Source organism: Ptiloglossa arizonensis, chromosome 3, assembly GCF_051014685.1.
Source record: "Ptiloglossa arizonensis isolate GNS036 chromosome 3, iyPtiAriz1_principal, whole genome shotgun sequence".
In the NCBI taxonomy this organism is placed as follows: Eukaryota; Metazoa; Arthropoda; class Insecta; order Hymenoptera; family Colletidae; genus Ptiloglossa; species Ptiloglossa arizonensis.
Genome location: NC_135050.1, coordinates 17,085,479 through 17,195,115, shown reverse-complemented (window position 1 = coordinate 17,195,115; position 109,637 = coordinate 17,085,479). Strand labels below are relative to the sequence as shown.

General features: G+C 36.6%; 1 protein-coding gene across 1 annotated transcript; it reads left to right on the top strand.

Annotated features, from left to right (window-relative positions):
- Positions 1–4,721: 4,721 nt before the first annotated feature.
- Acj6 (abnormal chemosensory protein 6) lies at positions 4,722–76,912 on the top strand. Its single transcript, XM_076306847.1, has 4 exons — positions 4,722–4,883; positions 53,406–53,462; positions 66,047–66,235; positions 76,148–76,912. The coding sequence occupies exons 1-4, from the start codon at positions 4,722–4,724 to the stop codon at positions 76,910–76,912; spliced, it is 1,173 nt and encodes a 390-aa protein (XP_076162962.1).
- Positions 76,913–109,637: the final 32,725 nt, after the last annotated feature.

Here is a 109,637-nt window from a genome sequence, read left to right as displayed (position 1 = left end):
CGGCTTTATTCGTTTATTGGATCGACGAAAGTCTCGGAGCCTTGTGGGAGTAACAGAGGGGAACTGGGTTACGAAGGCTCCATGACACCTTAAAAATTCATTATGAAATAGCTCACACAAATCTGCACTTACTACGAAGACACGACCGATCAAATAGCTGTGTAGTTGATCGTTAAAATACTCTCAATTGTCCCTGAGTTCCGAATGTACATGCAATCATTATTTATTGTTGATAGTATAGAAATCTAATATATATGACGAATTTAGAATGAGAATGGTGTAAGTCAGTTTTACATAATTTTCGGACATTGATGTTTAAATTTTGTGATAATCGATAAAAGAATAAGACGCATTGTATAAATATTTTGAAAAAAATAAAATATTCTATTAAAGGTATTACTTTTTACCGACGAAAATAGCATTGAAAATGATTTGAATTTTGCTACTTTTATGCCAATTGATACACCAAGTAAATGCAAAATAAGAATCAATCAATATTATGAAATGGAACTAACATTTATTACATCTTTGAGTTATAGAGATAATATAAATTATATTACACGTCAAGGGTTTTATTATAACGTTAGCGAATAATCTTCATTTGTATCAATATATTATATTCATCTCGTCTGGAAATAGTCTCTCAAACTAATCGTAGCAACCTGTCGATTAACTATTTTAGTAATTTTGGGACAATTTTATTTTAGTACTCCTATAATATACTCTAGAAGTTTTTTTTGATTTTAGACACGTTTATCTTGGACATGTACTCATGTGTACACTCTTACCGTATATTTATTTACACATAATAACTTAAAATAGTAACTTAAAATAAGTAAATATAACAAAATCAGATAATAACATCACTTTAGAAAATTGTATCTGTATCCTAAGTTGCCCTTTAAAAAACAAATTTGCAAGTGTTTGATGACTTATGAACAGACAGATATATATATAGTTGTTCTTAGACAACATTACCCTATACTAACTTAACTAATTACCAAATTACATGGTTAATTTATTACATGAATAAATAGATTTGGTGACAAGGAACTTGAATATGAATGTAAACTAATTTTCCAACATTTTGTACTTATATCTTCTAAAATACTTTATCATACTAATGTACGAGTGAAACGATTAGAACTATGTCAACAATCAACAAGTCGATGTTCTTGAACATTATAAATTTATCACAGAAAAGTGGGAGATATTTACTCTAACGAGGTGAATTGAAAACGACTTGTAAAGTTATGAAATTTCATAATTATCTTCCAACAAATATTTGATCAGATTTTAGTACATTTTCGATGTTAAGCTTTCAATTACTGTTTGCATAATTAAATGAAATGTCTATAAATGTCTACAATTTTACGAATTCTCTACTCGACTCTATATAATTATTCAATAATTTCGTCGTATCTCAAAAAATTATTTATGTTATCCAAGTACAAGAAATTTTACAGTAATTTGCGATAAATATTTTTGTCTGGTAACATTTTTCTACAATCGGTTACAAACTATAATTGCATACAAAGTATAGGTAATTCAACTAGTATAAGTATACACATTGGATTATTATAATGTAGTATTATTACTCAATTATATTGCTCCCTTATTTAATACGATACCATTAAAATGCATCAACAGAAGTTTTGAATTGTTTTAACGGAAGAATATTCAAGCGAAATGTATTATTACAGGCTAGGTATTTAAAAAACATTTACGTGTGACGCAAAAGACTATTTTAAATAGTGATTATTTGAATCGACGTTGGTTAACCACAATCGAACGGTAACACAGTCGAATCGATTATTTCTCTAAATAATGGATGTACACTTTTAAAACAAAACTGTACAAAGGTGGAAACATAACCCATTTCGACAGAAATATTTAGTCATTTTCTTCTTGGAAAGAGTGACACTAACACGAATTAAATTCGATTTAAATCCTCCATTAAGTTCATTAATAGGAGCTGTTATAAAATTCATATAATTCGTTAAATTTAGTTGCACGAAGGTAATAATAAAAAAACTTTGAAGAAAATCATATAGGATGGCAAAATATCGTATAGAGATCATTGTACGATTACAAAATGTTAACAAACCAAAAATACAAGATGTTAACAAATTAAAAATTTAAAAAATATCTAATTCTAAAAAAAGATCTATTTTCTATTTCCTCCGTTAACATACTAGATTAAATGCTATATACGATTCGACAAGTCAGATCCAATTCGAGTGGATCTAATTATATATAAATAAGAATTGCAAATAGGTACAGTTCACACTTTCTGTATTGAAAAACAGTATTATAATTTCTTTTAACAGTAAGATATTTCAGATCCTAAAAATCCTGCAACTGTAAAAATATGCCTAATATAAGGGTGTACGTAAATAGTTCTGCATAGTGCATACAGAGTATCTTCGAAGCACATGCAATGAAACAATTCTTAGTAAATTGTCTTTTCGTTAATTAATATTCCACCGAAAATGACTGGAGAACATTTTACTCCGATAAATCGCTGAAATCGATTTCAAGTTTTACCGATACATTTGAATAACAAAAACATAAACTCCTACAGGTTAATCTATTAATCTTCTACGTTTTGAAGAAACGTTCGATCGATCTAGAATACACAGAAACCTTTGCAAGAAGCATCTTCGTATCCATCATAAAAACTTCCAAATCTAATGATACAATGTTCCAGTATCAATTGATACACGTGCACTCACTGTATCTCGAAGTCTGCAACGTCGTGTCGTCGCGCGCGCGCGGGCTGATTAAAATTCCTAACTATTCTACTATTCGTCATAATCAACGTACTGTTCGAAATGTGTTCGAAACGATGCGTCGAATCGCGCGATACTCGATACGATGGTCGAAATTACAATTGTAAGATTCACCGTTAATCGGTACGAAAAACTAATCGTTTCGTTGAACGCGTCGTAGTTGGCAACAGCTGTCCCAACGAAACGGAAGATCGAGAACCCTTATCGGACTCGCTCTCCAACTGGTAGGAAGTTGGACCGTTACGCTCTCCGACTATCGTACGAAACCGAAAGGCAGGGGTGAACGAGAGATAAAAATTCCGGCGCGTTGTGCCTCGCGATATGATCGCGATCCGCGGTTGCATCGAAGTTAAATGACGAGCGGCGTGTTGGCAGGCAGCGGCCTTGGTGTTAAACCGAAGGACGACTGGGGCCGACCGGTTTACGACGTAGCTACTAATCCAACAGCAGTAACGGCGACAGCCGAGCGAGAGATTTCGCGGTGGTCGAACAAAAGCACGATGTGGGAGAAGAAAAGTAGGTAGAAGACACGAGGCGCCTTCGACGAGACAAGGTTGCGCGGGGCAAGGTTCGGTACAGAGCGTAGGGGTTGGAGGGGGATGGTAGGGAGGTGTGGGGTGTGTGGTGGGGTGGAGAGGTGGTTCAACGGTGGCCAGGAAGGGTGTGGAACGTTGGTGGAAGACGAGAGGAAAAAAGGTGGATAGAGCTGCGAGAGTGAGAAAAAAGGACAGCCAGAGGGAGGGTAGAATGCAGGAAGGATGGACAAACGGGTGGTCGCGGTTAGCGACACCCATGCCAAACACGAAGGCAAGGGCAAAGATGGCCGACACGGATCAGATTAGGGGCGCACGCGTGACCGTGTTAGACTCCGCCTATGCACGGCATACCCCTCCGTTCCGGTTGTTCTCGGCTCACCCCCTGCCGAACAACCCCTCACGATGTGAGCACGCGCCGCTCGGCGAATCTCCTGGGTGGCCCCGGCATCCCCTGCCCCCGTGGTTTCCCTCTTCTTCGTCTACTCCCGCCATCCCCCGTGGAAGAGTTCATCCGCGGAGCACTCTTCGGTGGCCAGTCAGCGCCAAAAAGTGCAGAGCTTCAGGACAAGATCCGCGTTACGCGGTTCGTACGTGGCTAATTACGTAAAACCGAACGAAAACGGATCCCCGTGTTACGTTCCGTGGCAACACGGTGTGCGTTTATTGCTTCGATCGGTGATTGTGAATAGATTAACCGAACGCGACCAGCAACGTGTAACCCGGATCGATTGTGCCGTACCACGGCCACCGTGTGGCATTGTTCCGGTATCCTCTGAGTTGGACTTCTTTTGGATCAGCTGCTCACCGGTAGAGAATTAATTATTCAGAATTACGAAGGAACGACGTGACTAACACCGTGTACGTTTCACTTGTGCAGTGCGAGGCTTGCCTCTTCCGTGGCCAGCGGGATGTTCGATGACCGTCGTTGCGATGGTTAGGACATAGGGAGCGAGACAGTGCGGATCGAGCCGTGGTGCGCGCCACGATCACGTGCAACATGCGAGATCCACGATCGCAACGGTCGATCGTAGTAAAACCGGCAGACTGATTCGGTCGTTCGCTACTCATCGATTTGGACGAGCTCGTAAAATGAGAGCGTGGTAGATGTACACCGGCCGCGAGTACGCAACCATTTATGGTGATTCGTCGTTCGTACCATCGTCGGTGGGCGCGTCGGTATCGAATCTCGAACCACTCGGTGGAAGTGAGGGTAAAGGTACTTTCAGCTGAGCGCGAGGACATTGAGAATACTTATCACACAGATGCGAACCGCGAACATTGAGGCGAGGAAGAAGAAGCGCAGCAATCGCTGCTAGTATCGCTCCGTTCGAGGGTGCCGGTTTTCGACTGGTTTAGGTCTAAGCCCGGGAGCTTAGACTTAGCTGGCTGCAGAATGATGTACTCACCGGACAAAATGATGGGGAGCAAGGGACTCCACGGGGCACCGATCACTGCCCCGGGCTGTTTCCCTTCGGGAAGGTACTCGCCGCCACCGTATCGTGCCGCCCCCGACCCCATGCCGCCGCCGCCGCGACGCTGTATGCCGAATCCTACGGTGAGTAATCGCCCGTCTTATCCCACCTTTTACTTGTTCTTGTCTCTTTCGATCACCGGCCACCGTTTACCCTCCTGTGAAACTGGATCTATCGTCGTTTAGCCTCCTATTAATCCTGAGAAATCCACCATAGTTTACCTCCACTACGCAATCGAGACACGATCGTCATTTTACGTGGAAGTTTTTTTGGGTATTTCGGTGAACAGTTTCGCGATAAAATATTTTCTCGCGTTGAACATTTTAATATTTTCTTTGAACGAATTTTGGCCACGTACAGGTGAATCGATACCTGTATTGCAATAGGTTCACAGAATTAGATTGTTGGTTTAAAAGGACACCTTGGAAAGCTGTTTTGTTGTACAGTAGAGAGGCTAAACTCGATTTTTGTAGAAGCAGCATCGTTCGTGTGCATTTACGGGATAGTAATCTTTTGTATGTTACTATTTAGCTTTATTGTCATCACTCGAGTCGAGGGTTAGGGTTTGTTCAGAGTGTACTCGAATCATAATTTCTGGAATTTGTAAATTACTTGTTCGTAGAAGTTTCTGTAGCAGTTTTCGTTTTAATTTTAGTTCCACGTATCGAACAAATCTAGCGTCGGAGGCTATTTTGCGAAACTAATTCCGAGAACTTAGCAATCTTGCCTGATCTTTCAATATCTTCGCAGTGGATGGATCTAGTGTTTGTTCGTTGTTATTGTTACAAGTATACAAGTACGAGTAATTGTTACAAGATATTTCCCAAAGAGTGTGTCGTTCGTAGTGAATGTTTTTATTTTAGATACGGATCGATTGCGTTGAATATCGATCAAACGTACAGCACATTTTCCATATTTTGTTAATTTCAATTTAAAAGATACGAAAGAATTGAAAAATTTGCACAATTTCGTCGACGAAGCGAACATTGGACAATGGTGTTTCAATTTCGCGAAATATTGTAATCTTGCGATAATATTTCTTATGTTTTATAATCCCTGCGAAAGTCAATGTTGCGATTGCATTTGCAACGGTGCGATTAAATCTGCGCGAAATCGATCGATTCAACGCTGTGTTACTTAAATCGCGCGAGAAATCCTTCATCGTGGTGCAACGCAAATCAGAAAACTGCGATTAAAGTTTGCGGTAAACAATACATTATACATGAACAAGTCGGCGGGTTGAAGAATTGCCCCGATACATTTGGAATGCAAGGTAGCGATAAAACAGACATTGAAAGTTTGTATCATCCATTTTTATTGGCCACAAGTTTCCCTTGTCACATGTATCACACACTCCCTGTATCCGTCGTTTATCTTACCGACGCTTACCATACTTTTCACTAATGCTCACGGTTTCAGCTCCTTCGTCACAATGTCTTGGTGAATTTTTACCAAACATCCATTTCCTTCTTACGTTATTTTAATTTAACAAACGTTCTTTCCGTTTCGGTTCTCGCTGCGTAAACTGTGAACCCATCCCGCGTACTTTATAATTTAAAATTATAACAAACGACTTTGACGATCGTTATTATTTTTACAAATTCAAAAGTTACCGATTTATTACGCGCGTTCGTTTCAAGAATTCAATTTTACGTAGTTACGGTTCAACGAATTAGAACGATTGCTAAATCGAAACTCCCGTAAAATAAAAATCAAAGTAGTATAGTATTAATGCGATTTTTTAATAATCGATGTACCAATGTATTAATGCGATATTTTTAATAACCGAATGACCGTCTAAAGGGGCGTATGTTATGTTTTCATGCCTTCTGAAAAATTGATACAAGCCAGTATTAAAATTAACGATTTTTATATCCAATTTTCTGTTTGGAGGTTAATAAATTACTTTCTCATTATTGGATTATTAGTGGTTTTTCGATGTGGAAGAACGTGTTGTACAAACTACTTCTTTTTTGTTACGGTGAACGACGAATTGATTTTATATTTTTTCGTACATTTTATAAAATATTACATACGCTCTCTTTTTTAGATATCCATTCAATTGTTTAACGCATTACAGACTCTTAATCTTCGCGGTTTAAAGAGACAGCACAATTTTGAACAGATTAATGTAATAGGAGCAAGATGAACTTTAAATTTTTAAACGATGCCAGATTTGTGTATCCTCGATACGACAAGATTTTCAAAACTTTCTAGGACGCTATAATGATTTAATAGTTTCAGAATAGCTTTATTAGAAAACAATACAAATTTTGTATTGTCGTGGAGCTTCGATTGTATCGCATAATTTAGGCTTGGAGAGAAAAGATTGGAACTCTGTTTACTTTTGAAACTTTTATTTTATTTCACTTTAGTTAAATGAAAAAAATTCGAATCAATACTTGCGTTTCGTAATTTAAGATGAACTACTACTGCTATAAATAATTCTTTGAAATGACATTTCAGTTTTTCATTTCTTGCGATTTTGTATAAAATAGTAACAGTACCGGGTATTTCAAACGACAAATTATTTTCAAGAGTATTTCATTGTTTTGAATACAAAATAATTGTTTTAAAAATTATTACACGAAGTACAATAACGTAAATGTGTTTCAAGAATAAAAATAACTGTAAAATGATGTAACGCGTTAATTGAAACGTGTTTTCAAATGTACCTATGTGTGCTACCTTCTATACATGATGTACAGAGAATAATAAAGATTTACACAGTCTTGTATGAAATAAAATCTCTATATACAAAACCTCTTATCTGAAGAAATCGTTTTATCATTTAAACGTATCCAAATCGCAGAGCCCACACTCTTTGTTAGTCTCTTCTTCTGAATATAATTAAGTGATGTCACTATACAGAATGTTATCGGATAAGTGGTGATTCAGGAAGTAATAATATATTTCCGTTTGAAGCTTCGTTTACGAGAAAAGCGAGTTAGAAAATTGTAGCACGACTATTTTCGTTTACACCTTCGTATTCGTTGACCTTCTTAATATTTACATTCCGTCTTTGGTTGTACAGCTTCCGATTACTCTTATTGTCAATACGTTCGCATTCTAACAGTGTTATGATGTCTCGTTAGAGTAATGGTCGAATTGTAACAGTCTCGTTAGAGCGATCGCAAATACGTTGACACGGTGAAAGCGTTCAGTGCTGGTAACGTAAATAGCAGCTAAGTAAATAATAACAAAATAAATACATTATCTACAAATTTTCAAACTCGACGGCTAAGTATTACCTAATAATAACAAACGTACTATTTACACACTTTCAAACTTGCTTTTCTCGTAAACGAAGCTTTAAACGGACAAATGTTATTCTTTTTTTTTTCGAATCATTTTCGCACGTAGATTCGCGATCTGTACATGTAAAAGGGTGTTCGGTAACACCCTTACCCCGGTCTAGATCTGTCGACTCATCCCTATATACGTTACAATTGTTCAAAGTTGAAGTGTTACAGTATTTTTCTTTACAATGGAAAAAACGACAAAACTTATCCAACAAGCTACTATTTGAACAATCGAAGAGAGACTAACATTGTAAAGGTTGATTTCAACCGTATCTCAACCGTATACAAATATACACCGTTGATTTTAACCGTATCTCAACTGTATATAAATATACACGGTTGATTTCAACCGTATAGAAATATACACGGTTGATTTCAACCGTATAGAAATATAAATCGTGATTCCATAATTATGGTACGGAGGACGATTTGGGCTGCCATTGTAGTCCGGTCACACGGACTCGACACCTCGCGAATCCGTCGATGTACGAGGGAAAATGTAAACCCCGGCTAGCATTCGGTCATCCGTGTCGTCGTTGATACTCGTTCCACGACGTAAACGGGAAAGTACATCGAAGTAGGAAGCATCTAAACAGAATCAATCGGAGCTCAGTCTCGCCAGCAGTCCTACATCCGCTGTCCTGACAGCTCCCGTACTCTCCTCGACGTATCCATCCGCAGCAGAGGATCCCTTTGCAGAGTGGTCCTGCGTCCCTCCGCGGGCCTCTCGAAACCGTGACACACGTCGAACCAAACTGTCCCACCCCCCCTTCGATCTCGCGATCTCTTTCCTCCGCCATGTCGTGGACTCCACGGTCTTTAGTTTATTCATGTGACGTAATAGGATAAAAACCGTCGCTACGAGTTGAGTGCCCAGATGAGATTACAGCCGTACTGTTACGCCCGCTAACGCGAACCCGACGCGATCGCTTCTTCCTGATTTTTCGGATATCTTTGCCCGTCATCCGCGCCAACGAGGGCCGTTTTTTCGTTGTTTTGTCCGGCGTTGTTGTCGAGTTTAACGCCGCTTTATCCCGTAGAATCGTCACAGGTATTAAATGTACAAACTTCCCCGCAACGAAGTGCTAACACAGAGGGATTCGATCGTACCGGTGAAACTGAATGGAAAAAAAATTTCTTCTCGCGCGCGCGTGTTTTCGAGAGAATCGTTTTCGAAATCGTTGTCAATTCCGTGCACGGAGATCCGCGAATCTTCGTACGATTTCTCGCGTGTCTGCGCGCGCAAAGTAACGAAAATTTGGTCACTTGTGCGCTTGGTAAACTCATACGGTCGTTTGGTGATCAATTTCGACAGGATTCGAGTTTCTTTTCACGCGTGAGAATTTTTTTTATAGGTTTCGTTTAACGATACAACTTCGGGTTAGAAACTATGGAGTCTCGAGTGGATAGGAACGAACCTCTTCGACACGTGATGCGAACGACGAAGGATACAGGAATGATTTTTAACGGTTCATGGATTCGAATGGATTTTTCTTCCACGAAAACGTGCAACTACGAAACTGACTCCAAAGTTCGCTTTTAAGAAACTAATAGTTTCGATTTAAGAAACTTGTAATTTTCCGAACGTGGATCTGAAAAATTGTCAGGGTGTTTGGAAGATGTGGTAAACAACGGTGGAAATTGTACAATGGATTAAATGTTACTCGATCATTCTTGAATAATAAAAATTCTACATTCGTCGGAAACTGCACGAACTTATTGGACAATTTGAATATTTGCGATCGTGAATTATTCCACGCGTTATACACGTATGTGTAAAATACGTAGATATGGATTCATTAAGTCCTCGGTTGTTTCACAAAACGAAACATCGTAAAAAAGATTTCATTGCGCGTTTTCGGGTTAGTTTCGTATCTCATGTTCGATTGCATCGCTTATTTCGGAACACCTTGTATATTTAAGGAGAAGAGACTCATCGGAAGGTAAAGATTTTTTCGGAACATTGTCCATTTTTCTGGTATTGTTGCTCTCTGGTATGCGATGCAAATTTAGTTGCTAGGTTTTACACGAATACTCGGAACCAGACAGAATGTTTACAAATTTTTATGCAGACGCTTTTACGTTTCTCGGTAGGAAAGTATGTCACTTTAATACTCATTTGCAAGGCACCTTTGACTGTTCATTTTTACGTTTTGTTTACGGAAACTCTTGTGTTTGATAATTAATACGAGAAGGAATTATTTCTGAGCATTTCAAATGCATTGTTGAAAATTGTATTAGTCAAAAGTTTTTCGTATTACGAATCGTTGTTAAGAGTTTAGAAGATACGTTGACGAGAGTTACATTGGCAACGTGATTAATTTTGAAAATTTGAGCTCGTCACGCGTTATATTCAAATATCAGAAATTTTCCGTTGGAAATTTACACAGAATGGTATAATGGTAACTGGTTCGATTAAAATCATTAATTTTACTACGACGAATAATTCAGAACCCATGTTTGTTCATATATGCGAGTATTTTAAAATACTATTGTACCGATTTAACAGTGTAAATAATGAATTGCATAATTATCATGTAGCGCTTTCAACGGCTTTATAAAGTTTCATAAAAAGTTTATCACAATGATGGTTAACTCGCTAATAACGTTAATCGTCTGTAAAACTAATTTGTGTTCTCTGCCCATAGTGTTTAATTATCTATGATAATTAATATAGTTTTGTATTATGCATTTATCATAAAGTTGGTCATTTGTATTTACATCTTGTTGACCAGCATTTCGCACGTTGCTCGCATCGAGTATCCAGCCTGATCCTAATATTAATTATAAAATTTAATAATTAACGTCGTCCTTTTTTCGTCATCAAACTTTTTAATCAACCCTATTTTCACGTAGTAACATTTCAATGCAACAAAGATTCGTAATTACAAATACACAATCTTTTGTTGTATTTTGCGTTAATAGAAATTTCTTTTCAAATTCGTAATTCGATACAATTTTTAAAAAATGTACTTGTTCGTAAAAACCGAAAAACAATCAACATTTTTTATTAACCCTATCATTCGATATTTAAAGAAAGCTCAGGAATAAAATTGCAAGATTTGTATGCAATATTAAAAGTTAACTGATACCTTTTTTAAGCGATTGTGTTGACCGTCGAGAAGAAAACGATACTAATTACACTAAAATTTGTACATGAAATAATTTATAGGTGTTTTATTCTGCAACAGTTCTCTGTAAGCTTTAAGCGTCTAATCGTGAAGATTCACTGGGATTAACTTCATTGTGGAAGGCAAACTGTACAAATTTATCTTCATTGTTAATTTCTAGGAATACATTTATTGCCTTGTTAGTTTCATATGAATAGTAGAAAATGTCTGCTGATGAATTAAGTAAATTTACCGAGTATTATATAGGACTAGAAAATTAAAGATTAAAATATCGTTCGCGCAAGCAATGTGCACTATACCGATTACACTAACTGTATGCCACATAATTTCATGTATGGCAGTCTACGGTTCCTGAAACATTCAATGGTCGCAATTTGTTGCACTGTACAAATATCAATTGTTCGCATAATTCCCAATGATGTTTGTTATCTTGTCGAGCAACAAAACTTTCTTCTCGATTCAACGATTTTAAGTATTTTTATAAATATTCGATCTCATTGCTTCTCGCGAATTTGATTAAACGTGCACGATATCCAATTGTTAAATTTGAAAACGTAATAATAAATATATCTGAAATGTCTGTATAAAAGAAAGGATACTTTCAAAGGTACACGAGAGAAGTATTCTCCACTTTTCGAAAAAACGCGGAATTTGAAAATTATGTACATGTTATAAAGTTAATGTAGTACTACATAAATATTTAGTACGCATAACACGTGCATTACCTACGTAGTTTCCCTCGACACCGTTGCAAAATTCATCTGAAATATTTTTCGATCTCACCAATCATTTTTACGATACCCCCATGGATCGATTAAAGTAGGACACCTTGTATTTGAAAACTACAAGTTGTGTAACACTTTATTCGTAAAAATCTTCCAATTTGCAGATATGTTTCTCTTAAATCTGGTGCACTGTGGATAAACCCAAACTCGTAAGAAAATCAATGATTTAGATGAATCGTAAGATCGACCATGTTGAATTACATTATTACACGAATATAATAATTGAAGTTTCTACGAGTGGTCACATAGAACCAACAATTGTTTTTACTTTGTGTTGAGTATAGAATCGTCGGCTTGAATATATGCAACAGCTTAATATAAACGTAATTGTATAAAATAAACCTTGTCAAGTGATATCATTTGAAAATCATTTTTCTGAACGAAATATCGTTACAGCATCATTGATAACAATAGATTCTCGTGCTTTTGTCGCAGTTGCTATCGAACAAGACTTATACAAGACGTCGTGCAAGATGTAATATTGAAATTTCGTGTGAAAAAGTTAACAGTAGTTGTTAAATAAAATTTGTTCGTACTAAACTTCATTTTCGAAGAAACCGACTTTAAAAATTCGTCGGTGAGACGATTGACTACGACTTGGCTAACACGCTCATTATTTTTCTATTTTTACTTGCTTTGACGTTTGTAAATATTGACGATCGTGTGGTATCGTCTATTTGAACTGGTTCTAATAATTAGAATATAGTAGAATCGACGGAAAGCAGATAATACCGTACCAACACCGACACAAGTAGAATTAACGAGTAATGGACAGACGCGTTAGTCGAGTCGTACTCAATCGCAAGCGTATCCGATGAATTTTGAAATTCGATTTTCTCGAAAACGAAGTCTGGCGTAATAAAATTTTAAACAAGCTACTTTTATTGTCGACGTTTCGGCTGTTACGCTTTCACGTCGCCTTGGAAATAAATATAATTATATAATCTACGAAAATAAAATTATAATTACAACTATAAACATCAATGAGAAACGATGGAGGAGAGCCAGAATGATATAGAAGTAGGAAAGAAATTGGAAAATATAATAATAGAACTAACATGAATTAAAAAGTATGTAAACACCGATCAAGTATTTACAGCGTACTTCGAACGTGGATTAATCTTTATTGGAAAACAAAATAATGAAAAAAGAACACCAAATACTTTACCAGACTATTAAGTCCTTTATTAGGACATTAGTCATTACTGGTTTGTGATATCTACGAGCATACTTCTTAAGACGTAACATTTTCTATATATGTATATAATAACTATAAAATATCTATAATAAAATATACACATATATAGATATTTTATATATATAATATACACAAAATATGGAATATATAATAACGTATATAATCTGTATAAAATATCTATATTTTAGATTTAGATACTATTTCATGAAGAATCATGGCCGCTAATCCTACATTTTACGGAACGCTCTGTACGATATCGATAATTTCGGAACGTCCAAAAGACGGTCAAACGGTAACATTTTGTTTAGCAAAGGGAAAAATCAAGCATAATTGCGATTATTATCTCCAAACGTCTGAACTGAATATCGTGGGGAAAGAGTAGCACCGATAAGTGTAACGACTCTTGAGGGACTCGACGGTGGCTATTATCGATTGCTCGGCTACATTCACCGCGTCATCGGCTATTAACCATTAAAAGTGAACGTTTTTTTTTCCCCGATGGCGTGCTGGAAACCGCAAAACGACGCCGGAAATCCAGAGAATTTTATTTTTTATACTTACCGCCATCGGTACACTTGCTGCGTTAACAATTGGATAACAGTAGCGTTGTGCTTACGCGACGTATTTTGATCGTGAAACGTTAATGCGTATACGTACGTACAATGTAACTTTGCGTGTAATAGTAATCCATCTGATAGTACGAAGAAAAATAACCGGGAAAATTTTGTAACCGATTCGTCTGTAGTTGGAACAAAGATCAATTTTTATTCGCGATGATTGTACCATTGGGAAAGTTTTTATTTACTTATTTACGTACTACGAAATATTTAATTCTGCAACCGAAGCTCTAGTTTTGATTCAACGATTAAACAAGTATTTATCTTTTATTCGTTATTCGAAACATTCGTATAGATACAAATATTGTTCATTTACGGATTGTAGAGTCTAGAAATCGTGAATGAGTTTAGTTTCGACTATCATCCGTCAATTTAATCTTGGGTGACTATTTTGAAATATATACTGGTAGCGTTCGTGTTTATAGCAAATAGTGTTGGAACTTTAAAACTCGTCTCGAATCGTTCAACGATTGAATAATGAACGTCTCTTGAATGCTCTCAGCGGACAGCTGTCTACACCACGCAACGATCGAAGATCAACTGCATTCGTTCTAGAATCGACTTATCGAGTTTTCCGCGATGATCTCTCGGCGACGAATATTTTGTGGGTTTTTCCTTGAATTTCTTAAAAAAAGAAGTATCGATGGTTTCCTCGCGAACCGTATCGAACTTAAATTCCATCGGGTTCGAATTAGACAAATTTGTAGTATTTATGGAACAATACTGATATACTTCGTTACTGATAACGATCAACGATAAATAATAATTTGATAAATAACATCGATTTGATATCAAGACTTCGGTGAAACGTGCACTTTTACTGAATGTTTGACTAATATTGAAAACTTCGTTGTACTTTCATAGACGGTGCACACAGACGTATAATAACCGACAAACGTTACAAACGAATGTCGAAGTTTATAAATGAAGATGAGCAAGTCAAACCACGTAGAACCAGCTTCGTCAATAGTTGGAATTTGAACAGTGTTCCTTTTGTGTTCATAACGAGCTTTTCTCCAAAGACTGTTATTCTACAGATATCATGTATCCGGTGGCCTGATTTCCAGAATTTTCGTGGAATTCAATATTTGAAGAACTCGTACATTTCTACCTGAGCTAACAGAAGATCCTTGCAACCTAGTATGCCAATTGACGTCAGTTGGTGCCGTTTCTACCGTTAGAATCACGATGGGCTACTCTACACGAAGAGCTCCATACATATGCACAGTCTGCTAGTTCTGTAAAATCTTCATCCGAGTACGAAATTTTCTTTTTCCAAGGAAACCCCTTTCCCGTTATTTCTACTTTTTGGCTTACTACGGACTATTCTGTACGAACAAGCTGTGTGTTTTTACTTCGTACAGTTTACATTGGTAGATGTATGCTTTCCACCGAGTACGAAATTAGTTTCAATATTTATCTACGAAGGAAGCACGAGACTCGCAAGAATCAAGAGTTTAACACTCGTGTGTAGAGTCTCAACATTGTCGATGTACAGATTTTAATGCAAGGAAAGAAGTTAATTGTAGAGAGTCCACTTGATGTAGCTTCGCCATCTTCGAGACTCGGTTTACACTTGGAAAAGTATCTTATTTTTCATCGAGTGTAACGTACGGTACGTTCAACTATCTCGTTAATTTGTCTGTTTAATGCAATGTAAATACATTGCTCAATATTATATCTTGCTCTACCTTGATGTAACAATGAAGTACCTTAAGCGAGAAAAATTATTCATATCTTACACTCTGTCGTTCATGTCCAAAATACAAAATATAAAAATCATTTTATTCTCCGTTAACGTTCAACGATTGACCGAAGGTAAACTATTTTACTATCTCCCTTTTTGTATCGAGTTCGTGCTTAATTTCGAGATTGTTTATTTTCACCGACGTTACCGAATTCTAAGAATTGATAAGTTTGTGATTTCCAGAAATTCGATACTTCGATCCAGCTTGGACGAATGAATGAAATCGATCGCTGCACGGTTTGGAAGAAAAAAAGAAACGTAAAAGCTAGCCAGGACGAGATGCACGGAATCGAGCGTGTACATCGAAATCTGAAAAGTGGCATATGCGTCAAGTGGATGGCATGGTGGTTTCGTGGGGCGATGGTAAGGCGACAATTAACGTCAGGACTGTTTGACAGACTGGGCTCGAACCGGTGTATTCGTATTGGGGTAGCATACAGGCCAGAAAGGATGCACGCGTATTCATGCATTACCGTTTGTACGGGGCTGCAGGCCACGAGATTGCATAATCGATATCTCGCCTACACCTGTGCCACTCACAAGTGCGCACCTGTGTACAGGGGAGAAAGGTGAACGCGTTTGAAAAAGGTCATCCGTGGATGCTTATCATCGGTATATTTATGTGCGTTCGAGGGCCCGATGAATTGATCACTTTGCCATCGTCAGAAACTTCCTTCCTTCTATTGTCGCGTGTATCCGTGGTGACCTCCGATGGAAATGTAAATTTAACACCACGATTTCCGCTCGACAATCCCATCTGGAAATTGAACTTTTGCTTTCGATGCTCTCCATTATTCCCCATGGTTTTAAAGCGGTACGTTATACCGTAAGAAACTATTGAAAGCGTTGAAATATCCATTTACAACCTTCAATTTCACTCGAATGAAATTATTATTCGGCTATTGACTCGTACGAATTGATTACTAACTCATTGGATTAAATTCTGTCAGTTAACACCGGTGCGAGCAATTTTTCGAGAATTTTACCGCACTTCTGTTTATCTAAAAGAGAATGTCAGAAATGTAAGGGGAGAAAAAGTTTTTTTTCATCGTTTTTAATTTCGTCACAATCTTGATTCTCAGATATTTATTCGTACATGCATCGTTGAGCACTTATATAATACGTTGTGTATAATAAATTAACGAAGAATCAACCGTGCACCAAAATTTGTAATATAAGATTGTTGGTGTGAAATTATACCGATGTAAATATGTAACTATGCAGACCTCCAGGGTCAATTGAAATTTAAAGAATTCTGACAGTATCCAATTTGATTGAAAAGAATACAGTACCGCGACGAGCAAATAAACGAACGAGTCTCGTTGAATGATATCGTTCGTTTCGTTGTTTCGAGATAATTGAAAATTAGATTTTGCAAATAGAATTTCGAATGTGACCCCGTTTAACAAACTTCGAAATCTCCCATGTGTTCCGTTACAGAGTTGAAAGTTCGCGTTGCTTAAAATTTACAATGTTGCTATCTAGTAGGTAAGTATATAATTCTGATTTTATAAATCTCGAAACTGTTAGAGTGAATATCGCAATTCCGTTTCACTCGCGTTATATCGCGTATAATATCGTGTAAAACTTTAAGGGGGGACAAATTACATCTTATACACTTTGAATAATAAAATTTAGATTGAAAGACAAATATATACTGCGAAGTGTACACCTGCTTAAATTTTATAGGTATATGTACACAGCTTATCCCAAAGAAGCCGAGAGGTAAAAACACAACATTTTGGCACGTTAGAATGGGAACAGGAAAAATTAATTGCAAAAATATTTTCCCTCGAAATGAACAGCATCGATATTTTTTTAAAAGAAATATAATATATTTTTATACTTTATATTGTACATTAATTTGTGTCGCTTTCGGTTTAGTGTCGACATTTTTGTTTTTACTTTACTTAGAATACGTAGTTATCATCATCGACGAATCATTGTGGTTTTGAAGCACGATTAAAGAATTTAACAATGAAATATGGTATAGATTGTTGAAGTTATGTTAAGTTGAAGTAATGCAGTGATAAAAATTGCACAGTGTCGGAAAAGTCTGAGACTATTAGATTAAAAATATTTCTATTAGAAATCTTCTGAACATTCATGATATTAAAAAAAGAACTTGAATAGTTTGAGACAAATGCAATTCCACGTAGTGTGTTAACAAAATTTATGATATCCAGCTGGCAAAAAGATATGTTGTAATTGGTGAACTTTTAAAAATATTCTTTGTGTCTTTTAAAAATATTCTTCAATGTCCGAAAAGTAAGTATTCCATCATTTAAAAATTTTCTTAATCGTACAGTCGTGTCTCCCTAATAGTTCAGTCAAGGACCAAATTTACTAAGAATTTACAAGATTCTATTCAAATTTTCGAATAATTTTCATGTTTTTTTTCACCTTACAAGGATTAAAATTATCCCGAAGAGAAAAGACGATTCTCTATCCTTTCATTCGCACGAAACAAATAATTTCTTATACTTAATTCGATACCAGTGCTGCCGTATTGTTCTTTCCGCTTGAACTTTATCTAAGATTTTACAATGTATTTTCTCGTCTCGTTGGGGTTTACGTTTCGTTCGTGATCGTTGACATTGTCAATGTTCACCGGATCGAGGTAAGTTCTCGGTCGTGTGGTTTATTTTCGACACGTTCGTCTTCCTCTTTAAAGGCTTTACATGCATACGAGGTCGCGAAAGACACACTTCTCTAAGCTGTCTTTAAAGTTTGGTTAAAATATCTATTGGCTGCATCCATTCGTTCGCAAGAAACTTGACGATGATGCGCTGTTCCACATTTCACGGTACTCGCTACCCTTTCATTTCTACAACTAACCTTTACTGCAACTGAGGGAACCTGACCTGCTGTCGAGTACTAGAGGTAAAAGTGAGGGTAATAACGTACCATAGTCATTTCTCCCATGAAAACATTCGTTGGACAGAAAATTTAAAAGCCTCGTTTATTTTTAAACGACGCAATTCGTTTGTGCTTACTATAATTGTATCGCATTAACCGTTCTGTTAAAGTGCTCGTTCGTATTAATTGCTATATTTATGTGTTATTTGCGTGGACTGTACAAAAGGGTTGTCTTTTTAACGATTGTAATGCTACGATTGTAATACTATCTTGATAAGAAAATCCAGAAGAAAAAAAAACTCTTTCGAATTACCTCTTTCGAAATAAGGTGTTAGATAGCTTTCTAAAATTCTATACCGATTTTCATTTTCCAACCTAGACAAACCAAATCAAACAAATTCGCGTTAAAATCACAGATCTTCGATTACCCTTCGTAACAGTTTCATCCGCGCGCTATACTTGCATTTAGAATCTTAAACCATCTTCATTTTTCAAATAACTGAAAAAGTTATTGGAAATATTACTCCAGTTGTTAAATATTCAATTGAACGTGATTAAAATAAAGTAATGAAATAGTTTCGGAAATATTGTACCTCGATATTCGTTCTCCGACCTAGACAAACCAAATGAAAGAAATTCGCGTTAAAATCCCAGATCTTCGATCATCCTTCGTAACAGTTGCATTCGCGCGCTGCGTTCTCAATTACGACTCGTGGTTCGAATTACGTTGTAAAAGGTACACGTTGATTTGTTCGAGACGTGGCCGATAACAGATTACCGCCGTAAACGCGTATCAAGTCAAGAAGTGAATTTATGGTCAGGGAAGAATTCGAAGGATAAGAATAATATAATGTATAGTGCAGATACGAGTCGTCGCGTTGGTCGCATTGCACTGGAGTTCTCCGATGCGGAGGAACATCGACGCGAGGTAAACGGGGTAGCAGCTAGGTCCCTTCGGTGGTGAAAGTACGTGGATAGTGCATCGTCTCACGAACCGCTCACCTACGTGTCCCTCACGTGTACGTGTGTCTCACAGCCATAGAACAGCCGCGGACGATCCCACACACGGGACACTGGGGACACATAACGCTCCCCACTTACATCCAATCACTCCTGATTTATATTTACTACTCGCTTGGCCCCTTATTTATCGTGCTTCATGGAGACGCGCGGAGAACAGAAACGTTAATTTGCACAAATTGAAAATTATGGACCGCGACCGAAGACAAGAGTCATCGGTGGAAGAAACTTCGCGTAGAGTTATCGATCCACCTCACCGTTTCCGTGGAAATTAGCCGCCGTCTCGTTTTCTGATTTTTCCCTCGATCCCGCCACCGGTCTTAATTGGCCGGTTTTATGGCAATCGGTTCGAGTTATTACTGTCCTCTCTCACTCTCGGTCCTTTCTCCCGCTTCTGAACTTGAAATAGAATTATCCGAGTGGAACTCGTAATCGATGTCAGACGATTCGAGAATTTTAAACATCTTGCACTGGCGCCAGTTACGAATAATTAATACCTACGCGCACAAATACGGAAATGATCGGCGAACGGTATCGGAACTGAGCGCAAATATTTACCTGTAATGTGTGCACCGAACGTAACGTCACGAACAAAAGGATACGATATTTACGTATACAACCGGCATCGAGCGTTGTTACATTCGTATCGGTGTATTTATTAATTGTTAACGGTTACACTCCCGGCGCGTGGCAATTGTCAATTTTTATTTAATCGAACTGTAATTTATTCGAAAGTAACAAATCTGGAACCGATAATTGTCATTCGCTCGCATAACAAATCAACTGGTAATTAAAATAGTAATAAATCATAAAGGTGTACAATTTTACGAATTAAGAAATCATGTAACAATCGACTGTAAAATAACAACCGACGATTGTATTATAAGAACGCGTTAATGTAAACGCAATGAACATATAATTAAGTATTGTTAAGCTATGGAAGAAATTCTAACGAGACCTTAAATTAAAAAGAAAAACCAAACCTGCAATAATAAACGATCAACGCTCGCATAAGCAATCATAAGGTACTAGAACATTGAATCCATAAACAAGCTTATAAATTATTTAAAATATAGAATGATTATAAAGATATTATAATCCATTGATATATTATTTGAGGAGAAAGAAGACAACTGTGTTATTCCTTGTTTCTAATAATGTTGCGCGACTAGAATATTAATTGGCACTGTTGTTTAAAAAAAATGTCTATTATGTTCACTGTCAACATTCATTGAAATATTTACATTCAGTGTCTGTTGTTTGTTTATGTTGAGAAACATTCTTTAAATAGCCTCGTAGATTTAAACCAACACATAGATTCTTAATTTGTTTAAATTGGAAAAAATTTGTCTAATCGAATTACACCGACGTGTTTCACATTCCAACAAAGTAAATTGCAAGTGAAACGAATAATTGAAACCTCGTTAGAGATGTTACAGATTAGATATTAACACGTTGATTGCCAACTACGAGTTCCCTCGTAGTGTGTTTACTTGCCATATTTGTGCAGCTACGTTGAAATTCGTAATATATCAATGTAAATATGAATGGATAGCCTCAGAAAGAGAACAAAAACTATGCTTTCTAATGATTAACTATAATTAGAGTTTTTAATAATATAATACGATTAAATAATTAAATTGACTTTTTACACCGGAATTTTGAAAAGTACCAATACAAATAATGATGTAAACATTGTTCAACGAAGCTATGAGTGCATTGCGTTAAAAAATAATAGTTATCTTCCGAAGGAAAGAAAAACGGTTGAACAGAGGGATGGATAAAGTTAGGGCAAGAAATAAGTGGTTGTGAATATAATGAAAGAGGAACTTAAAATGGTACCTGCTAATAGCAGGTGCAAAAAGAGAGGGGAGATTTAGTCATGCACATATGTTCAAGCGATACTTACTAATGGGACCGTTACAACACACTGTAAGATAGATACATGCATATAGACTTTTGTCATGCAACATATCTGTTCCATCTGAAGTCGTCATTGATTGTTTCAAACAAGTTTTGTATAATATTATACAATTAGCAATCAGCATTAGTAAAAAACTACTCAAACTAACGTTAGTTTGAATCGGTTCAACTATCGTATATTTAAAACTAAACGTTTTCGACTTCATATGCAGGTCCAAGCTCAGACTGTACAAACATTGTTACTTTATATTATAAAGATTTTTATCGTTAGTACAGTCGCAGACTCGGTTTCGATATGTAGATATTTTGGGAATCGAACGTTGATATCCATTTCCGTCTCAGGTTTGCATAAGCATTATTTGTAAATAACCAAATGAAATCAATTGTAGTATTAAAGTTCAATTTATCGAAAGAGTTACCGCATCGCAAAATATGCTACAATTCGAAAAGAAATTGTCACAAATTTCAAGACACCTTGTGCAAATGTGATGTTCACATCGTTTCATCTCTTTCCGCTAGTAGAAATTCCATCTCGAAGTTTACAGAAGGATATTGTTTACGTTTTTACTTGGATGCAATTCGCTGTAAAATGTGCATCGTGTCGAACTGGTGAATTATAACAAAGTCTGTTGAAAGTTTTTCGCGCGTGTGTAAATACACATTCATGGACAAGCTGGTATTATTAATACAAGTGTATTAGAGGGGTTTCCTACACTGGGGTAGAGTGTCCATCGTCGGTCTGAAACAGGTACACGGTGGCTAACAGAAAGGGCGAACATTACTTCCGCCCGGTCCTCCGCGGTTTAACGCTCTTATTATTATTTTTATTAGGGAGCCGCGGTATATAATGCTATCAGCCCCCGTAAGGGCGGGCATGCAGGAAATAAACCTAAGTGTATAATTACAATAATACTTACCGAGATCCCTCCGTGGGTTGTCTCCCCTTCCTCAACCCCCTGTCTTCTGCACCCTCTCTAGACCTCTTCGTATCTCCAACTCTCTCCACCCTCTGTGTTTCTCGCTTTCTCTCACGACTAATTGTTCTTTCTTCTCTACGACTAATTGTGAATCTCTTTCTTCTATCTTGCTCTTCCTTTTCTTACTGTCGTCGCGCCCAGTTTTCTTTTTGTTGCTTTTCTCTTCTCTTCTCTTCGCTCCCCGATAATCCAATTGACATTTTCTTTCCTCTGTTCTTCACTTTCTAAAAATCTAGTCGAGATATTTTCTTTCATCTGTTCTTCACTCGCTCAAAATCTAGTCGACACTTTCTTTCCTCTGTTTTTCATTTTCTCAAAAACAGAGAAAGAAAACCAATATTTTCTTTGCAAATATTGCAAAGAACGTATTACTTTGCGACAACGTATTATTACTGTATAAACAGAAACGCGAACTTCTCTACTCTACGTTTATGAACACGTCCGACTCGATCAAAAATGGCTATAAGCCAGGAACAAGTTCAAGTAGGGTACACGTTTATATGAACTTTTTTCATCAAGAGTTTTCGTTTCTCTTGTACACCGCTGTATATTGAAGTCAACGAACGTCGAAAAGAAAGACTCCACAATTTACAAGGGTTGTCGATTTTTCACGTAAAATATCCAAACGAAGAACAAATGTCCAATACTAATTCCGGAGTTGATCAATAATAAGTTTGGAGTTGATCGATAAAAAAACTACAGACTTTCGAATTAAATAAAAAACCTCGCTTAATATTCAAACATATCAAACAAAAAAAAAAAACTAAACGTACACAAATGGAGACAATCGCGTATCTGCGAACGCGACGTTAAAAAAAAAGTGTACAGAATTAACGAAAATTTATTTTATCCACTCCTCGTGAATGTTGATACACCGCGTGTAATTTTCTCGTTCTTAGAAACAATAATTACATTTTGCCCGGTATCGGGCGAACTATACGGTATTCAGTCTCCGACAGAAATTTTGCATCCACGGTGTACACGAATGTTCAATTTCAACTGGTACGCGTACTCGAAACGATTATACCGTAAAATATGAAACGCGGAACGATCATGGAATATAGTACTCGGTTGATCAAAACTCGTGATACAACCGCGTAAAAATATCTTTCACCCCGATGGTGTGGTATCGTCTGTGTGATCGCGCACTCATGGAGATGTGGGACGGAGTGGTTGTGGACGATTATAAAACATAAGCAATTCCGTGGTGTGTATGTTATAGCACGAGGTAGAGGTATACGTGACCGAACTCTTAAACGCGAGAATTGCCAAGTTCCGATGGAGTTCGGATGGGGAATGGTCCGTGCTCGTGTCTACTCCGTTAGCTCGATCCCCCTGCCCTTCTCCATGGACCAAATGGCACCCTGTACACGTACGTGTCCCACCCCCTTGCCCATGTACAACGAGATACATACGGGTCACACGTGTGCCGCTTCTCGGAGAAGGATACTGCTTCTCGATATATTTTATGTCGTGCGAAGCATAACCACCATCGGGGATGAGTCTACTCGCTTCAACGAAACACCCGAGTGAAAGGGTTAACCAGTGTTACTCGATGCATTCCTTGGGAATTGTATAATTTAACCCACTCGGTGCTTGTTTTTACGCTAAAATTGTAATCGAATAGTTGAAATTGTATTCGAGAAAATTTTTTGAGAATTGGAATTTATTAACCATCATCAAGGATAAGTCTACTCGCTTCAATGAAACACCCAAAATGTTAACCAGGGTTTCAAACGTTACTCAATGTATTCCTTGAAAATTGTATAATTCAACCCACTCGGTGCTTGTTTTTACGCTAAAATTGTAATCGAGTAGTTGAAATTGTATTCGAGAAAAGTTTTTGAGAATTGGAATTTTTTCATAACAGTTATCTAACAGAAGGACGAGGAAAGCAATTTTTCGATATTACATACCCTGATAATTTCCTTCCTCGTTGAGAATTAGAATTTTTGAACATTACAGAATTGTAATACCGTTAAGATAAAAAAATTCCTTTTTCTTTGAGAATTAGAATTTTTGAACACCATAGGATTGAAGTAGGATATATAACGCAATAAACTTAAGAGGTAATAATCGAAATCGAGAACGAATAAATAGCGAAGACACGTTACAAAAGTATGCGGTCTATATAAATACTTTTAATATACGAATCGATTGTTTATCGTTGAAAATTGACGATTAAGAGTTCGAAAATGAAATAAAAATTAATCGTTTTTAAACTGCACTCGTTAATACCGTATTACTAGAGTTCTTAAAGTGGACGAGCGAAAATTGCCGAACAAAGCAGTGGTATCTCTTTTCGATGGAAATCCATTTTTTATCCATTAAGCGACCCGCCTAATGCAAGACCATCCACACGTTTTACGTTTAGGTACTAGAGAAACAATCACGGGACACTCAAAGGGAGCGCCCCTCCTCAAAATCAAGAGTCTATTATTATGACCATATGTTTATGCCACGATTGTATCTTGACAAAGAGGGAGAGACGCGCTTAAGCCAGGGGGTAGCCGTACACCTGCTCGAACACGACAACACATGGATAAAAGCAGTATGCGTGGGCAGAGCAAACATTCTCGTCGGATATGTGTCACTCCTCAAATAAAATACCATATTGTGCCGTTTATTGACAATTTTTCGCGTTGCCGATGTTTTCCGGAAAGAGTGTGAATAGCTACCCCTTGCTAACCTGTTTTTTCGTTCGTTCCATTGACCGAAAATACTTCCATGTTTCCTGCGTGGAAATTCTTTATGTGGCACTGATACGATTTTAAATTTTATCCAATTTTCGAGATCACCGTGAACAAGGTTCCTTTAACGTAATTATACATTTATTTCGAGTAGTGTTTTGTATCGAAAAGGTATTTATTTGTAGAGTGGAAGTATCAAAATGGCTAAGTACCAAAACTACTTGAAGAGAATTTGTGATTTTTTCATAATTAGGTACCATATGGCATTTTCAATAACTCGCAGATACACGAATAGATAAGTAAATTTATCGAACGTTTAAATAATATAGATATCACCCAGAAAGAACCATGCTTTTGATGATCACAAATGAACTTACACCATTTTTGTAATTATCGAATTTCAAAAGTTATTTAATATATTTTTATACAATTTCGATGTTTTGTTTAATTTTCTGATATTTACTTAATTCAAATATATGTTTTTAAATAATTCGTGGTGTTCGAATAGTACGTATAGCAATAAGTTTACGTCCTTGTATTTTACCGATGTTACGGGGCTAGAAACATTATTAATGTAGAAATATAAGATCATTCGTGTTGGTAGACTTACACCACTTTCATAATGAATGCTTTCCTCTTTCTGTTTAGCGAGAACTGAACTTAAGGCAAAACGATCATTCAGAAATTCTACCTCGTTGACACTCTTTTAAGAAAATAGACTTATACCACTTTCATTATGAAAAAATCATACCACAAGGGAATCGCTCCTTTTTAGAGTTAACCCAATTATGAAAAGATCATTATCAGTCTAATTGTGCTTCTTCTACTCTGCATTTGTAAAGTTGAAAATCTAAGAACATTGTGCAAAAAGAAAAACGCAAATAGAATTGCTAAATATATTATACAATGACTGCTCTTATAAATGAATAATACATTTAAGCGAAGAGATGAAAGAATTAATACTGACTTAGAAAAAAATTTGCAAATAGTATAACTTTTATGTTACGTGCTAAGATGTTAACTTTTCAGTAGCAAGAATTTCTAACGATTTCAAAGTAGTGCACAAGTCTTACATCTTTGCTAATATAATATTTGATACCATAATGTTACAAAATTTTTGATTGAGAAACTATTTACATAACAGGTACGAATATACAACATATATTGCTAATATAATGCTTCGAATAAATAATAAGCAATTCGTGTAATCGTACGATCATATATGTATACATTATCAATGTGGGTGTTAAATAATATATTAAGCAAATAGATATTTCACTACGTGGTATCGATGTAATTTATGTAATTCGTCTGAGAAATGTGTCGCAAAAATGAATAATACCATGTTTCTTCAAATTTATTTATCGCACCGTTATTGATTATAATAGAAACAAATATAAACTTGAAAACTTTCTGAAACTTGATTACATCCGGATACTTTTTACTCGAGAATTATTTCTTCAAATTAGAGGTTCACCGTTACTTCGTACTTCCATGTACTACGTCTATAGCCGGAACGACACTTGGCCTTGCGCGTAAATGCGATCAGAAACACCTGATTGCATAGACAAGTGCACTTTTCATATCGCATCACCTTCGGTATAAAGTTCCATTTCTATTGATTTCTCTTCAAGAAATTTACGGGTTGTTCAAAGTCCTTATACAGGTTGTGCCGTTTGAATATTTCAACACAATTATCTCCGAAAATACTGGCGATCGAAATAAATATTTTTTACGATCATTTATTCTGTTACGAGTCGGGTTCCTTGCCGTTGGTACGTTTCGTTTTTCAACTAGACACGTAGCCTGCGCAATAATAAATCCAATGACTTGTAATATGTGGGTCATCCAAGGTCGTCTAGGGTCACTCAGGGTCATTTAAGGTCGTTTAAGGTCATTTAAGGTCAAGCTACGTTAAATGATCGGAAGACTTTCCAACTTTTCTTTACCGTGAAAATTCAAAGGCTCGATAGATATTCTTAAAATATTTTTCAACTTACCGATAACCTTTAATCTTGAGTCACAAATTAACAAAAGTCTACCGTGCGTTGTTTACAGCTCGGTTGATCGCATCTTCGTGACAAAACTCGAGTGTACCAAATATTAAAAATGAAAAAATCTCTGATACGTATCTGTTATTTCGTCGACTAGATATAAAAAAGCTGTCCTGTCCAAACATTTATCGTCAAACTCTAGTACAAAATGGTAGAAGAATTACGCGTTATAATTAGAAAATCTGTTACCGAAATGACTATTTCACGTATTTAAATATCTACTATAGTATTACGATTCCGAATATACTGCATATACAATAAGAGTGTAATATTACTGTCATAACCAACATCAAAGTAGGTCACAACTATCACTGTCCTCCTGAACGCTAAATATTCTTTCCGAGAACATTATGTAAAATGTTCTTTCCAACATTTTCACGAAAATACATTCGAACGTGCGAACGCGTACAAGATACATCCACGGTTCTTACCTTCGCTCCGATTTCCCTATCACGAGTCTCGCACGACGTTGCATTCGAAAGGGTTAAAATCGGGCAAAGATTTTTGATCGTTGTAAATCGATTCTTAGAGCTCGCGTTCGAATTGGAGGCACGAGTCACGGTATCCATCGGGACTCGATCTCATAAATCACTGCCGGTAACTTGGACTTAAAAGCAACGAGAAAACGGGATACTATGACGGTTTATAAATGGAAGCCTCCTCTCGCTGGACAGAAGGAGATCCTTCTGGAGGAGCCCGGCCGAAGTGGCTACGTCCATTGAAATTAGCATCATCCCCGGGTTGAAGCAATATCGACCGTGAGATGTCTTCCGCGGACATCTATCTTCCAGCATCGGGGTTTCACCCCAACGAGTCTTAATGAAATTATCGTCAGGCCGAGTTTCGAGGACAAATCGACGTTTCAATTTTCTTAATGCGCTCATCTCCCCGTTGGGATATCGGCGCGGCGGTGTTCTCGACGTTCAACGAAAGATGGTGGCCCTGTGGGTCGTAAGGACACGTTTCGTACACTGGCCACCAACGAGATCCTCGTGCCGCGAAAACTTTCCGACAACACGACAAGCTACAGTTGGGTGTTACCGCCACGTGCCGTCGCGTGGCCGCCACGTGACCGACTTGCTACCCAGTGTTTGCTCTCATCCTTCCTTAAGTGCATTACTACCATTGCAATTACAGGTCCACTGAATTTACGTGTCATTCGCGTTCTCGAATTATACCAACGGCGTACCCGCTCGTCGCTCGAAACGGATGTACCCTATTTCCTATTTTGTTTTTACAAGTGGGTCAATAACATGACTCGTTGCGAACGAACGTATCGATTTGTCCCGCCGTCGGGGACTTGGAGAATGATAAACTCTCTCGTACGTGTTACTTTATTTCGTTTCTCTGTTTTTCTAATGTAATTCGTGAATCAACAAACGTTGATTACCGCGATTACCATTATTGGAATTTTGAGTTACCGGTGCGATTAAATAGAGAACGATAAACTCTCTCATTTATGTTACTTTATTTCGTTTCTCTAGTCTCCTAATGTAAATCGTGAATTAACAAACGTTGATTACCACGATTACCATTATTGGAATTTTGAGTTACCGGTGCGATTAAATAGAGAACGATAAACTCTCTTATTTATGTTACTTTATTTCGTTTCACTAGTCTCCTGATGTAAATCGTGAATTAAGAAACGTTGACTGCCACGAGAGTTTTCCATTATTGGAATTTTGAATAGCTCGGTATCTTTATTTTATCGAAAAATCGAACTTTATTAATATTCTGGAGGGTGTATCTTTTACGTACGTTATGGTAACAAACTCTTATTTTGTTTAATAAACGTCACGTATACGTAGAATAGAATCTTCTAGAAGATTCATAGAAAGACGTTGTATATATACATGGATATACATACAGATGCATTCATATATAGTGTACATGTACATACACATAATCGACTAAGATTTTACTTCCAGTTAAATATTAATAATTATTATAAAATATAACGAATTATATTCAATTAACTCTTTTATTTTCGAGATTCGTGCATGCATACAACTACCAAAGACGATTCTTGCTATCGTCTTTCGATGGTACTGGAAATTCAACGTCCATGTTTAAGGTTCTCGATATTTTCTCCAACTATAGCGAGTAGTAAAACTATTCGATAGTTCGTCGATGTGTTTCGTAACATTACTAAAGATGGTAACGTTATTTAAAATTTCATAAATATTAAGGTTCGTTCCTTGTAAGCGCCTCGAAGGAAAGTTGTGCACCTCAAAAAAAAAAAAAATTCTACTTTTAATTACGTTCGATCCCCTTCGAACTTTCAGTTAGATAGATAATGGTACCTAGTATCGGACAAAAGGAACACCAGGAAATCTGTAAAGTTTAGAATCAACTTTTACTTCACCGTCATCTTTATGCGAGTATAATTTATCGAATAAAGTGCTTTTTGATATGCTATATCGTAAAGAAACTTCACTAATGGTCATTTCTTTAGAGTGCTTTATCGAGAGCAATTTTCAGCTTTGCGTCTTTTCAGGAGCCTCTCTTCCGAGTTTGCATTTTATTTCGATCGTTAACATTGAACCATTCGACAACAACGATCAAATAAAACACAATAAGTTACGAGCGAAATATTGAGATAAAAGATAAAGGTGTCCTAGTGAAGGAACCGAAAGTTTCTTAAGCGATTAAATTTTGTAAAAGAAACGCAGGAAAATGAATATTTCACGAGATAGAATTCCAAAATTACTCAACGTAAAATTAATAGATCAGCTTGGAAAGACAAAGGTCGAACATTTTGTACCTTCCTTCCTCGTACGAAGAATTGCGTTATTCATTTATTATTTGTTTGTCTCGTTCATTTCGCGAGCACAATAGACGATTCGAAACGATCGAGTACAGATACCATGATTTATACCGAAGTTTGTAAAAATTTCACAACGAATATGGTACAATTGCCTAGTACGAAACGTACGGGTAATTAACAAAACATATGCTCCGCAACATTTTAATAAATGATTATACACGGCGATTACCTGATTCGCAACAATACCTCTGTTTAACTTCGAGTTTTACATAAAATTTCGTTCGCTAATCATTGTGAAAAATTGGCGAAGAATAAACAGGCAGATAAAAGTGAAATAAATCGTTCACCGAAAAATAAAAAGCTCGTTGGGAATTGTTTGAAATGTTTCCGTGAAATAACATTATCGAGCCTGAACAATGGAATTTTTAAATTTTGTTCCCTTCGATTTAATTCGTTTTTTTTTTTCTCGATCTGCATCGCCAACAAATATTCTTTTCACCCTTTAGAAACAATGCGAAAGTCCAATGCGTGTAAGCCGTGTATAGTTAATTTCGCGTTTTAAATTTCTTTCCGTTCGTTTCGAAGTTTACGGAATAACGGGGGCCCGATATTGTGCGTATTTTTTTCTGCTCGCAATTTTATTATCGGATAACGATGTATCGTTGACTTACGAGTCAACGCGATTTTCTCGGTAAAATGTATGTGTGAGAAAGTCCGGGTGATAGCCGAGGTCGATAAAGTAACAATCTGGTCTGACCCGTTTGTAAAAGTTTGGCCTTTTCATCGAAGGTTTAAGTGTTCTTACAAGTGTACGGCTTCTAACTTTAGAATCGAACAAGGAATTTTGTAACTATAAATTTTAGCGAATCATTTCCGAAACATAATTATAAATAATCGACAAATGGATATAGATATCACCTTCTGTTCTTTGTCGCGACAGGAACATCTGTTTGCCTATACAACGTTCGACTTGAAAATATCAGTTTCAAACGATAGAATAAATACATTTAAATAATTGTAGATGCGTTCATTCAGATGGTTGTAATTCGATAAAATAATTTGAAAGTCACTTATGCTGTACATACATATGTATGAGCAATGTAGTCTGAAAACTGTTTGATCCCATTCAGATGCTACTAATGATCAAATTGTAATTGTTTCGTGGTCGGGAACGTTATTCTTTCATCGAGGATAAAATTACCTCTGAAGCCAAAATTACGTTTAAAGCCAATTAATATCCCGAAGATTAATTCCGTTATTGAAATATTTATATTATAATTTGATATGAACGCACGGATTAGTCACATTTCCCGAATTTTGTCGAGAACTTGATAAATACCTTTTCTTTACAATTAGTTTCGAAATCTTAAAGTTGGTAACAAATGTGGTTTATTTTAAATTACAAGAGGAAAATTATTTAATTCAATTTTACACAAAAGGTAACGTATTATACGGATTATTATTTACACTTCTTTAAAATTAGTTTCGAAATCTTAAAATTGGTCCAACGTGTAACAAATACGATTTATTTTAAATTACAAAGGGAAAATTTTTGAATTCAATTTTACACAAAAGGTAACGTATTATACGGATTATTATTTACACTTCTTTAAAATTAGTTTCGAAATCTTAAAATTGGTCCAACATCACGTGTAACAAATACGATTTATTTTAAATTGCAAGGGGAAAATTTTTGAATTCAATTTTACACAAAAGGTAACGTATTATACAGATTATTATTTACACTTCTTTAAAATTAATTTCGAAATCTTAAAATTGCTTCAACGTCACGTGTAACAAATACGATTTATTTTACATTACAAAGGGAAAATTTTTGAATTCAATTTTATACAAAAGGTAACGTATTATACAGATTATTATTTACACTTCTTTAAAATTAATTTCGAAATCTTAAAATTGCTTCAACGTCACGTGTAACAAATACGATTTATTTTACATTACAAAGGGAAAATTTTTGAATTCAATTTTACACAAAAGGTAACGTATTATACAGATTATTATTTACACTTCTTTAAAATTAATTTCGAAATCTTAAAATTGCTTCAACGTCACGTGTAACAAATACGATTTATTTTACATTACAAAGGGAAAATTTTTGAATTCAATTTTATACAAAAGGTAACGTATTATACAGATTATTATTTACACTTCTTTAAAATTAATTTCGAAATCTTAAAATTGCTTCAACGTCACGTGTAACAAATACGATTTATTTTACATTACAAAGGGAAAATTTTTGAATTCAATTTTATACAAAAGGTAACGTATTTTCTTGAAAACTTCTACTCGAACAAGATGCAAATTTAGCGATCTCCGCGCGAATGAAGAAAGGACGTAGACTATTTAACGAAGATGCGGCAATCAAGGCTTTCTAATTTCTCTGCAACGAAGTCAAGACTGCCACCGGAAGATTCTATTTTAATAATTGCCTCCGGGCGACCGAGGTCCGGAAAGTAGTTTCTATCGTGGCAGACGAGCCGTCGCTGGAGAATGGGGAACCGAAAATGGAAAACGGAGGTCGCGACGTTCCAGGTAACTGAAATGACATGAAACATCGGGCTTGAGTGCCGGAACGAAAATCAGACGAAAGTGCCGCTACATCGGCTAGGACTCGAACAAGTTAAAAGGGATACCAGATGCCAGAAACGACGAACAAATCTCCTAGTACGGATCGATTCATTAGAAATAAACCATTTAATATTATCAAATGTATTAACAAATAGATCGGTAAGTCTGGATACAAAACTGGGTATAAATAAAGATCGCAAAATCTCAACCGTACCGACTGGTTACGAATTATTTATTCACATACGTCGCGAGTGAAATTAATTGTTTGTTTGCGTTATCGACGAATAAAATAATAATCGGAATATTCGGATCGGGTATTTTTGTTCGATATACTAATCGAAGATCGATAAGTATTCAATGAGATTCGATACCTGGCGTCAAATGTTTGTAGATTATTATTATATGAATTATTTTTCCAATCGGAGATGTTACAGACTTGCTTCTAGAATTTTGTTCACATTCGAAGTTTATATGTTTCTTTGTATAAAGTTGACGTTTTTCCAGTTTTTCATCTAAATTTGTACAATATTTCCAACCAAAACCGATGGTATAATATCCTCATTTGAAATAAAATAGTTACAAAATATTGGGTCGTTCGGAAACTCATTTCGTTTTTTTATTTCTGGTGAAAATGAAACACGATTTTTTTAGAGTGTATAAACATTTCATTAAATTATACATTCTCCATTTTGGAAAACGAAATGGAAAACACCCAAAGTGTTTAAAATTATTTACTCAGAAAAGAGACGAGGAAGGTATACGTAATATGAAAAATATTGTAATCGTTCTTTCGGAGCATCTCGAAAGAATTACTTTGTCATGAAATCGAAAACATGGCGGACGTAGCAAGAAAGAATTGCAGATAAAGGAAATTAGATACACAGTCAATAATTACGAGAAAGTTTCCTGTTCTCGTTCGAAGTGTTTGCAACGATAGAAGAACGCGAGAAGAAAGAATAAATAAACATCGTGGCGGGTACCTCGGTTGAAAATGTGAAACGAACGAGCACGCGGGAGACGAGAAGAGCGAAGAAATGGGAATACGAACAGGCCTGAATAAAGATGGAAGTAAAATCGAAAGGGGAGAAAAACCGTGCAGCCTGCTCGGTTGAATAAAGAGGCGCGTAGAAGCAAAGAGGAAGAGGAAGAAGAGGGAGAATCAGGGAAGGACATAAGTTGGAGAGGGCGATTTTAGTCACGAGGGTGGTGGCGTAAATGGGATTGCGCGGATGGATGCGCAGCCCGAATAGGTAGAAGCAGACCTCCATTAGAGGAACTCTGCCATCACTATATACGGCCGTTATTGCGGCCGCGGTAATGACGAGGCTGCGTGTTAACTGGATAGAACTGACAAGATAATCATTTTCGATTATTAACGATTCTCTTATCGCGCGCTCCTTCGAATCTTGCATCTTCTCTTCTTTCTTTTTTTTCTTCTTTCTTCTCTCTCACCCGCTGAACGAGACCGTCTCGTTGTCATCGTTGGTGCACGGTCGACAACGATTCACGCATGCGTGTAATGAGCAAGCAGAGAGAGTTACTCGCAATCGGTGACCTTCGACTTTTTCTGGATAACGGAAATTACCGTAGATTCAATACGATTTATCGGGACACGATACGTACAACGGGAGACACTTGAACCGATGGCGATCGGTTCGCGATTGTAACGACAAATGACCGTTCTGTGTGAAAATGATCGTGAACGAACGCGTGAGAAATAATACGAAAACGTGTCTTACGATATTTTTCGATTTGGTTAGGTGATCGTAGTTTAGAAATTCAACGATTCGGTGCAACGAAATTCGAAGTGCACAATGATGCACCCGTGCAACTTGCGATTGTAAAGCACGGTGTACCGAATGTTTCCAAATGGTGATAACGTAAGGTGATAATTCCGAGTCGACAACGAAATTTACCCTTTCGTCTGGGAAATCTACACCGGTTCTTGTCAACTAACGGATGATGGACGAGAAACGATTACGCAAGAATATCGCTCCATCACACTTAAGAGCAATTCATTGCACTCGCAGACCCTCGTGCGAAATTTCGTAACGATCACATCCGGACGATTCGCGTAACGAACATTGGGATTTGTTTGGAAAGAAAGACGCGATCGTTGATCTCTGAATTTATTCGAACGATAAGATTTGACAAGTTTCTCGTTTTACGAAAGTACGTATGTATGCACCGTTTAAAGTGTATTTCTTAAGAGAATTTCTCAACGCGATTAACAACGAATAGGACGTTCATTCTGTAAAAATATTCTGCGCGTAATTCGGTTTGGAGACAATTATATATTTATTATATATACACTCGTGGAAGGAGGTACGAAGAAATTAATAATCCTGTAGCGACTGAATGAATTACTTTTTTTGGTTCCTCGCAATAAGGAACTCGATTATTTCGTAGAGAATAGACAGAAATGTCTAATGTTCCAATAACGATGGTAATTAAATAACGAATTAAGGGGAAAGGACAGGAAAGACGTAACATCGTTGAAGAACAAAAAGAAAAGTGTTACAGTGTAATACATCGGATGATTAAGAATGTAAGAGAAATGTATACTATTTATCGTGGCCCCCTTACTCTGGATTTCACTCAATAATCAGGGAAAAATAACCCCTGTGACATTTACACCCCGTTCCATTTCACTCTTCAGTTGCGTGCAATCAACACGATCGTGTCAGCCAACCAAAGAAAAGCGATAGTTCACCTCCGTTCTTCTTCCACGTGATAAACTTTTTTTTCACGTACTTTTGTTAAATATTAATTTTACCAACCTTTAGAAGTGTTTGTACGCGAGGAACGATAAAGATAAATGCAGTCTCGTGTTTCACAACGATTCGATCAATCGTTTTGCGACTGTTTCACACTTCTTCGAACGAATAGTACAATAATTATAGAAAGTACAACCGTATAAATTGAATTTAAGTAGAATTTGTTTCCAAAAATCCGAAGACGGTCTCGAAATCGGGGAACGAAACACAAATAAAATACATTCGTTAAGACTCCATTTGTCTTCGTTATTCATTTTAACGTTTGATCCGAGAATCAGGAAAATTATTCTTGTTGTATAGGAACAACGAACTGTGTACATTCGTTGCACTTTATTTTGGGAAGTTTTTATTCAATAATCCATTAACAATCATTCTCGATAGAAAAGTACTAATTATTAATCGAAAATGACTCGGTGAAACTTGTATTTTTATGAAAATATTCTTTACTTTGGGAAGTTTTCATTTAATACCCCATTAACAATTATTTTTGATAGAAAAGTACTAATTATTAATCGAGAGTGACTCGGTGAAAGTTATATTTTTACGAAGGTATCTATAAAATTCATTCTTGGAGTCTGATTCACAATATCCATCAGGCAACCATCCATCGAAGCATTTTTCAATGTCCGTTACACGTCTGTCATCGTATCGATCGACGAACACTTTGAAAAATATTTATACGAATGTCTGTACTGTGAATCCAGCTTAATTCAACGACATAAAATTATACGCACCAATTGCAACTTTCTCGGTGTTCAAAATTATGTAACATCGCCCAAAAAGTAATCTCGTTCCGCATATACACAAGTCCTAACAAATACGAGCTCTCGATACTTTCCCCTCGATCGTCTCTTTTCTGCGACGTTTAAATCGACCCAATTTATGTACAATTGTTTCGACAATAACAAACAATTTTATCCAATAACGTATCGAAGCTGATTTTGAGAACCAAGTAAAATTCACAGTAATTTTTGTCAAACCTCGTAGACTTTCAACATACATACACAACATACTATTCCATAAAATTAAACCAATTCGCGTAAAGTAAATCGTGACTACAGATGCTCGAGGCTAAGAAAATCGTAAACAAAACTCCGTGTCCTAAATCGCATAACAATAAATTTTACAATATTGTACGAATACATATTATAGAAATATTCTTCCTATTTTACAGCTACTTGCAAGTTATTCTAACGATAAACATGCTTATATTCGTCGATAAAATGTAACATTCTTTTATAAACCCTCCTAAGTGTATCCTAACTCCTAATTTCTCTCCTAACATTATTATTCCTAGATTGCTCGTGCGTCCAATTTATTTACCGCGCAAAAATCAAAAATCGTGAAGAATTAACAAAGTAGATGAAAATACAAGAACCTGACGTTAGTTGGTCACAGATGAATCGAAACCCCATATCAACGATCGGAGAACGATCTTCGTTCATGGACCGATAACGCAACGACTTTCATCCTGGAACGCTGTCAACGAACACAGCCAGAAACCTCGAACGTTGATCAACAATTTCTGCCGCGATTCGAATTTTGTTTTACCGAGTCTTACAGATTGTTAGTCCAGATCGGTGTATGGTCGACGATGAATAGGGGAATGGGTGAAGTTGAGCATGGCGGCTGAGTATAGTGTAGATGGTCTGGATCGATGAGAGAGAGCGGCTGGTCTGATTGGCGGGGCTGCGGGGGCGGAACACCACGTAGCCAATGAGCGTGTCTATCCCTCGATACATAGTGGTAACGAAATCACTGATTTTTACGCTCAGCAACCGTCAATTTCGGCTTAACTGTAAATACCATAAAGCGAATCACCATGATTTATGGATCGCTCGCGCGCCACCCTTTCGCGCAACCGATAAGAATTCCACTTTTTCGACAGTCGTGCTGTAATCCTTCGGATCTGATCGCGAATTATGCCTTCAAATATTTTATAATATACACCGGGCTCCATTACTACCTGTGTTCGCCATTTTACGGGAACAATTTATCCTACAAACCCCCTTTTGGTTCCATTTCTATCGATTTACCATTAAACAGTTACGGACTCTTAAATGTCGCGGTGGATACTCGGTAGCTAAAGCAACGAACGCGTATCTTCGTTTTCTTTTTCGTTTTTTCCTTCTGTACGGGAGATCGAAAAGAAATGTGATAAACAAAATGCATCGCCGAGTTGTCGCGAGTAAGTACAAGGTTCGAATAAATTTCGAAGTTGATTCGCAAATTGCGAGGAAACACGATCTGCGAAGATGGGACACGATTGAATTATTTTTGGAGAACGTACTGTAAATGTTCGTCTTGATTGTTAACTGCAAAGTTAACAGGGGGTAGTAAAGAGTAGCTAATATTTTGCAGTTAAGAAAATATTTACGTCGAGGAACCATTGCAAGAATAACGTTACCGATAAATTATCTACGTGTCTATAAGTATCTACGAAGTGCTGTGTTTGAGAAATTATTGGATAATGCAGTCGAGAAGATCGCGATAAATAATTAAGATCTTCAGGGGGGAGGATCTATCGGCTGGAGAAAATGAAACGGCAAGATGACTGACGAGTTAAGAAACGGATCATCGAGTGATTTTAAAGGAACAATAAAATATGCAACAATTCTCCTGGTTACCAGATAATTCAATTTCGATTTTCGATTCGATCGTTACGTTGGACCGTGGCAACGCTCTTGTTCGTTCAAGGTGTTGCAACGAATCTAATTATTTCAATGCTGTGCTTGCAAAGTTGAAACAATGATCTGAGAAAATCTCTCAAACTGAAAATAATTTCACCAATCGTCGTATAATTCAACACCGCGAGGTAAAATTACGGGCGACTCTTTATTTACTGATTTAAATTATACAATGAAGATCACACGATTGTAATCTTTAATTTTGTACGCATTTCACGAAAAAAATGTGACGTATAGTTTTGGATTACCGGTAAAGATTTTAGGCAAATCTGATTCGGCAAATTTTGTCTTCTACCCTAAGACCAGAATCTTGAATCTTCGAATCACCGATAAAAAGTATCATAGAAATACTAACTTAATAATTTTCGATCGCGCGCAGACTGTAAAATTATTTGTCAATTTACGAGATTTTTTCGCTAACTTTAAATTTTGTACAGTGACAAAATAATTTCTCGTCGGACCGAACCGAATGACGACGATTTGCTTAACCCGTTTCTCGCTATTATAATAAGTTAACATATTCCTTCATACAGGAATATGTCTCCAACGTCTAATTGCGTCGCAGAGTTTGCTGGATCAACTTCACCGATTACTATACCGGCAACTAGGAACGAAATGTCAAATCTTTGAGCGAAACTCATTAAAGGTTGCTCCGCTGTAAAGTAAAAACGTTTGGGTTAGGTTTGGATCGATGTTGAAAATGTCTGGTCGATGAAAATTTGGAGAACCGAGTGTACAATTGTATAGCGTTAACAGTTGTTCAAAATGGCTACGAAGTAGGTAGCTTTAAAAGTTTAAAAACGAACAAGCGTTCCTTGCTCTCTGTATCGAAACTGGTGGTTGTAAAAGCAGATTTCAATGGTTCGACAATACTTTTAATTTCCAGCCGTAATTGACTCCTGAACTACTTTGTTATTCGATAATGAATGAATTGCAACTTGTGCTCGTACGTACTGTACGTTCGCGAAAACGAACTTGAAGGGTATCACGAGTTAAGGGGAATGCTTCTCGACTCCGCCCATGGACTGTGTAGCAAAAAGTTCGACCAATTGTCTGACCATAACTTCCAGATCCATTTCCCCGATTGGTAGAATTCGCGTTATCAATTTCATTCTACCAATCGGGAGTCTCTCGCCTTGCGCGCGTCTGTGGTAGTACGGACAGAAATGCTTGAACCCGGTATAAACCAAGGAACTGTGAATTGTATCGGGTCAGACATTTTAGTCAGCCTCGATTAAACCTGGAAGACCTAGAATCGAGCAGATATTACTCGAGATTGTTCGTATTTTACACGTGGTATATCTCTTGACCCAGAAGTCATCCTTTCAGCTCCTAAAGCTAAACATACATTAACGAGCAGAGTTTTTCCCGTGTAATGCAATTCGATGGGATCGGTGCAAAATTTCGAATAATTTCCGTTATTGTACAAATCTCAAAAGTCTGGAGAAATTTTCGATAAACTTTACGTAAATAAAACGATATCGAACTGTATACAATCAGGTTTCGGAAAAGTTCGTATCTTGTTTCTCGTACTGTTGTCTGACATTTGTGTTTTTTTTTTACAATGTCCTCTCTCGAGTTTCTATCTTCTCTTGATTCCTCGGTTTCTGATCCTCGTGGTCCTTGGTTTGGTCCTTCGAATCCCACGATGGTCTTGAATTTATCGATTTATCCTCTGGATGGATTGGGTATTCAAGTTTAACTTTTTCGGTCCTTTCTCAAGCACCACCCGTTGATTCTCACGTCGAGAACACATCAGGATCACCATTCTCTTTTCTTCTTTTTGTTTTTTTGCTCGATCGTTTCACAACTATGGCGAACATGCCCTCTCAGTGACGTACGTTGCACCTTGAAACAACTAGTCTCACAATTTGATATTCCTTTGACTGATGCGACGTTGTTGAAACATTTCTAAGCCTAGATTCGTGACACGGACGATCGAAACGCGCTATTTCTAAGTAAGATCTAACGAGAATATTCTGACATCACTTGGACTAATTTAGCAAAGGATCAGGACCTCTACCAGATGCTTAATTGGGACGAATTTTCCACGTTTCTCGAACACGAACACATGGACTACCCAAACCGAGCACGAATATTATAGTATAACCGTATAATTTCTTCAGTGACAATTTCTCCTTAAAGCGTGTAAAAAAAAAAGAAAACAAATTTCCATAACGGAAAGATAGAAGAGAACCTAACCCAGTTTCCAATAATCATGGTTCCACAGCAAACAGACTACTTTCTCACAAGGAAAAGTACATTTAGTGGCTCGTACTCGACAAAGGTATCGCTTAACAGACCACTTGAATCTGACTTAACACCTAACCTAAGCACCGGTTTATTTACGAATACACATTTACACATTTTATTGTATTTTGTAAGATGAAAAGATTTTGCTACACATTCATCAATAATGTCCAATTGCACGCAAGGTTCTTCTTTACGTAGAGCGATGCGTAAAGAATTCAATCCCTCGGTTCAGGATCAAAATCGTTACCTACTCCGGTTTCAAGGCGAAGACCCGATTTTGTCGCGCGAAGACAGAAATCATTGTAATCGAGATACGAAGCGCACACTTCGCAAAAATAATTTAACAAGCGTTATTCCCTCACTGGATCGATGGTAGATCCGATGACGTTGATCCAACATTGTTTTGCTATCATTGTGTATACGCAACACTACTCTCAGTTAAATACAACGTATAATATTACTAATAACAGACTACCTACGCGACACCCATCTTATTTTATACCAATCTAGTCAACCGTCCATCTGACAAATTGCAAGGAAAGTTAAAGATTATAACAAAAAAAAATCATTACTGTTAGAATGATGACGATTCTACCGTTGGTACCAAATTTATCGCGCTCTAGCTTTTCGTTCGTTAAATATGGCGGTCGAACGTGAACCAAGGGGTACGATTTTTAAACTAGACAAGGATATTCACCGATCGAGCTCCGATTCGAGAGTTCTGATTGGTTACTTTTTCAGAACGGTAGCGACCCGTGTGTTTTATATCTTCGAACCGGCAATTATCGGTGCACAACGGTTGCCACGCAACAACGAAGATTATTCGTTGTTATACGCTCTCCGCCATTGCGTTCGTAGAAAATTTAAACATCCATAAAGCGGCTTGACCGTAGAGCGGACGCGATGAGTGAAATTTCATATCAATAAAGGCATCTACTTCGTTACCGACGGATACAAAGTGATGTTTTCGCCGCCACTCATAATCCTGTTCGCGTTTATACAACACTAACCTCGATGCGCGACGCGATTTTCGATAGCACAATGGGCGCGTGTTCGCAATGTGTCAGCGTGAAAAAAATGATTCAGCGAGAGACGTTTATTTTTTTTTTTTTTTTTTTCCCCCGAAAACGAGAGAGCAACACGAGCAACATTTATGGATAAACGAGCGCCGTGCTAGCTCCATAGTTTACGATTTCTGTGTTAGATTTCGTGCGTCACGTGATGGATAATAATTACGATAGTGCAACAACAGAACAGACCTTCGCATCGATTCTAATGATAATTTCAGTATACCCTGTATTATTGACCATTGAATTAGTATGGTACTATTAAATCATGGCTAAGCGAAGATAAACCATTTCAATCGCAATGGTGTTTCACGTGTATTTTCCCATTGGAATACTTACTTAAGATAGTTAATGGATATAGATGGAAAGAAATATTTGTTAATGACAATATAAACTATGTGATAGCGATAAAGTGGATGTTGGATATTTTTGAATTCTTAATTCCTCAAAAGAGCGATACGTGATAATACTTTGTGTAATATCACACATTGCGCACAGAATAATGTGGAGTGTATTTGCAATTTTAACAATCGAAGGAATGCACAATGTTACTGTTTTAATAAATTTTGTTACTGCGAAGTGAACGAAGTCTACTTTCTTTTACAACGCTTCCTTAAATATTTGCGTAAATTTCTGATCGATACTAATATTATTAAAAATACTGTGAAACAATACTGTCAAATTTCTGGATGTTTGTTTCTATTTTCTAGGTAATAATTGGAACGAATATTGATGTAATAACTCTAGAACACCGCATGGGAAATTCGTTCAGCAGTCAATGCGTTAAAGCTGTAGTAAATATCATAATAGTATTGCATGTATTGTTTAAATGTTCTTCCAAAAATAAGTCGTGTATCGAAAAACACACTTTTGTAATCAAATTAAAGGACATTTAACCGAGGTACAAATTACATACTAATATTTAATGTACAGCAAAAGTGAATGGAAGCTTGTAAGTAATATGCATATTTTGTATGGTTTTCTCATTATTTATTCAGAAATATCATGAATTAATTGTGAAATATTAAAGTGGAGATAATATAAGTACAAGAAAAGTTCAACCAGCAACGTGACATCCGACGGCACGTTAAGTATTATATTAACAAATGTCCGACAAATGTAAATATTCGTATAAACTTGAACAATTATGAAATTTCTAACCGTATGAAATACTTTGTATGGTATTTGTATCGTTGGGTGTAATTTTTCGATTGCATTTATATATTTGTATAGTTTGCGTTCTGAATGAAGTTTTTGTATAGTATTTGTTTATTTCTTTCACGCGATATTTACGTACAGCACGTTTTAATTTACACATTTGCATTGAAATGTAACGATTGTTTTGCAAAAATTACGTATATTACGCGAACTATACATTCATCGAGATTCCAATAACGAATAACCAGAAACACTTTATTCAAGAGTGTTTTCACGAGGATTAAATAATAAACATTTTGGGCTTGACAGAGCAAAAGTTATATGAATATAAAATTGATACAATTGATCTACCAACGATACATAGAATATTTAATCTAATATATAGAACATAATTGTAGATAAACCGATTTTTGTGAAAATTAATGACGAGTATAGAATTCTTTCCATGAAACCTAATTACTCTTCATTGGAGTTCAAAGTTAATATTCCCCATCATTAAAATCGACTGCAAATACTCGTCGAATGAGGCTGGTTTGTAATGAGATTTCGCGTAATTCACCTTTGAAAATGTCATTTCACGCAGATGGGCAGTGCCAAATATTGAAATTAATTCACATAAATGCACCAATGACAATATGAAAATGAATGGGCATTGCTACGTGACGTTAATACCACTCTATGGATACCGATGGTCTCAAACAGCAGTTTTATAATTCTATAATGAAATTCATTTAAAAATTATGTTTGCCCATCGAGTCGTGCAATAATCGACGATCATTGATCCAAATAAAAATGTGCCCAACTTTGATTCACGATTGCAGTATAAAGTGTCTTGCATTAATATTTATTACGCTGTACGAACTACGGGAACCGAGAACTATGAAGTATTAGCAAATATTTGAATACGGCGTTAAATGTACGTTTACACCGAGTCAACGACAAACTAATAAATGTAATACGACGATAAGATACAATCTTTCATTACACACAAACACAAACACACACGTTTGTATGAAATTTTTAAATACCACAGACCTTCAATCATTCGAACACTAACATTACATTATCCAACTGAACAATCTTTGGTCCAACCAAACCAAATCGATTACTTATAATTAATTCATATTTATTCGTAATTAAAAATAGCAAATCACACGTATGAGGAATGATAGAAAGACACTGATACGATCGATTACACCGTTCGATAACTATTCATAATTAAAAATAGCATCTCGTACACACCAGGAGCTATAAAGAGACACCAATACGAGCTACACACTAAGGATCTCCTTCGAAGTAACCTTTGCTGATAATATGCACCTGCTTCGACGATCCTGCTACATCCGAAAACATCTCCGGAAGTCTCCTATCGAGAGGTTGTTTAATTCCTCCGAGGCATTTGCTGTAATTGTATCAACGTCGTCGAATCTACTCCCTTTTAACTTCGTGCTGTTTCTAGAAGGAATAGAAAAATGTCACGGAGGTCGTTAATCCTAATCCTGAAGCAGTGTTCGAGCGTCAAAGAAGAAGCATGAAACATTTCTGACAGTCGATGTGAAAGAAAGAAGTTATGTACCGTCACGTTGGAAATGTTCAGAATTGGAGTTATTCGTTTTGCAGCACGAATCGGTCGAAGTGATGTTCCTCGGGCAACTTAATCGTATTCCGCATTAAAAGCAAAAAATCACTGAGTAAAGAGTTGACGGGAACCAGGAAGAGCGTCTACGAATCAGAATACTACATTACGAAATTTCATAAATTCTCTTTATGATGGCTCTTAGACGCTTCGCGCTTCGTCAGGACTTGTGTTTTTCGCTTGAAATAGTTATGACTCGAGTGAACATAAATTCGCACGACTGCCTATCCACTCCGCGTCTGGCACGATCGGTAAGTAATACTCGAAGTACCAACAAACTAATCTTCAAATATCATTGCATAAATTGAAATAATTCTGTACGTGTGATTAATTGAAAAACCATATAGCAGGTTGTTCGATAACTTTCGTCGTTCGATGAAACTTATTGAACGATGTAGTACCAGGTTGCTCGATAAGTATTATCGAACGACAAAACTTATCGAACAACCTATTAAATATCGCAAATATAAATTGATCTTGTTGCGTGTCGATTCGTGAACAAAATTGAATAACCAATACCGATAATAGTAGGAAAAGGGAAGGTTACTATGAAATACGAAGAGAATAGTTTACGTAAAACGTCAACAGGAATTGGAGATATCAAGATTGAAAGTGGAAAGCACGTCCAAGCGATGTTTAGAATGGTTCAAACGAATCTGTTGAATAATAGAGAATGGTAGACAGTTACTGTAAGGGAGCAAGTGTCTCCGATTATAACAAAAGTGAAGGGGCGAAGCTTGGCTCATTTGTTATTAACCAGCGTAGTGGAGCGTCGAAGTGCAGAAAGACTTGGAACACGACTTCACACTTTGACTCGCAACCCTTGGTAAATTTAGTTAATTATCAGTCAAACTTGTACGAAGAACTTCGTCTCCTCTGGCCTTCCATATGACCAATGCTTCTTCATCTTCCAAAAAAAGAATTCCTTCACAATTATAGTCGCTCGTGTTTCGTTTTAGCAACAACTGCAACACATGCGAATCAATTTTAGACTTTTATTACGAAATTTTTCGCACTGTTTTCATCACGATCTCTATATTATTCACATTTATCTATTTTATTCGAGCCTTTGGTACTTTCGGTGTAAAATTTACGTAAATATATTTATCTGCATAAATAATTCTGATTAAAAAATAATGTTTTCAATCTTACACTTATATCTCTATTGTCGAACAATGTAAATTACAGACAATTGTATCTCACAATTCGAAAATCTCCATTTCAATAATTCGATGTAACTTTCTTCTTATTGTTGCACCCTTGGAATATTTTAAACAGCCATAATTACCGTTTGGGTATATCTAGGTGTAAGTAATTGCCACTTACCAGAACGTAAAACGTCGTTTTAAAAACCATTTTATGGCCCCATTAAACTTTTCAGCTGTATACTTTATCATCGAGGGGAAGTCGCGGTCGAGAGGAACATCGGGTGCATCGTTAACGCGGTTCTCGAGATGCGCACGGTTCGAGGATTAAACCGGACCGGTTGTCACGGATCACCCTGTACAAGTGTCGCGGAACGAGTTCGCTGCGACGTGAACGTACGAAGGAATGAAGCTTCTCGCGACTTTCATCGATATCGACCGCGACCGTCTTGATTCGTCGAATAATTTCATTCCCTTTCGACGAACCCTTACCGTACAACAAATACATACCGTGGCAGTTGGTGGCCGGGAACTCGTCTCGAGGAACGCGGGGGCGGGAGTAGAGTCGGGCGATCGATCGTCGAAACGATCGACCGTGTCCCGTATAATTCCACGAAGCGGAGTTTTGCGGTTGATTTACAATCGGTCGGGCGCAGCTTCCCTGATAATCAAACGGGAGGTTCCGATTGGATTTGTACGATGCGCGCACGCCTCTGTCCCTATATCCGACAGTGCAGCGCGTGCATGCACCGGTTACGCCGAATCGAGGATACCAAGGAAAATCAATTAGCCGGGCAAACTGTTTCGACTGCGGCTGTTTGCCCGCGCGGGAGTCGGCAATGTATTTCGTCTCGAAGCTGGGATACGTGTCTCTGTACGGTGCGCGTGCTGCGTGTGCACACACCACCCTTCCTATTTACAACCGATGCATTGCCGCGGTACGCGAACGTTACCCCCGCCCACTCGACCCCCACCACCTACCGCCGACCTACCCGCGTTCAGCGACGACCGGGTCCCTTGTAATACCGACGTTCCCATGAATGTGCCTGATTACATATGTACGCGAATACGTGCGTGAATACGCAAAACGAGAATTGGAAATTGTTCGAGAAATTGAAACGCCCGTAATAACGTGGGAAAAACCGAAAACGCGAAGTCATTTCGACCGTAAACCTACCCTCATCGTGCCGTGGTAACGTAACCGGAGTTGTTTTCCATCCGGTTAGAAAAATATCGTATCGAGAGAAGACTCGACGAATTTTATACGCGATGCGCAGGGGAAATAGTTTCGCTGCGATAGAAACATTTCTCTGTTTATGAAATATTCAAACGGTGTACGGGGGAAGCTTGATTACCGGTAACGCGAGGTTCGCGTAGAAGGGGATCATCGGTTTGGTTGTAATCGTTGCTTTCCTTGTTACATTCGCTCGAACGAATTAAACATTAGGGTATCGGTCCGCGATTATACGTTGAATTTTTTGACCGTTCAGGACGATTCGACGACGACCGTTCTTTCTGGTAAGATTGGATTAACGTTACGATGTAATTTGGTAATGATAAAAAGAATGGACTGTAACTTAGGGAGGTATTGTACCAATGTTTCGTTTGATCGTTGGTCTTGAAGAGGGAAAGTTTGGTAAATGTTTTTAAAAAAAGATGATAGTTGTAATTAAATTTCTAACGATTCCGATTCTATTAACTTGAAAAAGAGGAATAAATATGATAGTCTCGTATTCTTGATCGATGGTCCGCGTCGATGAAAGTAATGTAGAAAAGTCGTAAATTAAATTGCACACGAAGAAGGTTGTAACATTAGGGGACAGGGAAGAAAGGAATAATTTAACGAGTAAAGGTAGCTTTTTCTTTTTTTTTTTTTTGCGCGCGCGATAGCCAATATCGACTATTGTATTCAGCAACTGAAATAATGGTTCGAAATTTTATACCGCTTTATTAGCTCTACTATGGTAGATCGCTTTCACAGCCTATTATATATAAAATAATACCAGATAGCAATTTGGTATTGATTTCGTAAATTTCACTCGAAAAAAATGACTCGTTTGAATAATGAAAAACTTCCGAACTCCTGAATAGCTTACCGATAATAAAATCGGTCGAACAAATGATGCTGCAATTGTCTTGTGCTGGTGTAAACAATTGAAGTATACTTATTTTACAATTTGATTTTAAAACAGAATGTTATCTCGATATTGCCACTTATTAGATAACGATGTTGTATAACACTATATTATATAGTATATTCATCTAAGTTATTTCATCCAACTATAAGTTCAACGTTGCACACTTTGAACTTTAGGAAACTATTTTTAAAAATTCCTCCTAACTTACAAGTAGTGTGTAATTTAATGCAATATTCTTTCCTGAGAATTGACGACAGCTATTCAATTAATGACTCAAGTGTTTGTTTAACTCTACGAATCGACAACATCTTCCATAAACACGTATAAAAAATCAATCAAAGATTTGTAAACAGTAAAAAATTTGTTACTTTACTCTCCTAGTGCTTCCACAGTACGAGAAAGTGTTTAGAAACATTCTGTCTCTGATTTCTTCTAAGTCGATTTATTCTTAAAATAAGTTTTTCGTTGAGTCGAGAAAGTTCACGTGGTCACAGTTTCGGTCGACACGAATAGTTTCAGTATTGATAATCCTGAAATATGGAGATCGCCGTTGTCGGTAAAATTGCAAGGAAAACCTGTCAGTATTGCAATATGCAATGACCCGGCATCAAAGCTTTATAGTACAAACAGTGCAATTCAACCGTATTGAATAAAATGGTACAAAGTTACGAGCATTGTCCCGTAGATTTTACAAAACCGACCAATCCGAGGAGTTGCTCAATTTATTTTAATTCACTTCGAGGAACTTGGTTCAATCGTAGGTATCTTATCTGCGAATTGATACAGAAAATTTCAACTCGATGTCCACACAGGTTTAATCGATGCACAACAATGGCAAATTTGCAAATAAGTGTATGCACACGTCTTCGCTGTTACCCAAGCTTTGTATTTACAGTCGATGCACTGTGTACATACAGCTTGCTGCAAAGTACACACAATGTGTCTCACATATACGTACCACGTGTATACAGGCGTTGATTGCTGACGTATGTACACGCGAAAGCCGGAGACGCATACATGCCAATGTATATGTATATATATGTATGTATGTGTATATATATATATACATATGTATATATACGCCTATGTACTCTGTGTGGGCATACAGAGGTACATTGATACGTCGTTGAAAATTGACGAAACAATATTTTTGTCGCTGTGATTGCAAATGCATATGGATCCATCGTTCTGGTATGTACAATGTTTTGAATAATTAGCAAGTCGCAATTTCGGGTTTCACTCGTGGATGTATAAAACAATGTTTCGAATATAAGCTATGAAATAACGAACCAGATGCGTATCCGATAGCACAATATAAATCATCGTCCTTCAACCTCAACCGTTTCTGCCCGTATTACATATTAAACGAATACATCAGTTTTTTATATTTTAAATCCAATCAATTCCCTTAAGGGAACATGTTGTGCCATTTTACTCACTTTTTATACTTCTCGGTCCTTTTGGTTCGGACGTATTCATCTTTTTTAACAATAGTGTACCGTACGTGCCACGTCCTATTTGAAGTACTCGTGGAAATTAAATTCGAAACGACGCGTTATTGATACCAATATTTTATAATGCAAGACGTGGGAGCTGAATAATGAAATTCGAATTATCATTCGAAAGAAACGTACAGAAAGGGACACCGTGTGTACGGAAAATTTGTTTATTCTGGCCAGTGAATAATATACTTTTAATTACTAAAATAATCGAGATATTAACAAATCTCGTTTACGTAGATTCGATGTTAACGTTGCACGATCAAAAATGGCGAAAATGGAATTTCGATTGAAATTATGTACACACGAATCTTCATTCGTGAAACTGAAGCTTTTAAAATTTATATAAAATTACGCAGAACGCGTAATTTTATATAAATTTCGTTATGTGACGACTTAAGACTTAACTATGTAAAGCAAGTGCATAAAAGAGGTATCGAGATGAAACCGTCCAAAGAAGTTAACAAATCTGACATGTTGATGAAAATGAGAATACGATCTATTCGTTTTAATTGCGACTGGTACAATGACACGATCATTGTCATTGGTATCAATCGAACTCAGAATTGGCCGACGCTTTAATGAGAACGTTATTAAATTACCTAGGTCTGCGCGAATCCTAAAATGACTCATTTCATTTGCGATGCCGGCGCGGCGTCGCGACGCCGGAATGGCCCGGTTCTGTCAATCTTAGTAGTACACTTTAAATATACATATCACGCTATTGCTGAGAATAAAATATGTAGACTAGATGAATATTAAGTTCTGTTGACAGATAAACTGCGTTGATATGCACATATTTCTGTCTGATAGTAAATATTTCGTGTTTGCGATTAGTCCATCATCAAATAAACAAACGTAAATAGACGAGTGCTTAGCTATTCTCGAATTTCACTCGTTACGATTTGCAATCTTGTGTTCTTCACGAGTTTTATACACACGGTGTTTACCATTTATCTCCGTACCAGAATTTTATAGAAATTCGTTAAAGCAGTAAATATTTTGGTACTAAATATTATACGTAAAACTTATCAATTCCACTTTTCGGTCTGGACCGCCCAATTCGAGAAATATAAATTATAACACGTTATGCATTGTGCTACTAGACGGTTCTAATTAACGTAGAACAGTATTAAATAAAATTGTAATTGTAAACTTAAATTCTTACTCTTCTGTATGTAGTGTACTTGTACACGTCTTTATAAATTGATCAATAAGTAATACAGGAGTAGAGTAACAACGAATATTTCATTTTATTTTAACGATAAGTAAAGTTAAAATCTGTAAAAATAGTAAAATAATCTTCCCCTCTTCCTTGATTTTGATAAAACTTTATAGGTTAGTAGAACGACCGAAAATAAGGGATACGTATTTCTTCTAGCGGCGGTAACTCAAGTTTAAGGGGTGAAACTACCCTCGAAAGTTTCACTCCCTAATGGTGTCTTGAGAACTATCGGAGGTACAAGGAAGTTTTCTCAACAAATACCTCATGGTTTTTGACGGAACATAACAATACAAAGAGTTAAAAAATCGCTTTTACAACCTGCATTCTCAGAATCGTTCGAAAGTCAATGTGCAGCATATTATTTTTATTTTGCATTCATAACCAACACTAATATACAATAATTGTAGAAATCTCGTTTAAACGAGTGATAAGTTTACAGATATTTGATTCTCTTATTGATTATTTTTATTCACGTGTACACCGTGTTATTTTTCATCAATCAACTCGAGGTATCATCATTAAAAAAAAAAGAAAACATAAGTGTACTTTATTTTTAGCCACTCTACAAATCTACAAATTTTAATCAATATCGAGAGGAAAAAGGGGATTGGTCACACTTCGCAAACACACACTTCCCTGTTAGTGACTAGTGACAAGTGTTGACAGCAGTTAGTTAGGATCGACTTGGATTGACACATGATTGACACGTTAGTGTGTTCTATTTTTCGAATGATATATTACCAGTACCCAGCATCCGACAGAGACCGATAGGCCCATGATTTTAGTTGCACACATGTTTCAATGCACCGATTATTATCTATAAAAAGAAATGTCCGAAGTATATACCTCGAATCGAAAACTTTCTTTACGGTTGTTTAAAAACATTACCAAAGGCAAAACACTACATTATTTTGGATTTCACTTCACTAGAAAGAATTGTACATGTAAAATTTCAATCAGGTATATTTTAGCAACGAAATTTATTATAAAATATAACAAGTACAAACGAACAAGTACACGATAGTTTGTTTGTATGTAAATGTTGCTAATGGTGTCTAGTGCATTCCAGACTGTCTGATTGTTTGTTTGCGACTCTCTGTCTGTGTGCCACTCCGACTGTCTCGTGACTTACTCTGTTGTCTCGTTAACATTCAAATTTTCGCGAGACCGGGATAAAGAAACTCGAGACGAAGTCGCGACACTTGAATTTTGTTTACTCAGATGGTTTCTATTTTTTAAATTGACCGCGATGATATCTCAGGAACGAATTCATCGATCGATTCCAATCAGAACTAAGTCAATATATGCAATTGTTCTTCTCAAGTTTCTCAAGAATCGAAAAAATTGTACGAAGAAATCAACATATATTATATACAAGTCTGTCGGACTGTCAAATTATATTTTTGACGTGTCATTCGAGTAAGATAAATAGCGAGACTTATATTAAGTCTTGAGTTTTTTGTGTCTCAGATAAATAGAGCGATCTAACTGTAGTAACCACGAAACTAAATTTTTTCATACACTGCAAATAATAACTGTGTGATACTAATAAATTTACAAATACACGAGATAATTACGCAAAATTTGTTTTATGCTTTCTTAAAAGATAATTGAACACGAGGACAAAATACAACCATATTTTTGGTTTAGCGCAGAACCTATATAGTTAAATAATTTATTACTATTGTCTTTCTAAAGTGACTCCTGATAAATTTCTCTCAGTACCTAGAACGATGCCCGTTTCATAATCAGAACTGATACGTCATTTTTTTAAAACAACTATCTTCGTTAATCGATCAGATTTAAGCAAGCAAAAAATGATAGAATTCGATTAAAAATACATCAACAGTAAATTCGACATCGTGTACGTACTAAATTTATTAGAATTAAGTTCGTTACGTCAAATTTGAGTAGAATTATTTTGACGATAGTCGAGATATTATTTAACAACGATTAGTTACCACAAATTAGTCGATGTAATTCGGAGGATAACCGTATCAAATCTATACAATAATGACTGTTACCACCTGATTGCTATTATTTTGCAACTGAAATATTACTAACGCAATATGTCAATTAATTAGTTATTAGATATAATAGGTCCAACAATATAGAAAAAAATGTTGAGTTTTTATGTTCGATCGTATTATTAAAGTATTGTTGAAATATTCGTTCAAAGTTTATCAAAAGAACGATAGAAAATACGGTTTTTCTATGACACATATTTCTCTTGTGATCTAAGTTCGTCTTCATTATGCGATGTGAAGGTGAAAAGTCTACAATAAAAGTACGCGAGATTGTTCCACGAGTGATTAATATTAATGACAACTAGTCTAGACAGACTATCGAGGTTAAAGCGTGACGTTGGAAAATTTTACCAGCTTTCCATTTTCGATTCGACTTTTAAGCAGCGGACACCTATTGCTCAGAGTTCAACGACATTTAGCATGTTTAATGAAACGAGAACGAACACAATTAGACACAGAATTGATTCGTGCAGGTGTTCCGTAACCAAACTGTCTTAATAAACACGAATTCACAGACTGATCCTTTTCGAAGTATTTGGTTCTCCGGTCTGCAAACTGATATTTTTTTTTTATAATATTTTATATACAATTTTACAACAGTTATGCTTGTCCACAATCGACACATAATTTCAGGATAATTCGTATTAATTTTGTTTACGTTTCCAATTATTTTGGAACTAAATTTTAAACATAGTAGCCATAATGTTATCCTGAAATAATATTGAGTGCATAGTTCTTATCGTTCCTATTATTTACACTGATTCCTTTTGATTCGTACATCCTTCATCCATACACGATAATTTAACACAATATCAAGTCGTAAAAATTAAAGTTATTATATAATATATTAATAATTAGACAAATTAATTCGTTTATTTCGATTGAAAAATTAATTAAGTCTACTACTTCCAATTGTAGAAAACTTACGTATAATATGAGAATTGCAAAAGTCTGTTTAAATATTAATATAGAAATTACTGAATTCGTATTCCGAAAGCTGCTGAAATAAAACATTCGATTAAGTAGAACTTTACAATTAAAGCACAATAATTAACAAAGAACAGCACAAAAACTATTATACGTTTCTTGAAAATAAAAATACTCCCAAACACAATGTACTTAAGGATCAATGTATTGAATATATCTAGTATATATCAATACCATTATCTGTAGAAATTATATTATGGTTTTTTATAACTCATGGAAGGATTAAGCAGTCAATGTTACTAAAACGAACAAAAATAATTGAAAGAAAGTAAACTAATAAACTGATACATACATAAAAGTATCACAAAAGATGAAACACATAAAAACTGATCAATTTTGTTTTACAGAGTCGTATATTGGAAGATGCTTCCATTATGTGCAACTCCTGGTCACCGAGGCATAACGTGAGTACAAAACAATATTACTATTTTTTTTTTCAATCGTGCCCCTATAATGTTCATAATCGCATTCAGTGCACATCAATAGTGTGACTAAATTACTTCCAAACAATGAATTGAATTAAGCGTTGAATAATCAGTTACAATGAAAACGACAATTGTTTTTCATATATAGAAGCAAAATTATTGTGACTGTTGTAATCCGTTGACTCCAGCTTTGACACTTTTGACAATCAATCAGGGTGTATTTTCCTTTGCGATGCTAATGATTTTGCAAAAATAAACCCAGTGTACGTAACAAATATGCGTTAACGAGTGTAAGAGTAAAATAACGAATACTTGAAAAAACAGTGCAAACGATAAAGAGGAGGAAAATATACGAACAACAAGAAGAAGGAGAATATCTCTGAACTCAGTTGCTTTATGCGAAATGTTTCATAATATTTATGCTTTATGAAGCCACGTAGTAGTTACGGTGGCTTGCCTGACATAAACTCGCTAACTCGTGGTTACGATTATGGCCAGTAGTAAATTGATTATTTAGATATACGATGAGGTGACGCGAGATAGTTTGAGTGTCGTGAAAAGAGATGCGCGTCACTTATGGTTTCCACAAAAGCGGAAAACAGTTGCAATAACCAGTAACACCCATACCTCGTTCGAGAATTCATCGATACTTACTGGACTTGAGCCTTTCATCGATAATCACAAGATAATTTCACTCTTTACCATGGTTTGCATTTAAGTTGTTGCATTCTTAAGGATTTAGCAACATTTACTCTCATTTTGTAACATTTCGTCAAATACTCGTACGTTGTTAATCTAATAAACTGAACATCAAAATTGGTTATCATCATTGGAACTGTCAATTTTCATAATTAGAAAGATCGTTTGTTTCAGTTATCAACAACACCGAAGGATTAATAAATGTTCACTCGTAGACGAACATCGCTGCAAAAATTTAATAATGTTTTTTGTACACGTGTTTTATTTATATTATTTTGTTCAATTGGTTTTTTTTGTAAACATTTTTCGAATATTTATCCTACGTATGTAAGAGTAATATGTACATTCTGTTTGTAGTACATCACTTTATTGTATACAATGGTATAATTTTTTTATCGTTAATGTTATGAAAAAAATGTTCGAGACAAAAGTTGCACAATGACATAGAACGGAGTGAGACGAAGTTAAATTTTCGAAAAATTATTCTAAAAATACTCGACATAATTTCCTTCTGCGTAGGACTAGAGATTTTTTTTTTAGCAATTCAAGAACTTTAACATGTCCTTTTAAAACGTACCGCAAGATTACAATTAATTTTCATACGGTTAATTTTAAAGTGTCGCCGTTTTTGAAAACAGTTCTGCGAAGTGGACAAACGGAACTACGTTTACCCAGCTATTAAAAATGGATATTTCTTTGAAACAATTGCACAAAAAATGGTGAAACAATTTTTTTTTTACCAAAATAATTTTTATCCGGTAGTTCTTTGCCTAGAGAGTAAGCTCCCGAAAGCTTACTCCCATCCGATTCAACAGTTACAATTTATTGAACAAAAGTTAGTAACTATTTTTCAACCTACTATAAAATTAACAATTTTAGAATTTTTAAAAATCCTTCGAGACACTTTTAAATATTGCCGAAGGCAACGATATATCTAAAATTCGATAAAATCCGAAATATTACTCAAAAAAATATTTTATTTGACATAGAACAACCGAGAACGTGTGTCAGTTACAAATAGTCAATATCGATTGCCCGGAATTTCTTATTTATAAAACTTGTAACTTTGTTTCGACTTATTCGTAGAGCAACTTTTCCGTTAAAAAACACACGTACACGCACTGTTTCATCGTTACATAAATTCCAAAATATCCCGTATCGTTTAAAGGTTTAGCAAACAGGTAGTCGGTCTCCTCTATTCTTTTGTATCGCTTCTTTCTTTTTCATAGTTCTGGAGTTCGTCCGTTTAAGTATGCAGATGGCTACTAACACGCACGCTTCAAGCGTGTCAGGTGTACATGGTACCCCGATCTGATGCGGATCGCAGTATTTCATATCGCAATCTCCGCACATTTATCAAATGATAATTTACAATACGACCGCGTTTCGCAGTTTGCGTCATTAATATACCAGTAATTGTATTATCCAATGAACGGCATCAATTATTAGCATACAATATCGGATGAAGCCGCGGCGACAAGTGACGCGTCACAGCAGACACCGCGAGCGAGCTTCCTGTAAGAAAATATCGAGCGCGATGTAATTTTGGATCGTTTCTAAATCGATGGCGGCGATAGTGGGGCTCAGTCGCGTCTGTGTCACAAGTGAAACTGAATTTGATCATGGGGAAACGGTACCACGAAGATATACTCGTATACTCGTTACTCTAGACAGCAGGTACTCCGCCATGCAAGTGATAATTCGACCAGTCTGCTCGTTTTCGTGTCAGACGTCAGATTTTCTGGAAGAATTTATTTATTCATGCGTCAGACTACTTCGTGATGTAGGTTATCCGACGGAAATAACATAATTGTCCCAATTTGCGACATCCGTTGGTCGTCGGTCCGAGGAATCTCTGCATTTAGACTCGAGTAACCGTCCTTTAATCGCGATATCGTCTCATAAGTAAATAATATTTCGGTTTCGGGTCCGCGCGACACAATTGACCATTTCTAATTGTCTCCGCGCGACGTTACACGATTTTTAGTTACGCGCTACAACGATGTAAACAAAGTAATCACCGACACGAAGAAGACCTTTTCATCGATACTCTCTTCGTGACATCCACTGACACACCTACAATGGGGATATTTCACTTGCTGTGTAATTCCGTGTAATTTTATTGATAAAAATTTATTAATGTGAATAACAAATCAGATTTTATTCGATAAATTAGACGAATTTATGTTCGTTAATAAAAAAGAAATTAAAAGTTTTCTTAAGAGTCAAAACGTGATCGGAGAATCTTAAAACGAGTTTTTCCATTAAAAAAATTGTTTTCGGTGAAATGTTCATTGCCATAGGCAACCATGGTCCACGTCGAGCCTTAATATTTTACACGGAGGGGTATTGGGAAGGATTTGTTTAACAATGGACCACTGTGAGAAACGATTGAGAAATATCGATGTAACGAATATACATCTTTGTTAACGATGAATATCTGATAGTCAACAGTTGCTAAAATTTTAAAATCATAAATAGTAGGTTGTTAATTTATAGCGAGTAAAGTGGGTAGATTTGAATATCCTGTGACCCTGTGTATGTACAATTCTCCTGTACTATTAGTAAGGACGTTTGCTAATAAAACATGTTGACTTCGAGTTTGACTGTGTTCATGATTTAACTGTAGCTATGTATGTACAAGTCAGCTGGCTACGGCAATAAACTAAAATTAGGTGCAGAAAGGCAACATTACTTGAAATACACAATATTTAAATATTTAGCCCATCAGTAGTCGTATAACCTTATGAAATAATTTACAAGTTTTTGTTTACACATACTTGGTATCACAAATCTTGGTAATAGTAACGCTTATAGATTTTACAACAAAAGTAATTTGTACAATAGAATAGTCGACTATACTCTTTGAATAAGAAACGACAAAATTGAAACATATTTTACTATTCACAGAAACTATTTGTGAAATGGAAACTCGTAATATTTAGAACATATAACTTTATAATGAAATATAGTAATACTCTATTATAAGAGTTACATTCTTCAACACACATGTAGTCTACAGAGTGTTTACCAAAAAATTCATCGTACAAATTTTGCAAACGTTTAATATTCTCCAAGAGTTACAAATTCGAAAGTTTCTGTCAAAAGTATTATAAGTGCACTTGCACATCGTTGAGTATAAATTTTAACAAAGTTGTATAAAATAATGACTTAAAAAAATATAAACAGCGTTAAGAACGAATGTTTAAAGATGCCTGGTTTAATTCAATTTTTATTCGTATTTACTTATAATGAACTTTTTTCTCTAAAAATTGGATATTGTTACAAACATGTTAATGCTTAAAGTAATCAAAACAAACCAATCAAGTTTCTTTTTCTTATTTCATTTTCTTCCATATTGAATTTTTTATCGACTTTATTCTAAATAGCCAGCTGGTTTTCGGTTGCTTAAACGTAATGGAAAACAGAATAGCGCGCATTATATAGTCATGAGTGTGTACGTTGTGTTCAAGTGCATTGAGTTGTGCCCCATTCACCGTAGCATTCAGGGTTTATGTGTTTCATTTATGCACTTTATTTCATTCTGACAAAGACGATTTACTTTTGTTTCGATACGAAGCGTTCTACATAATATATCAAAGTATAATAGATTGCATCATGATGTTTCGAGCAATAAAAGAAGCAGAATAAAAATTTGATAAAAACGTTAGCTTTCCTGTTGATTGTGAAAAATATGTAGACGATCGTCGAAAAGGAAAATATTTCTCGTATGAAAGAAAGAACAATTCAAATGAAAATTAAAAACACGTTTTTCTTCTCCTTACAATTCAACAATTGTAATTTATTACGCACTTGATAAGTATATTTCGCGTACTGTATTTGAAATTACTTCGAAGATATCTGTTACACGTACACTTGTTCAGAGTTTTCAAACTTAACAATCGTTTCGTAATTTTTCGTACTTGAAAGCGATAACAATTCACCGATTCGAGCATTATTTTCTAAATCGATTTCCTAATTAACAATTTGCATCGATTCCAACGTTCAAGCTTTTACCAAAAAAAAACAACATCCCTGCCACGTAATATTTTTCCTTCGATGCTCGGATCTTTTCAATTTATATCGTTGCGATCGTTTCCAAGGGGAGAATTATTGTTCGGAGAATAGTTAAACGGGGATTTACGTGATAATCGTTTTCAAGGGGAGAATTATTATTCGGAGAATAGTTAAACGGGGAATAAGTCGAAGTTAATGCTTTGTAACGCGCACTACGTTACGAGCTTAATCATTCCCGCCTTCTCGCGAATCAGCCGGAGCAGATAAATTACACGGGTGGCTTGTAGGGCGCGATAATTCAATTGTAATTGGCTAATCTTTAACGTGCCAGAGCTGGAAGACGTATTTAACAGGGTGGGTTGGCTGCAGGCAGCCCGGAAAAATGACTCTATTAACCACGGGGACGTACTGAACCAAGCTCGAAGGGGGACTCCGTAGAAACCTTGCTAAACAACTGCACGAGGTGCTAACTACGCAACTAACAAGAGCAATCTGTATCCGTTGCTCGGTACTGCCATCGCTTTTCTCATCTCTGCCCCTGTTTGTCGGACGATGTCCTAGAGAACACAGCTCTGCCGGAATATACAAGGTGTGCCGTGAATCAGGCTAGCTAGCTGTACCGTGTCGTGCAACCGCGAAAATTCGTTTGGAAATTGTTCACGAGAAACGAAAGTTTCGTAAATTGCATCGCAAATGGTTGAGAGATCTCTTAGAAAGGATCGTTGGATAATCGTTCGACGCGTTAACGCAGTGGTTTCCAAGTTTTTCGAAATGTGTCTCCCATTATGGAAAATAAAATTTAGAAAGGGATATTTCAGTTACGTATAGCTCGTCACGTTGAATTATTAAAATAAGATAATCTCTCTCCTGCCCGTCTCTTGTTGAAAAGAAAATTTAGAAAGAGATGTTTTAGTTACACGCAGTTTTCCACGTTAAATTATTAAAATAAGACACTCTCTCTCCTGGGGCCCTTTCTCCTTGAAATGAAAATTTAGCAAGAGATGATTACACAGTTTTCCACATTAAATTATTCAAATAAGGTACCCTCTCTCCTGCCCGTCTCTTGTCGAAAAGAAAATTTAGAAAGAGTTGTTTCAGTTGTACACAATTTTCCACGTTGAATCATTAAGATAAGATGTCCCCTTTTCCTCACTTTCGAAAATGCTACATTAATACGTTACCTGGAACTTTTACGATTATGAGAATTATGAAATTCTTAATCGTTCATAAAAATGTAACTTAGAAACTGGTAGACACGTGGCATGCTGGTAACGTTGCACAAACAAGCTTATGCAGAATTGTATAAAATTTAGTGGCACGGTAAGCAGTACAATATGAAAGTCCTCGAGTTACGCAGATTCGTGGATACGCAGTTATGCCACCGCTCACGTCCTTATACATATTTCACATATTAAATAAAGTATTCTTTTCTTCTATCATTCTTTCATAAAGAAGTGCACGCATACCTGTTTGACTTTAATTAACTTCTGGTATCGAGATTGTACACTTTGAGTACCCACATCGTAATTAAACAATTCGTCTCGCACGGAAAGCTCCGAAACGAGTTAATCGCGTAAGTCGGGGACTTACAGTATTTAAGTGAATCCCTTGCGATCGGAGGTGAAAAGTATAACATTGTCTCCGTTGTTAGTTTTACATTCTCATTGTTCCATTCTCTTGCTACGGCCACCCTATACATTCGCCTATATGTATACACACGGAGCTTGCGAGGCTAGAGTTACCCCAAACGAAAGATCTTCTCCCTCGTTTAAAGAGAAAACGCGCTTCACGATTTATCGACCTATTAACACTTTGTTTAAGTAAAGCATTCGTATACATCGGCAACACTTTTCGTCACGCAACGAATGGGTTACGTTGACCACTTTTATACGTCAATTACGAGTCATTATTATTAAAGAATCCACTTTGTACCATCAAATGATATTTCTATATTAACATCGTACACAATATTCGATGAACAGTTTTGTAGATCTTTTCGTTAGTTATATCTTAATCGAAAATAAAAGACCCTCGATAAATTAAACACGATAACGATCTATATTCCTCGTAATTCGGTTATATCGACTTTTCGTATGCATTAATTGCAACTATTGTTGCATATGTGAATGGTGAGGTTTGGTTTTAATAACGCTTTAACTGCACCTCGTCTATTACGTATTTATGTATATACTTTTTATTTTATTTCTTTTTAAATTATATACAAATCTCTATTCTCGTGCTTTGCGCGATAAAGATGTTCAATGAAATAAATAAATGGAATAAAAATTGTAAAACGAGAATATAACTATATATTAATCAAATATACCGTGTTGAATAAAAAGTTATCCCACATTGGTGTATATAGATTTCCGTGTGAGACGAATTGTTTAATTACGATGTAGATACTCAAAATGTACAATCTTGATACCAGAAGTTTCGTAACAATTTGTAAATGAGTAGATTAACTCATCGAAACTTACACAAAGTTGATATAGAAATTACATCAAATTGTGTAAAAAATTCTCTCTTACGATAAATAACTGATTACCATTAATACATCTAATAATGCATTATACATTATGTATACGGTATTAATTGCTTCCGATTTAAGTTAGAAACAATATTTATTTTTCTCGTTTAATAACGATACGTACACTCACGACACGATTAATAAACTCATTATTCAAAAACTGGATTTCAGCTCGAACGACAATTATGTAGTCACGTTCATTGAAAATAACACGACACGATACGGATATGAAATATTTAACAAGAATCAGTTACCATATATGAAAAACTAATTGGATTGATAAAACAAGTATATTCGGTTCCATAAAAAATTCACTAAGCGAGATTTCAGCTTGTACTTATCTACGAATACGTATCTAACGTACATTACTTTCGGTTATACTCGAACGTAGTTCCAAGTTTATCGAAATAAAAGAAAAAATGGCGCGTGAATTTCGTGCCGAGCCTAAACCTCGTAGATCGAAGAATAAGAAAAAAAAAACGAAATAAAGACGACGAAATCGTTCGATTCAATCGTTCGTTTCCTTCCGTGGTTTTTCTAACATTTTTTTTTTTTCTTTTTTAAACGTTTCAAAATTCTTCAGATCGTTCGCAGGATATAGTTCGCTACGCTACAAAATTAAAAACAATAAACTCGGCGAACCGACGATTTCACGGCACGAACGAGGAAAAACACATAGAGGAACTTCGGAATTAGAAAAAGTGGCGGTAGTTCAGCAACCTACGGGCAGACAGTACGTACACGTACTCGGCGAAGACCCGAGGAGTTCATAAATAATCGAAGCGCTGAAGTACGACGGTGGTTTTCACATGAAACATTGATCGACCGATGCGGACATTACAGTTTATAATGAAATAAGTGGATAGTGAATCGCTTTTAACATCACCTAACGCAATGAAAGTATAACAATTGTAATAAGCAACGTAAAATTTGATACATATATATAGATATATACATATATTTATGAATATAAATTTTTAATACTCACCCTGCTGGGCACAGAGAGAAAGGATTTCATCTTGCATAAATTCTCCCCGCATTTATTTTATAATTCATCAGAATGTTAATTAATACCTGCTTTAAGCAAATAAACGCTCTCGTTTACAAAGCAACGTTTGCCCACCATTTTGATCTAGATAACGAATAACGTTTTATTCACGAATAAATTTGTATCTAGATAAAAATTTATACGGATAAAGGTTTACTCGAATAACGTAGATGGATGACTAAATACAGTCGAACTCCACCAAAACGAGCACCGGGAGACCGATAAAATTTCCTCGTTATAACCATTCCTCACCGTATCAGTGAGAAGTTAAATATGTCTCCTATTTTATCTTTTTTTCTCTTTTTCTCGATTCTCAGTAACGAAAGAAATAATATAGAGAACAAAGTAATGCGATACGTAACTGAATATTATTTTTATTGGTATATGTAGGTATAAATTACGACACGCTTAACATGAAATAGAACTTACGTTTCTGTAATTTCGATACCGTACAATTACAAGCAATATTGATTTATAATAAACACTAAGCACGATTTCAAATAGAGTTCGTTCGTCCACGTATTTGAAGGAATTCTATTCTAAATGTACGACTGTCTAAATTTTATTTTATTCGAATAACTTCGATTAATGGCCACGAAGTACGCTATAGAAAAGTACCTTGAGTACGTAGAACTAGGAAGTAGCATACTTTAAAACTTATCCAACCATTCGTCTCGAACCGAAAATTCAAATTCGATCCGAGAAAATATTCGGTATAATATAAATTATACGGTATTTTGAAAACGTTTAAAGTCTTAACATACACTGTTTTCCATTATTGAGTGAAAAACGATTTGGCGATGCGAACTGATTGCAACGCATCCATACAATTTTGATGAAACTCCGTGGTGCAGAGAATTCCCGTTAAATTGCTTTGACAATGAATCAACCTCCATCGATATTTAATAAAACGAAAAAGAGAAGAGAAATCGATAACACTGTTTCAAGGCGTTCCAATTTTGTTGGTCATTAGAAGAAAACACCAGACAATTAACGTACCGCTGATTGAATGCAGAAAGTATCAGAAAGCAGAGTTTGATTCATGAACCGAACCTAATCCCAAAGGAAACTATACCAAGAGGCAACAAGAAGGTCATTGAATTCCTTGAAAACATTAAATTATCAAAAATAAGTCTAGCGGAGCTGGAACTAATCATTGATAAACAGTAGCGAGTCGATGCAATTGTAAATATACAAATAACAAAAAAATTATTCTATGGTGATTAATAAAATAAAAAAAATTATTAATCTATGGTGTGAAATCTTTTATCTTTCTTTCATCATATAAGAGATTTACTAACAACTAAAAACTTCTGATTTGCAACTGTATTTAAACAGTCACAAATCATGTGTGTTAGTACAATTTTGAACAATGCCATTATTTTTCTTTTATTTCGTTCGACGCGACAAATTAATTATTAATAAACACGATTTTCAGTCGAAACGTTTTATTGCAGCAAGCAACATATTATTTCCCGCCGGAAAACATAAGACTTGATAAAAATTCATGTAAAAAAACTTCTTCGTATCTTCAGTGGTTTTCAAGATAGCATCAGTGGGGTGAAACTTCGGAGGGTAATTTCATCCTTGAAACTTGAATCGCTACAAGTAAAAGGAAAATACTCATCCTTTATTTCTGACTGCTTTACGAAACTATAATTTCGTCCAAATCAACGTGAAAAATTCATAGATTTTCCTTTCGAGATTTTCCTCGAAAGCTAATACGCACGTGTTGTGAAAAATTGTTTCCTATTCGATACGGTGTACAATTACTGAAAATTAAATATCGTTTCGCTCACGTTATCCTATCGAAAAATTCGAACTGGTTTATTATCATTTATGAGTACAATTTAATTATCGACTATTCCTTTTTATCGCACAATAATACATTATCAGTTATTGTCTTAACGAAATAAATAAATTTCAAAGAATTCTCTGCTGCGTTTTCATGAACCTAACTGTAGAAATTGTGTGAACATTAATATACAAAGATAATAAATATAGTAGTTGTGTTATTCGGCGAATCTGTCTATGTACACGTTTATTCGACAAATTTTCGAAACTGATTTTCTCGTAAACTTGTATAATCTACATACTTACATAATCAAATTGGTTTGAAAAAAAATTTAGATTGCTCTGCATTAAAGTCACTTTGATTTTTCTCCAATAATGTGACGATATTCCTTGCATGGCAGCCGAACCTTGCAATGTGCCGCAAGTGACAGATGTAGTTGACGCAAAATATCCCATATAGTATCGATTGCCACGGTATAGAGGCGTATCTGGATAAAATGAAACCATGAATTCGCTTCACAACTGTTATTAATATATCGCCGGAAAGGAAACCGTATTACCCTTCACCCTTACTTATCCTTCGTTTATCATAATTACGTGTGCAATTATGCGGTTCGTCTATCCTATTCAAATTATAACTTATAAAGTAGTATTTACGTAATACTTAAAAGATTTCTATAATATTATATTTAAAAATTATTAATATCTTTGAGTCACTGCGAAACATTTCTATTGTACATCGAGTAAATGTATTTAAAATTATTTATCGTCGTGTATGTACGATTTCACGAAGTTTGACAATTCGTACGAATATATTTATAAATTATACTTGAGAAAACTACCGATTCAAATTTTATGGAAAACGTTAAAAAAGGGATAACCTTTTCGATGAGAATTTTGAGAAAAATTGATAAAAACCAGAAGAACAGTGTTGGTTTATCGAAAACAAAAGACGTAACATTTTAGACAATCTTGGAATTTTAAAAAACGGACAAAAGCTTTTATTCTTTCACTTATAAAATTAATATACGAATACATTCGGTATGTAAATACTGAGACGAAAACAAGTAAATATAATAATATCTTTTGCATTATTTATTCAGTATTTGTTATTCATAACGAAATTTCTGTTATTCGGTACAGTAAATTCTACTAAAATGCTGTTACAATTGTTTTTATATATTAATACCTATTGTGTAAATAAGAATTATGTACTTGTATTTATTCAATGTACAACAATATAATGCGTTAACCGTGTCTTGATCAAGTTTATTTGTATATAGGGAGCAACTCTCTCTAAACATAGATAAGAAATACCAGACCCTTTCGTTCATCCAGTTTTAGTAGCACATCAACCCCAAAATATTCTGTCCAGTAACCCCTGCGACATTTGACAACCAAAGGAATTTGATTAGCGAACCTTATAGGTCACACGTAGTCGCCTTTCAAATCACATTAATTTAACTGACCAAAATCCGTAAATGTGCGTCTAATGCAAGTATAATTTTATCTCCCATATACTACGTACATTAATGTATTTCTCTTCGTACGTACTAAAATTGAAACAAACCATCGTTGACAATTATTATCAAAATGTTCAAAATTCTAAAAAAATAACAACAACGCTAATACAAAGTATAGAATATGCCATACTCCGCATATCTGTCAAATTCACTTCAAATATTATAAAAAATGACAAACGTTCCATTCGAAGTTTCGATAATCTGTGTTTCGATTTCGTGTAAAATTCGTTTAACAAATTCGTTATACCGAATTTACCATTAAAGTCGACGTTACGCAATTTTGATTTACGTTAAAATTTCGAAAGAAATTGATATTGCATTCGCGAACACGAACGTTTCGATTTACGGTAATCGTGCATCGATTCATTGTCATTGAATTATTGCAACTATTCGCGAGACCAACATCGATTCGACTTTCAATTCGATCGAACTTTCCTTCCTGCGGCTCAAAGTCTGGGAGAAGCTAAATTCAAGTTTCCAGTGTCAAAACTATTTTTAGAGTATCGATCGCACGGCCATGTTGAGTACGCGGAGTGACCTCTGACCGGGTACTTTTATACAAATGAACCGCGTACTTTTTTCACTTGCGTGCAACGATGCCGGCGTGAATTTCCGTTCGATGTTATTTTCACACGACAATCGTAACAGTAACATTCGCCGTAGATCACCGTGTCCGTGGACGTGTCTCCAAAATTCGACGCTACCCTGTAAATCAGTCACGTTCAACGCTTCGTGTTCTCTTTCTCGTACAATTGGATACACCGTATGCCCCCCTTGAATCCAGAACCGTGGAGATCGAGCGCTATCAACGACCTTACGAGATTTGTCTGATGCGATTTAAATTCGTTTAAAAAGACGAAAGGCTTTCTTTTCTAAAACTCCGAGTTACTTCGAACCGACGCACGATCCATGATTCTTCAATCAGTGTCATGTGTCGCTTTTAACGTTTCAGGGTGACTTATTCGGGGGCTTGAACAGCGGTCTACAAGACGGCTTACTTTCGAGGGCAGAGGCTTTGGCTGCGGATTTAGGAAAACACAACGCGGGCACCCCAATGCCTTTGAAGCACGACCCTGTTTCCGTCTATCATCACGGAGCCCACATGCCAACCCCCCATCCAAATAACCGGCCGCATCATCAGGTACATTCACACCTCTTTGTGAGTTTGCTTTTTTAACATATTATACCCATACGAATATTTCTTACGAACTCGCGTAGCTAACGTTTGAAGACCTCCCCAGTTAAAATTCTATCTACTTTCTGTTTATGTCCTTTGTATTCCAAGCGGTATATCTAATGTTTTAATGTATATTTAGTGTTCCAAGCGGTGTATTTAATGTCCTGCGTGTTGTCGAAACTTATAGAGAACGCGAGGACACCGAGAAACCCCGCTTAATGATAATTTTAACTTTCGAATATTGGTAAGAGCTTGTATACTGGCAAATCTTAACAGGGTTGACCTATAGACAAAGAATTGATCTATAGACAATGTTAAATTTTCGAATCTTGAATTTATTAATTTTATTTCATTTTCCTGCAAATAGGAATGTGTGTAAAAATTTATTGTACGTGTTTGACGATGACCTTGCTGAATATAATCGAAATTTATTCCTGGAGTCTTGTAGTGGTAGGTAGAGTAAAATCAATATGGTGATTGTGATTTAAAATGTAAAATTCGCGACGTCGATTGCTTTCGAAAAACATAAATATATAAAGATGTTAACACTTGCAAACATGTATGCACTATGGTAACAGGAGGACGTAGATACCCCATTAACACGTTGACTGTCACGCCGTGCATGTATGTATGTCGCTAATGTTTCGGTTACTGTGGTGTAAATTTTTAAAGCACGACGAAAACGTTAATGATACCGCTTGGAGTGATCAATAAAGGTTTTACTATTTATTTTACGTCGAGCAAAAACCCTTTGGAAATTTGCACTTTACTAAGATCTAATTTGTAGTTATAAGTTCCATTGTTAATTATAAGTGTTGATTATGAGTTTGTTATCAAAGGAAAAATAACTTCTCGTCCAAAAATATAGAAAATGTGAATAAAATCTTTTTTGTAAAGTCACGAAATATGAGTTCTCACAAAAACCTGTATATTTGTTATCTTAAAGTATAGAATATTTTCACATCTCTTTAATACGAAATTACATTTCTTACATATACGAAGTTAAAGAAATTACAATAAAAATAATTTCTTTTATCTTACTTAACGATCATGAGTATTACAGTTTCCTTTCCTTGAACAAAAACATGTTACTAATCAATAGAAGAAAATCCTAATAGTTAATAGTATTCCATTTTCATATTATAATGGCTTCCGGTAAATAATTTTCGAGGCACAGTAATTTGACTGAAGCTTGGTATTATTATCAAGAACAAAGCTTACCGATGAAATAATTATCGTAATAAAGTGCATTGAAGTACTGTTATCGCTGTTCTGTAAAATCCGACAGTCAAATACCATAATAAAATGCAATGAGTTCCAATGGCGGGTAAAATCATTGAAAATAATTCATTAGGCGTAGCCATTAATCATGATTTATAATTAATCTTGCAATTAAACACTTCAGCACCACCGATTCTTTATTAACATCGTTAACGATACGGGCAACAGTTTTCATGTTCACATTTTAATCATTGATACTTTCAATATTTCCACATGCGCAAACAATTTTATACATTTAAACGCGAAAAGTTTAATGTGCGATTGTTTTGGCAACGAGTAAATTTATAAAGTGCACTTCGCTTTTACAATAAATACTTACTAATGTATAATATTTTTTATAAAGTTACTGACAAGATGAAACGATAAAACGAAATGCACTATGATATAGTTTCGAGTAATAAGAACAAATACAAAAATCGTGAAATATATGTATTTTGAAACGTACGTAAACAAGTACATTTGTAAAGAAAATTTCAAAATTCGAATAAAACAAATAATTATTAATATACACAGATTTAAACTAACTTGTTGATAAAGATACGAGAGTATTTTCGAAACGAAAGTTCAGTATCTTCGTAGAAAGGTATTACTATGACAAACGATAATTTATTCGTCCTTTTCCCATGGTCATCAAGTTTATAAATAAATTAATACATGGTGATGAATAGTAATGAAATGAATAGGAAGTGGAATTGGTTAATATCAATTGTTTCCTGTCACTATATTTACATGATACATATATAGAGATGAATATATGATCGTGAGCTTCTGAAACTGATTGATTTCTATGAAAGAGGCATCGAGAAATGAATTAAACGAGAGGAAACAAAGAAGATGACTATTCTATGGATATTTAATCAAATTATTTGGACAATCTTAGACAAATGTTAAATATAGTACACTTAGACAAAAATACGCGAAGTCTTATAAAATCTACTGATATTAATTAAAGCTAAGACCTCGAAATATAAATTTTCTTTCCAACTATTTAAAAATGATACTTGTCCAAAGAATGCTAATGTCAATAAACACATTTTCTTATTTATAATATTTACATATTTGTAAGTAAGTACAGCGGTGAAAATTATGGCAGGATTAAGAAAGAATACTAATCCCAAGAATACTAGTCCAAAGAATACTAATGTCAATAAACACATTTTCTTGTTTATAATATTTACATATTTGTAAGTAAGTACAGCGATGAAAATTATGGCAGGATTAAAAAAGAATACTAATCCCAAGAATATTTGTCCCTAGAATACTAATGTCAATAAACACATTTTCTTGTTTATAATATTTACATATTTGTAAATGAGTATAGCGGTGAAAATTATGGCGGGATTAATTTTACCAGAATCAACATATAATTATTTCAAAAGGAACTAATGGAGAATAAGTAGACAAGTTAAAACTACACCCAAATTCAATTACAATTTGCTGCTTGTCGTTTCGGGGTTCTATGCTAATATAAGCAATCTGAGGCTGATGAGTGGAGGATAGTATGACAGTAGGGTGAAGTAACCAATGTGCAGCGACCCGGAATGATCTTCTCGAGCGAAGGGGCGTTGCTCGTATATTATCTCGCTATTGGGACGATTCGCAACACACTAGGCGGAACGTCATCAATTTTAAGAGAATTTTATGTTTATGGTAGAGGGTACTGTATTGATTATAAAAATGCGACTCACAAATTACACGCGTATTATATATACAAGGGAGAAACAAAGAGAGAGAATTCTTTTGTAAAAACGTTTGCAATTTTAAAGACAAAACGCGCCAACAAAATTTCAGATTAAAAATATTTATAATAATGTAGAAAAATTATCAAAATATCAATTTCGCACGTTTATCTTTCGAATTAGAGAAAACAAAAATGTAATGTAAAATAAATATCAGAAACGACCTTTATCAGGAACAAAATCGTTTGCATGTATTATATTTATCGTAACACAAAAAAATAATTCTTTTCAAACTACTTGGAACGATGCCTGTAGAATAAAAATAAACTTTACAAGTTCTACTCAGTTGTACGAGGTTTAGCCTGTATGTAACTTACAAACTATTTCATAACGCAAAGGAATCACAAAGTAGGCATAAAAGAATTATTAAAATAAGATAATATATACTTGTAAAAAATTTGTACATTTCTATAAAATATATTTATGTCGTGTCTTATTAATTTCAATACATGGATATCATTGAAATTTGTTAACAGTGCTAAAGAATAGACTCAGAATAAAATATGTATAATGAATATATTATATAAAGTATAGCGTACTACTAATATATAACACAGAGTGATGCACCTTTCAATATTTTGAATAAATATAACAATCGAAGCATACGTTTTACGTACAATTATTTATGTATTGTTTTTCACCAAATACACATCGATTCGAAAAATAAATTAAAATAGAATTGTTTTATTTCTGATCTGTCAATTATTCTGGTGAAACATTTTCAGATAAACGTTATTGGAAAATGTATATTTTTATATTTTTCGAAAACCAAAAGCTTGTTACTTGTACCAACTTTTCATGAGGATTATTCTAAATTTGGTAAACAATACTTATATCTCTGTCTAGTATTAAAAATCAAAATTGCTTTTAAAGTATGTTTTGCTTATTAAAAATAACGAAAAAATAAAGTTACGTATATATTTGCATTTAAACGGATAATATTTCTCCTTAACCTTTTTAAGAATACTAATACACGTACGTTTAGTATTACTTTAAATACTGTACGGTGTAGGTAACTACAATTATTACTGTTCCTGAAGAAGTTAATCCTAAACATGAAAGACAAGTATTAACATTTCACGGACCACATGCGACTCTTAACGGAAAGAAAAAGAATTTTTACCCCTACAGGATTTAGCTGTTGAATATTATAAATGAAAGATACCGATCTGAAAGTGAAATTATCGTATCGTAAAGAGTGTGAATATTGGAAGAACAAGGGTGATAAAGAGAAGCTCAAAGCAAAATTGCCCAACAAGTAAAGAATAATTGAATACACGTGACTGATACGAAAAAAGCAACGTGTGCAATGTATTTACATAAATGTTCAGCCGATAAACAGCCAAGGTATGAAAATTGTCCTCCAGAGGCATCTGGCTGATGTAAGTGGAAAAAACCTGATACAAGTGGCATACTTACAGAATACTGGCATGAACCAGCTCGTGTCGCAGAACTATTCATTCCGCCTGTATGAAAATTTAAGTACGTATGGTCTCGAACATTGCATAGATGAATATTATCGAAACGATAAAGAGAGTAACTTCGTAACGAAAAAAAAAAAAAACCGATTCGTGAACCACGTGCAGCTTTATTTTCTCGATCGTCTCACCTCGTGTGACAACAACGTTGCAACGGACGCGTCGATGCACACCACGTTCGTTGAACAAATTCCAACGTAAAGAGAAATCATCGACGACTTCGTAACGAAAACGAAAAACCCGATTAAAGGTAAACATTATTTAAGTTTTGGGTAATCAATAGAATTATGCACGTGCCATACAATCTACGATGCATACGTATTTATAGAATTAGTTAACGAGGTCATGCTTTATTTATAATATATGTTCAATTAATCCGAAACCAAGAAGGTAAAAACGAAACCGGCTCGGTTGATCACGATGAGAATCGGTGTTGGTCGCGAGTATACCCGTTGACCATCAAGTGGATGTATAGATCGCAGTTCTGGCTTCCCGCAGTGCGGTGGCGAGAACACCCTCTTTTCGCCTACAGCTCGCCGTCTCGCTCTTTTGCACGCGAATCTCCCGTACAGATGGTCAAACAGCAAGTGTCCCATAAAGTCTGTTTTTATACGCGAGGCTGACGAATTCAATAACGGCGATGCCCTGTGCCGGCCTCGCCTAACGCGCAACGTATTACGTTCACGAACGCATGTAACGAGTTTTGTATCATTGGCACAAGCGTCGGGCCTGTGGACGAGAGAAAGGGCGAGTAGTAGTGACGAGTGATAGACCGTGGAACAGAGGGAGAACGGACAGAGACGAGAACAACCAACAGAGAGAAAAATAGAGCGAGACAGACTCAACTAACCCTACCGTCGTGTCAGCGTAATGATGAAATATTGCGGGGGTCCCTGGGGCCCTACCGTATACACCCCTGGTCTAGTCCCTCGTTCACTCCATATTTGCCACCATCCTCCTCCAACCCCGTTCCTTCTTCCTCTTTCGTACTGCTTGCCACCACCCGCAACCCCCTGCATTCCTGATGTAACTATGCTATTCCGTAGCACCCCCGGACCGAAACCGTGCCATCCAGTTAGCTCGCTGTACTGCATACTCCCGTGAGAATAAATGTTGCGTACACCAACCTATTCATACGCATACGCGCCACATCCCGTGTACAAACGCGGCGCAAACGTCCCGTAGGCGCGTGTTTGCACAGGAATTGGAAGACACTTTCTCCGTTTCTTCGCCGATATACACCCAGGATTTTTTACAGAATCCTCTCCGTGTGCTTTTATAGCGTCAAGATTACGATTCAGTCAAGACGCGCTGCATACCGTGGTAGATAATATTGTAAAATAATATAGATGTAAGTTGACATATAGAGTCACTGTGCTTTCGCAGCACCAAGATTACAATTGCGTCAAGACGCGCTACATACCGTGGTAGATGATATTGTAAAATAATATAGATGTAAGTTGACATATAGAGTCGCGTTTGCGACTTGCACCGGTGCAAAAGTTTGTTTCTATTGTACCAGGACATTTTACTCTTTGCGTACACTTGGCCCAATATAAGCATACTTGAACGTAATCTGAATGTCATTCAAACTACACGAGGTTTATATTTAATGACCGATTTATATTTAGTTTTTTATTACTCGTCGAAGAGAGTTTCGGGGACACTCTTAATACTTTTCAATTGAAAATAAACCGAAAGAGATAGAGGAGAATATATTAGGGCGTTGTGAGTGGCAAAAATTTGAAATTTACATTAGACGAGCTTCTGAAACGAAGAACTATCGAAAAATGAATTTAACAACGAGAAACAATCGTGCAAGAAGATGACCGTTCTCTGGAGGACTAATGTTTGCTACACTTGTACTTAAGCAAGAAAAAGAATACTTCTAGTAACCAGAGTTCTAAAAACGTAAAATTTCTGGAAGTCTGAATGGAACAAATTGATTATATCAAATTGATTATATAAGTTTCAATAATAATACCGGAAAAGAGCAAGGTAAAGCTCATCAATATTGATGATCGTCAAATTGAACATATATTATAAATAAAGCATGACCTCGTTAACTAATTCTATAAATACGTATGCATCGTAGATTGTATGGCACGTGCATAATTCTATTGATTACCCAAAACTTAAATAACCATTGAGAAAAATAATTGCATTCAATTTTAGTCTCAAACATTTTCTTGTTTTCTTTGCAACGAGTTTAACGTTTGTTTTTAATTCATCGTAACTCGATTATGCGATCTTTTTTCATTCTTGGGAAGAGGAGAATATAATATCAATTTAGCCACCTATTTCTGAAACATCCTGTATACTGAAGCGTCGATTATCGGAATGACGATTGATCAATATATGGATCTTAGAAAAGATTATTGAAAGAGAAAAGTTTAATCGTTCTTTCTAGCCTACTCTTAAAATATTCGAGTTTTAGAAAAAATCAGTTTGAAATATTTTCAGTAGCTATGAGCATCAGTACGATTTTGCAACTGTGTTCGGTAACGCAAATTGTATCTTCTCTTCAAACGTTCGCTTTTTTCTTTCGTCCCCAACGATCGATTATACGAAAACTCGTTTATACGAAACGTTTTCTCTCCCTATTATTTTCGATAAACGGCGTTTTCCTGTAATAAAAGGAAGTTGTATAGAGAAAGGAAAGTCGAAATTTAAACGTACATTTGATAAAGAAATAAATATAACTGAGGTTGGATAGAACGAACGTCGATCGTACGAGCGATTATCAATAAAACTTAGAATATAATTTACCTATAGTATCACGTCTATTAAAATTTTAGAGACAAGCAATGTATACATTGTTAAGTAAATCGAACACGTTTAAAAGTTATTGAAATGAAACGAAATTCCTCAGATGTGATCATTTGAATATAATATTCGTACTATATAGTATATAGTATACAATACGAATCCTTCGTACTTTATATGGTAAAAGTACCTATGTTTCTTATCTTCGAGTAATTATCTTGCATCCAGAATTGTTACTCGGTTAAATTCAATGTAAAAAATAAATACCCACTCTTCTTTGTGAAATTGTTCTTTACGATTAAATTTCGCGAAAGAAATTCAACGAGCACAGTTAAATAATATACCTTGGTAGACAAGAAATAGAACGATCAGAATCACTATAACGGTCAAAAATATCCGAATGAATCAATAAACATACTCAGACCTTTATCGCGAAAATTATAGCGTGGACCAATGTCGCAATTGATAGCTTTAAGAAAATGAGGTACGCGAACACCAGCTGACGTTGCGCCACTTTCTAGGAGGAAAAACATGAAGGGAGCTCATAAATAATTTGTAAGGGGCCGCGCACACTGTGCTCGCAATGAAGACCACGGCACGTGCTGCATAATTGTGCGTAATAGTTTGCACACGCTTTTTCTTCATCTCTGGGTCCACGCCCCTTCTCTTTACACCCTACACGTGTCGTTCGTTCTATTCTTTCGACAATAGTAACCGATACGATCGAGAAACTACTGTCTAATTTTATAGATCGATTATGAACGTCGAGCAGCGTAATCGTTAGATTCGTTTCTTCGCTACGTGCATCGTTCTGGAATTTTGAAAAGTTTTTAAAGACGAATGATGAAAATAGTCCACGTTGTTCGACTCGGGTGCATCCGGTACGCGGCTGTCCCGAATCCTGATTACGGCTTGAATACAATAAAGTCATTCCCTGGGTAAGAAGCTTCTAGTGGTCTTGAATGCACAGTTCGAGTCGAAATCCCATTTTAGCATAAGTACGCTCAAGCGTTTTACCAATCGAAGACCACCGCTATATACATGCGAATCGCTTACAAAGTACTCGATATTTTCTTCACAATGTAATTAAAAATATCGTTTCGAGATTTATAAACGCAGATCGGGCCAAGATATTTTCGTAGCGAGTGTCGAAAACGAATGCTATCCTTGATCTTAACTCGAAATTTATGATATGCACTATCTACGTAGGTTGAAACTACTCGTTTCAACGCGTAGATCAAATTTCTAATGTATTGTTACGCTCACGTGAAGCGGTCTGTCTATAAAATATTGAAAATGTGTTGATTTTATGTGGACATTTATCGATTTTCAATAAAGATTAACAAGAACAGCTACTAGTGTCTGCACGATGGCATAAGCAGGGCACGCGCAAAAATGTATTTCAACGTAACACGTGGTCGCAATATTTTTGTCCAAGTTTTACAATCGCGGTACGGAAATAAATATTACTTATTTATTATCACTTAACGCGTATATATTATTACTTAACACGTTCACGATCTACCGATCCACCTGTGAATCCGAGTAACTTTGATTCGATAAATATCGCTCGTACGATTAAAATAGAAGTTCTTCGAAAACTACGAAACGTGAGTATAGAGCAAGAATAATAACGCGTATTGTTCGGAAAACAAAATGAAGTATTTATTGCTATGAAAATCGATAAGATTTTTCGCACGTTCGAGCGATATTCACGATCGTTAAATACGGACTCTGAACGTGTTAACATTCAAAATCTCTGTTAAAATTTTTAACCAAAAAAGGTTATATGTCGTTACAACCGCATATACAATTGTTTATATACAAAATATAAATCATCTACCTGGAGGGCTAAAATTCTCGTGTGCGTATACAAACGTATCCCTTTTTGACAAAAATTAATCCGTAAAATGTTTTAAACTCTGCAATTTTTTCAGATAGATATCAGTTAAATTCTAGGTAATATTCTAGATAAATTCTAGATAATAAGAAACTGTATATTGCTTGAAAAAAAAACAATCTAATGGGAGAAGATTATTCTCTACGATATCGAAATGTATACTTTTTATTTGTATTAATTATCTGTGCCCCTATGTGAAGATAATTTTAATACGTTAAACGCCGAGACTGCTTTGTTTACCTATTTTATTAAAAAAAGTACGAAAAAATATCCATTAGAGAATTTCGGAAGAAATGAGTACAAAATATTCTGAATAAGAATATTTCAAAAGAAAGAAGTTTAGAATATTATTAATAAGAATATTTCCAAAGAAATTACTATAAAATATTACAAATAAAAATATTTCCAAAGAAATTACTATAAAATATTACAAATAAAAGTATTTCCAAAGAAATTGCTACAGAATATTACAAATAAAGATATCTCCAAAGAAATGACTACAAAACCATTACAAATAAGAATATTCCAAAAGAAGATAGTAAAAAATATTACAAGTAAGAATACGATACACCTTGTACCAGTAACCGTCACGGCGTTCAACGTGTTAAGCTCCTTAAAAAACTTGAAAACTCTTTTAACGCGGGCTCTATACCATAGAACACCACTGACGCTGCAACCAAAATTTAAAGCGTGTAAAACGTTTGTTTTCCAGATGAGCCATCCGGGAATGGAGAGCCTCGATATGCTGGACCCGGCGAATTCAATGACCACGTTGACGCCGATGTCGGAGAACACCGGAGGCGGTCCGGGTCACCACGCCGGTATCCACGGTCCGTCGGTTTACGGTGGTATGAACGGCATGATGAGTCACCATCATCATCACGGAAACCTCGGCGGTGGTGGCGGTAGCGTGCCGCATCCGGCTCACCATCATCCAGCGATGGCCGCCGCAGCGGCTGCCGCGGCCGCCGCCGGTCTCCATCCGGATGCTGACACGGACCCGCGAGAGCTGGAGGCGTTCGCCGAAAGATTCAAACAGAGACGCATCAAGCTCGGTGTGACGCAGGCAGACGTCGGTAAGGCGCTCGCGAACCTCAAGTTACCCGGCGTCGGGGCGCTCTCGCAATCGACGATATGTCGATTCGAGTCGTTGACGTTGTCGCACAACAACATGATCGCCCTCAAGCCGATTCTCCAAGCGTGGCTCGAGGAAGCGGAGGCTCAGGCGAAGAACAAGAGACGGGACCCAGACGCACCGTCGGTGTTACCAGCCGGTGAGAAGAAAAGGAAGAGGACCAGCATAGCCGCGCCGGAGAAACGATCACTGGAAGCGTACTTCGCGGTGCAACCGCGACCATCCGGCGAGAAGATAGCCGCGATCGCGGAGAAACTCGACCTGAAGAAGAACGTCGTCAGGGTTTGGTTCTGCAATCAGCGACAGAAGCAGAAACGCATGAAATTCGCTGCTCAACATTGACCCGAGGGTGGCTTGTGACAGCAAAACTGACCGTATCAGTTGCCCAGTCTCGAGCCTAAACCAGAACCCTTGACCGAGTTTCAAGGATGGCCGTAAACATTGAACGGCGATCCGAGGGGATAGAAGACACCATCATCGTCTTTCCTATAACGACGTGGAATTAAACTGCTGTGGCGCCGACGATCGAGTCGGGCCGGTTTGCCACGTGTTACTACTCGGTGTCAAGTGGTTCGTTGTGAGTGTTAGCTCGATACTGAGGCCGAACGGACGATAGTCAGACTGTCACAGGCTTCGTTGAGAGAAACGAAAAAAAAAAATGAGAAACAAATATATACTGTGTGTGTCGGTGGTCGTTGCGCGTGCGCATGCGCGCGCGATGTTCTCGACGCGTCTACCGCGAAATCCGAACGATCGGCAGAACGATTTCTTTGGCTCATCGGCTCCTCGCGAGATCTTCTCCTCGCTCGACCGCCGCGATCGATTCGCGGATAACCACGAACAGAGAACGCTACGAAAATGTTCATAGATTCACCGTGTTCGTTTATCCTTAATTCGTACGACACGCACCGCATCGTCGAACCGTGCGGTTGTTGAGATGGTGACCTTTGCTCGACGCTCTGTATCAGATTTTCTATTTCTCGCCAAAAGCGACGAACACCGAAACGGTATAGCTTCATCGGACAAGTGGTGTTCGATTTTTATTCGGTCTCGACGAGTTTCGTTTCTCATTGCCCGCATATCCAATTTTTCGCAAAGTGCGATTTTACGAAACATTCGGTTTTCGCGTCACCTCGGTTCGTAATTTTCGAACACGTCCTCGATCGGAACTAAAATTGGAGCAATAATGAAACAGGGTTGAGGAAACGAAGGAATTATTATTACGCGAGGAATAGAAATGGGATCGAGGAAACGCAACGAAGACCGTGGTAACGAGAAACGTTCGCGCTGCGAGAACGCGGTTCACGTTGCACAAGGATATCGTATTAAATCGCACGAAAGAGTGGTTGTGGAAACCCTAGATCAAATCATCCGCAAAGTGAGATAGAATTTGCGAAGCGTATCAGCCACGATCGCGATAAAAGAGTTTACGAGCGCATCCACCTTTGGACCGCACCCTGTAGACCCGTTGAAATTGTCGTTGATGCCGATTTCATAACCAGAGGTTCTATCAAAGGTTACCAAAATGCAACCTGCATCCAAAACGGTAGGTTTTAATTGTCCGTAATATTTTTCAAAGTGGAAAAGCGATGTAAATTATTCGCTAGGGTATTTCGTAAGTTTTAACCTCGTTATGAAAAGAGGACCAGGCAACGAGCATCCTTTTAACGCGTTCCATATCTTTCTTTAAACGCATATCGTCGTACAAGTTCGAGCAAATATTATTTCAATTTGAAGCTAACGACCCGAATTTCATATCTTGTACTCGTGGCGTTGATTAGGGATCAACGATACCTTTAACTTGGGTTCGTGACGCACGAAACGAACAACGAAACAAATTTTACGCATCGAAACGACTGACTGCAAAACAATAAGATCGAGAAGATCCAAAGGAACAAAATTGTAATTGTAAAATGTACAACGCTTTATCGCGGTATCGTTAAAGAAGAGAAGAAGGGAAGTCTTCGCGGACGAAGAAGAGCCAATTACAACGAAATAACGGAATAACTCGTTGACGCGTCTTGAAAAGTACAATTCGAAACATAAAAGTATAAAAGTACGTATTGTTATAAAGCCGACGCGCGGATACGTCGCGCCGAAGAAATAAGTGATATTAATCCTAATGAAGACACTCAGTGCAGTGTAAAAAGTGAAAAGCTAGAAAAGGAGAGGAGGATGTATGAGTGTGAAAAAAAGTAAGAGTGAAACATCGATATATTTAAATACTAGAAGTAAGGTTTTTACTTGTATACATCAATCTCTGTGATTTTACGTTTATGGAAGGTTGTTCCATAAATATTTACTTGCTATTTCAAATTTCACGAAGATTCAAGATGAACAAACCTTGAGGATTTGTACAAAAGTTTTATCACGCTCCGAAGCTGTGGTTTCGAACGGAATCTTTGTTTCTTAAATAAACACGAAAATTAGGGAAAACATTATCAACGCAACCATCGTTGCATCTATTTCACAGAACGCGGATAATTATTCGATAGTACAGGCTTCATTGAAATTACATGACGCAATGCATAGATGTTAGATTTTTAAACACCTCATGAGTCTCTAATAAATTATGAAAGCTTCGATAGGAGACATTAATGCATAATTTCAATTGTTGTCTACGTACCGAATTTACACCAAAATTTTCTATTCCCTATCGTTTATACGTATAATACATTTTATCGTCGCGCAACGTTGTCGACGCGCCTTCAAGGTTTGAGAAGCTTCAAAAGATTTAGAAATAATTCTTCTCTTTTTTTTTTTCTTTTTTTCGTTTTCGTAACAACTACGAACGATGTGTTTAACTCTTACACGTGATTCGTTCCGGTAAAATGTATCGATGAACAAGTTGCGCGAGGCGAGAATGAAAGCGAGAAAGAGGATGAGATACCGTAATGAAGTAAAAAAAAAAAGAAATAAGAGAATGTGTTATGTAGTGATATTGGACAATCAGTGAAAAGACTGTATCATATCATATTGAAGCAATACTGTAGTATTAGTCGACGAATTAATGAACTTTATTTGTATTCTTCGTGATCGACCGCGCGTTCCCGGGTGTACTCGAAGGTTACCTTCGTGCAAAATCAAAGGGGGAAAAATGGCAGAAAGCGAAGCCGTTCGATTAACTTTTCTCCTCCGATACGAACCAATCTGATACCCAATATTTTCGATGATAAAACGCAACGACGAAGCGCATAACAAATAAGACACCTCCGTGTTTAATCGCGTGACACTTGGGGGGAGCGCGGTTGATCGCTCAACGAACATTGTGAAATTGATCCTTCAATTTTTGAAAACTGCTCGCTGTAACTTCGCAACTTAGCGCGATTTATTTTTCTTTCCACGAACGGTTTCGCTGTCCCTCGATGACAACGAAATTCGATCAGCGTGAAAAAAAAGAAGAAGGAGAAAAGGAAAACGAAATCCTCGTACGACTGTGCACGCAAGGTTGCGCGCGCGCATGCGCGATGATGCGCCGCGCGGGACGCGCTCGGGGCGAACCCGGAACGATCGTTTTTTCAAAAGAAGCGCGCTCCCGCGAAGACCGATCGAGCGCGTTTCGTCGTCGCGCGTCGCTCGTGTGGAAACGCGGCCTAAGGGTCGCTCTCGCGTACCATCCGCGGACCAGTTTTGGTGCCGAAAACCGATCGAAGAATGAAGAACTGGACCGCGCACGACGAGCGATCGCACTCAAATATTCACGTGCATCGAGCAATACCACGAGGATATTCGGCGATGAAAGGCGACACGTCATTATAATAGTTAAAAAGTAAGCGGAGAAATGGTAGTAATTTTGAAATTGTACATACGTAAGAGGATAGGTATTTTCTAGAAGAATAATAGTCTATTGCCATTCTACTAGGTAATGGAAGAAAATTCTAGTGCAATATAGAGTCTAACGACATTTATTACTATTATTATTATTATTATTATTATCATCATCATTATTATTATTATTATTATCATTATCATCATCATCATCATTACTATTATTATTATTGTCATCATCACCATCACCATCATTATTATTATTATCATTATCATCATCACCATTATCATCATCATTATTATAATTATAATTATTATTATTATTATTGCTATTATTATTATCATTATTATTATTATTATTATTATTATTATGATTATTATATTCGTTATTACTCGTTATATTGTCTCTCTGTCTGGTACTATTAGGCCAATATCGTCGCGCCTATAAGACCTAGGTTTCGTACCTCGTCCCATTTGCGTTCGGGATGCTTCTTTTCTACCTGTCGACAATTATTTTCATACATACCGATACGCCATTCGAATGGCCAGTGTCACGTTGCCGTGAGTGGCAACATTGTCGGGTACGTTTTCGCACGGATGCGCGAACAGCTCGAGAAGAAAGGGACCGGTTCGTCGCGACGATCGAAAGCATTCTAATTCCACGAGTATCGTTTCTATCTAGACGGTAAACGACAGGAGTCTGCCGTAGGTTAGTCTCATTCGCAATATCGATCTGTCCGTTTCCTTCGAAAATTACAGTGTTTTCCCATTGCACGGTTTGCGGTGTGCAATTACCGTGATGCGTCGATGTATGTCGATGTCATCTATTTATTTCGAAAATGGATAGTTGCGTACCCGTTGGCCTGCGAGAAGTTTACCGGGCTCTTGTAAACTGAAACGGCACAGGTCAAAAGAGAATCCTGTCCGCTCGCGTCACTTGTGACGTGAACTGCTACGCCTTTGCGCGGATACATTGTCGCCGGACACTGGCTAAGGTGGCGTAGAAATCTTCCGCGCGACGAAAAAACGCGAACGAAACAAAGCACGACAGAATGAAAGACAACGATAGAGTTCACGAACGCATCACAAATACCTTTTGCATATCTCGTGGTTTATTTTCCTCGCGTTTCTCGTCAAGCCGTGGACCTCTACGCATGTTCAATTTAACACGTTTCCTACCAGGGTCTAAAAAGAAAATCTTGCACCACAGCCCAAGATGTTTTTCGTTAGAATACATATGCCCCGCTTTCATGTCCAGTAATTATCTCCAGATCGAGGACATCCTACACTTTATTGTATTCTTAGCTCAACAATACTGTTCACTTCCAAATTTATTGTAACACGTTATCGTAAACTGTTCAAGAACAAACATCGCATATACAGGGTGTTACCGGACCGAGTGATACCATCGGACAGATAGTGATTCTACGTCAACGACTGAGTGTTATCCGATAATAATTAAATGTCTATCGACTACAAATTTTCAAATATTACCTAATAATTACAAACGTATTATTTACACACTTTCAAGCTCGATTTCCTCGTAAACGAAGCTTCAAATGGAAAAATATTATACCTTTTCTTCGACTTATTTTCGCAAGTAAAATTATCATCTTCTCAATGGTACCACTCGTCCGATAACACTTTGTATACGGGGATGGTATCGAACGTGTTCACCAATAGTTACAATGTGTCTGCGTAGAGTGATGCGAGTGAACGATTCCCCTTTCTCCTGCACTGCTTTGGTTTACAGTGCACCGGTCAACTTCTCGCTCGCCAACAGTACATGTATACATTACACGAAAGATCCGGCGGGTTACCGGGGAAGCGGGTTTCTTTGATCTTTTTTATCGTTTACGGAGCAACCGCGCAACGTCGTGTCAGTCTGTAAACGATATTCGATATTTGTGAACCCTAATCGAAACGTACGTTGTTACGTGGACGCGTGAGGAATACGTGTCCGTCGCTCTTCGACGTCAAATTAATATTTACGACGTTCGCAGGCTGCCTAACGTTGAATCTTGTTTTTCGACACGCTCCGGAGTAATGTTAAATTTATTCGAGAGACAATTGTTATTTACGCAGTACACGATCACGATAGAACGTGAATATATCGTGCGACGAAGAAGATGAGACCAATACCCGCGGAGATCGCCGATATCGACGAAATTCGTTTTTGGGAATTTGGAACGAAAATAAACGGGCACGTTTACGAACGATATTTACAAAAATATTGAAAACTGTAAAATTTAATAAACGGAACGCGAAAAGTTTCTTTTTCGGTGGATTTGAAAGTATTAAAATATTTCCGAAACGCAATCGCATACACGCGTCTAGCTAATCCCTATAATTATCAAATGTTTTTTAACGATAATAGCAAAACATGACCGATATAAAAATATACGACGATATAAACAATCCTTTGGTTATGTATTATGTTTTGCATTACATCGTGACAATTTTCCTTAGGATATTAAAAATGAAATATTAATTATGTAATACAAGTTTGAATATCGTTCTACCACCGATAAATGATTGATCAAGTCACGATAATTAAAATAAAAAAATTTGTCCCTAGAAAGCTGTTATGCCATCGTCTACTCAAATTATTCTTACAATAATAGACGCTACTGTCTCTTGAATCAAATATTACAAACACGTTTTCGATATACTAAATTTTCAACGCAGAATATTTTTATAAATTTCGCGCAGCGGCAACTAAACGTCTGACTCCTTGTTTTCGTTTTAAATTCACCAAAAACTGTTAGAGTGGAGAATTGGCCTTTCGTTTCTTTGTACAATAAAAATTCCCAATTAGAGAATCAATTTCATTTCGTAACTTCAAAAGCTAGTGATGCTAGTTTCGTAGCAGTAGTTATTTAAAAAACGAACAACACACATACGTGTCATCGATATCAAATATCGATGATACTTTTATCGCCTTTGTTCATTTTCGTGCGAAGAATAAAATAGAATATTGTGCATTATACATATTTCGCGAAGAAATTCCTTTTAACCGAGAAACAAACGAGAAATTCGAATCGCGCGGTCCAACTTTTAACAAAACACCCAAAGACCTCTTTGATCTGCTCATAATAATTTACCATCACGGTGAGGAACTCGTTTGATAACTTCTTCAAACCGACATGCCCGATTGCTCGTACAGAAATGAGAATCTTCTAAACGACAGAATGTTCTTTAGACATTAACGACAGGGTAACAAGTCATATCGCAGTATGCTTTTAACAATTATGATTATCGTAATGTACACCTAGGAGCCTTGCTGTTTGGCGTGAGTAGGTATATGTGCCGTGAACTTTATCCACACGATCCTCGGCGATCTTCAAAGAAATCGTGCACCTATTTAAGAAGGAACAAGGGAAAACTCTAGTCCACTATTTTGCATACGTGTATATACAGTCATCGAACGAAGAATGGAGACATTCTAGCGAGTGAGTAAAAAGGTTTATATAAATCTTGAATAATTCCTGATTTCAAGTAACTCGTAAAAGGAACGAGATCCTCGAAGCAACATGTCAAACGTATCGAATAAAAACCAAGCTCCTCAGTTGTGTTTGTGTAATACTGCGATTAATCGATAAACAATATCATGTGTTAACGGTATCGTCGTCCCGTACACGATTAGAAACTTAAGGAACTTGAATCTGTTTTTCGTGCATTCTGCGTGCCAAGTACTTCGAAGCAACGTATACAATCTCATAATAAAACATACATTATATTCAGATGCATGTACAATCCGGTATGTCGTTGAACTTAACAGTAAGGAAACAATCTCGAACATTTTACTCGTGGATAAATCGAGTATCAACCATTTGTGTACATACATTCGACAATTACAATAATTGCAAGCATGTTCGTGTTGTATACGTAGGATGGTCCATGAAAGTGCAACTTTGTTTTCGTAATTGTTTCAAAATTTCAATGACACTTGACATTGATATTAAACGGGTGACTTGTTGCGATAAGTGTTTCAAATACTTTAAAAACGTTGAACAATTTTTATTTTATTAGAGTCCTGTTCGAATTATTTTAAATTTAAACGTTGAAATTCTGTTGAAAATGTACACTCTAAATTGAAATCAGTACACGATGTAACGTTCTGATCAATTTTACGGTGAGACATCTCGTATTATATATTTATGGTAAAATGGAATCTGTCCATTGTTATCAACGATTATTGCTCGTTAATACATAAGTGTCTAATTCAATCGACAACGGTACATTATCATAACATTGTGTATAAATGAAACAAAAAATGATGTTGTTAAATATATCTCTCGATATAAATAATTTTTTAAAAGCTCTGTTTCAAGGTCTCGTGAAATTCTATTAACAAGTGCCTACTGCGCTAACGGCAAAACGAGTTTTGTAAATTTCATTATCATAGATATACAACTGTAAAATATTACATGATATGTCTGAATTGAACCATATCATAAATGTACATTTACCTTATCGATGAACATTTATTTCGAGAACATTTTAAAAAAGGAATTATTGAATCAGAGTATCTAACAAGGGGCCAACATATCTTTCTTCCTTTACATTTTCAAAGTGGAAGTTTACGGTGAAGAAACCAAAAATACCCACTATTTTTTAACAATGTATTGGAACAAAATCAATTAATCGAGAAACATTCAAGCTACAATAATATTGTAAAACATCTTTCAATTTTTTAACAACTGTGAACATGTGTTTTTGGAGAGTTAGTCTTTGATACTTTTTTTTCTATATGCATTATTTTTACCTCAAGACTGTTCATTTATTACTTTAAAACGTATTAATTAAGTTGGGCAGTAGTGATCGAAGAAACCATTATTACTTTTGTTTTTACTTTTCGAAATTCAAGTTAAAGGTGTTTAAAAAGTGCTTACAATCGTAAAGAAACCACGGTACAATGTCGAATCAAAAATAAATGAAATTAAATTAATATTTCTCGAGTTAACGTAAATTGTGCTTCGATGAATTCGTAATAAGATGATTTCCAAAGCTTGCTTACGTGGATCGTCCTATCGTGACATTGCACACACTCGATTCGAATTATCCGAAAACGCAGGGCAAAAGGAAACAAATTAGTCGAAATGGTAGCGTATATACCTACATGCGCGAATGTCGAAGATTCTTGTGTATATATACATATGTATAAATTAATTCTTTATTTGTAAAATGGTCGCGCGCAGTAGCGACGATCGTTTCGGATACTAGGCAAAAAAGCTGAACTAACAGTATAACCGAAAAGTATTACGTTGACACGTGCGACTACGAAAAAAAGTTTGTATAAAGGATTACGAGAACTACTAATTAATATAAATAATTACTATCAGCAATTAGATTGAATGTTTATAATAAATCTAAAGAAGCCAAAATGAATTGTTAAACATAGAATCTTACTCATAGGTGTATGCGTGATCAGTTTCCGGTGGCCGCTATTTTTCTGCGAAGCGATAATAATAATACCATTAGCGCGATATGCCAACCAGCGGAATCGTTTAATGACTCGATATATTTCTAACAATTGCGCAGCGTTAATTCCATTTCTCTTGTTTCGCGTTAATTTCGATCAGAAAGGATCTCGAAGCGACAGTGAACGAGGTAAATACAAAAACACGACTTTCAAATGAATTTAAGGACCGATCAATTTAAAATGGAACATCGATAAACGAATGAAACGAAGGACACATTTAGAATTTAATTATCATTCGATATTACGAGCACAGTTTCCAATTCATAGACGTATCGCGTTTATACAAAGTTTCGTTTTTGATATTTTCTTCGTAAAATTCGATTAAACTACCATCGTTTCTGTTATTCACGACGTTCGTGTGTTTCTCTAAACGAGCATGTGGTTCAAAAATGAATACGCTACACACTACGCACATTTCGTGCAACCTACAAAATGTCCTATATTGCGTACGGTATCGATGAAACAGAAAACAGATCACGAATCACACACGGCTAAGATTTTTCATTTTATTTGTATAAATCCTGAGACGTCTCTTTGTTGTCGTTAACAATTCTTCGAAAAAGATTCGGGTATAGTTGTAAGCATTCGAGAATATTTATTGATTTTTACAAAGATCATTGTATAGAAAACCAACGCGATTTGGTAAAATGGTTCTGTAAAATATAACGAGATTTAGCCGGATATATTGTAAAAGTATCCGAACACCATTTATGAGTAAGACCATAATTGACGAACGATATAATATAATAAAGACATATCATAAAGTATTAGTTTAATTGCCTGACATTGTAGAATTTATATGTAAATATGTTGCGTGCAACTTGGATAAACGTTCTGAGACGATGTAAAGTTAATGGATTAATTGAGACAGGTAGCAACACACCCAGCGTTATCGTATTTCTCATTTAATTCAGATAAGGCTTTCATTACTTCTATTTGTCGTAGACACTATCACGAATTTGTATATAACCAAGAACGTAACCGTCTTTGTAAATTGTTATATAATAATTGATGCACTAGTTAAATTCTATTCGCTTTTGATCTATAATGTATGTCGACCTAAATAACAACGTGAGAAAGAATTGTTCGTGTCGTTTCATAGCACAGAGAATTTTTGTAAACGCGTCAACTTATAGTGTACGATAGTTTCTACGGATTTTCATTTCAGATCTGACGGATGATCAAGACGATCCTTTACCTCTCGAAATAAACAATGTCTGTAAACTACAAATAGTCGTAGGTTACATTTAAAGACAGGCGACTTTTGCGAAGCGGAAACGCTTCTTAAGACCAAAATAACCAGGAAAACAATGCTCTTAAGCACACCAAATTGCGCGCAATGTAAAACAAAGAAAAGGGAAACCAATTTTCCTCCATACTGTACATATCATGTGCCATAACTCATTTACCATACTTTGTGTCCAACTTTGTTCCAAGTACCTACTCAACTATAAATATTATAGTATAATAAAGTAAACCTTGATGTTATTGATAAATTTGTATTTCTTCTTTTACCTTTCTATTATATTTCCCTGGTCAGACACTCTTAACTTTATTAACTTCTTTAATAATTACACAAGAAAGCTAAAGTGAGTCTGACCCAATTTATGTTTACAGATTTATTACACTCGATAGAACGCTGTTGATACGTATTCAGAGTTCGTAAATTTTCATTTTATTTTCAATAAATACATGCAAAGTTTATATTAAAAAATAGTTAACTCTAACCTTCAATCAGGAATACTTAATTTCGAACATTAAATTTACCTCAGGACATTTTTTCAGTGATATCTCTTAAAGACTTTTTAAACTTTGGATATTTATATTATAAAAACTAATCGATTCTAAACACTTACTGTCTCGCAAAAACTAATGTTAATTGATTCGCTCTTTCCAATTAGAGATAAACGATTAAATTTAAACAATCGCTGCATAATGTAATATTATTATTCTTCGGTAACGTTAAAAATGCATAATAAATACACTTTTTCCAATTTAACGAGTACAATATACCAACCGAGTACTGAACTCGTTTTCTCACACTCTGTATACAAACTACCTTGCGTTTAAACGGATAAAGGAAGTTCAATGCGCGTAACGGAATCACGTGCAATGTTTTTATTGAACCGAATCCAGACGTAGACACGTTGCATGTCGTGTCACTATCAAGTATTGTATAGAATTATAAATTTATAACACGGACACGAATACACCGTTAAAACGCTTATTTATCCAAATCAGAAAATCGCACTTCAACACACGGTTCTCATAAAATGGATAATACTATCGTCGCGACATCTGATAGCTATCGAGAAATTTCATGACTCTGCGGTTAAAGGGAACAGACGGACAATTAATACCTCCATATTAATTAGGTTAATGCCTTTCTCCAATTTCTATGATTTGTAGTCAGTTACGGCTATCAAGATTTTAAACATTCTTATTAAAACCCTTATTAAACATTCTTCTTAATTTTCCCGTACGGTATTATTTTTATTCAATGTTTAAAAATACACGACGAAATTGTTCGATTAGTCGAACATGAAACAGTAACTAAAATATTTTATTCAATCGAAGATGTATCGCTCGGTGAAAAAATTGATCGCGGAAAATTAAAACGATCCGATGATAAAAATATTTAATACAGCTTGAATAAAAAAAAAGTAGATTTCGGAGCACATTGATTCAATTTTCGGTTGTATCGTTTAACGGTTAGTTCGAATCGTTAATTTATTAAAACCGCGACGGGTTCTCGATATTTTTCTAAACACGGTATGACCCGGTATGAAACACCAATTACAATGCAGACCTCCGTTTATTCGCTACTCGTCCGTGCTCCTTCGCGAGTACGCTAAATTTGATATAACAAGATTTCGTACGCAGGAGTGCGATGCCCGAACGAAGCCAAACAAAGGTTTTGCAACGAGGGAATCGTCGATCCGTCCCGAACAAGTTTTCAGTCTGTCTAACGATCTCCCGAAACTGAAGTACATATCGAGATCAAAGTTCAGCAAAGAGCCGCGACGGACACGCGTTCAGCAGCTGGAGTTACAGTATGGGACAACCTGTTATAGTGTCGGAAGAGAACTCGAGATGGAAAAAGCCGCAAGGGAAACGAGTTTATAGTATCTACTGATTAATTGGTACGGCATGTAAACACTGTTCGGTACCTAAGGCTTGTTTGCTTGTGTACACACCGCTCATAAGGATGGAGGAGTATATGGGGGTCGTTCAATACGCGAGCGAGTCTACGCTGACACGCCACACTCCTGCACTCAAGCCCGAACATGTGGCAGGCGTGCCTAACTCGTGTAGCCTTTGTGTTACAAATCATGTTTACATTATCGCTACACTTGTGCGGTTCTAACCGGTGCACTGTGCGCGCTCTCGTTCTCGATGACCCAATAGCCTGGGGAAAATGCGCAGCCAATTTGCCTTCGGGCACGGCTTGATTAGTTTAATTTTTCGATTCGTTCGGGCCAACAGTAATTGGAGGGGCAGAATGTCCTACTCTTGATAGCTAGTTAACCTTGGTACGTTTGTCTAATCGCGACGTCTCAACCCTTTAATCGTTGTATACTCCTGGTTGAAGCAATCCACGATGCTTGTCTGGTGGAATATTCTTTTCCCAGTGTGATCGAACGTACAAGGTGCGACTAGGTTATAATTACGATTCTTTATCCTAAATTACATAATACAAGAACGTTTTTTCGAACGTACGTATACGTGTCCACAGTCCACACCGATACCTTTCTCCGAAGGCAAATATGCGTCCATTACAGTCGAAGGGTTAAACGTTTGACTTACAAGAGGAAGGACAGGATTGCAGCTAACGAGGAAGTATAGTCAAAGATTTCTCAGATCGGAAATATTCGCAGTACAGGTAGGAATTTTGGAATTTTTTCAATATCAATTTGCGTTCCCTGTTCTCTCGATTCTCCTGTGTTTCGCGTCAGTTTGAAAGATCCTCGGTTCACTATAGGTACCGAGTGTTGTGTTTAAGTGACTAACAAATGCACGTTTGTATTGTTAAAGAACATTCGCAGTGGAATATTGACCAGCAGCGCTGTTTAAACTTAGCCACATTCATGGTCTTGTGCAAATCTGGTTACATATTGATCATTGTATCGTTTCACAAATAGTGACCGGTCGCGAGGCATTGTTTGTCGTAATTGGGCAAGTTGGACGTGTTTGTAAAACTTCGCAAGAGAAGAAACGATTAACGACGATTTCTGAGGGGACGTTTTAAACGGAAGACCTCACCGACGTTGTTGAAATAAATGCAACAACGATCCAGGGAGTGCCGGATGTAGATAGTGAACGGTCAATGTTAAGTTTTACGGACTTTATTCATATTAGCGCAGAAGTGTCGTCCGCTACACGATTAACTCTATATACTCTATATTTCTTTATCTCGACTTTATATTCTCATACGTACAATCACTATACTACTGGATACGCAAGATCCCTGTTTATTATAATAAACTACATATTATAGTCAGAACTTTACAACAAATGTTTAAATGTTTTTGTTTTTGGTGAAAATGAAACACGATTTTTTTAGAGTGTATAAACATTTTATTAAATTATATACTCTCCGTTTCTGAAAACGAAATGACTTTCAGAACAACCTATGGCTATTCTAATGTACGATTAAGAAACAATACATCTCTAATAATATTATATATAAAGGCTTCTTTATCCTATTGGAATATTCTAGGCTAAAATTCAAAATTCAAAATTTCGAACGAGAAGTAATTCGATCGTTCAAAGTGCATCGACAGAATGACAAAAATTCCATTCCCTCGTTCAATCCGTGAACTGTTTACCACGACACCCGGGAAACGAAATAAATACCGTGGTACGAAAACCCAGTCAAGGTGAAACGCTTATAAACACGGGCGAAGTTCGTGTTTGAAAATTCCCCGTATCCCAGTGCTTCCTGTCCATTCTCAGGAAGTGTAAACCAACGTCGTGACGTCGAGGTAGGGTGGGGAGTGCAAGGAAGAATAACTCCGTGGTTGTAAGTTTCCAGGAATACCCGGGGACATTACGGTGCGATCTCATCATAAAAGTTATTGCGATACAATGACAATCCCGTAAATAATGCACCGGCCGCGGAATTATCAAAGTTATGTGACATTGTTCGGTAGCGGGACACGCGGCCCGGTACACAAAGAGCTCCGTGACACGCGAAATTGACCAAAGAGAGAAGCTAAAAGAACGATGTGACCGAAAGAACGGGCAAATGCAGAAATGGAAAACGGAGAATGGGGAAAAGGAAAGGAGGTGGACGGAAATGGAATAAAAGTAAAAGAAAGGTTAAAAGAAAACACAGAGAGAGAGAGAAAGAGAGAGAAGGAAAGGAGAGGGTGGCACGAAAGGGAGAAATATCCAAGATGTCGCGACAGTGAGAGGTTGGATATAGCATACTACGAGACCGGTACAGCAGATATAACGGGCACAACGCAGTAGTTGCCGACGGGAGACCCGAGCTATGCTGGTGAATTATACATGATACAGAACACAATCACCCCGCTCGACCTTCCTAACTCGTCCGAAAACCGCCCCTCAGCTTCCAACTGGCCGTATGGATGCCGATACCCTGGCTACCTCCTCCTCGCTACCTCCAACAGCTCGACCTGTCGACCGACCGCTTTTTTCGAATTTCCGATCCGATCGAAGAAAATGCTTTCGGAGCGATCAGCATCGATCGTTCGAATATTTTAACATCGACGGTTACATTTTCTGCAAGAAGTGTGCCGCGTTGTCGTTTTCACACGTTTCGCGTTGCTCTGCTCGTAAAACAACGTGTCTCTCGACGAAGAGAGAGGACCTCCGGTCCTCCCGCGATTCCATCTAAATCTCTCCGTACCCTCTCACCTAACGAGTAAATTTCAAGCCACCCATTCGCGGGTACGTATCTGCCCTCTGTTCGATCACTGTCGATCTCTCGAATCGAATTCCTCGAAGTCTTACGCCCCCTTCGAATTCGTTGTTTTATTTTTTCTTCGTTTTATACAATATCGATTTTCGTTTCGTATAAATATTATTTGTTGTAAAGAGAAATGATTAGAATATAAATTGCACGATTTGAAAAAGGACGTGAAACGGATGAAATGAAATTTTGTTGGGTGAAGATGTTTCGAAGACTTGATAGAGACTTTCCTTGCTTTTAAGAGAACGGTATATATTTCTTATGGCAGAGTTGTATTATCAGTATGTTGGAAAAAACATCTTATTGACAGTGCTTACTATATAAATATGTAGAAAATTAAGTTCATCGATTTGTATACTAATAATTGTTATATACATAGTAATTTTCACTTTCAAGTGATAAAATAGTGTTTGCTAATTCGCTTAAAAGCGGGGTGGACCTCGCGTGTTTCATCCGGGGAAGAAGAATAGAGTAGAACGAGAGTGACTGACATGAGATAGATATGTCAATCACTAATGCAAAATAAACGTTTTTATATATTTCATGACATATATCTCTACAAAATTATTATTAATGGACCGGCGAGGTTTTTTCGGTAAAAACATGTCGTGAAGCGAATTCAACAACCGATATACTCTGGTACAAACTGAAAGAAAATCATAAAGCACGTCGATTTCAATTGTGGTTCATTTTTCTTCAATTTGATCAATGTTTGCACACGATTTCAGAAATTTTAATCAAATTGACACACGATGTGTACAGTGCATTATTTTGTGGATACGATGAATGTGTATTTTTCATAGCGGTACGAATAATTGCATATCGCAAAATTTGAACTGTGTTCCATTCTACGTGATAATTGAATTTTCAAGTACAAAAAACAAATGATTTTTTAATCACGTTGGTAAATTCCATAAAATTATATAATTAAATGTGCTTTATACAATAATCTTTCGATAAGTGTTGTCGTAGTGTTTTAATCAACGTTAAAAAGGATGTGCTATCCATGAGGAATATAACAAGCAGTTTCCACGATTAAAATAATGGCGGCGGAGGTGCTCATGAAATGATAAATTACTCGGAAAAATATGTTACGTTCAAATATTCCCGTAAAATTTCTGCGCGCTTTGTTAGTAAAGTTTTGTAAAAAATATTTTAAATGAATTCAACTGGTTTCAACTCTTTACCTTTCAACTAACAATCAGTTAGCTGCATATTGAAATTTTTAGTAAGGCAAACGCCAGTCAAATAAAAATGAATAATTCGAAACGGCCGAAAAATTTCCTAGTTTTCTGCATTGAGTAAATAACGCTCTCGAGAACGCGTTTGTCCATCCCATCGATGTAGTAACGGCGGTTCTAATTTGTAAAATGTGAACAATTACATCCGTTAACGTTATAAATTTACCATTGCAACGTAACAAAATAAATTTCAAACGAGTAACCGAGAGTTTGATATTAAGCGCAAAAAGTAACTTGTAAGTAAAATTACATCGAGTATTAAATTTTAAAAACAAATTTTAATTATACAATTTCACGTGTTCCTGCACCTTCCTTGTTCTTAAAAACGTTTTTTCACATTCGCCTACTTTTACTAAAATTTCTTCTCATTTTACCAATAACCGTACTGTCTTCTTAGATATGATACAAAGACAAGAAAAATATCCATATTAATTTCACTCCCATTAAATTATATCGGACAATTTCACACGCGCACAATTAATGCCACAGTTAAGTTTCGAACATCCACTTATCGATTACAAATTACACCACCTTATCAAAAATCGTACGTTTCGGAATTACGCGTTGATTGTTCAACCGGGGACTAATTTCTAAGTCGACTTGTGGCTTATCGTTAAAGAACACAAAATTATGAACAACATGTAAGAGATAAGATACGATTGGATGTTTTGCGAGAAAACAAGAAAATTCTTTCGATTCGTTACCAAAACGAATAAGCAGCTCCGCGAACAATCGCTGGAATCGAATCAAGACTGCCTCGCATTTACGTTATTCATTGAAGGAAGACAGAGGGAAAAACTAAAAATTGTTCATTCGGTGTAGATTATATGCAACTACTTTCAGCGCCGACTGTTAATTCTTGATCTCATATTTAAGTGGAAAAGAGTTCGCGCGACGTCGACGACGCTCTTTCGTATTTTTACGAGAGCGCTAATGGTGTCGAAAGACCCTCTCTCGCCTTGACGAGAATCTACCCTCGCTTCTTCGCCCGTCTTAATTGAAAAAATATGAACTTTTTTGTCGTCGCCGGAGAGTACTTTGTTCCCCTTAATACCACCGCTGTCTTACTTGCCACGTTATTATAAAACATTGTAGTTTTCCGCGCGAAAGATTAAGCTCGGTGCTTCCCGCGCCGTAAGAGAAAATTGATTTAAGTCGTTTCGAAGAGAACGAAATTTCACCGGTATTCATACGCGGAAGTTGCAACAACAATTGGAAACGCATTCGTATCGAGCACTTTTAAACGTACACGCGTTCTCTCGAATTTATTCCTTTTCGAGCGAAGGGATATAGTATTTTACCTGTTTGAATTTATTTCGAAAAATGGTAAGATCGATGAAAAACGGATAAGAATGCACCATCGTAATTGTTTGCAAATATCAGCGTAAGTAGAATTAATTGAATAACAGATTCGCCAAGTGTAGGTAAATAGGTCAAATTTTATTTGCGTATTTACTAAAATTTCACAGTGATTATACACACATGTACAGCTCGATAATGTAAATAAAATTGACGAACTATTATGAAGAATGTAACACACATATCTCACTTTGCTTTAAAATGTTCGTTCGTTCGAACGAATTTTACGGCAGCGCTTGAAATTTCTACAATCGGAAATTGAAAGTGTAACGGATCTTTCAAATTAAATATTTCGTGCGTATGTATATCCTTTAATCCTTTTTTAGGAAAAAAAAAGAAACAGGAATATTCGTTTCAGTTAGTCGCCATTATTACGGATAATTAACAAAACCATGGGAACTTAAAGTAGATTACTCTTTCTTTGTGTTTAATCGAGAATATAACATTAAAACCCTTTACATTATCGTGTCTAATTCCATTGTTCGTAGATAATAACGACTTTATTTTGTCATTTGACTAATGGTCAAATCCTTTACATTCTATTCCTCTACATCCGTATGGTTATAACGAACTTATCAAATTTTTTCTATAATTTCTAATGTTTTTTTTTTATACTTTGATCACAAGTTAAATGTATTATGATCCATTGTGCCGTTTAAATTTAATTTTCATTACAATTAACCTCGATAACTCGATCCCTTTATATTAAATAAGAAAAGGGAATTGCTTACGGATATCAAGTACTACTTCGTATCTTCTATACATGTATTTTTAACACTCGAACGTTTATTATCCATAACTTCTATTATCCACAACTTTTCAGTCAATATTAATATTATTATAAATATTTCTACCTGTAACTTTTACATCAATTATTATTTACAGAAAAGATTCTCTACTATAACTAATTTATGTTCTTCGCTTCTTTGGTCTATAGGTAAGTTTAACATATTTTCAGTATTTCTATACATTTATAAGTAAATATAATGTTCCAATAGATTATTATCAAGGGTTAAGCTACTCGAGAATCATGTCGTTACTTAAGCAAAGGCTTGCAGGATTAGTTCTCATAATCTCTCACGTTCTCGCAAACTCTTGCGAAACGGATACAAAATGAATCGGTGATTATAAAAATAAAAGAAACTCCACAGTTTGCTATACCACGGCGAGCCATTATTTCGAAGACTTCTTAATGTTAATCCCAAATCCCAATTGCTGTGGCAGTTAGAAGACGATGCGGTAGCAAAAACAAAACCTGCTCTCCGTTAATCAAAGTGTTTGTCTTCGCTTAATCCTGGCTTAGCGGAGACTTAAATATTCCTTGTAAACTTCCGTCCAACATCGGGGATTACTAAATGGGAGCAACAGAGGGTCTTGTCTTCGACTTAGCTAGAAAGTGCCAAGCTTGACTGTAATAGGATAAGACCGCCGAGGAGCTTTCTTAGTTGATATATGTATAAAGTGTGTCATGTATTGCTCAAGAAAGCATCTTCCTCTACCTTTTACGGTAGATACGATGCATGTTATTATTTCTGATATTCTTTCATACTTGTTTACAACATTACCAGACCTTTAATATATAAACAGGCACTTGTATTATATTTACTCGTATTGCGTTCCGAAAAAGATATAACAACAACGTCGTTAAATAATTCTTAACGCGTAAATACGTTGAAATGGATTTACCACTACTCGAATAGATTCCACGAGAAATCGTACGGATTATCGTTGATTGTATCACGAAGTGATTTAATTTTAAGTAAAAAATAAATGATTGCGTTAAAGTGTTTCTAATCTTCGAAATATAAGTAAATGTTAATGTCGCTGGAATAAAAATTACGATTAATCGTCGCGCGAGTGACTATTACGAAGAAAGCGCGGGAAGAGCACCGTGGCTGATGGAACGAACATAGGGGGGTGACAATTCACAGTGACGGGTATTTGACACGCGAGACCGAGGAAACGCCTTATAATTAGGAGCAATACGGGACAATGACGTGCACGGAAATGGTAGAATTTGAGTGCTACGGGGCTACCGAGGAACGATACCACGCGGGAGTTAAAAGAAAAGGGGACCGTTCGTGGGGTCGCAGGCGGTCCAGTAAGAGAAACGAAAGGTCGACTATGTATATGAAAGAAAAGGAAAAAAACAACGACGCAATATATCTCGTGTGCAAAAGCACACGTTTATCATCCGGTTCAGATATTCGCATTCGGTACAGAGATGGATACAAAGACGTAAATATTGGTATTTACCAATATTACAATCACAAAGACGTAAATATTGGTATTTATATAATATTACATTAATATTACAGTAAATATTACATTATACAAATACGTAAATATTGGTATTTATACAATATTACATTAATATTACAATATACGTATTTACTGTAACATTACAAATATTACAGTAAATATTACATTATACAAAGACGTAAATATTGGTATTCAATCGATTAATTTTAGGCACACTTTGTGTATAATATTTTATTCGAAAGTTCATCCAGATAAAAGTGCAACTGATTAAAAATCCGTGTAAATAAAAATCTTACGCAAACGGCAAAATTACCTTTTATATTTTGTACATGAATACATCTAGCTGTAATTCGTAAAGAAAGCACTCGCAAACCTTAGTTCCCGAATGTAAAATTTTTTCATCGTTAAAAAACGCTGACGAAGTTTATCCAAACCGTTTGAAAACACTCTCCGCGATCCAAAAAAGACGTTCGATCGTCACGGTATAATAAAAAAAAAAGAAAAACGTTCCCAGAAAACGTAACGTATCGATAACTTGTTTCGCGGAGGGGAAATGATTTATCTTGCGATATCGGCTCGCTATTAACGCTCGATTGCTCGTTTCAGCCTCAGCAACGAAACTAAATCGTCGGACTCGTGTTTCCGGGCCAACACCACCGGCTATTGTTTCCAAACACATCCGAGCGTTCAGTCATTTCGCAATACTGTACCGCGATGACGTAACCGCGAAAGTAGGATCAACGGACTTGTTTCAACGAATCGGATCCAAGATCTGCTTGTCGTCGTCGTTGTAATCCTTTCAACGAGCTCCGAGCGCGCAATTGAATCCATTGTATCGGGGACTTTCTCGTATATCGAAATTACTGATTTGCGATTCGCAAATCAATTACAGGCTTGATCCCGTCTCTGCAGTTTATGCTCGGCGGTGCAGACGACTCGCGCCGCGTCGGGTAGAAAGCGTATTGTTGTGCCACAGAGAGACGATATAGCTCGAGGAACCCCACCCAGCCCAGCTTGGCTCACTCTCCGGCGTGTGCCCGGCTACACACGTTAAGAGAACAGGAGAAGTGTGTATGTTTTTAGAGCGGTATTATATCGAGCATAAAGAGCGGCCTCGTCCCAAGGGAATGCAGCGTGTGCGTGCTTGCATGCTCTATTCGCGACCCCGCCAACTTGGGACAAACCCCCTTCTCAACGACCCTCGCCGTTCTACCTCCTCCTCGACCCCTTCCAACTTTCCTCGCTCCGGTACAAGCGTCCCCCTTTCGGTCTATGTGCCATCACACCGACTCCCCCCTCGCCCGCCGCGCCCCCGCCCTCTCGCCCTGTGCACCCTCGAAATGGAACCGAACAGGTTGATAATCTCCGTATAATACAAAAACTCGTACAGCCACCCTATGTTGATGCAGTCTCGCCCCCTTGTATTCTTCTCCTAACCACTTCAAATCGCCCGGCTATACCTCCATCCCTGTCATCTTATTAACACGTTCTTTCTTCTTACAGCTATTCTTAAACACGACGAAACTTGCCCGTCTTAATGGTACCTTTGCGATCGACCTCCGACGCAAACGATCGAAACCGTGTTGTATCGTTTCAACGATCACCGCGCGCGATGGACAAGCGGAATTTAATCTCGCGTTTTGAATTTTCGAAACTCTTCGGGGAGTGCTCGCAGAAGTATTTATATTCAATAAGTGAAATAAATTATAATTAAAAGAGAGAAGAATCAATGATCGGAACTGTGCGTGCTCGACTTGGAAATATTCGTGTATGAAAATTCGTTGTTCGATTGATAAAATTATGGATTTTGATTCCTTCGGTAGACAACGCGTGATAAATACCTCGTTACAACTATAAAAGCTTCCAATGAGTTCGAAATAACCAAATTCTTTCCCTCCAAATGAATTAATTACTTTTATCATCGTTATTGTCTAAGTGTGAAGTGACAATTACATTGGTACGAAAACCAAATACGATACTTCCGCGTTGACTTTCAAAAATTACCGTAACATATGGTATTTCACATCGCCATCGCCGAGTATTGGTAAAAGTTGAAATTTAAGAAACGATTCTTACTTCGTACTTTCGTCCAATAATATTTCGATGAATAAACAATTTTTAATTCAAGGTGAATTCGATTGGTTAACATCATCGATTTGATACATTCCTCTATATGTTCGTTCGATTGCTACCATTTCTTTTCTTTTTCTAATTACAAAGTAAACAAATTGTTCTCCCCGTGAGTTTCTAAATATTTTCCAAGCGCGGCATATAACCTTACGTTACAAGCACGTAGACATTAAATATTAAAAACAAATTCACCGGACATCGAGATGCTGGTAACGTGTTACGACGTCGAACTATGTCGTATTCCACAAACCCGAATTCTGAATATATCCAGCACCATCCACCGAATGAAATAAACAGACGAACGAATCAATCGATAAAAGGGGCAGATATCGCGTGCATCCGATTCTAATTCGATTTCGCGTGATTCAAATGACGTTATTACAGGGTAAACAATTGTCCGACTATAAACCACTTTTCTTTTCGTTTCCACTGTATCAAGTCAACCGAGCAGACCGATTGCTGGCGGCGTATAAAACTCCAAGGAATGGTCAATTGAAGCGGCGACGGTTTACCCAGGGAATTGCTGAGGGTCGGTCAGCCAATACTCTTAAAAGATTAACGCGTTTCTTTTCTAGGTAGTGACGTGACACTGAAAGAAGAGGAACTACGTTGGCTGCCAAAGTAGTTGGCTCCTCGATCAATCAGTATTGCCTCGTGATTCCTTGCTCCACTTTGTCGTACGGCCGATAGTCTTGGCCCATGGTGTTTGAATACTCGGCAAACTGGCATTCGTGACATTTCCACTTCCCTCCGAGCCCTTCGATCTCGATCCTCCTCCAATCTATCCGTTTCGTTCGTCGCCACCCTCTTTTTAACATCGGTTTGTTCCCATTTGGCAAGCGGTACCGTTGTACATGCCTCTTTTCAACTCCTTTAATCTCCACTCTCTTCTTTCACCGTTTTCCTCCACCTCGATAACCACCCTCTGCTTCTTTCATTCCATCCTCCTTCGCTTCCTTTATTATAGTTCCGGTATTTCCCCCGTTCTTGATCCACTTGGTCCGCGTTCTTCCCCCCTAGATTTTTCCCACTCTGTCTATCTTTACGATTCCCTTTCTCGCTCTCTTCTCTTCTCCCTTGTATTCCCTTTCCTGCGGCAGTCAGGTTGCTTCTCTCCGCCGCCTGTCGTCTGTCTACACAGTTAAGTGCCCCGCTTTGATTTCCGTCGGCAAACACTGTAAATTCCTATTGACCCGTCTGCCGTCACGTTATCACGTTAAATTAGTCGAGAGTAACGAGTATCGACTGGCTGTGGTTCCGTGTATATTCTTCCCCATTGCCCTATATATGTAGGACTCGCGAGGATAAAATCCTCAAAGTGTACCCGTATATCGTTAGCGACGCGTTACGAAATTATACATTTCGTCTCGGCGTTATTATATGCATATATATATATATATATATATATATATTTCGTACACACTGACCAACCGAATTTACAACGTTTGACAATTCGATCAGTATTTTACACATAGCGATACTCGTACAGTGTGCATTTTGAACAGGGGTGATTAAAGAGTATGAGTAACAAGCACAAATTCTTGCTCCCGTGAAACCGCAAAATTGTCAACTTCGCATTTAGAAATTCATAGAAAAACGTGGAAGCTAATTGTAACGATAATTTAAAACTTTGTGTTTCGAGAACCGACATTCAAAGCGTTGTTCTTGGAATATTACAAGTATCGCCCAAAATACAACATTTTCAACTTTAGTAAATTATTAATATTTAAATCGTCAATTTAATATTAATGGAATAACGAAAGCAGTCGGAACAGCAGAGTTTTATGTAAATTAACAACTTAGATCGGAGAATTCCGTGAAAGTATTGTGTACGAAAGGAATGATTTTACGCGGGTGTGTAAAAATAAATAGAAAGCAGGGAATAATTTTTTTTCGCGCGAGACTTCGTCTTCGAGAAACTAAATTTAAAAGATCTCTTAAGGACGCGTGTAAATGTGGTACGCAATTTAAAGAACCGTGTGTCAATTAACACGTTCAACGTTTATTGTGCTTGGCATAACATGTTGTTGGCATAAAATTGTTTATTTTATTAACCAACGAATTGTTGGAATTTTTAACTCCGTTTCTGTAAGTTGTATCCGTCGAATTAAGGTTGTATGACCTCTCGCTAAACTCCTCGGAACTTTTAATTGAAACGCTTTCAATGATGTTCCGTTTGAATTGATCGACATTTTAGATGTCTTTGCTACTCGCAATACTTTTGACATGTCTGTTGTATTCCCATAAGAAAAAATTAAGTACAGCAAAGTCTACCGCCCTTTCAAGAAATTAAATTTTCTTCGAAAAAATCTGAAATCCTTAATAAATAATATAAAACTTTTTAACTGTACGCATAATGTGTACAATTATTGTGAAATATTAAATGCTTATCAATATTATCGTGACGTTAAATAGTTGATTAAACGGATCCGGTTCAACGAGGGTCCTTTTATAAAACGGAGTTACTAAATGGAAATTTTATGCAAGTGCATGCATTTTTACAGAATACAGAAACAGACTGCATGTTTCATTATAATAATATTCCGTTTTATAAAATTTTAAATTGAATCCTTACTCTGTCTTACGATAATGTTACTATATTCATCGTGTTTTGAAATTAATTTTAAATTGACGATCAAAATAACACTAATGTAGAAAAGTCGAGAGTTTTGCACATATTTAATTTCTCTAGGTAGCTTAATAGAAGTTTTTGATTTGCATTTATATATCTTTACCACATACCTCGATCATATTTATTTTGAGTGTAACTGAACGTAGATTGTAATTAATGTTCTGCATTATCTAATATTCGAATTAAAATCATTTAAATTCTCCATGGGAAATAAATTGTAATGTTAAACGCTTGAAAACGATTATAACGTCTATTTAAATTTAATTCTTGATTTTAAGTGACATAAAGTAGCAAAATGTTATGCGTTTTAATAAATAACGCGCCAATATTTCGTTACTCCGAATCATTTATACGCGTTCTCAATACTTATATTCATAGTTCATGACAAATTAAATAGCTCTTTACAAATTTTTCATAATAAAATTGCATCGAATAATTAAAACGAACGTTGATATCGCTACATGATTAAAATACTGAAAGTATTGTACGTAATATAATATTTCATCAATCTGAATTGTTTTTACCTTCGATTCAATAATTATTTTTGTCTAATACATTAAACGCTACGATTATGCGATAGAACAGCACCAATGCCCGCAACGTCTCATTTCTTTCATTCAACGAATATAAGAAAATAAGTGTTTGGATAATACTTGCGAAAACGAATAAAAAATGAGGTGTAGGACAAAATGTTTCAATTATTATAGAAATATTTCGTTCGAAAACCCATCAAACATAAGAAACGCGAAACGCGTCGACTTAGCATCGAATGAAATTTCAGTAAAAACACGATCCGAATGGAAACAAATTTATGAGGCGCAAAATGCACCATCATAATGCGTATCGACAAAGACTATAGTTATATACGAATCTGAGAAAGTTAAGGAGAAGACGGGGCATAACGGTACTGCGTGACAGTGTCTCCTAAATATTCAAGCGGAGCAGGTACCTAAAACTTGGCAGCTTTATCTCGGCATTACTCGAAAATTTATTCATATATAATGAACGGCTGAATAATGTATGAGGTTAACCCCTTGTTCTGCCTCCACAAAGCCTACACGAGGAAACTGGGAGCTTGAATACTGCGAGGAGGAGATGGAAGAGTAAGAAGTAACAAACGCGGTACCAGATTATATTTAACAGCTTGGGTGGGGTCCTCAGATTGGGGGAGAAATATATTTTCCTTGGAATTATATAGGGATACAAGGGAATTAAGTGTACCATATTTGATTATTACCCTTTTAATCTGACTACAGGCCAAACATTTTCTAACCCAAACCGTGAATTATATCCCATATCGTTAATTGATACACCCGTAATTGAATCGCTTCGACGCAATTTTAATGGCGGTTTGAAACGCAGCTTGAATCGAACGCACGCACGAGTGCGGCATCTGGAGCCGTTTTAATATCTGAACCGACAAACGTTTGCTCGAATAACTATGTAATTTCTTTCACAGCTCTGCATACGTTTAATTCTCAACGAATTCACTTTGACCGACACTTTCAACCAGAGGTATTTTAATTTCGAACAAGAAGTAATAAAGTTGCAAGTGTATTACCTGAGAAAGATACTCGAATCGATATTTAAGTGATCAAGGAATACGTATTCGTTGATAAGGTTGGTCTGCAACGATGTTTCGATGGTTGTTGCCGAAAATTTGAGAAACTAAGGAAAAATGTTATTCTCGTTGCACGATCGTAAATAAAAAGCAGTTATTTTAACATTTGTTTCACGATTCGTTTTTTATGGCGTATAGATGCATGTTTATCAATTTATCATTCATGACTCGTTTAACGCGTGTAATTTTAAATTCGTGCACGTACAGATAAGTAAATAAATAATTGCACGCGGATTCGTGTATTTCGTGTTCTCTCGAATTTCGCATAATCAGGTCCATTCCCTGAAGAATGGTCCATTCGAGGCTTATATACAGGCTATTAAGCGTATAATAGAGTGGAAGAGGGCGCCGAAATAAATCCGTTTCCGATACCCTTTGTAATTTGAGATGATCGGCTTGGTTCGGCCGTATTGGGACTGGAACCGGTCTCTTATATGTGTCACCAAGAAGCGGTCGTAATCTCTGATGTGATCCGTTGGGTAAAAAAAGGTGCCGTGAGGAGGACCGGTTCAAGTGGATTGTGAAGAAAAGGAGATGAGAGACGAGATGCTCATGGGAAGAGAAAGTATCATCGACTGTTCGATCTTTGTATATTCGGGACAAAATCAATTATATGATTTTTTCGGCAGCGGAAAAGTATTTAAAAAAATTTACATTTCGAATAAAAGGGATCGAAACTATGAATCGACCAATTTGACACATTGAATGTACAATAGTACATATGGTGGTACACGAGGATGAAAAAATCGTTGTGCAAATTTGTTCACGCGTTCTATTTTATATAGATTAGAAAAACATAATATTTCCCGGTATAATTTTAACACAATTCTTTGTTCAGTATCGCGACACCAAAATAAACATGAAATATGTAGAATGCGTTACGCATTTATTCTCGCATTGTGTAACCGAAGTAGTTAATATTAAAATTCCCGTCATTAAAAATTCTGTTACGTAGGAAAAATGACAATTCGGAATAAAAATTATTATTTCGTGGTAAACCTTTATTACGTAATCCTATTACCCTTCACGAATAATATTAGCACTGTTTAAAGAATGACTTTCCCATTTTTCTATTCTACATTACCGTGGGCGGTAAATAAACGACTGTAATATTCCTTTTGCTAAAAAAAACTTTACTATAAAATGGTTTTCGCTATGACGATACAATGGTAGAGAAATGGTTGTAATTTTTTAGCGTTGGTAAAATACTTTTACATTTCATAAATACGTAAAAGTTATTTCGCGCGCACCCGCTCCTTTAAAGGAATGAAAAAATATAAACGGAGTTAAACGTAAAATAATGTAAAGAAATCTGACAAAAATGAGTACGTAAAAGTTTAGGTTTCGAAACTAAAAAAGTATGGAACGATGCTCCGATTATTCGACAATTTCGATCGAAGACTTTATTCAATCGTATATAATTTTCCATTTCCATATCTTACATATATATATGAATCTAGATACATCTAGAAATCGAAAAAAGAGTCAAATTCGCGGTAGTTAAATTTGAAAATAGAACGTAACGTTTAAATATAAAAATACAGCACTTCGTGTGGAAACAAAATCACCATTTTCAATTATCGATAACTTTCAAAATAATCCTGACTTCTATTAAAAAACGAAAAACTATTACCGTACGATACGTTTCTCCGTGTCCATCGAGTATCGCTTGGAACATTTTTATCTGTCTCCAAAAACCGAAATTCCTGACGTAGCTTGACACACGCGATAATGGCTGGCTGTGTAAGTGTGCTATGTAGCGCAAACGGAAAGTATTTGCAGCTAGTCGAGTCTAGACATTCAAATGTGTACCGGGAAGTGGAAATAATTTAGTCAGACACATTCGCTCCAATATTAAACTGATACGTAGAAATGGTTCGCCACTGGCCAGACAGTGTCTCCGATACATTCGTAAGTAAAAATGATTTTAAACTCCTTGAACATATTTGCTTGACATTGTACCGCTTAAAAAGTGTGCTGTATTTTTATCCATGGTGTAATGAGTGTACGAATACTTTTACATCGCAAGTATTTTATTCGACGTTGGTGAAATCCGAACAATGGTGAAATAAAATTGCATCGATGCACAAATTCACTCTCTCGGTACTAGAGAATTCGTAGAAACAACTTATTCCCTGCTGCATGCATTAGTGTCGAACGATCTACGAGCTCCAGTTACATACAAGGATAACCGTGAAACAACCCAAGTATATTTCAAAGACGGACAAGGAACAAATAATGGCGCTCATGGGAAGAAGAACAGTACGTGGCTCGCCGCGTACGATATAGTCGGGACATAATGGTTAGGGTAGTAAACTTGGTGGGGATGGTTCGGGGGTAGGAGACTACAGAGATCGGTATAAAGCTTGCTAATGGACGTCCATTGCTCTCGTCAAAGGTACGTCTACTTACCAGCAATGCGCGTGCAGGTAAAGCAGAAATGGCCCATATAAAAAATAACTCGATTTCTATTCAAATTAGCACGTGACATAGTAACGTGCCACTACCAACGTACAGGAAATTTTCAATAAACGTTTCGAAACGTTTGAAAGTTTAGAAATTATTCTGAACAAACCGTGCACGATTTAACGCTAAATTCTACCCAAATCTTAATCGCTGGAACATCGGATCAAAATTTTGATAAAACATTCTTAAATATACAGCAATTAAACAAAGACAATTTACCGTTAGAGAGCCTGCAGACCCACAGGCCCTTTTTCCAGAAAAACTCCTCGATCGTTCATTCGTCACACCTCCAACTCGTACGTCCAATTCTTTCGCTTACTCGTTGAGAAGTTGAATAACCCATCGAAATTTACCGCTACGATTACACCGCGTACAATCGTAACTTGACGATCGAATTTCCACCAATCGAACCTAGAACCGTTAACGCGGTCCATTCGCCGCGTTGAATGTCATAGTTTTCCAAATCCAAAGTCAATCGGGAAAAATGTCCCCTGAAAGATCATCGCCGACCGGAGCAACGGCAGTTCGTTGGTAAGAGAAAAGGCACTGGAAGCGGACGAAGAGGGGACAGGGTAGGCGAGGGTGGTGGTGGTGGGGTGGTGGTTGAAGAAGAGAGAAAAGCCTTGCTTGAAATCCCCGAGACGATGGCAAACGGCAGAAGAGAAAAGAGACAGAGAAAGGGAGAACGCGGCGAAGGCCGCGCACGGATGCTGCGTGCTTCTCCATTTTGTCTTAACGTGGTGTATGCGGTTGCTAGGCAACAGCCCTTACGCTCCATTCATTTATAATTCAGCAGCCAATGCGGGCCACGCGAGTCCGCACCCTCGCTCAGTCATTCGGCTCCGCTCTGCTCTGTGAAACGCTGAAACAGTGCCTCCGCGGTTATACAGCGCACGCACCTTCGCGTGCACGCATATTCCTTCTTCTTCGTCTCCCCTCTCGCCACCCCAGCCCACACCCACCCCCTTTATCCGATGCTCCCGCTTATTTTACCCTTAACTTCCTCTTATACTCTAACCCCCGTCTGTATTGCCAACAGCGTTCACGATCTCGCTTTATGCACTTTTCCACGGTTTACAGTCTTGGACAATGACGCACGCTACCTTTCTGCCTGCACTAGTGACGGCGCGCAACGCGGACCGATCCGACGAGTTGCTCGTTAATACCGAGACGCGTTGTCATCGTGGCGCCACGTACGCAACCGATCTCGACCAGGTGTCGCGGTAACGAATACGCGTATTGGAGAAATTTTTCATAGAATCGCGACTAGTATCTTCGACGATGCGATACTGAGTTCCCGAAACGGTTCACGGTTCTCCGATCAACGCTATACGGGGTGTTTCGCTCAACTCGATCGTTTTAAATAAGATGAAGTTTTCAGGCGGTAGGAGGACGTTTTAGAGGGAAATGACGTTAGTTGTTTTGAAGAAGTAAATAATATGAGCAACAGTTTTTGAAGGTTTTGTTGTTCGTGACGTCAAGGTCGTTGGTACTCGTTTTAACGAAACTATAGATTTTTATTAATACGCGCAGTGGACAAGTTTTAATTCAATGAAATGCTCAGGACAATACCCATCAACTTCGATAGATTTTTCTCAACGTTTTAAAATTTGTTATCCCGGAGGTTAAGTTAATTATTTGAAAACTATTTAGAAAGTACCACCTTCAAAGTTTGTTTCGAGCAACATTACTATTTAAAATACCTATTATCTTTTAACAACAATCTCAGATAAATATATTTATATATTGGTGATAAAAAAATGTTAAAGCAACCCTTGTCAAAGTCTACACACGCGTCGTCTCGTCAACAATATTCGTTTTCTTTCCCTAGAAAGCACACATACCGTGACAATGCCTACAAACTTGCCTCAAATTCCGTTAAGTACGTAAATTCTGTACGTACTCTTGATAAATCGGAACAATCCACAATCGTTATCCGTCTATTTACTCCATTCTTCCACTTTAATTGGTATCGTGCAAATTTCCAACTCGCGTCGAACGTTGGAGAACTCCGCTCCAGGAAACCACGAAAGAGAGAAAAGAATCAATTTTTCCGTTCTGCCGGGCCGAACTTGCCCCCTTAATGTAGGATTGCATCCGTAACGTAAAGGGGCAACTCTCTGCCACCTCTGTTGAGAGACTCGCTGCGAAAAGAACGACTGATGGGGTGCAAGGACTTCAATATCAACGAAGCCAGTTCGATGCACGCATCGAAAAAGACTTTAATCCGAGCGTCAACAGAGGTATTACGGCGCATCGGTGCCCCGACTCTTCTCATCCCTTCATATTCCCACCTCAACTCCCTTTAACCCCGACCATTGGCTACGGTATGGAGCCTAGCGAGCGAAGCGAGGAGTTGCCGTCCCCAACTCACTCGCCTCATGCCGTATTCATGGTTCATTATCATAGCGAATCATGGCCCATCAGCTTTTGATTGTCCGCCGGCGTTGTTAGTCCTAACTAATGCGACTGCAGTGACCACGATACCTAGGACATCCGGAATGTTATATTAGAGGATAAGCATCGTTCTTCCGTCGCGATTATTACGTCTTTTTCGCCGACTCCGGTCTTCCTTTTAATTGCCTATTCCTCTTTCCTCGTTTTAATCAAATTTGATGCTAGTTTCGGAGTAATTGTTCCGTCCGGTCACAGAGACCGTCAAGGTGTAGGTGAAAATGTGGATACAGATTACGAGTGAGAAATAAAAAACGCATTAACGCCGAGCTTTCCTCCCGAACAAGCGTAAACGCCTTCAAGTGACACCGATGATGTTCTCGTTCGTCTCTAGAGAGTTCTTTCGGATAAATTCTAAGAACCGTGTTCGATCTGTAGTGTAAAATTGCTTTCTCTGTAAAACCTGTTCGTGACTCTTTGTCTTTTTCTTTTTTTTTTCTGTGGAAAATTACTGTCTTTTAATCATCTAAAATTAGAGGGAAATTAGGTAAAAGTTAAACACTTTCTCATGAAGCGTACGTCAAGGTTGGTTCGTAGCACTGTATAAGCAACTGAAATTGGATCAATTTTCCTAAAAAATTACATTTCATCGTTGACATTCAGTTGCACTTTGGTCTGGAAATTTGTTCGTTTGCATTCTGTTTTGCACTTCGGTGTAGTCCTTTTACCGGGTTTTGACTTGGGAGAAGGGAAATTTTCATTAATTTCGTAAGCATCTTTATGAACAAACCTACCTTCCGACAGCGGTTAATTAACGTATAATGTAGAACTATACTATAAAATGTTATGGTAAATTATAGTAGAAACTCAAGTTTCGAAAAATAAAATCCAAAGAATGGGATATGAAATTTCCACTGAACGAAGTTCCAATATTATGTTTCCGAAATATTGGTTTAAATAACGTAAACGATTGTATAATACTCGTAAACAGTTTTGATATGCCGTGAAATGTATTTTTTTTTTTTTTTTTTTGGACGTAAGAATGAATTCCCTCGCATGTGTAATTCGAGTTCGAAACGAAATAATTCAGCTTACACTATGTAACAAAGTATTGCGTATTGCCTCGTATATTCTTCTGATTTTTCTCAAATACGGATCACGTGGCTTTAGAAGTAGGATCTTCGTTAATATGTAAGATCTTCCTTTAGCATTGTGTCCGATAAAAGGATGCTGCCATAAAATCAGACAGAAAATTTTCTGTATTCATATATATTATGCTGATACGTATCTATTATTCCGCTAATTCTCATTTTCTCTATTCTCTTTAGGTACAAGTTTACGTACCACATGCGACGTTGTACAATAAATTTAAAAGACGATGCAACCTTTTTGCTTCTTTGAAAAATTGTCCTTTTTTTTTCCTCGAACATATTGATTTCCCTCGAATATAAAGAAAAGTTTTCAAACTCGAATCACTCTGCACGTTCTCGATTGTACGTGGAAAATTCATCGTTTCGAAGAATAGTAAGAAGAAATGTAAATCGGTCATTATGTGTGTATATTTACGAGTAACGTAATTCAATTGTTGAAGAAACAACGTTGGATAAAATTACAAATTGGAAACGTATAATGAATGATAAACGCGCATCAATTTTCGTAAGAAATACAATGAAAAAATGAAAATATAAAACATATCGAACAGTATTGAACAGATCATTTTTCTCGATAACCTTCGACTTGTATCAGCTATTGAAGATAGAAACAAACTTTT

Bases quoted from the DNA above. Each gene is read 5' to 3' on its own strand.
- Acj6 (XM_076306847.1), top strand. From the start codon at position 4,722: ATGATGTACTCACCGGACAAAATGATGGGGAGCAAGGGACTCCACGGG. The intron at 53,463-66,046 runs GTGAGTACAAAA...TTAACGTTTCAG, and splicing joins CCTGGTCACCGAGGCATAAC to GGTGACTTATTCGGGGGCTT. The intron at 66,236-76,147 runs GTACATTCACAC...TTTGTTTTCCAG, and splicing joins ATAACCGGCCGCATCATCAG to ATGAGCCATCCGGGAATGGA.